Source organism: Micromys minutus (assembly GCF_963924665.1).
Source record: "Micromys minutus genome assembly, chromosome: 9".
Taxonomy (NCBI): domain Eukaryota; kingdom Metazoa; phylum Chordata; class Mammalia; order Rodentia; family Muridae; genus Micromys; species Micromys minutus.
In genome coordinates, this window is record NC_137978.1 from 61,922,352 (window position 1) to 62,065,710 (window position 143,359).

The window sequence follows — 143,359 nt, forward strand, 5'->3', positions numbered from 1 at the left end:
AGCCAGCCTGGGATACATGAAACCCTGTCTCAAAAAGACGAAATAGGAATTAGGTTCTCCCTGCCCATATGTCGTAGTGTGAGCACCACATTCAATGTTCGCTTGCTACAGAGAAACACAAGGGAAGGCACAGAGTCAGGCTTAAGCTACAGAGGTGTCCCAGAAATCACGGGGCTCCTGGAAGAAAGCTGGAGACTACTCTAGGGGCGAAGGCTGCTGGCTAGAAGAGAAGGAAGTGGTTTGCTTATTTTTCTTTTGCAAGTCAGTCTCTGTCCCAGTGAATGATGTGGCAGCCATCCCAGAGTGTGTCACGAGCTGAATCAGCCAGAGAAGGTTAGGTAATGCTGCAGTAACAAACAGCCCCTGGGGCTGGGTGGCGAGACACAGTAACAGCTTGTTTTTTTTCTCAGGCTACAAGTTCCAGCGGGCTAGCAGGCACGTTTCCCCTCCGTAGCTTCCTTCAGGAAGCCAGTACCTGTGTGCAGCCTAGAGGACAGCTCACATGTCATCCTTCCTCAGACACTGTTGATGTTTAAAAAAAATTTTTTTCACTTGTATGTATTTGATGGGTGCATATGTGAGGCTGAAGAGGGTGGTGGATGCCCTGGAACTGGAGTGATGGGAAGTTAACTCGGGTCCTCTAGCTTGCATGACAAGCCCACTACTGATCTGACTATCTCTCCAGTCCCGGATGCTGTCCTCTCTGAAGCACCAACCTCTGCAGTGCATTGGCTAAGAGACACTGGAGGGCGTGTGGGGCTTTTGAGAACCTACATCTCCCGTGCTCAGTTTCACTGACAGGATCTCTTCACAACCCACAGCAGGCATGTACGGCTTCACTTCCTTGGTCATCACCTTTTCTACTCTCAAGATACCTCTGGGAGTGAGGAGGACAGTTTTGCTGTGGCCCAAACTGATCTGGAACTTCTTGTGTGGTGTAGTCTGCCCTCCACTTTGCCTCCCTCCTCTTGGCCCAGCCTCCCAAGTGTTGGAATTGCAGGTTTGTGTGTGCCACTATGCCGAGCTGGAAACTCTTGGTCTAGATTTTCAGCCTGGGCACAGGGATCCTTCATCCTTAAGACAGAAAAAGAAAAGTCCCTCCACATGGGGAGAATTACATTCTGTTTCAAGCAGACCCCCAAGCCAGTCAAACTGCTGGTCATCAAGGCCTTCCAAGGTGGGATGAGCATTTCCCAGCAAGCCAAGAAGTACTCCAGGCCCTCTGAGGTCCTGTGGGTCTGGGCTAGGAGGCTGCCTGCCAAGAAAGCCCAGGTCAGGGATACACAGACCTCAAAGTGTGCCTAGCCGCCTACACTGCCACTGGTCCTGGTACTCTGTACAGAGCTCAGCCAAAACCAATCCAGATATCTTTGGAAATAGAGAAGGTTGGACTGGAACCCTGCAATTTGGGGCAGCTTTTTTTTTTTTTTTTTTTTTTTTTTTTTTTTTTTTGTGGGAGCACATAGCTTGGGAATTTGCCGTAAGAAATCTTTCATTCCTAGATTGTCAGTGGAGAAATGGTTCTTATTTATTTAACCTCGAATCAAGCCGCAGTCCCCACTCACTCCTAGGCTGCTTGGGAAGAGTTACTTGAAAATAGCTGAGCAAGCTAAAAAAACCTGGGTTGGCTTGCTGGAAGGCTCCGAAGCAAGCAGCCTGGCACAGGAAGTTCTTGAGTTTTCCATAGAATATGACTGGTAGTAGCCGAGGGTGGGCGTTAAGGTGTGGGAGGGGATGTGGGCTGTCAGGGAGAAGCAAAGCCTAGGTCGGTCTTAGATCTCAGAACAGCTGGATTGTCTTGGCAGTTGACAAGTTGGAATCAGGGAATGTGAGGAGACAGTGGAAGATTCTTGTGTGCATGTGTGTGTTTGAATGTCTGTGTGAGTGTGTACATGTCTGTGTGCTTGTGTGTGTGTGTGGGGGTGGGGGTAGGTCAGTCACACTGTGTAACCCTGGATGTATTGGAACTCATTTTGTAGACCAGGCTGGCCTCGAACTCACAGAGGTCTGCCAACCTCTGCCTTCCAAATGTACCACCTCACTCGGCTGGGGTTACAGATTTTCTGAGTCACGTGAGTACTGCAACTGAATCCAAGGTCCTCTGAAAGAATAAGAGCCATCTCTCCCGTTCCCCCACCAAGCAGCTGCTGTTTTGGGTCAGGGTATCTTATCACAGCGAAAGAGATGACACTATTATGCCCCCTCCCATTTCCACCGTTCCAGCGTTGGGATCAAAGGTACACAGTGCTTTGTCCCACTTTGACACGGGTGCTGAGATCTAAACTCAGGTCTACAGGTTTGAAGGGAGCCATTTTTACTGACCGAGCGTCTCCCCGGCCCCTGGATGGTTCATTTCCAGAGCCTCTGCAGGCAGCTTCACTTCTGAACGGACCTGAGCTCCCCTCCTCTTGTCTAGCCTCCATCTTTCGGTGAGAGGACAGACAAGTCTCACTCTGTTGGTTTAGGATGAGGTGACTGAAAGTCTGTGTGTCCTACCGAGGGTTCTGCCAAGTTCCAGTCCTCCCAGCGTTGAGAACCTGTCACTGCAGAGCATGAGTTGGGATGATATGAACACGTTTGAGCCTCACAAGTTCTATTGTGGGGAATTCTCCCTCATCCTATAACCAGTCCCCCATCAGAATCTTCTGGATGTCAGGAAACACTGTTTCTTTTAGTCTTACTATCCAGACAGGATGGTGGCTGAGGTCTGCTGGCAGCCATCTTGCTGGTTTTATAGGGAAGTTGTTTGAGGTGTGTGTGTGTGTGTGTGTGTGTGTGTGTGTTTGTAGGGGTTCATTCATGGTGTTGCTTGAATTTCTGGACCCAGAAATCCCTGAGGCAGTCATCTCCGGGCTTTACAGTTATACAAACCAGTATTGGTTAGATGTGCATTCACATCACATGCCAATTAAAAAGCCATGGCTAAAATAAACAGATTGCCTACGAAAGGTACTAACAAATAGATTTGATGTTGGCCTTGTGCTGGCTTCACGAATGCCGATATCTTTTAAATGTATAAAATCTGGGCCTGGAGAGATGGCTTAGTGCTTAAGGATACTTACTGCTCTTAAAAGGGACTCAAGGTTAGTTCCCAGCACCCAGTCAGGCAGCGTAGGACTAACTGTAGTTCCAGGGGATCTGGCGCCCTCCTCTGGTCTCCTTGGGCAACCGCATGCATGGGATATATAGACATGTGCGCGCACACACATACAAATGAAGTAATAAACCTCTAAATATGGATATAAAAACAATCTAAATGTGGTAGTGTCTGCCTGTACTCCTTGGGAGGCCAAGGTCGAAGGAAGGATTGAGTCTGGAAGTTTATGTGCAGCTTGGGTGACTCAGCAAGACCCTGTTGCAGCAATAACAGAGATAAGAGAAAAATACATTTATGTTTATTATGAGCACAAGTTCTGTGACAAAGCTTTTTCTTTTCTTTTTTTATTTTTACATTCAAGAACCTTCAGATTGTTTGGCCTTGGCTGACTAGAACATCAAGATTCTAAGAGATGGAAGGCTGCAGATAAAATAGCCAAACTAGGTCAGGCCTGCTTTGGCCCCTTACAACTGTATTAGTTTGGGCTAGGTTTGCTGTGATGAAACACCATGACCAAAGGCAACACAGGGAGAAAAGGGTTTATTTTATTCACAGCTCCATAGAACAATTCACCATCAACAGCACTGAGGGCAGGAACTCTCACAGGGGAGGAACCTGGAGGCAGGAGCTGATGCAGAGGCCATGGAGGGTGCTGCTTACTGGCTTGCTCCTCATGGCTTGCTCAGCCTGTTTTCTTATAGAACCCAGGACCACCAGCCTGGGGGTAGTACCACCCAACATGGACTGAGCCCTCACTGTACTGGCTGGTTTTGTGTCAACTTGACCCAAGCTGGAGTTACCACAGAGAAAGGAGCCTCCTTTGAGGAAATGCCTCCATGAGATCCAGCTGTAAGGCATTTTCTCAATTAGTGATCAAGGGGGGAGGGTACATTATGGGTGGTGCCATTCATGGACTGGTGGCCCTGGGTTTTATAAGAAAGCAGGCTGAGCAAGCCAGGGGACACAAACCAGTTAGTAACATCCCTCCATGGCCTCTGCATCAGCTCCTGCTTCCTGACCTGCTTGAGTTCCAGTCCTGACTTCCTTTGGTGATGAACAGCAGTGTGGAAGTATGAGCTGAATAAACCCTTTCCTCCCCAACTTGCTTCTTGGTCATGAAGTTTGTGGAGGAATAGAAACCCTGACTAAGACAATCACCAATTGGGAAAATGTTCTACAGGGTTGCCTACAACCCAGTCCTTATGGAGGCATTTTGTCAGTTGAGAGTCCCTCCTCTCTGAGGACTCTACTTGTCAGCTCAGCTTATCAGCAAAGCAAAGCTAACATCAAAGGTCGGATTTCCCACCTTCTGCGGCTGCCTATCTACAATCCCATCTACTTCCCTTGCTTTCAACTGGACAGGCTCCTGCTGCCTCTCTGTGCTGACTTAGCTCATGCACGATGACCAAGTCTGTATTCTCCGGCCTTGGTCATTCATATGTAGCTCATTAATAAGTCATTGTATTTCTTCCAAAGCAATATTTTATGTCAACGATAGATAAATGAGAAGCTTTGGGGTGAGTAGGTCAGAGTCAGCTTTTACCACCGTAATCCCCTAGTTAGCTTTGTCCACTTAACACTATCTAGAATCATCGGAAAGAAAGGCCTCCATGAAGATTGACCTGTGGGCTTGCCTGTCCTTATTATTAATTGGTGCAGGAGGGCCCAGCCCACAGTGGGAAGCACCATTCCCTAGGCAGGTGCTTGTGGGTTATATGTATAAGAAAGCTAGCTAAAAATGGGCCTGTGAGTGACCCAGTTAGGAAGCAGTATCTTCCATGGTCCCTGCTGCATTGCCTTGGCTGTGAGTGAGTCACCTAGTCAGAGGCTGTGCGGTAGGGGACAACAAGTAGTCCACCTTCTGTTACTGTGCTGATGTCTCCCAGTGACCTGGAAGTGTAATGTGAAATAAACCCTTTCCTCCCCAAGTTGCTTTTGGTCAGTGTTTTTTATCTCAGCAGCAGAGGCAGATTAGAACAGACGTGTAATTCTGCCAGGCATAGGCGCAGACGGGGAAGACTGCAGAAACATGGCTGTTAAGCCTTCCAGACAGTCTTATGAGGTCCGGGACTCTCACGCTTGCTGCCTGAAGGTCCCGGGGGATACAGGGATGGTGGAAGGATGAAAACACCTCCCTTGGATGTGGGAGGAGCAGAGTCCTCCTTGCTGTAGCTGGATGTGACCTCCCTTTCTGCCAGCTCTGGAAATCAGCCAGTCACTTGTCCTTCACCCAGGGCTGACAGCCCAGTACCCTGGTGAACCTGACCTGACTAGTTATGTAAACAGAATTCTGTCTCAAAAACCCAGCCAACGAATTAAGCAAACACGTGAGAAAAACAGAAGGGAGGTTATCTTGGGGGAATGTCCTCGTCTCTCCACTCAGCCCCTGGCTTAACCATCTGAAGTTCTTGACTTAATTTCTCCCTTTCCCAGAGCTGCTTGGGGGCCTCTCTACACATGTAAGCATACGTGCACTTCCACACACCTCCCCTGACATACAAATGACTTAGGGAAGGTCTACGTGCTTCATAGTTTCAGGCAACAAGCCATCTTGACACAGAAGAGGTGTCCTTGGGATGGGAGGGAGCCCCTCACACTACACAGTCAGTCAGGAAGCAGAGAGAAAGGAGAACACGGGTGCCCAGCTTTTTCTCATTTTCAGTCAGTACAGGTCCCCAGCCCATGGAAAGATGCTGCCCTCTCTCAGGATTGGCCTTTCCTTTTTAACTAAACTTCTTTAGACATGCCCTCATAGACACACCGGTGTTCGTCTCCTGGGAGATTCTAACGCCAGTCAAGTTGGTGATGCGGCTTGGCTGTCATGCTCATGGTGGGCCTTAGATGCCCGCCCTGGTTGAAAGCCTCTGCCCCAGGATGGTGCCCTCCGTCACCCCTGCCAGTGGAGAACCTGCTCATCCCATGGAGACTTGTTGTTTTTGCTTTAGACAGCTTCTCAACACATAGCCCAGCTGGCCTGGAGTACAGGCTCGCCCTGGCTCAGCCTTCCAAGCGCTGGGATCACGGACGTGCACCACGATGCCCTTCAAGATGGGACTTTGGATTTTGACTAACTCTGTGTTTTAGTCTGGTTATGATGCTGCCACAGAATCCTACTGGCGGTGTAGATTCTAAAGTAGGCATTCGTTTGGCTCCAGAGTCCAGGGAATCAAAGGACACCGCAAGTTGCCTGCTTTTGGCCAGGGCTTTTGCACTGTCCTGGGGCAGAAGCAGAAGTCTGGGTGGAGGCTGAAGGTGGCCTTTCAACAGGCTGGCTTGCCAGTCCCCCTCTTACGGTTTTAATCACACCTTTTTTCTTTTAAAAATATTTTAGACTTATTTATTTTATGTGCATGAGTGTTTTGCTTGCATGTTTGTGTGTGTGCTGTGTGTGTATGTGTGTACTGTGTGTCTGTGTGTATACTGTGTGTGTACTGTGTGTGTGTATACTGTATGTGTGTACTGTGTGTGTAATGTGTGTATGTGTGTGTCCTCTGTGTGTGTACTGTGTGTGTGTACTGTGTGTGTGTACTTTGTGTGTGAGTATACTCTGTATGTGTGTACTGTGTGTGTGTACTGTGTGTGTATTGTGGTGTGTATATTGTGTGATTGTGTATGTGTACTCTGTGTGTGTGTGTGTACCTGGTGCCTACAGATGTCAGAAGAGGGCATCAGATCCTGTGGAACTAGAATCATGGATGGCTGTGAGCCACCTCGTGGGTTCTGGGAATTAATCCTGGGTCCTCTACAAGAGCAATATATACTATAAATCACCAAACCATCTTTCCAGCCCACCTTAGTTTTTGAGCCAGGGTCACTCACGTGACTTCAAGTTTCACTAGTTCAAGGAGACCAGCAGCCAGTGAACCCCAGGGATCCTCACCTCCACCCCCACCCCTCCAGGCTAGGGTACAGATGTGCACTACCATTCGGTCTTCTCATGGGGTGCTGAGGGTCCAAAATCAGGTCCTCATTGTTGCAAAGCAGACATTTTACCCATTGGGCTGTCTTCCCTCTCCCTGCATAGACATTTTAAGAATAAAGACATTTTGGTAGGAAAAAAAAAATTGCAAGAACAACATAGCAGTGTTTAAAACCACCACCTTACATCCAAGAATCTGCAAAGGACAAAGTGGGGAGAAAAAGAAGAAGAAGAAAAAAATAAAAACCTCTCCCCCCCAAAGGCAACAAAATGTTCCTGGCTAACAGACCTTGGAAGCTGATAATTTCACTTCTCCACTTTTTAAAATCTCAAGCATGAATAACTTCTGTCAAGATTAATTACACTTTAAAATTTTTTTTTTTATCTTGAAGGTTCTATTTTTGGCAAAAACAAAACAAACAGGGAAAAGAAAAGAAAACAAACATGTTAACATTTTGTGTGTTTTCCTCCAGCCCCTTTTCTGCATTCCTATTTCCACGACTAAAAATAGATATTCTTTCGACTAGAGAAGAAAAATCCCAAGGAATTTTGGAGGCTCTCTGCCTGGCTCTGAGGTTCTGGTTCCCCGGAAGTTCCCTGGGAAGGGTGGCTGCTGGTCCAGGCTTCTGGGGTTGAGCTACTGTTAGCTCAGGTTCCCGGCCAACGTAGGCCCATCACCTACAATCCTGGATCTTGGTGCTGTCCCCTTCCTCAGCCTCCCCATCCCAGCCTTCACAACCTCCTCTGAAATCTCTCAGCAATCTGTGCACTACTTAATCCAGGGTCAGCACACGTTCTAACCAGCGGGAGGCTTTTCTACCCAGTGGTTTGGGCACCTGTTGGCTCCCACGAAATCATGATTATCTGCACTCATTGGGTTGGGCAATCCATAGAAGATTGGGCTGGGTTTGGTGGCTCATATCTATAATTTCAAAGCAGGCAAGAGAATTCCTATAAGGCTAGCCTGGGCTACAAAGTGAGACTTGATTTTTTTTTTTTTAATCACGTTTGGGCCCTAGGGTATGTGGTGGGACTGCTAGAGCCTGTCACATCTTGCTCTGGCCAGGTCAGGACAATGCCACAGTCTGGATTGGCTCTCTAAAAATCTGCTGGTACCAGGGACTCTACAGGATTATCATCTCACTCACATCTCAGGCTAAGGCAGTCCCCACCTCAAGGCCCCAATATCTCCCCTTGATTCTTTAGAAATGCCACTCATTCTGAGGATGGTGAAGTGGGGACGGGGACTCCCCATGTCTGTTTTCTGCCGGCCTGTCCTCAGTCTACAACAGTGACTCCCTCTCTCCAGTTTCACCCCCTCGCCTCCCATGACTGCCTCTCCCCCCAGCGTAGTGCCGTGATTCAGAATTTCTGTGTCCCTGCCTGCACCCTGCCTCCTGCCCACCCCACCCCCAGCCGTTCACTGTAACCACAGCTGGCTTTCCTTTTTCGTCAGAGGTGAGCATGAATCAGGAGTCACCAGGGTCTGCTCAGAGTTGGCTGTTTTACTCTGAAGGCAAAGCAGGTCAGGCTGGCCAGATCCTGCTTGCTGGGTCAGGGTGGGGACATGGGTAGGGGAGGCTGCTCTGAGTACCAGGCCAGGGGTGGATGGGTGGGGCTGGGAGATCAAGATGGCCGTTTGAAGAACCATTCTATAGCATGCACAGGCTAGCCCCTCTCTGCTCTAAGTCCCCATAGAGATATGCTCACTTTTCTGTTATTCAGTGGTAGGAGGGGGTACTTACTTATGCTCTCCTCAATAAGTCTAAATCCATTATTTTTTTTTTAAATCTCTCTGGAATCTTTGTATGTACAGTATGCTTTTATTGATGCTTTTAGTTTTAAAATTTTCCCTTTATTTTACTTATTTTTATTGTGTGTATATATGTGTGAGGGAGAAGGAGGGGGACAGGAGGGAGAGAAGGAAAGATGGAGGGAGAGAGAGCAAGTGAGAGCAAGCATTAAGTGGGCTCTGGCCTGGGGAAGTTAAGTGTGCCTTCCTTGGCTACTTTCCCTCTCCCCAATATGGTACTTTAAGTCAATATGGTACTTTTTAAAAGTCCCTGGTAAGACCGTGAAGAGCCTTCAGATATCAAGGTACCTTCAAAGCTGACTCAAAGCTGAAGCCACACAACAGCTGCTTGCCAAGGAGAAGCCAGCTGGGAAAGCATGGGCCAGGTCACTTGCTGTCCTTAGAGTCCTCTGACTTCAGAAGGGCCCACTCAAGCCTCCTCAGACTAGGGAACGGTGGTGTGGATGGGGATAGAGCTTGTGTGGGCGGGGCTCAGCCAATGGCCATCAATCAGTGCTTCCATGAGAGTAAGACCCAAACATTTCCCGGCTTTTCTCAAGCCCACTCAAAAATAGCTAGCCGCAGACACAGCTGCACCTCTGAGTGCAGGGACTGTCTTGAGTACTAAGCACAGGGTGCAGGCTGGCCTATCAGAATACTCTCAGGACCCTTTCCCACCAGATTGCTGAGCGTCTGGAAAGGGTGGCAGTTGTAGAGCAGCAAGATAGGAAGGAAGCTTCGGAATTTAGATGACCCTCTCTGGCTGAGGAGGAAGATGGAGGTCTACAGACATCGTGTGAACTCTGAGAACCTTAGGTCCCTGCAGCTGAGGCTGGCCCACATGTGAGCATGCCTGAACAGTCTGGCAGACTCCCTCTATCCACCCCGCAGCCTTGTACTGCAGAGGTCAGAAGAGGGTGTCAGATCCCCTAGAACTGGAATTACAGGGGGTTGGGAGCCACCATGTAGGTGCTGAGTACAGGTCCCCTGTAAGAGCAACAAGTGTTCTTAACCAGTGAGCATCTCTCCAGCCCCTCCACTGCGTTTCTGTAAAGATAAAAATGTGGATAACGTCTGAAGCATCTGAGACTGTGAGCTCACAACTCCAGCTCCAGGTGATCCCATGCCCTCTTGAGGCACAAGTCATGCATGTGATATAGGTACCAACATGCAAACCAAACACTTATACATATAAAATGAAACAAATCTTTAAAAAAAAAAGTCTTCAAACAAACAAACAACCAAACAGCCCAGAAAACTGAAACCAATGTTCTTACCCCTTGGAGATTTTTTTCTAGGTGAGAGGACCATCAACTAGGATCCAATCTGACTCCCCCAGCGGTCTCAGGCACATGGTACACTCCACACTTGCTAAGCACACATGAGAGCACAGAGGAGGAAGCAGATGTCTGTGCAACACGCTCATGGCTCCAGGCCTTGCCCTGGTGCACATCCTTATGATGGCCATTCCAGGAAAAGGCCAGAGTTCAGGGGTCGAGGCTGGTAGGTAAGTGGGCGTGCCACAGCCTTTTCACTCTTGCCAGGCCTTATGGTTCCTACATCATCCAGAGCCGGCTGTGGTCATGCACAGTGCCCCTTCCTCAGCCTGCATCCTCAATGCATCTGCTCCAGACTGGGTTGTCCCCTGACCTTCCTTTCCTGAGGGTGATGAAGGTTCTCAGCTGGGGTGACTTCGAGCCCCTCCTCCTCCCAGCTGCAGGGAACACTTTTGGTCATAAGTCGGAATGGGAGAGCTGGAGATATAGATCGGTTGTTGGAGTGCCACCCAATGGGCATGAAACCCTGGGGAATCCCAGTATTCCGGAGGTGGAATCAAACGATCAGGAGTTCAAGATTATCCTCTGCTACAGAGTGAGCTCAAGGCCAGCCTGAGATACAGAGGAGTGTCTCAGAAAAAAAAATCATCAATTAATAATCAACCAATCAACCAGGACAGGCTCTGACCTTGGGTATGGATTAGCAGAGATGAGTTCATAACCCAGTGGGCTGCTGGAAAGCAAGAGGTTTACAAGGGTGAGTTTAGTACAGGAAGTAGGTGCTCAGTGTCTGTGGGAGCTAGATACCCTTGCATCTGCCATCCGTCCTCCCCATTCCACTCTGTCCGTCTGTCTCTGTCCTTGGCTACCAAGAGGTGAACAGCTTTACTTCATCCCTCAGACATCTGGTGCTTACCTGTGTGTGAGTGTGTGTGTGTGTGTGTGTGTGTGTGTGAGTGTGTGTGTGTGTGTGTGTGTGTGTGTATGTTCAAAATGCATTGTGTGCATGTTTTAAATCCTCAAGAATCAATACAAATATATTTTTTAAAAAAGCAGAAGATGTGATGGGGGAGGGTTGGGGCATGGGGGAGGGTTGGGGTGTGGGGGATGGGCTTCTAGAAAAAAGGCAGAGTGGAGGGAAAGAGTGTTGTAGACAGAAGGAACAGGTCCTGGAAATTCCAGAATATGCCAGAATTTCTGATGGAACTAGAGACTGACAAGAAGCGAGGCCTCAGGATCATAGGAAGTAGGCTGAAGACCAGCCTACTAAGATATCATGTTCAAAAGTGATCTGAGTGAGGGTAATCAGGAAGGAGGGAGCTTATACCTCCACGTCAGGGGAGGGGGGCAGAAGACACTTGCTGGATATCTGAGATACACACACACACACACACACACACACACACACACACATAGATAGATAGATAGATAGATAGATAGATAGATAGATAGATCTTCAAAACCTTTGCCAGCGTGACTGGTGGCGTGGCTCAGTCAGTTCCAAGCATAAGGAGCTTAAACCCCATCATCCATCCACAAAGAAAGCTGGGGCAGCTGGTATCCAGCATCCTTAAATGTAAACTTCATGTGAACTGGCAAGAGCCTTTTTAATGCATGCGTGCACGTCCCATGTACCGTGGGGTAACTTTCTTCCTTAGCCAGCCTGAACTGGCTTCAGGCTGTGGGTCTGCTCCTCCCCCGCACCCCATACCTTCTGAATGCATTGACTGTTGGGGCAGCACTGACTGATCCCAGCGAAAAAGGTTAGGTCCAGGGTTAGAACCAATGAAAAATGCGAGCCCAAGATTCAAGCTCCCAAGGAAGGGACTGAACTTGATTGATTATTTATTTATTTATTTATTTAATGTGTTTGAGTGCTCCATCTGCGTGTACACCTGCATGACAGAAGAGGGCATAGGATCTCATTTCAGATGGTTGTGAGCCACCACGTGGCTGCTGGGAATTGAAGTCAGGACCCCTGGAAGAGCAGTCAGTCAGTGCTCCTAACCACTGAGCCATCTCTCCAGTCCCTTGAACAAGATTCTTTTTTTTTTTAAACTTTTTTTTAAAGATTTGTTTATTTATTTCATGTATGTGAGTACATTGTCATTGTCAGACACACCAGAAGAGGGCATCAGATCTCATTACAGATGGTTGTGAGCCACCATGTGGTTGCTGGGAATTGAACTCAGGACCTCTGGAAGAACAGTCAGTGCTCTTAACCGCTGAGCCATCTCTCCAGCCCTTGAACAAGATTCTTAACTGGCACCCTCTAAAGGTAAGTTGAAGCCCTGGGAGGTGGCAGACTAGTGAAGGAGCCAAGGCTCCAGGTCCAAGTTCATGTTCTGACACTGATACCTGTAAGTCATGACCTTGGGTAGGCACGTGAATCCCTTCTCTGAGTCTCTATTGTCCCAAGGATAATGATATCGTATATTGCTGCTGTTTAGGTTACAGGTCACAGGGCCTCTGGTATAGTGTTGGGTGTGTTGCCAAATGCTTCAAGGACCAAGCTGACATTTATGATTATTAACTTTATTACTATGCTCCATGTATTGCCTGCTCTTCTCTCTCTGACATCTAAGATGGCGCCTGCAACACTGTAGCTTAATAATTATGTGCTGAGTGAGTAAGGGACCTCAGAACAGGTTTAGCCTGGGGGGTAAACCAGTAAAGGATCAGATTCCCAGAATCCCTGAGGTTGGCTCATCTCACGCCTATGTGTCCAAACCACCATGATGGCCCTTGTGATAAATAGACAAAAACCATGGGAATGTAGAAAGCTCACATATGGCTTCCCTTCAGCTGAATTCTAGACATCTGTTCCAGTCCTACCTGGAACAGGAGGTGGAGGGCCTCTTTAGATGTCTATGGATTCTGACTCACGTCAAGGGTCCGTGAGAATGAACAGGATGCTTATCTGTCTCATGGGGGCAGAGACTGACCTGGAAAATGGAGATACGGATGAGAAAGGACATTATCTGCCTTCACTGAGCTTCAGTTCTGGGACATCGAGCATACCTGGTTGGCATTGGCAAGGGACAGGGTGCCCCCCATAGCCATGCCAGAGAATAGAATTCAGACTCTGTGGGTTCTCTGGGCCAATGTACCTCTGAATTCCTGGGGTTCTGAGATGTCCCGTTTCCACAGATATTTTAAAACTGGATTCTTAAAAACAATTTTATTTACATTTTATTACATGTGGGGGTGGCACATCCATGCCGTGGCACGGATGGAGGTCAGAGGACAACTTGTGGAGTCAGCCCTCCCTTTCCACTGTGTGGGTGTCACCGTGTGGGTGTCAGGTTTGGCGGCAAGCGCCTTTAACCATTTAGCGATCTCACTGGCCCCGAGTCTTGTCCACGCCAGACCCATGTCTGTTCCCCTGGTCTCCACCACTTCCTTGCCATCCCTTATACCTACAGATTCCACCTCCCAGAACTTCACAGACACACTCTGGAGAAGTGAGCTATTGTTCCCGCTGGCCGTCTGCTGCCAAAACCTCTCTGCCCTTTCCCTCGGTCAGCTCTGGCAGCCGACTGCACCCCCACGTCTCTGTACAGTGGTTTGAGGCTCAGCCATAGGCACTTTGCCAACCGTACACTCCAAGCCGTCCAAAGACCCCCATCCCTCTTTAACATGTAAGCAAGCACCTTGGAGGACCAGGGGCCATCGCTCGTATGTCCCAAAGTCCATTTCCATAGCCAGAAATGTGACCTTGATTCAGGAATACCAGTTAACATCATCTCAACAATTAATGTCCCCAACAGCTCCAAACACAAGTCACTGCCCCCCTTATTTTGCTTTTAACGCAGGCTCCAGCCAATAACCCAGCCCCCACTCCTCCCTCGTTTGTCCCCCTAGTCTTCCCTTGGCCACCAGAGCCCCACACCTTCTCTAGTAAGTCTCTCTTGTTAGGAAAGAGGACATGGGCTCAAGCATGTCACATCCCCAGAGCGCCTGGCCCACAGAAAGCTGAAATCATGATGTTTTTGGAGTGGAACAGAGGAGGTGACACAAATCCTATGCGCTCACAGTTGGTCTTTTCCTCTCACGCTAAAAATCTGTCATCCTGAAAAGGGGGTACGCTCAGCGCCCTCTGTGAAAAGTATGAAGTGGGGAGAGAGACAGCCTGTCCCAGCTTGGTGTTTGTGTTAGTCTATAACACGTATCTGCCCCCTTTACTAACATGGAGGGACAGGAGACATTAGGTGGGCTTCCGGGACAGGGCAGGCTCAACATCTTTCTTGGTGTCTGTCACTCACCCTCTTATACCCAGAGATGCAAACTCTCAGAGGGCTGAAGTTTCTACTTAAAAAATGGGACCCCAATCTAAGACACGGCCACAGCTTTCTGGGTTCTCGGCCTGCAGGGGCTATTCTCTCCCCAGGACCTCTCATGGCTGGATACTTACATGCTAACTAGCAATAACAATGCCCGGGACGGGGCTTGGAGGGGCAGGAAGGCCCAAGCAACCCTGCGAGACTGAGAGGTCACTTGGTGTCACTAATATTTATTGACACAGCAGTGACTGTTCCTGGGACAACTGTGAATCAGAGGAACTGCCAGGGAAAGCATTCAAAGGCCAGACACACACTGTCTGACCCTCGCCTGCCTCCCCACCCGCACCCCTTTGCCTTCTACCAACCGGGGTGGGAACCTGGAAGCCCTGGAGCCTGAGATAGCACAGCACACGTGCAGGTGAGTGCGGGACACTGCCTGTGTCTGTCTGTCACTTAGCCTGGTGCGGAAGACAGACGGCAGTCTTTTATCTCACCAGCTGAACACTGAATACCAGACTAAAAGTTCCACTTGCTGACTTGTTGCTTTTAGTTTGGGCCCTGAATGTGGACAGAGCATTGCCTAATCTCCATTTTTGGGTTCAGTTCTCGGCTTTGGTTTGATTTCGGAATGCTCGGGGGGGGGGGGTGCACAGCGGGGCTCTGGCTTCAGGACCTTTGGATCCTTGCGGTTCCACCCCGGGGCTGGGAGACGACAGTTCTCACCCCGGTTCCAGGCAAGAACACAGGTTCTGGTTGCTTCCCCTTAAGCTCAGACTGGTGGTGGTATAAGATCCAGCCAGTTTTAGCCCAGGACAGGTACCCCAGCCAGGCTAGTCACCGGCCTTGCAATGAAACCAGCTTCTGAGTTCCCCAGCTCCTGGGGTACCCCCTCTCTGTACAGTGGCCCCCGTTGCTAGGAAACACGGTACAAAACACTGTCATCTGCTCTGTAAACCTGGCATGGCCCTTAGCCCCTTTGGCCATTCGAGGAGCCCTGTCCGCTAATTAAAGCCAGCAGGCTTGGCTCACACCCTCCCCAAACCTAGCCTGACTTCAGTGGCCATAAACCTTGCAATCTCTTTCCCCTGTGCCTTCTGGGAGATGCTGCCTGCAGGGACCTCACAGGCAAGTCACTTCCTGTGGCTCAAGGCCAGGCAGGTGCAGCTGAGTCTTCCAGGGCACAGAGCCCAAGGCTTCCCATGCAAGTCTGGTTCTCCTGGGCCTGGCACGCTAAATACTATTAGGAGGGCACTATGGGATGAAAAAGCCCAATGGCCAGGGACTGGCTGCTTCCTCCAAGCTCTTGGGCATCCTTGCCTATTCGCTGCAAAGTCAGTCTGACCCAGACAGTCCCAGGGACCCTCCTGCAGGTAGTTGACCACCAGCCCCTTTTCCCCGACTTCTGCTCCATTGACTCAGACATGCTGGCATTAGCCTGATTTTACCCGTCTGCCTCAGGATCCTACAGGGCAGGGCCACGGTTTGGTCTCTTTCAACATCTCAGCACCCACCATGCGGTCTGCACAAAGCTGGGTTCAGGGCTATTTGCCAAGTAGCTAGAGCAGAACTACCCAAATCCTTCTGGCAGGAGGGAGTAACCTTTTCATTACTGTGGGAGCCTGAGATAGTGAAGCCAACCAACCCCCTTCCCACAGGATTCCCTGAGGCTGGTGCGGTCCAGACCTGTGGTGTCTCTGGCCAGGTGGATCAGGATGATGCCAGTAAATGGACGAACTTCTGGCCCAGTGTGGACCAAGCTTTCCATTCAGAGAACATCCCCGAAGGCTGAGCTGGCTGAGGGCTTACTTCGTATCTCCGATGGATCCCAGCTGTTGGATCTTCCATCCCTGTGTGAGGGGATCCTGTCCCAGCTCCTGCTCACCCAGAGACAGAAGTGGCTGGATCTGGGCTTCAGGCCGGGCACCCTGGTGTCTTTGACGCTGCCCTCATACAACTTAAAGGCCACAGCAGTGTGCAGCAGCCACACTTCCATCACCAGGAATGGTGTGCAGTACTCTCCTGCAGACCCAGCCTGGTAGGCTGGCCTCAAGAGAGGCTCGGGGGACGAATGCCCACACACAAGAAGCACGGAGAAGCGCGATTAGCGGATACAGACCGAAGCCTCCAACTGCAGGCTGGACTGAGCTGCCTGTGGGCAGCTGGTAGAACACAGCTCCACTTAGTAGAAGCACCAGGGGGATGATGGGAGTGGGGGGTTGAGGGGCATGATGGCTACCATCCTTCTCAGAAGTGGGGCTGGGGTTGGCAGGTGTCAGTCACAGCAGCGTTTCCATTAGTATCTCCCTGGGGCGGAGCAAAACAGGGTCCTACTAGGAAATAGTCCCTACTGTGCTCAGCTGCCTCAACCAACTCCTGCCCGTGATCTAGCTCCTGTTCCAAGGTGTGTTGCCATAGTCTGCTAGGCAAAGTAGCTGCAGCAGTCTTCAGTGTGGGGGTGCTGAGGAGAGAGTGGGCACGTACTAAGCCCCACCCAGTGTACGCTGGGCTTGATGCTAGATGTGGGGGATGGAAGGAGAGAAGTAGCTGGAAGCTGCAGGTGGGGGCGGGGCAGTGGGCGTGGGGGCGTGAGGAGTGAAGGGAGCCTGTGAGTCAAGGCCATGGGCTTCCCTGGATCAGCTGGGAACAGGAACTTCAGATCCTTCCCCTACGCTCCTGGATGGGACCAGCCAGTGTTTCCAGAACATAAGATCTTTGGTGGGCTGCATCTTTGGAAAGCAGGGCGGGCTTGAGGGGAGGAAGTGGTGTCTGGCCTGAGCCTGCAGCTGTATCCTCCGATCGCCTCTCCATAGTCATCCCTCACAGGTCTGCCTGCTCTCCCTCGGCTGTGCCCTGACTGTGACCCTGGAAGGGGCTGTGAGGAGGTCCCTACCCCCACCCCCACCTGCCTTCTGGTCTCAAACATTCCCGTGTGACCCAGGAGGGCGGGGATGAAGCCTGGCAGCTTCTCAGAACCCTCTGTTGTCCCCTCCCAGGCTGGTGGCCAGAATCCCCCACCTTTTCTGTGGGACCCGGATGGCCTGCCCAATTGCTCAGGCCTACAGGGCACATGGATCTGAACCTAACTTCCACTCAGGAAAAACCTGGCTTATCCAAGGGTGTTCCTGGCAGGCCTAACACAGGGCCCTGTGCCAACTGAGTAGCTATCAGATTCCCTGGCTTGTGCACTGTGTTCAAGGGTGCTTTGAACCCCCCACCCCCAGGCTTAATTGAGAAGCATATAAAAATCTCTCCTGTGGCTGGATCATCAAGGTCTGGAGAGAGCATGGGGCTCTGGATTTCACCCCAGGGAGAAGCTTGCAGTGCCAACAGCCAGTTTACAGGTTCACAAGACTCCCACTCTTCCCAGAGGCGAGTACAGTCAAACCTTGTGGCCAAGCTTAGGGGAGGCCTCCATCAACTCCAGTACAACAACAGGGTTCAGTGAGGCTCCGGGGCTTTTGTGAGGTTTGCCTGCAAGCTGGTAGGAGGTAGCATGGCAGTTAGCCTTGGGGACAGCCAGCAAGCCAGGCACACTCTGTGCAGCCCCTTTCCTATTCTCTTCTGGGTAGTTCCTGAGAACATTCTAGGACCTGTTGGCTAGCCTGGGCCCTGTCCACTAGCACCTTCTCCATATTGTCTAGAAAGACAATCAGGATTGTCTAACTCTCAAAGCCAGGTTCCCTGGGTGTCTGTCACCCCCTCGATGCTAGCTCTGTGCAGGGACAAATTCTTTATCTGCCTTTCCCCCTGCCTTCCTTTCTTCTTCAGTATTTTGACACAGGGTCTCATGTAGCTCAGAATGACCTTGAATTTTCTATAGAGTCAAAAATCCTTCCCACCTCTGTGCCTCACAGATGTTGGCCTGTATATAGCAGCAGGACACCAGGCTTTTTTTTTTTTTTTTTTTTTAATCTTAAAACTCTTTACTGGGCCTGGAACTCACCCCTTGGTGTCCGAATAAGTGTTGCTAAGGTAGCCCTTTCTCTCTTTTGCAGACAGTGACTGAAGCAGCTGCCAACAGTGCTGTCACTTTCTGGCTTGTAGGGGTGCTTGCATTCCTAGCCTCCCTAGCTGTGCCTTCTGGAGATCTCCTGAGATGCTAGGACAGTGGGTGATCTACAATGACAAGGTCCTTTTGTGTCTGGCTAATGGGCCTCTGCCCCACCACCCCTGTTGACTTTTGGAGAGGGTTCTCTCTGTTTGCCGCTGGCCTGGGCACAGAGCCCCGAGTGTACAGGTCAAAGGTCAGCTGGAGCATTTTTAACCGCGAGAGGCCAATTCCCCAGTGGCCCTGGGAGGTGGCCTGAAAATTACCTGTGTAAGGGAGAGCTGCAGTTTAAGCGCCTGTGACTGGCTGTGACATTAGTTACAGAGGCTGCTGTGAGAAGAGTGACATCTCTGTGAAGACATCTACATCATCTTCAGGGTTCTACAGGGCAAAGAGACTTTGAAGGTGGGATTAAGAACTTCCTTAATCCCAGGCAGGTTTGGTGTTACCAAAAGGATCCCACAAGAAGCAGACAGGAGCATCAGAGACAAGAAAGTCGGAGACAAAGCAATAGAGACACATAGACGTAAAATGAGAGAGACAGGAAATGTCAGAGAGACATAAACAGGAAGAGGAGATAGCACACAGAGAGCCAGAGAAAGGAAGAGATGAAGACGCCTCAAAGCTCGTGGCTTTGAAGACAGAGCAGGAGACTGCGAGCCCAGGGATGGAGGCACTGCTTGAAACTAGAAAATTTAAATACTCTTCCCCGGAGGCTTCAGCCCTGATCTTACCTGCCTCGGTCACGTCTGGCCTCCAGAGCTGTGAAGTCACACATCGTGTGTCTGTGGTGGGTTGTCACGCAGCCACAGAAAACTCAAAGGGATTGTCTGGTGTCCCTGACTCCTGTCAGAAGCCCCTAGGTTCTTTCAGGAGCCCTCTGTGGCTTTCAGGCTGTGCCTTGCCCCGGGTGACCCCTTTTTACAAGCAGCACTCGGCTGCATTTTTGGTGCAAATGCAGACAGGATAACACTTCATTCTGTGCACGTAGAAGTGACTACCCATCCGGCAGCAACTCTGAGGCATGGACCGATAGCTAGCATGGAAACTGAAGAAGAGAGTAGTAAGAAACTCAGGTAAGGTAAGTAAGAAGTGAACCGTGAAGAACTGGTCACACCACACTGGGAACATATGGGCACACGGATGTATTAAAGCCATACCAGGAAAACCAGGTTAAGGCACTTAAGGAACAGACTGAGGGGAAGGCCTGTACCTGGACCCCATCAAATGAAGGGTGCTGAACACTGAAGAAAACAGCCCCACCCACCTGTCATCTGACCACCCAGCATGTGTGTCAAGAGACTGATGGGCAGGGTCCCTATAGACCCTGGGACTTTAATTGGCCTTTATCACCTTTATTTTGATTTATGGCCTTTATTTTCATTGGTGCTTGACCCACCCGGCCTTCGGTGCATCTGTTTGTCCTTTTGTTCAGTCCAAATGAATCCCTAGACCTGGCTGTGTGCTTGACTCCACACTCCTCTTGTAAAAATCCAACTTCCCTTACCTAGGGCCGGGAGATGGCTCAGTTGTAACCATGGGAACCTGGGTTCAACCCTCAGGATCCAAGAAGAGGGTGAGGGGTGCTGTGTAGGCTTCATATTTCCAATCCCAGTGCTGTGGGGAGGCTGTGGAGACATGTGACTCCCCTGGGGATGGCTGGCCAGCCAACCAAGCTTCATTGTTGAGTTCCAGGCAGGTGAAAGACCATGTGTCAAAAATCAAAGTGGCTAGTGTCCTGAGAAACAACTGCCGAGCTTTACCTATGGCTTCCTCAGGTGTTTTCACACAGACACACATGTACACAAATACATAGATACATACAAAGACATAGACGCACATAGACACACACATAGACACATACACAGACACAGATACACACATGCACACACACATACAAACATACATGCAGACACAGACACACATAGACACACATGCATAGACACACACAGACACATATACACACACAAACACATATATACACAAACACACACATACAGATACACATACACAGACACACACAAACACACAGGCACATACACATACAGACACAAATAAACATACACACACAGACACATGCACAGATATATGAACATACACAGATACACATACAGACACATGCGTCACAGACACACATATACTGATACAAATATACACATAGACCCATACACACAGACACACGCGCATATATACACACAGACATACTCATACAAACACACATATTGACACACAGACATATACACACACAGACATGTACATACACACAGACATACACATAGACAGACAGACATACATACACACAGATACACACACAGACAGTTATACACACAGACATATACATACACACACAGATACACACAGACACAGATACACGCACAGACACACGCACACACAGAGTGAGTGAGAGAAAGCACATGTATTGGTAAATCTGTGTCCCTGGGTTGTTTTCCTGGCGAGTGGCTACAGGGGGACTCTGTTCCTTCTTGACTTTCTCTGAAGCAGAGCAGGCAGGTGGGTCTCTGAAAGCTCTAGATGTGCATGTGATGTGAAAAAATGGCCCGAGGTGCCAACAGGGCCACCAGGAGCACACTGAGTGACAGTTTACCCCAGAGAGCAGGTCTCCCTTACACATCTGGGTAGGCTGCCCTTTGTGACAACAGCCGTTCCCTCCAGCCTTCCTCTTATTCCTCAGGACCTGGCTCCCTCTTTCCCTGGCTTCCTGTTTAGAGGCTGTGCTGTGTAGATCACCCCAAGAGATTTTCATGCCCTTTGCCTTAGGGCTAGACTCAAGACGTGTAGTGATCTCCCGGAGCTAACAACAAATACATCCTCTCTCACAGTTGATGGTAAACTGTGATGTAAACTCCAGGCTCTGAGAGGACCTGTCCAGACACCTCCCCACTTAGAGTGGCTCCAGCCTTCCTTGGCTCAAAGAAGTACCTCTCACACCTCTGCCTCCTCCGGCACATGGTCTTCAGCTCTGTGTCCGTCTGTGCCGTCTCTCATGGGGACACAGGTCACTGGATGTGACTTTATCTGTTGTACCTCTCCACTTACATGTGGAGAGAGGGAGAAAGAGCCACCTTCTAAGTGAGCTCACACCCTGAGGCTCTGGGTGGACGTGAGGTTTGGAGTTCGGTCTAGAACATCGCTGGCCCCTGCGAGCCAGCTTCGTCTGAGTGAGAAATGCCAACACCAAGTGTCTTCTGTCTGTCTGTTCTTCTTTCCCGCTGAGCAGGGAAGGGGTTGGGGGCTATCTCCATTACCCGAAGGGGTTGGTTTGAGTGACTCTAACATCCAGGAGGCTGAGACTGGCCAAGGTTTGCCTCAGGGCTGTGCTCCCGATGGGCCTCGCTGACTCAGTAACCTTCTCCCTCCTTCAGGTTCCCAGGGGAAGCCTTTTTGCTTACGGTATGGAGACAAGGGGACTGAGGCTGGCCACCCCAGGTTCTTTCAGCTGTGGGTGCCAGAGGTCCAGCTCCCACTGGCTTCAGCAGAAATAGGTTGAAGAGTTCAGTGGAGCCTGGTCTGGGGTGCTTGTGGATGCAGACGTGCAAAAGATCACTTGAAGTTGGCACAGATCTCTCTCCTCATCTCTGATGCTTTTCCAGCCAGTGTGGCTCACTCTCAGCAGCTCTGGGTGAGCCTGAGATAGCTCCCAGAGGGTTGGGCTACAGGATTCATCCAGCTCCAGGCTTCTCTTGAGATGCAGGATTCTTTCCCAATGGTGTTGATAATGGTCATGGGGAAACACCGGTGGATAGTCACAGGCTGGGCAGGTAGTTCCCCAAATTAAAAGGGCTGAAGGCACTTTAAGAGAGTGGATATAGCTAGGCTGCATAGGTTCTACCAGGGAAAGAGGGCTTACTGGGGTCAACTGCAGTATGGAGAGAACATAGACAAGGTAGTTTCATCTTCTAGGTTCCTTCCTCCCTGGCCAGAGGAGCTAAAGGAAAGGGTGGTCAGAGGCTGTGGGGAGGGGGCAAGGGTCATGTTCTTGATGTCCTGTGTCAGATTCAGGACACTCCGGGCTGCTACACTCAGACTCTCCACTCTTACCCTCTCCTAGGTACCTCAACGTGACAACCCCCCAGCCACCACCCTAGGGATCATGACCAACTCCGAGCAGACCTGGGCCCCTCACCAAAGATCTGGAATGAACAGGGTCTCACCCATGTTCACACGTTACTGCCGTTTTCTGTCCTGGACCTTATTTTCCTGTTGCGTTTTTGAGGGGAGATGTTGGTGGGGTTCGAACACCCTGGGCTGGCCAGGGCTCCAAAGACAGTTAGGAAGGGCCATGTCCCCATTTCACACCCCCTGGCTTTTGTTCCACTCCGGATGGCCACGAGGCCAGGCTTCTGACTTTGGATGTCTCCCTCTGTCCAGCCAGGCCAGAGGCCCCTGAAGGCGGGGTGGCTGCTCCAATGCTTCCCTGTTTGTTCCACATCCTCAACAGACTCTTGTTTGGGAAGCTGCCGTGTGAGACTCCAGAGTGAAGCTCCACTCGGAGCAAGGCAGGGAGGGCTCGGATCTCTCCCGGCCCTGTGCTGAATAAACATGTCTGGTGCCAGCTCAGTGCCAGGCGCTGCAGGCCACAGAGAGGCCAAGACAACAGGGAATCAGAGCCATCTGTGTCTGGAATCCCGACTCTGCCCTTGCCAGCTGTGAGTCACACTTGAGTCAAGCCTCGCCTCCCCCATGCCTCAGTTTCCCCCTCTGTAAAATGAAGGGGATGGGGGCGGTCTAACCTTTCAGAATTTCAGTGGCATTGAGATAGCAGATCCTGGTGCTTTACCACATGTTTGGGGCACAGACACTTCCTTAGGTCCTACCTGGCCTTTCCTGATGCTTGTTACAAGGATGTTTGCTCGAGTTCAGTTCTAAAGATCATAAACATGTAAAATGTGAGCCCTCGGGTGGGAGATGCGGCTCATTTGGTAGAGTACTTGCCTGACACATCTTAGCACTGCACAAACCGGACATGGTGGTTGTGTTTGTACTTCCAGTGTATCAGGGCAGGAAGATCAGGGGTCACAGCCATAAGCCACTGAGGTGCCTGGTCATCATACCAAAGCAGACCTAGCTTTCCCAGGATCAGTCTCACCTGTTAAAGGGCGCGGCTGGTGTATTCTGCCCTCTGCCCTGAACTTTTAGCCCAGCGGCTGGGCTCTTTAGTATATTACCCAGACATAGCCCCCCCCCACTACACTTCTCTCTTCCTGAATGCTACCTCCCCGACCTCTTCCTGGGAGATCATCCAAGCCTCCCAAGAGCTCCCCCCAATAAACCTGCCTTTATATGCTTTTTAATTCGGCTCGAACTGGTGTATTCTGTCAGCAGAGATTTACCTACCAGACTAGCCTGGGCTACATGAGGCCATATCTCAGGACAGAAGACAGGGAGGGAACTCTCTGCCCTCTTCCTTACACTGTGCTTGTTTGACTTGAGTGTGTTTTCGGGGTGAATGCTGTGGCAAATGACATGACGGGAGGGGGCCCTTCCTGCTCTAGTCCTCTCTTGGTTACCTAATAGGTTTTCCCCATTGTCTCTTGTTCCTGGAAATGGCTGGTTACCTTACTGTCAACACAGTCTTTTCCTATGGCTGCACGGAGGTCCCATCCACCATCTCTCCTAGACACTCCACCATACCTTTAAAAGTCAGGTAAGCTAACCAATGCTCAAAGCATCAGAGCCTTTGCTGCCTTCCCTGCGGCCAGAATGGGCGTGCCTCTTGGGAATAGGGTGGACCAAGCTTGCTTGGCTACCATGGGTGTGGAAGGGAACCCCTGACCTCGTGGTACCTGTCAGAGGGGTAGGTGTCATCTGAGGAGCCAAGGAAGATCCTACACTCTCTTTCTGTTTAAACAGTTGTTGGTTTATCCTCAGCACAGAAAACTCTCTCCTGATTTTGGACCCTCTGTGGGTGGGTGGGTAGGGGCGGTGTCTGGGGAGGGAGGAAACGTTTTCTCTGCTGAGTCTGAAGGATCTCCTTGGTTTGGGAATTCCTTACTGGGCACTTCAGCTCTAAGATGTCATTTAGATCAGATAGGTTGACAAAGGTTTCAAAGAAAAGGATCCTCAGGTCTTTCTGGCGCTTGCTGGGGCATGAGGAAAAAACCAGTGAGTGCATGGTGGGTATGCCTCATCTGGGTGCCGTCCTTTCTGCTGCCCCGAGGCACCGTTCTCTGAAGACCTATGTGCTGAGGAGTCAGCATAGGGTTGCCAAGGCCCAAGGGGAAGCTGTGCTCCTTTCAAAGGAGTGTTAGCATGGAGATCTAGTCGGTAAGTCTCTAGTAATGAAAAGAAAGTCCATCTCATGTTCAGGGCATTGACATGCATAGATGTCACACTGACTTATGCCTTTGCAGAATCTAGCCCACAGTGGTCCCCTCACCTTCAGCCATGCCCAAGAGCCAGCTTGTATTCAGGAACCATCTTGGTTCTTGGTAAATCTCCCACTGTGCTCCACGGCTTCCCTCTCCCCTCTGAGAAGCTAAATGAACATGCCACGGACCCAGAGAAGAACCAGAGGCTTAATTTCCCTGTGGGCTCCTTTGTATGCCCCCACGTTGGCCCGAATGCTCCCGTGACTGCTTGTGCACACTCTTGGCACACCTGATGGAGGTGTTAGCCATGCCCAGCTCTCTGGTTTCTCTAACTGACAGCTCCTCTCAGACCCGAGTCCAACCTCGCCTGGCTCTGTGAAAACAGGGTCCAGTCAGTATTGAAAGAGGGAGTAGAAAACGCACCAGGGAATGAACGCCACGTGGAGGGAGTGCAGGCTCCGGGGATCAAGGGGAGAATAAGGCGAGAGAGCTGGAAGCCGGAACTTCTGCCTGTGCCTGGAGACCTGGGTCCAGGGAGCAGCGGCAGAGCACTAACTCTGGCGTCTAAAGTTAAATCAGCACATGACTGCCTTGTGTTCTCTGTTTAAACTGCTCTGTCAGATCACATGGCTGGACAGAGCAGAGAAAGGACCAGTGTTCAGCACCTCATTCTTCCAAGGGCATCCTAGGGCCAGCAGGTTGCTTTCTGCCCTTGTGTAGGTCTTAGGCACTCTATTAGGCTCCCAGGGTGTGGGACAGACAGCAGCTGGGTGAGCCCCATGGCAGCTGGCCCTCCGGGGGCCTACTCGCCCCTCCTTGGGCTCAGGCGAGAGCCTGGAGCACAAAGCTACTTTTATTTATGATGGTGTTGGGGCCAGCCTCTGTCTAGACAGCTGCTGTTATCATTCGAGGCCATCCTGGAATGTGTGTCCTCATCTACTGGGAACAGAGGACAGTGCGCAGATTAAACAGCTCGTAAAAATAAGCTGGCAGCTGACACAGAGCTCAGAAGACCAGGGTAACCTCGGCCGGGTCAGGTGTCCTCGTTGGTCTTGGACCGAGCAATGTTTACGGAGAAAACAGGAGTCATGTGGCCCTGGGGAGGCCAGCCTGCTTGTTGTGGTGCCCCTCTGCACAGCCGCCCTGGGTGAGGCCACAGAGCATGCCCACATCATAAGTAGCGTAGGAGCAGGTGCAGCAGGAGACGACCTTACCCAGGTCAGGCTTTCTAGAACAACCAGGAATCAGTGTGCAGAAAACTTGGCCCCCCAGACCTGGGAGCCAACATGAGTAGAAATTAGGATTGTGTGTGTACATGTACACACATGCACAAACAGGCTCACATACCCTTGTGTGCAAGTGGAGGCCAGCAGCTGATGTCAGCATTCTTCCTTGACTGATAGCCACCTTATTTTTCAAGACAGGGTCTCTCGCTGAAACTGGAGCTCACAGATTTAGCTAGCCCAGCAGTTCTCAACCTGTGGGTTGAGACTTCTTCAGGGTCCTGTATCAGATATTTAGGTTACGATTCATAACAGTAGTAAAATTACAGTTGTGAAGTAGCAATGAGATGATTTATGGTTGGGGGTCACCTCAACATGAGGAACTGTATTAAAGGGTCGCAGTGTTAGGAAGGCTGAGAACCACTGTGCTAGGTGCCCCCCTTTTTTGTGTAAGCCCCATGGCTGGTGTCACAGATAAACTATTTGTGATTGGCTTTTCACATGATCCCTGAGGACCCCATGCTTGCACAGTAAGTGCTTTATCCACTGAGTCCACCTTTCTAGCCCTGTGGGGTCACTTTCTAAACTCCGAAGAGAACTGTTCTAGAATTCCCGGGAAAGTAGACATGGAAGTGCGATGAAAGCAACCGGGCTTCCCTGGGCCTCTCAGGTTGAAACAGCCAACAGGTGGCCTGCACTGAGGCTGGTCTTAGTCTTCTAGCCCATGCTCCGTGTGTGTGGAACTGGCTTTGGGAGATGGTTCTGCTGGGCCTGTGCTGGCAGACATGTTTGAACCCATCAGCTTTAGAAAGAACCCACGTGAGCACCTGCTGGCATCTGGGGCCAAAGGCAACTTTGGGAAAACGTTCCCACAGGCTCTTGGCCATGAAAGAGCCGGTGGGTGTTACTATCCTGAGCACACGCTCCACCGTGCGACAGCAGCCTTGCTGGCCTGGCTCATGACTACCCCGAGATCCCCAGTGGGAAAAGGACCAGATGCAGAATAGCCTAGGAATCCAGGGCCTTCCTCAGGTTAATTGTTCTGAAGGGGTTCATCTCAGAAAGCCAGAAACTGAATGGATTTGGCCTCAGAGACTACCCTGGCTCTTGAGGGTCTGGGCTAACACTCTTCAAAGAGCTTTTTGCAGGCTGCAGAGAGACATCATGTACTTTAATGACAGCATCGTCACCATCACATCTCTGTCACCATCACTGTCATCACCATCATCTTCACCACCATCTCCATCACTACCACCATCACTAACTTCTACCACTGAACCAATCAAACTCTGGGTTCTATTGTTTTACAAAGAGCTCCTCAGCAACAACCAATTCTATTCATAAACATACATAAATAGGCTTGCTTTCCTTTCTGGAACACTCCTACTCACCTTTCCAAATGCCCTTCGGACACCCCTGTCCAGAATGACTAGGAGGGTCCACCACACCCCCCTCTGCAGCCCATGTCTGTTTCCTCCCATTGCGTCCCTGGCTCAGGTTCTCTTGGCCTCTATTCAGGGTCCACACATGTCTGGTGAAGACAATGTTTGGGTCTAATGGGACTAACGGAGTCTGGGGTCTTTGGCAACATTTTTACAGGTTTTCCTGACAGGGACCCCTAGCCTCTGAGCCTTCTTCATAGGCCAGCCTGTTCTCAGGGTGAGTCTGGGCTGGGCTGCATGGTTTCCCTCGAAGGAAGTGACACCTGCAGCCAAATCCATCCTTTCAGGAAGTGGGGGCGGGGGTGGGAGATGCTCAAAGAGGCCATCAGCTTCCTGGAGGGCTGCTATGGACCCAGGAGGAAGTGTTGGGCCAGAGGGAGGGACTGTCTGGCAGCAGTAGGCATTCCTAGGAGGTGTCTCCTTCCCCCTGCCCTGTAAATAAATGGGTAATAATCTAGGAGGAGGGGCAGACTCCTTGGGCTTTCAGGTTGTGTCTCTGTTCTCACATTGCCTTTGATCTTGGTAACACCACGAACTTGGTTGGAAATCATTATTAGTCCTGTATCACAGAAGGCACAGCCAGGCTACCTGGGAAGCTAACAGGGCCACAGTCACGGATGTTCTGAGTCCAGACCCCAGACTTAGGGTCTCCCTACACTTCTGCAGGGTCACTGTGCCTGATGTGAGCCAGCCTGGGAATGTCTTGAGTTCCGCCATCATCTCTGGGCCCCGCAACACAGGTTTTAGGGAGAGATAGCTATTGGGGGCTTTTCTTTCCTTATTTCAGAAGAAAATGGGGGGGGGGACTGGGCAAGAGCATAGAGGGGCGTTCCTGAGGACTGTATGCTAGAGGGCACCCCTGGCACCTAAGAGAAGCCAGGCTCTCATCCCCAACTACAGAAGGGGGCCTCCCAGGCGTCTCCCAGAGGCAGGGCCAAGTTCTAGCTTAGGCAAAGGGTGTTTTCCTTCCCCCGCGAACAAAACATCGCTGGCGTTTTCAGGAGGGGACTGAACACTCTGTCCACTTTGGCGGCCTTCGGCCAGTATTCCTGGACGAACACAGACATGCTTTCACAAGCAACAAGATTAATCATGCGTCTCCTTCCTCCTCCCCGCCCCTTTCCCTGTCACCCGCTTCACGGCCCCAGGAAGTGACCATGAGCCTGGAGTCCCGAGTCTCTTGCCACAGGGAGGGCTGGGAAACATGTTCTAACTTCCAGTGAACCCCGGTAGCCTCATGCTGGGGAAAATCCTGACCAACCCTTCAGGGCTGTCCTGGCTTGACACAGCAGCCTCCACGGACAGTCTGTACTCACTAGGACTTCCCTCTCTCACGCACACAGTTAGGAACTTTCTAGAAGCTCTTGGCTGAGCTGTGGTCCCAGCCCTGGTCCCCCATGCCTTTGGTGTCAGGTGGCTAAGAGTCATACTCGGTACACACATCTCTCAGGCCACACCCCAAGTGCTTGAGCTCAAACAGACATTCCAGAGCATTCTTAGAGCTCCTAAGAGAAATCCCGAACTCAGACACTCGAGACCTCCTCAGGAAGGTGGATGCTTTGCAAACGGGACTCCCAGCCTGACTCCCCGAAAGGTCCCAGTAAGGTTCCTGCTAAACAGAAGGGAGCCTCCAGGCAGCTGAGCGAAGGCCTGTGGGAGTGGCGCCAGGGCCCGAACCCACGGGGGCAAGCCGAACTCCAACAGGAGGTGGCTGTTCACCAGTAAGCAAGTTGTAAAACCCAGCTCAGACACAACATCTGGCAGCTGCTTCAAATAGCTTTCTGTCTGCAGTTGGAGCAAGCCGCTCACTGCCTCCTGTAAATCAAACCCGGCGCACAGAGAACCATGCCGGCTGACCACGGCACCCCAGCTTGGCATGGCACCAGCCATGCCTTCTGTCTCCCAGTAGCTCAGAATTCACATTCCATGTCCTTGTAGGACCAACTCAAGTAGCCCTCCGGGGAAAGCTGCAGGGGTCCTGTGCCTTCGGATGGAGGGAGATGACCTCTTGAGGTCTCCAAAGGGAATCTGACCCTTGAGATGTGATGTCCCCTTCAGGCTCAACCTCTGTTTGCAGGGATCTCTGAGCAATGCTCCTCTTTTGCAGACCCTGGTAGTGTAGTAGGTCAGAGGGGAGTGTCTAAGTTCGCGTGCACTGATGTGTACACTAACACGTTTGTAACTGACCCTAATGGTCTCTGAGTCTGCCCTGGGTTCCTCCCAGGGAATATGGATCAAGCACACCTGGTATCATATAGGACTAGCCTCAGGTAAGCTGCTAGGGAGAGAAGGTAGTATAACCATGGTGACTGAGAACGCTGTCTGGCAGCAGCCCCCATGGGCTAGCCTGGGTTGCATCTCTCATGGGTTTCTGTTGGAAAAGTTCTCTCAGCCACCCCAGTAACTCTGTCCTTAAGATGCAGGTAGAAGGCTGAATAGTAACCCCAGATAATGTGTCTGTGTTTTGAGACCAAACCCAAGGGTGTGACTTTCTCTGGGGAAGGGTCTCAGAAGATGCCATTGAACCCAGGACGTGTGACCAACTCACTTGGGCCCCGGAAACAAGTGTTCTAAGAAGACAGGCATAAAAACAGGGGCTATAACCTGGAACTGCTTGCTTTCTCAGAGATGCTGAGCAAGGCCTTGAAGCTTTTATTACCTGGCCCTTTTTGCTCCTGGACCAGACCAGACCAGACCAAACTACCACCACTACCACCACCACAACAACAAACTAGACCTGGTTTCCTCCCAGAGTAACTGAGGCTCCTGGGTCTTGGCAATGGTCTTGAAAGATGTCCTGGTAGGAAAAGGCTTTGGTAGATACGGCATGCACACAGGGACTTTGGTGGCTGGGAACCATGAAGTGCCTCTTATGCATCTGTGGCTTAGATGTGCTCTGAGCTCTCTGTTGACACTGGCTTGGGGGTCCTGAAAGAATCCTGAGAGGAAATGTTCTCCCTCTCTGACAGACAAGGAGACAAAGAGAAATAATAAGGGAGAATGTGAGGGAATATCTCTTCACAGGCCATTTGGAAGCAAAAGACAGATACAAAAGTCCACATGGTGTCACAAGTCTATTGAACAGGAAATCCAAGGAGGCTGAAAGTAGGTGCATGGTTGCCAGGGACTGTGGGCAAGGGAAAATATGAGAGGGATTGTGTGTGTGTGTGTGTGTGTGTGTGTGTGTGTGTGTGTGATGTATATGTGGTATATGTATGTGAGGTGTATGTATGTATGTATGTCGTGTGTGTGGTGTATGTGAGTATATATGCATGTGGTAGGTGTATGTGGTATGTGTGGTATGTATGTGTGGTGTATGTATGTGTGTAGTGCATGTGTGTGTGGTATATGTGAGTGTATATGTGTATGTATGCATTGTGTGTGTGGTGTATGTAAGTGTGTGGTGCATGTGTGTGTATGTATGTGTATGGGCTATGCTTGTGGTATATATGAATGTATGTGTGTGTATGTATGGTGCATGTGTATGCATGTGTGTGTGTGTGTGTGTGTGTGTGTGTGTGTATTCCTTTGGGGATGACGAAGTGTTTGAGTTCAAGAAGGAGGAGGCTAATGCCCAGTATTGAGAGTGTGCTAAAAAGTCACCGATGTGTGCACCGAACAATATTGAGTTTAATGTCATGTGGTTTCAGTTTCATCATAAATTAAAAGAAACCTCCTGAGGGGACAGTCCTGATAGAAAGGTCTTGCCTGAGCCATGGCTCAGAGACCTGATAATGTCAACAGCCTTCTGGTTCAGCTTCTCAGAAGGGAATTTCCCCTGTAGACCCAGTCTCTGAGTTCTGAAGACTAGGCCTTTGAGCCTGGGTGAGGTGCTGACAGCTCCACTTTAGCCTTTAGCTCTCCTGGGCTTCGACAGGTGCTAAGAGCAAAGCAGACAGACCTGGCCAAGCCTTCGCATGGAAGTTTCTAGATCAAGGATGTCACCAAGATCCTTCTTAGCCCCTGGAGGTTTCTGGGGGATCACGGGGAATGGCAGAGGGATCTGCCTGGGGAAAGCCATTTGCAGAATTCTGGGATCTCAGAACTCTGGGGTAATCTAGCATCGATCAGTCGCCAGAGTCTCCATTTTGGCATAGCAAGCTTGCTGGGGCTTGGAGTTTCCCAGGTGAGTCAGATGCAGGGGACATCTGTGGACTTCAGCTGACACCCCCAGCTGGGGACCTGTTATTTATGGGCATTTACAAGCCACATGCTGAGAGACATCAGATGGCATCTGGATAAAGAAGGAACCTAGAGGATGCCTTTCTGCTGAAACAGGCCCAGAAGGATTCCAGCCAGGCCTGGGCTGGAAGACAGGTCCCAGGCTAAGGTCTGCACTAGTGACATGTCCATAGATTGGCTACATTCTAGTGGCTGCCTTTAGTCTAGGTGTTCTTACTGAGAACACCCCCTCTGCTTAGAAAATCATTATCAGACCTTCAGCGACGGTAGCCGACCTCCTATGATCTACCAAAACCATAATGAAACATCTGAGTCTAGAAGTGGATCTTGAGGTCTGAGTGCACCAGAAAGATGGACAGTAGTCCTGGCTCCCCACAGCTGAGTCCTGAGAAGCTCTCGGAGAGTCATGCGAGGCTTCCTCTGGCTTGCTGGGCCAGGACATCATTTGTTGATCCTTCCTTCGGCCTGATCCGAGCTCATGATTTCCTCTCCGGTTGCCATGGCCCCATGCAGAAAACACAGCAAACTCCTGGCCCCGCGCAGTACATTTATTTCAAATATTCCTTGTGGCTGGAACCCGACCATGTTTGGGTGTCTGGACTGGAACATGAACGAATTGCTCTGTCTTCAGCCCCCTCCCCAGCTTCCCCAACATAGTTTACGGTTCAGCAAAGTCCACATTCCTCATCCCGCCTAGGAGCGGGGAGGGAGGCTGCTGCCCAGGATGGAGACAGAGGCAGCTTCCCATGTATGGCCAAGCCAGAGAGCCGGCTACCTGCTTGAAGGCAGGGGATTAATTACAACCAGATGGGCCAAGTCTGCACAGATGGTTTTATTAAAACTGTTCCCTTCAGCACAAAGGCCGGCTCCCCCAGAAGTCTCTTGGCAGTACAAAGGCCCTCATTTTTCTGGTGCCTCCCCTACCCCATGCCTGACCCCTCTTTCCCTGCCACCCTTTCGAAGAAGGCCCGAGTTCCAACTGCAACCCAGACATGAACTCCTGCCTAAAAATAACTCTAGACCTGCCCTCTTTCCTCTGCCTACATCCGGGGCGGGTGTGGAAAGGTCCTTCCCCCCAGGATCCACCTTGATTTGTGGAACGCTACCTGGGAAGAGATGTTAGTTAGAAGGTTGGATCAGGAATGTTGGTTTGTACTCAGAAGCCAGGTTGCAGTGGAGGAAACAATGTCTTCCCAAAGAGTTGGGCTCGGAAGCGCATGCTGGCACATGGGTTGTGCCATGCCGCCGCCAGGCCTGCTCTGCGGGGCTCCACCAGTCCCTTGTGACTGCCATTTTACAGAGTCTCATCCAAGGTTACACAACCAGTGTTAGACTGAGGATGCCATGTACTAGTTCTTGGGTCAAGCTGCCACCACACCGAAGTGAGTCTCTTTACCTAGCAACTTGGTGAGAGACAGCGTGAGCGTGGTATAAGGGCCATTGTGCATGTCTCTCAAGCAAGCTTACCTGGGAAGGGGACATGTAAGAAAGTGTAGCTTCCTGGGGCTGGCCTCAGAAACGCTGGTTGGGCTTATGGGATGGGGTGGCTGTAGTATACATTTTTTTTTTTTTGAGACAGGGTCCCACGTCCCACAGCCTCTAGATCACTATCTAGCCTAGGATGACCCTGAACGCTTGCTCTTCCTGCCTCTGCCTCTTGAGTAGCGAGATTACTGATATATGTCACCACGTCAGACGGTTTTGTTTTTACAGTCTTAATTGTCCTGTGGCCTGTGTGCATGTACCACATTTTGTGTTAGGACATCAGAGGACAATCTGAGGGAGTCAATTTTCTCTACCATATGGGTGGTGGGGACACTCCTAGGGACGAAACTCAGGTCATCAAGCTTGGTAGCAAGTGCCCTTCCTTGCTGAGCCCATCTTGGCGACCCATCTCTGATTATCTACGGTTCTGGGGAATTCAGTTTCGGGGTGTTAGGCAAGAACTCTACCAATGGAGTTCTATCCACAAAGCAGGAGCGTGCACTTAACAATGGACGGATCTAAGGAAGATTGGTCAAGAGGCTTTTGGAAAGGGCCACGCTGCTCAGCTTGACATGGCACTTCTCATAGCACCCCCAGAGCCCAACGTGTCCTTCAAGTACACCCACCCCGTCTCCCTTCAACCCTGTGATGAGCTGCACACAATCTTGGTGGTTCTGTGGCACTAGTTATAACGTGAGCTCACTGTCCTTGATGCCGTCCATTGTTCCTCGAAGTAAGCCAGAATTTCCTGTTCTTCCCATGGGGCCTCTGCCTGCAGCAGGTGGAGGGACGAGCTCCCTGGGCAAGGGTCTTTCAACACTGCCGTGCACTTGACTGGAGGGATACAAGCCTAAGGTCTTCCGGTAAGTGCTGAGACTGGACTTTGAGAGCCAGAACCAGTCATGCTAGCTGCTGCTCTGATCGATTCGAGTTTTCCTTCTTGTACACAGGAGCACAGAGAGGCTGGAGGCTTACCTCAGCTGCTTTCCTCCGTCACACTCCACCTTATTTTGTGAGACAGGGACTCTCATAGAACCCAGAGCTCACGGATTTGGCATGATTGGCTGGCCCACAGGGACTTGCTTGTCTCTGTCCCCAGCGCCGGGATTACAGACGCATGCTACTGCTCCGAGCTTTTCACGTTGGTGCTCTGTTCCAAACTTGAGTGAGAAGCCATCTTCCACAACTCCTGCACTAACCCCCCCCCCAATGAATGAATTAATTTATTTATCCACTTTAGATCACAATCGCCTCCCCCTCCCCCTGCCAGAGCATTTTCACAAGGCAATGAGGGAAACCCATCAGCACTTAAAGTCATTTCCTATTAAGCTCAATGGGCTACATTTATCAAGTTGCTAGGTAGCAAAGCTTTCTGCAGATGTGAGGTGTATCCCAGGATCGTACCCACACTCTTTGGCCAGTCTTACGCCAGGGTAAGGAGTGGCAAGACACAGTAGGCAGTATCACTGGCTGTATGGAAGAGGGCTTAGCCACACCTCCCACCCCACCCACCCCCAGGCTCAAAAGGACCCTAATGCTTTCATATTTTAACAAACTTTCCTTTATTAGGTTACTGACTGTTATGAGTCATCATAAGACAGAACAGAACGGGGGGTTCAGAACTATACATGTCACAAGGCTTCACGGTGACGGTGACAGGGTGGCAGGGAGGTGTGGTGAGTCCTGGGGCGGTGGAGTAGGGGGGGCGCAGGAGAGCCTGGCAAGTCACCTGCACCCATGGGGGTATGCTGCGTGGAGGTGACAAGCTCAGATCTGTATGGCTGAATACGATCCTCTCGGAAGGAGAGCAAGTGAGAGCTTACGGTCTGACAACGGCCCCGGAAGGAGGAGAACCTCAGAGTATAAAGGGAATAATTTACATTTTTTATCTAGGCTTGGCACCAATTCTGTGCTTTAAAAATTATACTCTACTGGAAGATTTTTTTTAAGGTACCCTACAGCAGCTGCTTAAAATGATTCTTACAAATATATATATATATATATATGTGTAAATATATTAAACATTTTTTAACAAATAAAGTCATTTATTGTACCTGTGTGGAAGTTGAACAGAACTCAGATCCAATGGAAGTTAACTTTTTTTTCTCAAAGGGCAAGGTTTATACCTGGGATGGCCCCCCGACCTCTTTACCTCACTGAACAGCAATCCTCCTGCCTCAGCCTCCTGAGCTTTGATTCTCCTTGGTGCAGGGGATAGAACCTGAGCTTCCTGCATGCTAGGCAAGTCCTCTACCAACCGGCTACATTCCCAATTTACAGAGTTGATTCAAAAGTAAAAGAGACAGCCAGAGAGCAGGAGCAGGCGTGGGGTAGTCAGTGCATGAACTGCTAGAGACAGGTGATCATCTCCCGGGGCTGTCCTACACCCCACTTCTGAGACTTGAGGGTGTGTGTGCGTGGTGAGGTCTTGAGCCTGAGAGGGGTACAGGCTTTCATGATGTCCCACCCTGCTCTTGGACTCTCTAATCCTGTCTTACCTGTGGCTTTCCCAGGGGCTGGAGACCCCACTCACCCCGTATGTCCCGATGGACCTCCAGGCCTAGAGCTTTGGAGGATACCAATGGGAGATATCAGAAGAATGGGGTGGGGGGGGGCAAAACCCAAAGCTCATGGAAGACGAGAGACCAAAACATGTGTGACGGTGTATGATGCCCAAGGTAATAGAAGCAGGCACCTGGGGACATGGGGGCTGGCATAGCCCTCTTTTGGGGTCTGCTCTGGTACTTGGTGCAGAGCTTCGTGGAAGCAGGGTCAAGGGTCGTACATCCTTGTGTCTGTGCACATGAGCTCACACGCTGCAGGCCGGGCCTGGGAGAAGGACAGGTGTGGCACACACAGTCTAGGGAGGTGGCAGGTGAGGGGAAAGCAACAGAGGACATCGAGGGAAGCCACCCAACAAGGTTTCCTTTCTAAGAGGAATAAATATATGGCCTTTGCTACCGGTTAAAGAATAAATACAGGGCACGGAGCGCCGGCAGCTGACACTAACACTGGTACTCGTTGGCCCAAGGGAGGTCGAACCTGGGGTTCTGTTTCAGTGTCCATGGTACGTGGCATCCCGCGCTTCATCTGTGGGGCCTGGGCCTGGCCATTCCTGCTTTTTGAATCTGCCCTGGCATCTCTCACTCGTCTTACCTCCAAAGGACTCCGCCCCCCCTCAGGACTCCTCCCCCAGGTGGCTGTAGACTCTCTCTGCAGGGAGTTGGGGGCAGCCCACTCCACCTGAGAGCAGGAGGCGCGGCCTGAGAGAGGTTCTCATAGTTTATTCTCTGCATCTGGTTCAGGGAAGGGCTCGGATGCTGCTGCTTCAGCCAGTGTTGGGAAGGGAGAAGTCCGTTGGCATTGGCCCGCCCAGCAGAGGCAGCTGGTACGATGAGAGGGTACGTCTGCCCACGGCTGAGGGTGGGCGTCCATCCCAGGCGCAGGGGTCAGTGGACCCCAGCGGCTCAGTGAGTTGGCACCAGGTGGCTGTCGTGTGGCGGTTCTGGGACGTGGATCACTGGTAGAGGAGGTAGGCTTTGAGGGAGGCAGGTAGCGGCAGAGCGGGGATGGCGCCCAGGCGCTCCTTTCCTAGTGCTAGGCGCACCGAACGCCGGCACAGGTCCATGAGTGGCAGGGGCTCAGCTGGGAAAACCGGGAAAGAGAGGAGAAACTTAGCAAACTCGGGAGGGTTCTGGAACAGACAGCGCTTACAACATTGATCTTAGCGGAGTTTAGCAAACTGATCGTTAACACAGACGTCTTTTAGATTCTGAATTGTGGCCACTGCAGAGGAGGAACCCTGGGCCAGACAGGTTCAGAAGCCCTCTGCTGATGTGGAGTCACGGGGCTCACGGCAGTGATCAGTTGTGACGGAGTAGACACAGGAGCTGGGAAGCAGCATCTCAACCGCGCGCCTGGACTTGCCCCACTGGACAAACAGACCTTCCACAGGAATGGCTCTGGGAACCATTCCAGACACAGGGCCCAGGCAGGCTTTGGAGGGGAAGGTCTTGCATGCCACCTAGCTTTGGTCTGCTTTCAGGAGCCTGTCAGGTACTGTTCTTGCCTTCATTTTGTGGCAGAGGACAATGACAAAGGATATGCATGTTCGTGTTTGTACATGCATGTGTGTGAAGGTAGAACCCACAGACAACCTTAGCCCATATGCCTCAGGAAAACAATTCACCATATTGTTTATTCTGGGACAAGGCCATTGGCCTAGAATTCACCAAGTGACTAGGCTAGCGAGCTAGCTAGCCTCTGATATGTGCCAAGTTCTCTGTACCAGATGCTGGGCTTACAAGTGCACACATCACACCTGGCTTTTTTACACGTGTTCTAGGGGACCGAATGCAGGCCTTCCCTCCTTCTTGCAAGGTTAGCATTTTACTGACTGAGCCATCTCTCTAATGCTAAAGTGCATTCTTCTGTTTAATTCTTCGATATCTAGCAGTGTGTCTCCCGAGTGTAAAATTAACCCCCTCAAGGGTGGCAGAGTGTGGGCTTAGCATGTGCAAAGTCCTGGGTTCAGATCCCACCACCAAATAATAACTAACTAAAGCAAGTGAATAGAAAGTATTGAAGACTGAATTCTGTGTCTGGGAGAACATGGAGTGCCAGATTCTTTGGGGTAGGAGAGAATGTTCGGATGCTGATTGTAGTGAAGTCACTGGGTGCTTCAAATGGGTGTGTTAGAATGACACCTAAGCTGAGTCTCACACCAGCCGTGTTAAAAACGAATAAACTAGGTTGGGAGCATGGCTCAATCTAGAAGGACACGAAAGGAGGAGGACCTGAGTTTAGGTCTCAGGACACATGAAAAAAGCCAGGCGTGGTAGCACATGCTGGGGAGGCAGAGGCAGGAGGATTCCTGGGAGTCACTGGCCAGCTACATTAGCCATATTGGTGAGTTCCAGGTTCCAGAGAGAGAGAGTTTCTGTAACACACACACACACACACACACACACACACACACAATTAATTACATTAAAATAAACAATAAACTTGAGGCATTTCCTAGACTCTAATCAATGGTTTTTAATAGGAAGCCCTGAGACAGAGCTTTAGATAACCCAGTGAGGTCACTAGGAGCCTGGGGCAGGAGCATAAAGAGTTCCATCCATCCATGTCCAACTAGACCCTGAAAACTGCAGCCTTTGGCCAACATCTGGCAGTTGTGGGTGGCCCTTCTAACGTGGGATCATGGGGGACCCTCTGTGCTTCCTCTTCAGGGCTTAGAGTCACTGGGGCAAAGGGCCTGGAGCTGCTTGGAGTGGTATTCCGGGAGGATGTGGCTCAGCCCCACTTGGGACTTAGAGGGGATTCCTCAAGGGCTGGAGGCATCAGGAGCCATCTAATATGGCCCAAGAGCGTCACCAACCCAGAAGGCATTTCCACCACAAAACCCTTGGCATTGTGAGTTTCAGGCCACTTCACAGATACCCTTGCACAGTATGTTTCCAAAGTAGAGGCCTAGGACCTGGACTGCTCTAGCTCCCCCTATTCGGGACAGACGCTGCAGCTAACGCCACCTCCATGGTAGGTGGAGCCTGTGTTGTGGCCCTGGGAGGACTGTTGCCTCAATCTAGAGATTGGGAAACAGACATCAGGAGCCCAAAGACTCTGAAGAGTGAAGTCACTACCTCATTCACTCATTCAGAAGGCAGGCACACGGAGGGCGTGGGTGTGGTCATGGGGGGATTCATGGGGGTGGCCATGAGCTGTATGGTCTGCTAGGACCAGCCATGGGGGGAGGGCAGCTAATGGCTGTTGGGATGCATCAAGAGTTGAAAATATAATCAGAGTAAGCCAGTCACTCTGCTAACAGGTCACAGTTCCGCATCCTCGTAGAGTGAGAAACGACAGTACACGGAGCTGTGGTCTGCCTGCTTCTCAAAAGCTGGGCAGAGACAAGAATGTATGGACGGTGCAAAGAGACACAATGGCCACGGTGCCAACTCCAGTCGGTCACTACAGGACCCAGGAGGGTCGCTCCCACTTCAGTACTTTTGGCCAAGAGGTACAGGCTTGGTCCCTGCCCTTTCCAAGTGTTCGCTGCTGGCCCACTGAGCTGGTGGCTACACGTCCTGCTGGCTGGAACCACTGGCTACTGACACTTGCCTTGGGAGGCTGGGGTGGGTTGCTGATTTCTACGTGAATGGCAGAGGAGACGGAGCAGAATGTGCAGCAAAGACACCAGGAAGTTAACCAGACACTGTTTCCAGGAGCAGAAGGTGGAGGGCTTGGGAGAGCCCCGGTGCCAACTTCTGCATTTCTAAGAGGAACCGCTTCCTAGTGATCTAGGAGGCTCTGCACAGCCCTGGAGCCCCAACTTGAGATGTCTGTGGTACCCTGGAAAAGACCCTGACCCAAATGAAGCTTCAAAAACACAAGGCTTTAGGGGGAGGGGGAGGGGCGGCTAAGCACTTGTGTAAATGTGAGGACAAGATTTGCATCCCCAGGACCCGGCATATACCAACTAGATATGGCAATCTGCCTGTCTATCCAGTCTTGGAAGAGAGGGACGGGTTCTCCAAACAAGCTGGCTAGCAAGACTGGCCACATCAGTGAGCTCTGAGTTGGATTGAGAAACCCGTCTCAGTGAGTGAGGCAAAAGTTATCGAGGCTGATTCCTGACATAAACCTTGAACTACCACATGCATCTGCAGCCACACACACACATAAAAACACCCACACACATACAAAAATATTCATATGTACATGCAAAAATGGGAAGTTTTTTTTTTTTTTTTTTTTTTTTTTTTTTTTTTTTTTTTAAGAAGCAAGTGCTTTGTCCCAGTCTATGCCAGACAAATGATCAGGGAAAAAGCTACAACAGGAGGGGACTCTAGTTCGGTAATGGTCATGTTACTTGTCCCCATGTTACCTGAGGCTGACATGGTGCTTGCTCCTACAAGCAGCTGGCAGGGAAAATGCTCATGGGGACATTCTAGAATGTTCTGAGTGTATGTAGTGAATGTTCTCAACCAGCCACTGAGCTTGCTTTTTGTGCTAAGCAGTTCTCATAGGAAGAGCCATGAAACCTCAAAGCCTCGTCCTTGTCCCTAGGGAAGGGCAACTGATGTCTCTCCGAGTGACAGAGATGCTCTGGGTCTCTGTTCTCCAAACCCCGAGATGCCACTGTCCTCATAAAGTCAGTGTTTCTGAGAGAGGGTGTCACTTCTCCTTCCTGGTGTGACCCTCCCGAAGGGCATCCTGGCAGGGGCAGGGTAGCCAGTCTCCCCAGAGTACTGTTTAAACTGGGGAACACTGAGAAGGTACCACTGAGGTGGGGCAGCCAGAGAACAAGGGGGGGGGTGAAGACAGAGACACTGAGAACTGGCCAGGAAAAGAGAGGCAGGAAGTCGGTGTACAACAGCAGACGACAGGTCTGCTGGCCTCAGGGAACTGATCCTCCCCCAGAGCCTCTGGGAGCTCCAACCATGTTGACAGCTCGGTCTCAGACATCTGGCCTCCTGAACTGTGACAGATAGCATCCCGCTTCCTCCATCGGGGCCTCAGGATTTAACCCCGATCCACCCAGATGACTCCTGGCAAGGTCACTAACAACCCTCTGGTTGCCAAGGCAGCTGTCCGCATTCTTGACCTGTCATTACTCTGTCTTTCTTGAAACGCTTTGTCCTCTCGGCACCCAATACCATCTCTTGGGACCCTTTGGACACATGGCCCGCCTCTCCTGGGCCTCCCGCTCCTAACAGGGTCCAACCTCAGCTCTCAAACCTGGCTCTCCCCATCCCTCTGGGTGCACTCAGTTAGGGTCATGGGGTGTTTTGTTTTTTGTTTTTTTTGTTTTTTTTAGTGGGCTGGGAATAAACCCTGAGACCTTCTGCATGCTAGGCAAGCCTGCTACCCTTAGGCGACACCCCAAGCCAAGAGTCGGCGATTCCAATGCTGTCCGTGCATGGATGAGTTCCTCTGCTAGCTCCTGTGTGTCAGGTGACTGGTGGGTCTACATGGACTGACTTCAACGTCTACACGCCTCTCTCCTCAGCACTCCCAACTTTCGGCTGTGGCTCTACCCTTCAACCTTCTCAGGCAGGCCGAACACCCGGAGTCACAGACTCTATAGCCTTTCTCATTTCTTACACACAATGTACTGAGGTGTGCAGTTTAGAATCTGGCTGCCTCTACTACCTCTATAGCTCCTGCCTTGCCTCAGGCCTGGCCACCTCTTGCCTAGACAATTGTCATGGCAGCCACCCATCAGGCACAAGTCACTCCTCCATAATGCGCTGAGGTGTCAGTGGGGGCAGATGATGGTGCTAACACACGCCCCTCTCCTCACTCTCCCTCTGCAGCAGGATTATGACAACAGACTGCCCTCAGATGCCCCACTTGGCTTTGGGAAAGGGCCGAATTGATGTTCTCTTCTGTATCTTCCAAAGTCAACCATGTCTATCCAGACTGGAGAAGGAAGAGCCAAGGGTCTGGAATTGCCTGGTCAACTCTGTTAAGCTGGAGAGAGCCCCGAGTGTGTATCACTGACCAAGGAGTGATGGGACATTCTGGGTCTATCTGGGTCCTAGTTGCCATGACAGACTTTCTGGGTGAGGTCAGTTTTCAGTGATGTATTACCATGCTTACACTCCCACCCACCGCTTCAGAACTTTCTGGTAGAGTTGGAGTTCTGGGTGGAAGAAAAAAATGGGGAAAGCAGGTATTCCTCCTCCTCTGCTTCTCAACTATGGATGTAACATGACTAGCTGCCTCATACCTCCCCCAATATGATGGGCTGCATCCCTCAAACTGTGAGCCAGAATAAGCCCACCTCCTCCCTCCCTCCCTCCCTCCCTCCATCCCTCCCTTCTTTCAGAACATGTCAGCTTTGTCCCAGCAACAAGAAGAAGAACTTTTTTGGTGGATAACCAGCCCTCCGCTCATCTGGTGTCCAGGAGACATTCATCCCCCACATCTGCCACTCTGCCGTTAGGGAGCACAAACCTCCCTGTGGCACTGAGCACTCCTCTGAAAGGTCACTGCTCAGGAGTCTGGCCATGCCTGCAAAGTCAGCCGTGGGGTTATACTACTTGTTTCTGTGTCAGAGGGAGGCAGAGCCACAGAACTTGCTCTGCCAGTTCCCTGGTCCAGGTCTGAGAAGACTCCCTCAGGGAGGTTCCCTCTGAGGTGCACACTTGGCCACATCTGCCATGAGTGCCAAACCCTTTGGCTGGGCTGCACAGGATAAGATGGAGTAGTCAGGGAGTCTGCACTACAGATGCCTCCACCCAACAAGTGGTTCCCAGCCGTTGAATATGGAAAAGAAAAGGGAGGGACTTCCAAGAAGATTTAGGAGTTAGCTAACAATTTGCCTGACTACTCTGAACGTTCCAGAGCCTTTCAAGGATGAACCTGAGAGAGGGCTGAGGCAGACTAAGGGACCCCGGAGTGTTAGAGAGTAGGATGGTCAAGTCTGTGCTCCTGTCATCAGTGAGAGCCACTCCCATCACAACACACAGATCAGGGCTGGGATTTGGAGTGCCAGGCCAAACCTGCTCCTAAAATCAGCCATGGGCAATTGACGTTTCCTGGCTCATCCCCTATGGAGATGGACCATATAGACTACAGGAGACACCCTTGTGGGAAACGAGAGGGGACATGGCATGGGTGGATGGGTCTAGAGCACTAGGACTCCTGCTTCCCATCCTCATTCATGCTGGGCTGTTATGAACCTGCCACCAGTGTGGTATTGCTGCACACAGGCCATTTCAACAGAGATAGGCCACACCCCTTTTCAAAGGGACAGGCAGAAGTCATTGCTGACTCAGCAGTGTCCCCACTCTAAGACTAAGCAAGTTCTTCTCAAGACGATGGTGAAATAGAGTGTCTAGCTCTGAGACAGACAGAGGGGGTGGGGGAACAGAATCTGGCTTTCACTTATCTAAGAGACCAGAGCATTCCCAAGGATACAAAGCTCAACTTGTTGGTGCTAGCTAGCTACTGTGCTAGAACACAGTCAACTACAGTTCAAGACTGGAAGCACATTAGCCAGAGAATAATAAAAACCATTCATTCATTCATACATTCATTTATCTATTAATTATTCCATCCATCACCTGTTCATCCAGTCATCTGATCTCTCCATCTATCATCCATTTATCATCTACCCATCCATCATCCATCCATCATCCACCCATCCATCATCCATCCATCATCCACCCATCCATCATCCATCCATCCATCCACTCATCCATCCATCATCCATCCATCCATCATCCATCATCCACCCATCATCCACCCATCCATCATCCACCCATCCATCATCCACCCATCCATCATCCATCCATCCATCATCCACCCATCCATCATCCATCCATCATCCATCCATCATCCACCCATCCATCCTCCATCCATCCATCATCCACCCATCCATCATCCACCCATCCATCATCCACCCATCCATCATCCATCCATCATCCATCATCCACCCATCCATTCTCCATCCATCCATCATCCATCATCCATCCATCATCCACTCATCCATCATCCACCCATCATCCATCCATCATCATCTATCATCCACCCATCCATCATCCATCCATTATCTACCCATCCATCCTCCATCAATCCATCATCCATCCATTCATCCATCCTTTCTTTATCCACCCATCCATCATCCATCCATCATCAACCCATCCATCATCCATCTATCCATCTATCCATCATCCATCCATCCATCCATCCATCCATCCATTCATGCATCTTTTATTTATTCATGAAGCACTGCCAGGTACTCCTGCAGGCTCTAGACAGACTTTCTCATTTAACCAGGTACAGGTTAAAAATGACCTGCGAGGATCTACAAACACTGGGATATCTACTTAAAGATATTTTAAATACAATAACTACATAAGCTAGGCAGGACCACAGGGACATGGGGGACAACACTGTTTTAGACAAAGCAGGGAACACTTACGATCAAGTCCGTTCAAGTAGCGCATGCGGATCTCACAGTGGCCCCAGACAGCACTCACTACAGGATACAGCTTTTTACCCTTGAGTCCCCGGAAAGCCACTCCCATGTACTGTCCATCCACGATGAAACTCAAGGTCCCATCATCCATGTCCAGAGCCACGAGAAAGGAGTCAGGGACAATGAATGTCTCATCTGGCTCTAGAAAGGCTGGGTATGTTTTACTTGGCTGGTTCTTGCCGTCGTGGTAGAGACGGTTCCGTCCCAGGTCCCAGCCCCAGGATTCATGATTATTTCCTACAAGGGTCGTGTACCCAACGGAGTGCAAAGGGGCATCTGCTGTGGCCACCCCCACCACGGCATGCGTGCCTCGTTGCCGCATAGCCCATGTGATCTGCCATACATGCAGTCCACGTGTGTATCCGACTTTGCCCCTGATGGCGTCTGTGCTCTGGGCCACCGGATGCCGGTGAAAGATCAACTTGTCATCTTCCTTCACGAAGACATTGAGCGAACGGTCGTTATTGTTCCAGGAGTGGAGCAGCTGGACATCGTAGGACACGGGGGGCATGTCCAGCAGCAGGTCCAGCCGGGTGGGCTTGCAATAATCCAGACCCTGGAGCTCCTGCTTCAGAGGTCGGTATGTGGGGTCCCGCATGTCCACAGTCTTGATCCCTCCCGTGACCTTCTGACCCATGTTGGCCTTGATTTCACCTTTTCACTGACTCCCAAGGCAAACTCATCAATCTTGGGGCGTTGACTCCAGATCTCTTTAGTCAGGGCCGGACAGAACCCCTAAGAAAGGCTGCTAGGCGATCTCCAAAGGTTGTGAAGCACTCTGTATTGCCTAATGGGTGGGAAGAAAAACAGAAGAGTGGGTGATCTGGGGTGCAACAGCAGGGGGAAGATTGAAGAGAAACACAGAAGCACACACCACAATATGTCTCCGCAGCTTGGAACCCTGATACAGAATGAAATGCCCCTGTTCCTGTGGCTATACTGTCACAAAGGGACAAAAGGCCGTCTACCCCACGGTCTGCGTGGAGAGACAGAAGTGGGCTTAGGAACTTGGAATTACCCTCAACATCCTGGGGCAGTCTAAGGCACAGGGGATGCTGGCTGAGCTCCTAGTTGGCTTTTCACAGTCAGAAGGCCAAGGCAGCAGCATGGACCCCAGGGTGAGCCTGACAGTGCCTTGCTCTCTGCTTCCCTGTGTAGAATGCAAACCACAGCACAGGCAGGTGAAGTGTAGTCACCGCTCACGGTCATGACATCAAGTGGCCCAAGGGAGGAAGCACTGATGTAGATGTAGATAACAGTTCAATAGAAAATGCACTTGCACTCAGCCAGGTTCTACAGCCCAGGGGCCTCCGCAACGCCTCATCAGATCCTTTCCTGATGGACCGAGTCGTAAACGAGGCTTTCTGCAAGAGCCCCTGTGCTGGGTCCTGGATTCAGATGTTCACGGACAGGCGAAAAGGTAACCCTCACAGGTTCTTGGCTAACCTGCAGATAATCAACTAGTAAACAACACTTTGCCCTTGAGTGTCCTGCCACAACCTTGTAGTAGGGAGGCCTGACTCCATGACAATAACGTGAACTCGTTCCCTTCTGCTTTCACTGTGCCTTGGATATGTTAGGGAGGATGGGGAAGCAGGACCAGAGGTAAGACCTCACGGCATCTGCCTACTTGACCCCCAGTGGGTGAAGGGATGAGGAGGAGGGGGCTGAAGAGGAGGGCTGACAATACTTCCCCCACCTGTCGCTGTCTAGCCTTGGATGGGGAAAACTGCAAAGCATTTGCACTCCTGGGTCTCACCTGTGTTCCATGCTCTCTGCCACCCAAACCCGGAGGGCTGGAAAGATGGCTCACTGACTGCCTCACAAGTATGATGTTTTTTCAAATGTGTGTGTGTGTGTGTGTGTGTGTGTGTGGTGCACACTACATCACCAGCCCTCTTAAAAGAACTTCTCTTTTGAACCCAGAGCCTCGTGTTGCTGGTTCAATCAATCATCTGTGATTTTTGCTTCCAGCTCCTTGAGTTACTGCCCTGACTTCTTTCAGAGACAGGAGAGTTACCTGTAAGCTGGAGTCAACCTTTTCCTTACCTAAATTGCTTCTCATCAGAGTGTTTTTATTATCGCAGCAGAAATCAGATGAAAAGAACCGGCAGCAAGCAAATTCTATGAGTAAAAGATCCATGCTAATTGTCTTGGGTTTTATGAACCAGACTGCAGACTGTTCAACTTCACCACCATACCACACAAGTACCAATGGACGGCATGGAGGCTGATGTTCATGACTGCATGACAGTAAAACTTTATTTATAAAAACAGGTCAGCACTCAGCCTGCCAGCCCCCGAGCCAGATCATGGATCCCACTGTCATCACTGAACAGACTTTTGGGAGGGCAGGCAAGCATACGGCAGGTATCAGAAGGGATCTCCTAGTAGCCTTAGGAAGAACCACCAGAAAAGATACCTCAGGGTAGAGCATCTACTATCTGTCCAGGTCTCTTTTGGTTCTAAGATGTTGCCAATGGCCTGTACACAGCCCAGCGAGTTCCCCAACACCCCCCCCCCACCGCTGCACTGAGCGGCTTCCCTCTCTGGCCTGTAGGAAGGCGAGAGCCCCAGGCATGGCATGGCTGTGAATGTGTCCATTGGACAGAAGGTATGGGAAGCAGGAGCCGGGGAGAGGGCTGGTTGGCACAAGTTGAAGTGTCCACAGTATTGTGGAATGATTCTCTCATAAGGGCAGGCCAGGGGACATGGTCCAAGCACTGTTGTACATGTCCCATCATCCCACCATCTGAATCACCTTCTGAGTGCTCGGTTGTCATGGCAAGCCTAGAGTCACTCTTGACTCATCTTTCCTGTGTGTCCAGGTTGCTGGCTGAGGATGACACTGTCCCATTGTCCAAAGCTAGGCCACCTCCTAGCCTACGTAAGCATACCCATGCCATCCTCCTTCCCCCCTCCCACACTTTAAACTGTGCCCGTGCAGGCAGCTAGAAAGACGCCTGAGAGGTTAAATGTAAAAACTGCTCTTGCAGAGGACCCGGGTTTGACTCCCAGCCCCAACACCAGGTGGTTCAAATCTACCCGTAGCTCCAGCTCCAGAAAAGCTGGAGCCTCTGGCCTCTGTGGGGACCTACACCCAGGCCCCGTCCCACACATATAAATGACAGATAAATTAGTTTTGAAAACTTGCCCATGCGGATGTGCCCTCCCATCCTCACCTCTCCCTGGGCTGTAGCCTGTAGGGCATGTCCCCAGGCCTGTCTCCAAGGCTCCCAAACTCACTCAGGACGCTGTGCCTTGAACGCCGACTACGATTCACTTTTGGTTTGTCCAAGTTTTCCTCTGTTCATCTACAACGTGGGTTAGATCACCCATGTGTCACATGCTTATCCGAAACTCAACGGAGACTATGTCCTAGAGAGGGCTTGGCACAACTGGCATTTTACTTTTGATGTTCTAGAATGTGCTCGTTCACTAACAGAGATCACTGTGAGCCAATCTTCCTGGTTACCACACCTGGCCCAGCGCACAAACACTGCCCCTGGCTGTGACCCAAGCACTGGAATGCTGTCCCCCAGAAGACCAAGACTGAGGACTCCATTAAGCCAGAGGTCAGAGAATTTGCTTTGTAAATGGCCAGATAGTAAATATTTTAGGCTTTTCAGACACTGTGTAAATAAATGGGTGTGGCTACATCCAATAATACTTTAAGAAAACAGCTGGATTTAGCCCATAGCCATAGTTTGCTGACTGACCCCTCTTATAAAACCGTGAAACACTGCTGACCTGCTCTTCCAAAATACCTGCATGTGGAGCTCGGGGTGGGGTGGGTGTGTGCCATCTGCGTGTGCCGAGTGACAGGAAAATGGGCGGGTCTTCACAGCTGTGGTTAACAGTGGACAGAACAGGCTTCACTGAGCCGGTAAGGACTAACAGTGGGTGTTGGTAACAGGAAGTGGGGGACCCAGTACAGAAGCTCGCTCTGGCTCACCCCCAGTTGCACCTCCTGCTACTCTGGAAGCAAAGCAGAGGCTCAAGCCAAATCCAGTTTCAAATGTGCCACATGAGAGCTAGGGCCTGAGGTTCCCGGGGAGCAGATGGCAAACCTTGAAGAGGTTGGGAGGGCTCAGCCCTCATCCCTACCCAGGAACCACCAAATCATGAAGTGTGGGAAGGGAGTGGTTATGTGTTTGCTGCCTTGTAGGCTGAAAGTAGACAGCAGGGAGCCCCACAGGGCTGGTCTGCCATCACCACACCCCATCAGTCACAGAACCCACAGATGCCTATATAGACAGGCACGCCCGTGTGCACAGGGGTACCACGAGTGGAGTGACGTCAGTGGTCACCGAAGTGGAAGAACAGGACAGAAGCCTACAAGTTGGTGGTTCCTTAGTCCTTTAGTCTCATGCTTAGAAAGTGAGCTCTGGCATTCCCCACCACACAGCACCTGCTGGGCATCCTCCAGACTAGCTAATCCCCCAACAAAGCCCTAGTTGGCGGCACCCTGCTTGCCCTACCAAACTCTGGCCACCCTGAATAGCGAACACATCCCACTGTGCTTAGTCCCCGGGCTGCCCTTGTGAGCTGCCATACAGTTACAAGGTTGGCAGTTCCCAAGGGCCAGCAAGTCTGAGAGAGGGAGACATACAGCATCACTACTCCATCACAGGTCCTGTGCAGCAGGTACGTATCCCCGCTACGAGATTATGTACATAAGTGTATGTGTGCACATTTCTGTGTGTGCCTGTGTACATGTGTGCATGTGTGTGTGCATGTGTGTGCATGTGTGCTGGTGCAAACTAACTGCAGGTCTGTTACTCTTATTGGGCGGCAGGGAATATGTCCAGCCATTCTCTCAGCAATGTTTTTCTCCAGGTAGAATCAGATTAAATATCAACCAATGACTGTGGGGGCCGGGGGAAGGTCAGGCATCAGCGAAGGGTTAGCGGGCTGCTTATGAGAGAAAGGGTATTCTTCTCGAGACATACTAGAACTTGGTGAGTCACAAAAGAGAACTATCTCTTGTTTGGAGTCTGAGTTCTTGTTCTAGAGTCAAGAACAGTCAGTGGCGGGGGTGGGGGGGGGCGCCTCATCGACATGAAAGCTACCTGCATAATTACTAAGGAAATGCCACGGGGAGTAACTTCCCTGGGTCACACTGGCTGGTCACTCCCCTACTGCCACCAATGCCACTGGATGTCCTGCTCTTTTGTTAGGGATGTGTGGTTGAACCTAAGCACACTGACAAAACCGAAACACACTGACAAGGGGCTAAGCTTGGGGCAGACCCCAAGGCTGTGAGGAGGATGTCCTAGGCAGACCCCAGTCTTTTCTCAGTTCTCACCTTCCTGTTCCTCGGATCCTGGCTCAACCCATGCTCTACGTGGCACACACCAGTCACAGCCTGGGAATGGAAGAGACCTAGCCCCCAGGTACATGGTGGGACCTTCCTATCTCTGGCTGGAGGGTGGGGCGGGCAAGAAAAACACAGACGGGAAGCAGAGCCAGGAGCGCAGCAGGCAAGAGCTGTCTGTCCCCGACAGGCCATTCAGACATACACGTACACATGTGCATGCACACACAACACACACACACACACACACAGAAACACACAACACACACACTCCTCAATTGATATCTCTTTATATTGCAGTGAATCAGATCAGAAGCACAGGAAGTAAGGAAGGGCTGTCTGTATCCGCTAGACCACACTAAACCCTGTGGTTTAAATTCCTTCCGCCTCCCTTTAGGGAAGAAATCCCACCCCTCCCCCACTCTTGCCACACACAGAGTTAGGGTCACTGCTCAAGTCCAGGTTCACTTCAAAAGGCAACCATGGTTAGAGGTGAAAGCCTAGATTAGATGGCCAGGGACACCAGGAACCCTCCAAGGGTGGCATCTGTAATAGTCTTTGAAATGCACAGCTTGGTTCTCACAAGATAGGAACTTCCAGAAGCCTTGCCTTCCCGTGGACAACCTTCTATACTCTCAGTCAAGGGCCCCTTACTGTTATCCAAGACATCACGCAGACAGAGGAGCTTGGCAGGGGACTATCAGCTAGTGTGAAGAACAGGACCCCAACCAGGACAACCTTCTCTGCAGGGGGCTGAGGGAGGGGGCATGACACACCTCCAACCAGGTGCCAAATACTCTTTCAAGGAGTCTTATCTGAGGGACTCACCGCCCCCACCAGGCCTACTCACAGGAGCACTCGGATGAAGTGCATGCAGTGTAAGCCCTGGGAATGAGGCACCTTGAGCTAGGCTGCAAAATTATTCCGTGAGGCTGTTAAAGTGAACCATGGGAATGCGCGGCGTGTGCTCCAATCTCCCAAGAAGCAGGCACAGAGAAAGACCCAGAAGAATAAACACCGAACATGTTAGAGTGGCCACCCTCGGATACGGTGCTAGGAAAGACAGGGCACGCTTGTTTTAGATTCTTTGAGGATCATGAATGACAGAAACGCGGAATCATTGCGCCAGCCCCCATTACACTTTCTAAACCACCAGCTTTACTCCATCCACTGAAAGCCGAGCAAGCGGCGTCTCTCACCACTCACCGCAAACGCTTTGTTTTAGTCTACACCTCTGCCAGGTGGGCCCTACTCTAGCTCTGCCCCTGTCAAGGACCTCCTAATGCTGTCCCCATAAAACCCAGGGCTGCTCTGTCCTCAACAGACTAACTCTAGAGAGGGCGAGGAGAAAGAATGGGTACCTGGGGGCGGGGGAGAGACATCTAAGGGGACAACTTCCCGCACTTGGCTTGGTTGGGACTTCTGAACTTGCCATCACAGATCTGAAACTCTACCTTGTCCCTCCAGTAAACGATACAGCCCCTCAGACCTCACTCCGCCCAGAGTGCTTTCGGATGGCTTGGCCCACAAGTCCCACTTCTTCTGAAAACTAGCCTTTTACTGTAGAAGGCACTGCCAAGGTGACTGGGGGCCTTGTATGGGAGTGGACAGAGGAGGGCCACCAGGGAGGAAGCAGACACACGCCCACCTCCTGAAGCTAGGCTCACCCTCAGTACCCCTGACCCCAGAACAGTAAAAGCATTGTTTTGTATGAGATGGAGAAAGAATGAAATTCAGGATGTGGAACAAGGTGACCTATTTATAAAACCTCCTTTTACCTGAAGATCAAATAGGCTCCCTCCCTCCTGTGGCCTCCCTGCCTCACACCTCAGTGGTTGCAGCCCAGGGTTTTGCAAGAGCAATATGCCCGAGGCAGAACAGCCTGTTATTGTATTACAGTGCAGTCTCTGCAGGATGGCAGAGCCACAGTCTGACCGCCTGCCCCAGCTTGGCCAGTTCATTAGGGTTCACTGCTTCCTCCAACCTGAGAAGAACATAGACGGCAGGGAGGCTGAGGTGGTGAGAGTGCTCAGGGAACACAGGAGCAGGGTTACAGAACAAAGGTGTCATCTTCCCTGGGACTCCTGCCCTGGGGGCTCGAATCTCCCAGTCCAGCTCCTGCCTTCTGGGGGTTGGGAAGAGATACAATTTAGTCTCTGACCTTAGAACCATCAGAGAGTATCAAGCCCTTCTGGGAAGTTCTGAGAGGCCACTCTGGAAAGAAAATCCCACATAGTCCAGAGCTCTAGCCTCTGGCTTCAAAAGAGCAAAATGCACCTGCCGCAGACACCTACGGAAGGACCCGGATGACTCACTGCACTTTCAGAAAGGGCTCGAAGCAGTTGCTTCGCACCCCTGGGAAATCAGCGAGACATTCATACAGAGACCAGAAATGAAAATAACAGTTAGCTTGTAGTCTAGCTAGAGCTGGAGGGCTAAGGTCTGCGGCTCACTCAGAGAAGCTCTGTCACAGAAGGGGCAGCCACAATGTGGCCTGTGTACCTTAGTGACAGTGGGAAGAGTCTAGACTCGGGGCCACTGGTTCTAACGGCCTAGGGGAGCTCGTCACAAACTGGGCTGCCAGGGCTGGAAAAGAGGGAGCTGAGGGCTTCCAACGGCAGCATCAGAGAAGCCGAAGAGCTACTGAAGGAATCCACAGGGAAAGGCCCTGGCTGCCCCGTACACTATACCCTTATCAGCTCAAGAGGAAAGCAGAAGATGGGGTGCTGGAGGTAGGTGCTTGCAGCCCCCAAGTGGTCACTCTTACCTGGAATAGAATCCCCAGGAAAACAATCTCAGGGTCCCTCTAGCCTGGTTCCCCACCAGGCTGGCTCCAAGGCTGTCTGATCTAGGAGGCAGCTCTCACAAGTCTGAGATAGCTTACAGCCCAACATCAAACTGAACCTCAGCTTTTGGCGCCCCAAGGTCTAGTATAAGAGAAGCATCACCCCGACAGCTTCTCACAGAGATTACTTCTAGAAGCAGACCTCAGATAGAAGGAGCAAGAGGAAGAGTAGGGAGGTGCTGGGGAGGATTAGGGGTCTGGGTTGGGGTACACTATTCATCTGCAGACCCAGGTGAATAGCCTCAGACTATCTGGGAGTGTGCAAAGAGAAAGTGATGTGGTGTTTATTACTCCAGGACACAGAATGCAGCTCCAGTTCCCAGCATCTAGCATACAGGAGACATCATACACAAAGCACTCTGCCTCCTCCTGTCTCTTTCTACACTAAAGGATCCCTACAAACAGGGGATGTGAATGGCAAGCTCAGGGGCTCATGGGAAGCCAAGGGTCCATGGTTCACAGAGATAACTCCAGTTGTCCAGCTGTCCCTGAGAGAAGACAGAAAACGTACGCAGATGTCCTCGCACAGGGCAAGGGAAAAGCAAAGAGGCCCGGAGCCCCTTCGAACAACACTCTCTTAGTGTCTCCTGAATCCATTCAGTTACGTGAACCCCTTAGACAAAAAACAGCAGCAGGAGCCATCCCCCAAAATATCCAGAAGGGGAAGAGGCTGTATGGTTACTCCCTGAAATCATGTAAGAGTGGTTGTCAAAGTGAGGTAGGGCAGCAGGAGCAGCCCCTGGGAATTGTAGTCTTGGTTCTCCCAAATGCTGGGATCAAAGGCGTTCAGCAGGACACCCGGCTCCCCCATCCATATTCAATGGGCTTACTCTATGGTGTGTGTGTGTACATGCGTGTGCCTGCGTACGTGCACAGAGACTCATCCAGCCAGTTTGCAGAAGCGGTGCCCTGTCTCCTGGTCGTGTACACTGGGATTACAGGTACTGTGGGCCGCCCACCTGTGCAGCAAGCCCTCTATCCACTGAACCGTCTCCCCAACTACTGTTCGGCTTCCCAGAAACCTCTCATTGCACCTTGATACCAACCATTTCAAATGTCACAACTAAGAAGTCACAACACGGAACTGGAGAAAGCGTAGTTTTCTCTCCTCCACAGCTAGAGAGAAGCAATAGAATAGGTACAGTTGCCTTCCTTCTAGGCTGTTCTAGACTGCAGACACAACTACGGCCATTTACGGCCAAAGGTCACGCCATACCCAGCACATGGGTTGTTTTCCCTGGTCACAGCTTAGCCCCTGCATCGGTTTTATATGCTAACCTGGGGTCACACATAGGACTGAGATTTCCTATTTAACAGTGTGGCCTGGAAGTGGTCCACTCTCACCCTCAAAACTTTGGCTCCCAGGACCCCCACCTCACAGTCACCTTTTGTAGAAGATGTTGAAGATCCCGCTAACCTGCCTCTAGGCCTCCTGGTCTTTGCAAGTCACAGTGGCAGGCCGAGGTGCTGAAGGATGTCTGCCTGGCTAGTTCATCAAACAGACTTGTAAAGGGCCGCTGCCAGCAAACTTGGACAGGAGTCTACGAGGAACTGGGGAGCAGCCTCAGCCTGGTGGGATTTCAGGAGACCTGGGAAAGGGCAAGTCCCCAGACCTCACAGGCAGCAGAGAAAGCAGGGACTGTAATTCCTCAGATTTTTATGGCCTCTAGGAACTTCTTAACTACGCCCGGCCTTCTCGTTCCAAGCCCATTAGCCTGGAGAGTCCTAAGACCTCTAAAGGGGAGGCCCCAGCAAGTCCACAGGTGGCTAGTGAATTCATCTATGCTTCAGACAAGCTGTACATAGGCTCTGGAGAGCAAATTCCCGTGTACTAGTTTGTCATAGGGAAGGGAGAGCAAGGAGGGAAAATATGACCTCTTGGCCAGTGTATGGGTAGACTACTGTTCACCTGTCGAAATGCTGTCGGCAAGGTGCTAGCTCATGCCTGGAATTCCAGCACACAGACGTGGAGGCAGGAGGAGTCTGAGTTGGAGGCTAGCCTGGGTTACATAGCAAGTTGGCCAACCTTATCTCATAAATAGAAAGAACCAAGAATGTAAAAGTATGCAGTGTTTAGCACAGGGTGGCGAATGGAGCAGTGTTCCTGGTGTATGCTACACTGTGGGTGGACCTGGAAAACCTCATGCTGCCTGCAAGAAGAAGCCAGACACAAAAGTTCACACAGCCTATAATTCCATTGTATAGAATGGCTAGATCAGGAGAATCCATTCAGACCAAAGGAACTAAGTGGTTGTGTGTGTGTGTGTGTGTGTGTGTGTGTGTGTGTGTGTGCGCGCGCCAGGTGCCATCAAACTGACCTTTTGAAAAAAAAAGATTAATACTGGTTTGGCAAGATGGCAGATGGCATTTGTCACCAAGCCTGACAACCTGAGTTTGATCAGGCTTCCCCCAAATGAGAAAACTGATTCCAAGTTGTCCTTTGACCTCCACTTGTGTATACTATAGCACATATGCGTGTATACATGTGTATTATGCATGTTTGTGCACATGCATACACACATGGGTGTGCAAATACACACACACAATTCTTAAACATACAGGCTAATGTGGACTGGAGTGATAGATCAGTTTAGAAAGCGCTTGCCCCACAAGCATGAAGATCATCATCCAACCCCCAAAGCCTATGTACAAAGCCACCCATGGTGGCACATTCTTGTAATCCCAGCTCTGCAGAGGTGGGGGCAGGAAAACACCCTGGGGATTCTCGAGCCAGCCCGTTTAACCTGATCAGTTTGCCCTAGGCTCCAGTAAGAGGTCTTGTCTCAAAAAGCAAATTGATAGCTCCCAATAGATAACACCAAGGTGGGCTGACCCACATTCTCACGTATGTGTCTTCAATATGTATGTGCACACGCACCCCGTCACGATCGTAAACACACAAAATGGTTAATCCTAGGCTGTCACGTCCATGATGAAAGAAGAGGTGGGGGTTGGGCAGAGATGCAAGGTGGAAGGACACCCAGAACCTACAGGGACCTGACTGAGCTGGCTTGCAGCTTCTCACCAGCCACGGCTAACAGCATTCAGATGTGGGAGTGAAGAGCCTTCAGAAGAGTCTGGTTGCTGTAATCCTATGTCCATGCACCCACACACTACTTTTTTTTTTTCCTCTGTGAAAGAAAATAAAAAGTGCTGAGCTTGGTTTGGCAGCTTTGCATCCTTGAGCAGGCACCTGTGGATCAGGTTCCTCTGGAGAAATCGGGAATATGTGCCTGCATCTCCCGCCTGCGCCCAAACAGAAGTCTGGGGAGTGGTGACCAGCGCACCCAAAACTCCAGTCCTGTAAGGACACTGTCATGGGAGAATGGCTGTCAGAGCAGCACACGGGCCCAGCCCAGCAGGCAGGAGGCCTGCCCACACACTCCAGTACCTACTTTCTCACAGAGCAGGCCCATAGCCCGAGGCATCAAGCATTGGCAAGGACCCCACTTTCTGATATCAGAAAACCATCCTGGCTGCTCAGCTCCCGCTTGCTCGCCCTGCCGATGCTATCTTGGCCTGGCCACCAGCAATGCTCTACCCCAGGACTCCTGCCCATATCCCGGAAGCCATATGCTGACGCTCAGTCGGACCCAGACTGTCCCCACATGCAAACTCCTTCTAATGGCCAAAGTGATGTGCTCTTGGATCCTTACCACTTACAGATTGAGCACAGCCCAAGCACCTCAGACAGGTGCCATCTTTTCCCATAGACCGTTTCCAGCTGGGCTGGGCTTGTGCGAAACTCGGTCAATCAAGGGAGACTGGTTTAACCAAGTGCAGAGGGCATGTGCGGTCTGGAGTTAGCTGTCAGTTGTCGACTTCTGTTCTATAAGCTGAATGACCCTATTTCCTCAGCTCTCTGAGCTCTGGGTCCCTTATTCATTGTTGGTCCAACCTCCCTGGTTGCTTAGAGGATAAAATGTAGGTCCTACTGGAACCTCAGCATTAAATGATCAGCCAGGGCCAGAGAGATGAAAGGGATTTGCCAACAAGCCAGAGGACCTGAGTTTGAGTCCTGTGACCCGCATAGTAGGAGAGAATTTACCTTCACACATGCTCCACGGCATTGGGTATAGTAGCTACCTCCAGAGATTCAAACATTTCACACTGTAGGAAAGCTCCTTAAGCAGCAAGGTAAACAACTCACAATGGTTTCAGGAAGTCCCTGAAACTGACCAGAATCACTAGACCGGAGTAAGCAATAAAAGCTCAGAGTTCCCCATTTCAGAAGGCTGAAAAGCAAAGGTCAGCTGCCTAGAAGAGGTTTAGACCAACGGAGGCACCTGGAAAGGACACTCTCCAACCTGTTGTGCTGCCTGTAGGCTTTGCGGTGAGCTTGGGTTCCCAGCGTTGTGAGCTGTCCCTCATGCTAGGATGGGCTTTGATGATGCAGGTGTCTTGAGTCATTTCTGCTCCTGTAAGAAACCTCCTCACCAATATTTCTGTAAGCAACTCGAATGAAACTTACTGCTTTATCAAGGTGGACTTGGGTAGTTGGTCTGTCATGGGTTCCCTATGTGTAGTGAGTAGGCATGTGCACTGTGTCTCCCCAGAAAGGTCCTGGTGCACAACAGACATTCACATGCTTACACACATGGCACACCAACCAAGCCTGAGACAGGGATTCAACACAGACATTCCGATGCACCCCCTATCCCAAACTCAGTCATCTCGTCAAAGAACAGCAGCTTGGAGATGTGACTTAGCTCTGTGGCTACCTTGGGCCATCTTGAACTCAGTAGCAGCCACAGAGCCCCTGGGGACCTCACCCAGTGTCTGAGAGAGGAGAGGCCCTTCCCCTTCCCCTGCTCCCTGAAGCCAGGCAGCCCAAGCCCGAGTATCAGGAAAGTTTCTTAGGACAGCAGTTTAGATCCGGGGACTATCCTTTCCAGTTCTCACTTCTTGAAAACGTAAAAGGGGAAAGGGGGAACTGGCTGCATAGCCATTTAACGGGCTGCCCCAGAACGGCGACCGGTGGAGAGAAGGAAGGGGCTGTTTGTCCCAACAGTCAGCTCAGCCTAGGGACATAAGCAATCCCCGGACTGGCCACTTTGATTAGCCCAGCTCCTCCCACCCCAGGTACACGCACAGGACTCAAATGTATATATCCCCCACTCCGGCCCTGACGGCAGAGCTCTATCAACAGCGCGGCAACGCTTCAGAAGGGTCTGTCCTCAGCAGGTTGGGTTCCCCATGACGTGAGAACAGCAGCACCTTTACAGGCACTTCCCTGCCTCCTGAAGGAAGATGCAGGAGGGCTTGGCACATCCCTGCTGTGCAGCTGCCACCAAACCAGTTGTGGGAGACCCCTCCTCAGGACCCTGCTGCACACTTTTTTGCCAGACTCAGATTTCCACAGCTGGAGCTGGACCACAGTCCCTGCTCTTACCAAAGGCTCTGCTGGGCTCCACTGCTGTCTGAGTTTCCGTTCCCATATCAAAAGCCTCTCTTTTCTGCTGAGCCGACAAGACCTGCCAACCAAACGAGCCACTGGGACCCGCGTTCTCATAGCGCGGCTGCAGTGAATCACCGAGGCCTAATGGTATAGGCAGCTGGGCTGGTGGCAGAGACCCGTGTGAAAGTTGCATGGGGAACTCAGCCCCGCTCCCTGCACCCCATCTCTCCTGACTGACAGCTCCCTCTCCAGGCCCCCAAACAGAAAACCAGACAGCAATGTGGTTCAGCGTGACTCCTGTATGGCCCCATCATAGGTACACACTGTCACTTTAAAAAGGAGAGGACCAGTCACCTGGCTTGTCCTACACCGTGTGAAGCCCAGCAAACGCCAGATGCCAGCTAGGAGCTTTGAAGAAAATGCAGAGTCTCAGGTCCCACCCTCGCTACTCACTGATAGGACTCAGGTGATGTGTGTTCAGGGGGCTTGGGGCTGTCGTGGTGGCCTCCTTGGAAGGCTGAGGCCTACAGAAAGTATGTTAGAAAGACTAGAAAGACACTGGGTAGTGGGGGTTAAACAACCCCTTCACGGGGGTGGGGGGTTCGCCTAAGCCAATCAGAAAACACAGATACTGGGATTCTTAACAGTAGCAAAATTACAGTTACAAAGCAGAAACGAATATAATATATGGTTGGGGGTCACCACGACAGGAGGAACTGTATTAAAGGACCTCGGCGTTAGGGAGGTTGAGAACCCCTGCTCTAGATGGAGGGCGTCATTCCCCTCCAGGAAGCTGATCCCAAAACACAACGGACCATGCGACAGAAGTGGCAAATGATGCTGAGCGACCCTCTTGGGAGACCCATAGAGGTGGGCAGGGCACATAAACAGGCTTGTGTTTCCTACACTTGACAGAAGGCGTTGGTTCACAGGGATCTGGGAAGACAAGTCATGGGGACAGCACCTCAGGCTGCTCCTCTAGTCACCCACCTGCCCACCTCAGGCTTCAGCTAACCTTCCGGGCTCTTCCGTTCCAAATATCCCAGACTCCAGTTAGACAGGCAGACCCTGAGACTTCTCGGTTCCATGCCTGCTAAACAACACTCTCTGCCCTTGAACGAACTCCACTCAGCTGCAGCCTCTTTCTAAGGTCTGCTCCGGCTTCCCCTCCATAGAGCCTTCCCTGGTTAGTGTCCGTGGCTGTCTGCGGCTGCCTCACACAGCCACCCCCTTCTCCGATCTCTTCCTGGGGATGGCCTCAGGACCCCGGGCCTGCAGGAACCTAGACGGGCGGTCAGTCACAACCCTGCATCTTGGCTGAAGTCCATGAGCCTGTCCAAGACCCGCCCACATGTGGCCAGCCAGCAAGTGGCCTCACAGTCTCCCAACACCTACCATAAAATCCAGAGTTCTGGAATGTTCCAGGCAAGTGCCTTGGAGAAAAGCCAGGTGGAAAGTTGGTGGGTCTTCGCCACCGGGGGTAGGTTTTGAACACAATGAAAGCAGCACTGGATGCTGAGACTGGGGAATGCTCCTGAACGTGGCTGTCACACAGGGTCCCCAGGCCTGCCGTGCCTGAGCTGCCTGGATCAGTCCTGGCCGGAGTCAGCTCCACCGTCACCAAGGGGAAACGGCCCTTGGTTACCACTGGCCTAACACAGAAGGCAAAACAAACACGAAGGCCTAGCAGGCCTTGCTGCTGGGAACAATTACAGGGTAATCGGCCCAGCAGTTTAAGGGCCCTCCAAGAATCGAGGCTCAGAGCCAGTGGGGAGGCCAGGAGGTAATTCATTCCCTTCCTGTGCCTCTGCGTATTTCCCAAGACCTAAGGACCCCTCTGAACCTCACTCAGAAAGACACGGGAACATGCTGGAGCCCCGGTGACTGCAGAGTCATGGTCAACCCAGGACACAGCACAGAGCGCTAAAGCAGGTTTGCAAAACTGTTTTCCGCCAGTAAGCTTGGCAGGTGTAAGGGTGATGTCCCATCAGAAGGGATCACCAGAAAGAAACCTTTGCCAGGAAGGGAGCAGGTATGACCTCTCCTGCCAGCCATGACCCACCACCTCCTTCCCCAAGTAACTGTCACCAGACAGAGACTTGCCATCAAAGAAGAAAAGCTATTTTTCACCAGACTTTAGCCAAACCTGGCAGGAGAGCAGTCAGGACTCCACCAGGGCCCCACACTATCCTGGGGCCACTGTGGGATAAGGCTTCAGGTACAGTGGGCATCACTCAGGTACTGGTGCCAATCCCCTCCTGACCCAGCAGATCCAGAACCTTCCCCTCAGCCCTATCCTTTTCTGGGATGGGACCTCGCCCATGCAGGGACACTCTACTGTCAGGACCTTGAGACACCCACCCAAGTCTGCTCTCTGCAGTGGGGTGACATGCAGGAACAAAGAAGTGTTGGTCTTTCCTCCACCTGATTCCTTACTTTCTGGCTTTCCATGTGAGCTTGCTTGCTTTTCTTTACAGTCTGACTGGGGAGGTGGGATAGCCCCATCTACCTAGTGTTGCACAGAATGGGGAGGGCATGGGGGTCCTGACCTTGGACAAGGTCCAAATCCTTGTTAATATAGGAGCCACCATAAAACTTGGGAGACCACCTATCTTAGGGTTTTATTGCTGTGGACAGATACCATGACCAAAGCAAGTCTTAAAAATAACAACATTTAATTGGGTCAGGCTTACAGGTTCAGAGGTTCAGTCCAGTCAGTATCAAGACAGGAACATGGCAGCATCCAGGCAGGAATGGTGCAGGAGGAGCTGAGAGTTCTCCATCTTCATCAAAAGTAAGCCAGGGACAGACTAAGCATCCTCAGGCAGCTAGGAGGAGTGTCTCCAACAAGGCCACACCTTCTAATAGTGCCACTCCCTGGGCCCCATCACACCATCTTAAATAGTCCCCTAACCTCAGGCTCGCTTGGACCTGCGGTTCCTTAGCCACCCTGGAGCCATGTTTTTCTCTGACTACAATAGTTAGCCTACATTGGCTTCAGGGGAAAGAATCAGAGAGACAGGGAACAGGAAGGAGGCAGAATGAATGGGGGGCAGAAAGTGGGGAGACTGCAAGATGGATGCAGACAGGTGTCCCTGCCCCCTCTCTGCCCCCTCCCTGCCCCCAGTGTATATATGCAACTGAAACCCCACTCTGCACATAGTAAGGACAGAGTCCTCATCCTCACTCTCAGCTCTGTCCTACTGTCTCTCTCTCTCTCTCTCTCTCTCTCTCTCTCTCTCTCTCTCTAATATTTATTTATTTTATGTATATGAGTACACTGTTGCTGTCTTCAGACACACCAGCAGAGGGCATCAGATCTCAGTACAGATGGTTGTGAGCTATCATGTGGTTGCTGGAATTTGAACTCAGGACCTCTGGAAGAGCAGTCAGTGCCCTTAACCGCTGAGCCATCTCTCCAGCTCTGTTCTACTTTCTCATCCTCCTATCTCCCCACACCCCACAGTGTTTTGTGTCCATAATCCAGAGAGGTCACATAGTTAAAAAAATAAGTTAACCAGTGCACTTACCAGTCAGGCTGTGAGGCTCTCTGCCTTGGTGTAGTTGTCCCTGATTTTAAAAGCAGAGGCCCTACCTCACTGAAAGCCAGCCTGCTCTTTGGACTCAACCCTAGTCCTTGCTTGTCTTAGAAGGACTTGAGGACCCACAGCCCCCCTCATCCTGCCCCAGTCACAGACAGGAAGGCCATTGAACTTCACAGTGGGGGGTCAGAGTCTTAGATTTTGATATTGTCAGGTTGAAACTTTTAAACAGCACATTCCAAGGATAATTAGCCAGAAACTATCAGAAACCCCCACTCCCTTCATTTTGCCCGAGTCAATGGAAAAGCTGCTTAGAACACAAGGACACTTAGAGTAAGAATATGAAACACTGTCTGGGGCAAGGCCGATGGGGCTGTGACACACCAGGGAGACTGGGCACAGGGCGGCAGCCAGATGAGAGGCAGGGAAGGCAACTCACGTCAGAAAGCCCCTCCATTGGTGCACTCAACCCCCCAGATTTCTGGATGGGAACCAGAAAGCGCTATAAACGGAGAGCCGATGCCCTCTCCCTACCAAGTGGTTCAAGTTTCACTACCCATTGCAAAAGGCAGGGAAGGGCGGCAGGTCTATAACCATGGCGCCTGGTGTCATTTCAGCATGTTAAAGTGGGGGCTCTGCCAGAGCCAGCCATTTAACCGCCTAAGTCAGGCTTGGATATGATGACACTTAGACATGTGCTTGTAAAGCGATCAGAAACAGCTGGTCCATCTTCTTTCTTCCCCTCCCCCTCCCCCTTTCTCCTCTATAGGTTAAGAACCAAGATGGAGCTAGGGAGATGCTTACTTGTTAAAGTTCTTGCCCTACAAGCAGAAAGACTTGATTTGATGCCTCAGGGCTAACTACCTAGCCCACTTGGAGAGCTCCAGGTCAGTCAGAGAACTTATGTCAATAAACAAGACCGGGGCTGGCAAGACGGCTTATTGGATAAAGGCACTTGCTGCCAACCCTAATGACCTAAGTTCAGTTCCTAGATTCCACATGGTGCAAGAACAGTGACTCCTACAAGTTGAACTCTAACCTCCCACATACATGATACACACACATACACACACACACACACACACACACACACACACACACACACACACGACTTAAAAAATACCACTGGGTGTGGTGATGCATACCTTCAATCTCAGCACTTGGAAGGCAGAAGCAGCCGACTCTCCATAAGTTCAAAGCCATCCTGGTTACATAGCTAGTTCCAGGACATCCAAGACGACTAGAGAGGAGAAATCTTGTCTCAAAAACAAACAAACAAACAAACAACACAAGGTAGCTGGCAACTGAGGAGCCTCTGGACTCCACACACACATAAGAACTAGGAAAGATGAGTTGGGAAGTATCTAAGTAGGTACCTTTTAGGCAAACAGCCTAAAAACACCACCACCATCAGCATTCTTGGGCTCGTTTTTCACTGTTAAAGTGAGAAGATTAAATACCAGACCCAGAGGCTCCTGAGATAATCAGAGAAGATCATGAAGATGCAGAGAGAGTCCATTAATTCCCAGAACACAGTAGGTCCTTAATCAATGCCACAAGCGTCATGGGCAGTTTGGCGTATTAATAGATGACGTGTATTTGTGCATGGACTGATGTATACCACTGTTTACCCGGCATCCCTGTGATTAAATCTGAACACAACACACTGTGCCACACAAGCACCACGTTGCTTTAAAGCACAAAGCTGCCTTAAAGTCCATCCAACCTCGGGGCTGGGGAGATGGCTCAGCGACTAAGAAAAAGCACTACCCTCGCAGAGGACTGAGTTCAGTTCCCAGCACACCATGTCTGGTGGCTCACTAGCACCCATAACTCCAGATCCAGGGGGTCTGATGTTCTCTCTAGCATCCATAGCTACTGCATACATGTACATACATATATACAACCTTAAAAATAAAAATATCCCTTCTTTTTTTTTTTTTTAAAGGATCACCTTTTCATCCAGGATGCTTTGTTTTGTAAAAGCAGTCGTGGTGAGAAACATTAAGAATGACCATGTAACCTCACAATGCAACATGGGGCGCACATCTCTACTGGCTGCAGTTAGTTCTCACCTCTGTGACAAAATGCCTGACAAAAGTGACCGGGAAGGACCAGTTCATTCCGGCTCACAGTGTGAGGGTACACCGTCCATCATGGTGGGGGAGGCGCCGTGCCTGCACATCTCTCAGAGAGAGGAATGCTGGGCTGCAGCTCACTTTCTCCTTTTTTTAAAAAAAAATATTTATTACTGTGTGTATGTGTGTGTGCACGCGTGTGCGCATGCACAAGAGAGAAGGTCAGAGACATCCAGAGAGACAGATGAACAGAAAGAGAAAGCTTGGTGGGGACATGCATCATGGCATACATGCTTTGTGGAGTCAGTTCTCTCCTTCCTTTAGGCAGCTGCTGGGACTGAACTGAGACCCTCAGACTTCTATGTCAAGTGCTTCCCTGACCGGAGACGTCTCATAGGCGCCCCCCTTCCTTTTTTCTCTATTCAGTCTGTGACCAGCCCATAGGATAGTACTACCCACATTCAGGGTAAAACCTTTCTTGGTTAAACCTTTCTGGACCAGAGCCAGAGGTATGTTCCCATGGTGGTTCTAACCCAGTCATGCTGATAATGACGATTAGCCATCACAACTTTACCCTATGCCTACATGGCATTCAGGAACACCGCTACTGAGCTCTAACAGTCCCATTTTCATCTTATAAAGCAAAATGAACTCAGTCTATTCCTGAAAGTCTCTACAGTCTTTAACAGTCCCAATATAACTCAAAAACCAGGTCTCTTCTAAGACCCAAGGCAATGTCCTATCTACAAAGTCAAAAAAGCAAGTTACATGTCCCCCACTACACAGTGGCATAGAATAAACATTCCTGCTCCAAAGCGGGGAATAGGAAGGCAGGATGGAAGTACCAGAGCAAGACTAAGACTCAGAAGGACAAACGCCAGCTCCTGCAGCTCCATACGTGGCCTCTGGAACTCATGGTGGTCCTCCTGCTGTCACCTATACCACACACAGACTCTACTCCATGTTACAACGTCCCACCACAGATATCCTCTCTTCTTAGCACCTCCAATGTATCTGGGGTCTCCTCACCTTTCTGGGCTCATGCAATGACCTACCAAGGCCTCCTTGTGAGGAATCTAAGCCTGCTGAGTACTGCCTCCTCAAATCTCCACGCCTGCAAAATTAACACCCTGCCTGGATGACAGTGCCGAGTTCTGCTGTCAGCTCAAGGTGTGGTCTAGTCTTTTTCACCACAAACACAGTAGCCTCTGTGCGCCTTCAAGGCTGAGCCTGGGAAAATGCTTGCCTAGGTGGCCATTTTGGAGCAGGGGCACCCCTTCATTTCCATTCTCACTTCCGGTTCTGTCCTCCCGAATGCAGCTACTATTGTTACAAGATGGGACCCTCAGTGTGAGAGGGAAGGGGGTGGGATGTCTTGAACTAAGGGTGGTTTCCTCTTGTCCCAGTGCAAAGCATAGAGTCTGCCATTAACGACGGTCATCTCCTTAAGAGCTGTCTGTCTTCACCCTCTGTACACACATCTTTAAACTCTGTCCCACACCTTTTTGGGTCAAAAGTCACATCTCCCCTACCTCTCTGCTCCTTTTGTTGCTCTTTGTTTCTGCAGACCTGGATAAGAGCTATAAGTAATAGCCAGGCCACGGTCTGACTATACTAACCTGCTGAGATTGCTTCTGCCAAATGAATTAGCTAGTTACCTTTAAGATACACTCAAATGCCCAGGAGACAGGGAGGGTGTAGCCAGGTTTTGTTGGCAGCAGAAAACATGAATGGCTTCCAGCCCTGTCCCAACCAAGCACTTGTTTTCTCTGAAACCTAAGCCAGGTTTCTCCTGTCCACACTTCTTTCTACATCCTTCCAAACTCCCACGGGGATAGTTCCACATACAGCATGCTAGCCCATGGTTCCAAATTCTTCCATGTTCCCTGTGCAAACCAGTTCTAAAGACCCAGGGACCACGAGGTCAGGTTGATCATAGCGACAGCCCCACCTCTCAAACCAGTTCTCTGGATTAGTTCACCATCTTGCTATTGTATCAGAACACCCAACAAGGGCAACGTATAAAGGGTTTGTTTTGGCTCACAGATTGCGGCACAGTCAGCCCATCATGGCAGACAGGCATGGCAGCAAGAGCGTGGCTGGTCATATCATCATGTCTGCAGTCAGGAAGCTAAGAGGCAAATGCTGGTGCCAGCTCATTTTTTTATCCCACCTAAGAGCACACAGCCCACGGGATGGGGCTGCCCACGTTCAGGGTGAGTCTTCCCTCTTTAGTTAACTTTCCCGGAAATGCTTTTACAGACACACTTGGAACTGTGTCTCCACGGGGATTCTAAATCCAGTCAAATTAACAATGAAGATCGATCGCCACGATGTTCAAAAAGAACAGAAAGCATTTCTGGCTGTTACAGCCAAGGACGGGAGCAACCCGTGTGTCTGCTGCAATCTATACACACCGAGGTATAATTCAGACTTGAAGGGGCAAGAAATTCTGACACCCGTGTCAAGGATGACCTTTGAGAATAGTTTGGGAAATGAAATACGTCTCAAAAGGACAAATACAATGTTTTCACTTCTGTGTGGTTCCTATAAGGACAAATCCAGAGACTGGCACAGACCGGTGAATGTTGGGGTTCGGGGTTGGAGGGGTGGAGGGTGAAGGCTGCGTGGGTCAGACTTTCAGCTGGGGAACATGTAAACGTTCTGGAGATGGGTATTGGGGAAGGCGGCGTGACAGTACGCCTGTCATCATTCCCACTGAGCTTACCCTTACATACAGACATCCGTGTGTTGGTTTATGGTATGGGGGTGTGCATGTCATAGCATGCCTGTCAGATGTGTGGGAATCACTACTCCCTTCCACCACATGGTTCTGGGTGAGCTCCTGTGATCAGGTTTAGCAGCCAGTGCCTTTGCTCTCGGAGGGCCTCACTGGCCCGGGCTCATTCTTAACAGTGGTTAGGGGCTGCACTTGCCCTACCACTGAGCATGAGGCCTCGGGTCTGAGCCTGAGATTCAAATACTAAATTTCAGGCTATCTATATTTGGCCACAATCAACAGTTTTTTCGTATGAAGATGAAAGAAAGAAAAACCTGAGGCGTAGAAGTCTAAAAGTAATAAGAAGTTCCCCATTCTTGATATTACCGGGACAGATGCTCAAAACTGCTTAGAAATGTGGCCTGGGTCTCTTTAAGCTGCTCAATGGTCAGTCCTCCCAAGAGCAGCCAGCCCTGCTGTAGAGGACACCGGCTGTTTGGTGAAAGGTCCCCAGGGCTCTTTGCAGCATCCTTCCTTCCAATCATGATTCCCAGAGTGCATCTGGGTCCAGTCTAGGCTGTTCCAGGCAGCGCATGTACTTGCTTACAAGCCGCAGGCCTCACCAAACAGACAGGAGATGGAAGTGGTGGGAGGCAGGGGGATTGGGGGAAGCATACAGATTAAGACATTGAAAACCAAGCCTCAATGAGATGAAAGCTCTCATCTCTCTCTAACCCCAGGGCTCCTTTGTTGGGGAGACACTAAACAGAGCATCGCCCAGGGCCACGTATCTGAAAACCAGCTTGGAGACACGTGGGTGTCACGTGCTCAGCACATCCACTTGTTGGTGAAGAGAAAGTCAAACTAAGTGTGGCGGCACATGGAAGGCTGAGGGCTAAGGGGTTTGAGGTGAGCCTTGATTTATATAGTGAGCTCAAGGTTGGATTACATGAGATGCTGACGCATGAAAGAAACAAACAAATGAACGTCACTAAAGTTAAGTCAGGGCCAGAGAGCCCAGGAGAGGGCTGGGAGTGTATGACCTGCATCCCACACAGTTCCTGTGACTTCTGTTCCCTTCCATACTCAGAATATAGAGGCAGGCTACTCAGGTCCAGCCCTTAAGTGCCCTTCAAGGTTATAAATTCCTAATCAATACTTTGAACGGGCCTAAGAAAAGCATTCTCTGTGCCTCTCGGCCTCATCTGGAAATCCTGCCATGTCCTTGACTCCTCTCCGTGACCAGCACTCCTCACTGCCCCGCCCCCACAACTCTGCAGGCAGCTGTTGTCCTTTGCCTTTGGTCGCCCTTCTGCTTGGTGGCTCAGGAAGCAACCGCTCTCAAGTTTGCCCCCAATCAACATCTCATAAGGACTCAATCAGACCCCTCCCGGTCTTATGTATCTATCAATATCTAGCCCTCAACCCCTGGCTCGCCTGGGTCCAAACATGAATGCATCCCTTCCTTCCTTGCTGGGCACCCCTCTGACAGCACAGTTCAAAATGGTCCCCTCTCTGAGTCCTCACTTGTGAAGCTGCTTCCGGGGTAGCTCTTGCCACACCTGCTCTTCATTCTGCTAACACAGACATCATGTGGCCAGAGGATGTGAATAGTCCACTGAAGGAAAAAAATCCACATGTCAAACAGACTTGCCTGAAAAGATGCTCACACCCAAGCTGACAGGGGATCCCCAAATTAAAATGAGACATCACTATACATATGCCCCATTTCTAGAGCCCAGACAGATCCAACCTCCATTGGGGGAGTCAAGGAGCTAGCACCACGCTGCTGGAATAGGGAAACAAACTGGCAGTCAACCCAGAAGTTCCTCTCCTGGTACACCGGCAGCGAAAAACAGCTGGAGAACAGTAGGACCTGTTGCTTACAAATAGCTGCCCTTTTCATTGTAACGTCACTGCCAGGAGATGGACAGCCTTGTGTCTGCTTCTCTGGCCTGTAAAGTTTGCTGGCCCTTGATTGATTGAGACCTTAGGTAATGGCCAAACTTTCTCCCACATTTGGGTCTTCCAGGACCAGGCACCAGTGGAAGGACCGGCTGCATCCAGAGCAGAGAGGCGTGGCCCCCAGCTGCTCTGCCCACAGCCTCCCTTCTCTTGGTCCGAACTGTCCTTGTCCATAGACGCATCTCCCCAGACTTCTTAGGTCACTCGCAGACTCATTCTCTTCACGACCCAGAGCTTCATTTGTCCCAGAATTCACCATCCTTTTTTTCATGTTTTTATGCCTATTTGGCAAAGAGTGTCCAGTTTTAAAGAATCACTCCCAAAAGACATAGACTGACACATGTACTATACTCACAATATTGCTACAGCCACAAATATCAAACATCGTCATTCTCTCTGTCTCTGTCTGTCTGTCTGTCTGTCTCTCTCTCTCTCTCTCACGAGCACACACACACACACACACACACACACACACACACACACACACTAGAAATTTAAACTGGCATAGACAGAAATAAAATTGGATTTTTTCCCCCCCAAACAACCCCTGCAGGTCATCCTGTGAATGCTACTCAGGAATGAATGGAGGGTCACCCAACCTACACATGTGCATAAGGGCCATGTTTGACCCTTAGCCTAGAAACGATGACAGATTTGTCTGAGCACAAGAAACCACCCCCATGACCCATCCCTGAAACACTTGCCCCAACACAAAGACCCTCAGACGAGGGAAGGAGAGAGTGCCTTTGGGCTTGGAACCTCCTAGAAGGCTGGTCAGAGTTTCGGGCAGAAAAGGCTTTGAGAATGTTCCAGCTGTTCCCCTCCCCCTAGGGTCCCTTTTCCTCCATAGTCAACAAGCCCTAGACTGCATCCGGGGGGATTTCTATGTTCTGACTCAAAAGCAATACCATCTTTGAAATTAAACCAAAGTAGACTAAACTTTAGGGACGAGGGAAGCCCCTTGGAAAGTCAGGCTGACTGTCTGCTCGGTGTGCGATCACAGCACTGTTTATCTCCAGGAGGTGAGTGTGCGGGACTTGTCTGCCCAGCAGCTTTCTCTGGGAAAGTGAGCGTAGCCAGCTGCAGCCGGGCCTGTGGGTATCCCAACTTCTTCAGACACTTAGGTTTGCCTCCAGCTCCCGGGCCACATCTCCAGAGCCCTCCATTCACATTCACACCGAGACATCTAGGCCAAGCTCCTACCTCTGCGACTAGTCTGGTCATGTCTCAGATCCCCATTCAAAGCACACCATTGCCTCCAATGACCTGCCTGAGTGTTTATGTGAATCTTAGTGGCCCCTGGATGGCTGCCTCAAGGGCAGGGGGAGGCTGAGTCTCAGAAAAACAGATGACCAGTTCTTGGTAGTTCTGGAGTGGACACTGACTACCCTAAGGGGACTCTTCTCCCCTGAGAAGTCTTCCCATGAGCACTAGAGGGCCAACCAATCAAAGACAGCGTGGGGAGGGGGGAGAAATTCTCCCCTGTAAAGGGACACCCTTCACCTGATGTCAGCAGCTGGCTCTACCGTGTTCTTGGGGACAGGTGGGACAACAGAAGTATGGGACAGGGCCAGTTACCTGACTCTGCTTGGCCCTGAGACAGGTCTTGCTAACCCTTGCTACAATGACCTTTAATCCCGTGAGATCGAGCTCTCTGGGGTGAGCTGCAGGCTTTCTGGGTGGCAAATGACACATCTTAGGAGCCAGGAATGCCAAGGGAACCCAGCTGTAACTTCCTCCCAGAGGGCAAGTGAGAAGGCCCCACAGTGGGCTACAGGCTGCTTTTAGAAACACACCCTGCTCATTCTCCATCAACCTCACTAAATGGGGGGGTGTGAGCTCCCCAGAGCCAATGAAGACTGAAAGGCTGCTGGGGCCTGCTAATGACAGGCTCCATTCTGTTATAGGCAGCTTCGCCTGGAGAAGGGCATCAGGAAGAAGCAGAGCTTTAACAGGATCCCTGGGGTCAACTGTGCTGACTCTAGAAGTCCCCATGGACCCTCGCAGCCAGCCTCCAGGACCCAGCACCCTCCTGCTGTCTCATGCCCCCACTAAACCATCTGGTAGCCACCCATAGAGGTCAACAGCGCTTTGTGACCTCCTACAATGATTCTAGATTCATCCCTTATTCCTTTTTTTTTTTTTTTTTTTTGTCTATCCCCAACAAAACACATGACTACCCTATGAGAATGCCCAATGTCCTCAACAATTTGCAGTGGGTAGGGCACCTGATGTCTTTGTCCAGTACTTGGTTTGTCTCTCATTTTAATGCTGTGCCTCAGTTCTGATTTTGAAGAGTCCCCTGTCCCCATTCACAAAGTAGGCCTTGATCTGCTGCTGGGAGTTGGATGATCTCAAACCGGAGATGATTCACATCGCCCTGGGACAGTGAAGATATGGGACCAGTCAAAACAATCCTCGGACTTTTGCCTAAATGACCTTCTGAGAAAGGAGTAAATAAAATAAAATAAAATAAAATTGGATGTTTAAACAGAAGAAACACAGTTGCTGACGCCAGGGCTGGAATCCCTGGACCCAGAGACGCCTGAGATACAGCAACTCTCATTTTTTTTTCTTGTTTAGATTTGATTTTCTGACTCAAAAGAGTTCCTGCTGACAAGTTAAGCTTTGGTGCTCTCGTGTGTGTGTGTGTGTGTGTGTGTGTGTGTGTGTGTGTGTGTGCATATGGCAGGGTGTATATATGTGTATGCGTGTGTGTGTTTGTACGTGTGTGTGAATGTATGTGTGTGAGCGTATTGTGGGGTGTGTGTATGTGTGTATGTCACGTGGAAGCCAAAGGTCAACCCTGGTGTCTTTCATATTTATTCTCCACCTTATTGAAGCAGGATCTCAGGGACCAGAGAATTGAAGTTCACAGATTGAACCAGTGCGGCTGGCTAGCAAGCCCCGAGCCTCTTCACACCTCTGCCTACCCAGCTCTGGGCTTATATAGGCACATGCTATCATGCACTGGGGTTTGTTTGAGTTCTAGGGGATTAAACTCGGGTCCTGTGTTTACATGGCAAGCTCTAACCATTGAGCCATTTCCCCACGTTGAGGGGTTTTGTGTGTTTGCATAAATAAACTTTATTTATTTGTGGTGCTGGGGACTGAGGCAGGGCTGCTGGTAAGCTGAGCCAGACCTCTTCCACGGTTCCAAGAAGAGCTTTAAAAACAGTTTTCTGGTTTCTTCCACCAGGCGCATTCTGTTTGCTGATCGGACTTTGCCCCCAATGACAATCCTCCTGTGCCCTCACGTGGCTTTTGCTTGCCTGTTTCCCGGCATCCTGTATGTGCTCAGCCATGGAGCCCCTGTCCCTATGATGCCTGACTCGGTCCATCCAACAGGAGCTGGCATAACTGTTGGCACTAAACCTTCTCAAAGTTAGTACCAGGCGGAGAGCGCATGTCAGATAAACATGTGGATGGAGCACCTACATCCTGGTGACCCTTATTTTATGTCACATCATGTACAAGTTTGAGGGCAGAAACTCAATCAATCTAGGAAGAAGCAGGCTGTTCTCCACACCTCGGTTCCTCCGGATTCCTTTCTCTTTCCCCGTGTGGCTTCTAAGCCAGCTCATCCCTCTCCTGCCCATTGCCCACAATCCCCTGTGGCTGCCTTCTGGCCTGAGCTAACCTAACATCTCACAGAGCCTGTAGGCCTTCCCTCTGTCACCTGCTCTTCCTCATTCTGACATGTTCTGTCCAGCCTCTCTGGCCTCCTGGCAGACTCAAACTCAGGGTCTTCGCACTGTTCAGAGGGCTCTCCTTCTCTCCCATCAGGCCTCTGCTCCAACATCAATCACCACTGGGGCCTGGCAGCCCTTGTTCGTGATGGCGGATTGCCCCAGCCCTCCTATCTCAGAAGACCACTCCATGGTTCTCCAGCCCGTGACACCGGCTTGAGACTCCATCTTTACCAGAACAGTCATTCTATGAGGACATGCAGTTCATCTTGCTTACCACATCTCAGCACGTAGATCAGTGGCTGACATGGAAGTACGTAAATGCCGATTTGGATGAGAGGGGCTCCTTCTCTCTTATAGCACCGTGTTCCACAGACACGATGCATAGTCCTCCTGGGGAAGCAGCGCCTCACATCTTCCCCAGACACACCACCTTTCTGAAGGGGTGCCTAGACCCCTCTGTCCCCAGCTGACTCTGCTCCATCCTGTCAGAAGCACCTTTGCCCCGGGTTTGCCTTCCAGGCCCCTCGTTCCTAGAAACTGAATCTCAAGTCTCCTGAGATTGTCTTTAGTTGGTAGAGCCACTGTGCCCAGGAAGCAGGCAGCGGCTTCAGTCCCTCTGTCCACCCACTCGGGTTCAAAACCTAGAGCATCAGTTCCGGGCTGGATCATAAGAGCTTTGGTCCTTCTGGGCACATAGCTCCAGCTTGGGGAACTCACATCTGCACTGGGCACAGAAGAGGCTCAACACATTCCCTCCATCCACACAAGCATTCTTCAGGAGCAACAGCTAGTATGTACAATCCTTCCAGACAGGGCAACCAACTGTGTACTCTGCACTCAGTCACCCCTCCATCCATCAGCTCAGCCCAAGAGGCCAGAGTCTGTGTTTTCTATGTGCTGTCTTCTAAGAAAGAATGTGTCTACACTGGATCTGGACACACAGGCCCCTTAGCAGAGAAAACAGACTTCTTGTCTCAAGCATGGCTGTCTAGTCTAACGTCAGCTTTAAGTAAGTGTCATAGAGTTGTCATCTTGGCACATGCTTCCTGGCTTCAAGACTTGTCATACACGTCCCAGGGTCTCTGGGCACCAGGAGACAACTGGCCAGTGGCTGCCTCACATGAGGACCCACCCTAAGTTCCCCCTATGGGAAAACAAGCTGGCCACTGGCAGATCCAGCACCGTGGAAAGCCAGGTTTGGAGTTTCTCCAAGGACACAATAGGTTTTGCCTTGACTCCATCCCCATCCAGCCTCCTTAGTGAGTATGATCCAGGAACCCCAGGCAATGCCACCAAACATTCTGAACCTGGCCTCAGAGACAGCAAGGATAGGTATATTCAGTCAGCACTGGGCATCTCACTCCCTACAAGAAGCTTACTGAGGACCTACTAGGTGCCAGACAATGAAGAAGAGGCTGCACACATCAGAGCCACTGATGGGATGACACTGCCAGCCACCGAGAATGCCATTCACTGTTGCCATGAGTGTGTAGTCTGCTGTGTGTGCCTGCCGCACGCTGGGCCCACGGGGCACTGAAGACAGACCTGCTTACTTGGGGTCTGATTCAGCTGCATCACGGGTGCCAGACTTGCTGGCTGAGAAAAATGTAGGCATGAGATGACCAGAAGTCAGGGTCCCTGGGCCTGATAGAACAACACAGTTGGTAGAAGGCTTACATAGCACGCTGAAGCCTTAAAGTCTGATCCCTGTGGCTCACACCATAGAAGGCGAAAACAAGCTTGCACAAGTTGTCCTTTTACCTCCACATCCAAACACACATTCATACACACACATTCATACACACACACTCATACACACACATACTCATACACACACACTCATATTCACACACACATACACACTCATACATACACATTCATACACACACACTCATATTCATACACACATACACACTCATACATACACATTCATACACACACACTCATACACACACACTCATATTCACACACCCACACACACTCATACTCACACATTCATACACACACACTCATACACACATTCATAGACACATACACTCATACACATTCACACTCATACTCACACTCATACTCACACATACACATACTCCCCTAGGTTGAGATTGTCTGGGGAGGGATAACTAAAGGTGATAAATATAACCATACACACACACACATACACACACACAAACACACACACGGATAGAAACTAGAAGAAGGGGAAGAAGAGGTGGCCTAGAAACCCCAGAAATTGTGACCAGACACTCCAAGAGATATTCTGCAGCTCAGATTAAAAAGATCCCCTCCCTTGGGGTTTGTACCTCAATTTTCTTTGCTGGAAGAAAGTCCCCTGGACTTTCACTTTGGCCCTCAGGAAAACCTGAGAGGAGGAAGGTCTATAGTTCCAAGCACCTCCTAAGGTTCCAGCCTAAAAGACTTGTGGAGTGGGATTCAACTGAGAACGCCAGCCAGGAAGAAATGGAAAACCCCAAGATTCTGTGGGATGCCAAATGGTAGGGGGCCAGAGAGGGGCCATGTCTAAGCCCTTGGCTTCAGCCCTGCAGGCACTTGCCTGTTTCATCCAGAGACTGGGAGCCGCCAGCCCAGCCAGGGCACTCATGAGAGAGGAAGAAGTCAAGACTGGATTTCCCCTTTCCAATATGGCAAAGAGGAGGAGGGGCTGACAGAAGGATCATGCAGAGCCGTGTAGCTGAGAAGACAGTCTTCAAAGGCTAGAGCTGGGAAGAGATGGCCACCTGGCCCTTCCACTGCTAGCATCAAAGTGCTACTCAGACAGACACTGTCACATGGGGCAGGTCACATCTGGGTCAGTTCTGGCTACACGGGAAGGGAGTGACCTATTTCCAAGGTCCCCCATCAGGAACCTCCCTGGGAGCCCAGACGTCTGTCCGAGCCAGACAACAAAAGGTGTCTGGGAAGAGTCTTAGGAAGGGTGTGGTGAGGGTAAGAGGCTGGATGTGTCTGCTGACTTAACCTAGAGCTTGCCTCTAGGCCAAGGGCCCCAGCCTCCTCGGAGCCATCGGAGTAGCCAAGGCCAAGCCTGACATTATAAGCCACTGTCCCTCTGTGATAGCCAGACCTGTATGTGGCTTCTCTTGCCCTCTAAAACTGTCCACTAATTTTTAACCGCAAGGGAACCAGCGGGTGGCCCTGACTGCCTCAGATTTGACTCAGAACTCCCCAGCTCAGCACTCCCTAGTCCCCTTCGACTCCATCCAGATATGAAGCCATTTCTCATCCAGCTGTGAAGAAAACACATTAGCCGAGGCTCCCGGGTCAGTTACGGATGTCTGTCTGCTCTTGATCAGTTACTGAGCTGGGAGTTTAGATCACACTTGCCAAGAGCTGTGAACACACAACACAGAGGAGGGCAGGTTAATGGACAGTTCTCTAAACGGGAATAAATAAGAGTCTGTTGGAAACTGGCCCAAATCAGAGAGAGGTATGAGCTTTGTATTTTCGATGTGAGCAGTGACCTTGACTCAGTTATGGTCTGAGCTATTGTGGGCCTCAGTTTCCCCCATTTCTGCAAACTGGATTAGCAGCCTTGTCTTATAGAGGAATGACTGTGACGATTAGAGGACACAGTACTGGCATCCACTGAGTCCTGAGCCTGGCACGCACCAAGAGCAGGAATAGGACCAAGGTAAGGTTCACTCACCAGGGCTAAAGCCAGGGGCTCAGGTGTTTGATCCTCTTACAGGATGGGAATTCAGAGGGGGCAGGCGGTATGACCCAGCTGTATAAATCCTGAGGACAGACAGACAGCCTTTGCCCACATATAAAACAGATGCCAGAGCTGCCCCTTCACAGGACAAGAGGCCACAGTGAGGCATTCATAGGTGGCACTTTCTGGGCTTGTTCCCATGGCTGCCACCCTCTCCAGGTCTGCTGTGAGCCACAGAGACACCCAGCACTGCTGCCCCGTGCCTACAGCAGTTTCCCACCTACAGTGTGACTGTCCCTCTCCACACAGCATGTAGGTGTTTGCTAAGTCTTCCAGCCCTGTGTGCTGCCTAAAGGATCAGGCCCGTGCCCTCTGACTTTCCTGTCCATAACCATCTTTCCCCATGACCTTGGCATGTGACCCATATCTTACTATCTCTGTCATCAGACTGGTCCTAAAGACAAAAGCACCTTACAGTGACAATCAGGTGACTTCCACCCAAATGGCCTTTAATGAAATGGGAACAACCCCAGGTTGTCTCCCAGACTTCTTACCCCTTCTCGGCTGTGACCCCAACACACAGTGAATATGCTATATAGGTCTGAAGACTCAGCTAGGGGACACTTCTCTCCCCAGCACAGAGGTAACCTGTAATAGGTCAGAGCCCAGTTCCATGTCCAGGTGTTCCGGGAGCCCACCCAGGCCTAGTAGGATATTTTACATTCCAACGCACATGCGCACGCACACGTGCATGCATACACACACACACACACACACACACACACACACACACTTTCTTTGTAAGAAGGTCTGACTCCACCTTGGAGGACCACTAACCCAGAAACTCTACACCCAAAGAGCCAGCAAAACCCCAGGAATGCAAATGTTTAAGGCCCTCCGCTGGACCAACCACACAGACTAAACTAGGGAGGTTTAAGAATTCTTTTCGGCTTGGTGTTTTGGGGACGTTTTCTTGTTTTGTTTTGATTTCTTTCCTTTTTATTTTTTTTTTTTCCTTCATTGGGACAGAGAGGGGTGAAAGGAAATAAGATTATTTCCAGTAACTGTAATTACCCTGCCTCCTCCTTCCCCAGAAGCATGGCCAAAGCTACTCACTCCCCTTGCCTAGAGGGCGGGAGTGGGGCTCTCAGGGATTCAGACATCTGAATAGGACATGGGATGAGGTGGGGTAGAGAAGAGGCTTGTGTTGGAGGGTGGCAGAGAAGGGGTGGGGTCTTCCCCTGGAGCCTGGTAAAGCATTGTCCCTCCAGCCACATTGAACTTGTCCAGCGAGAGTCCTATATAACTCCATTCCACTCACTTCACCTCAGGATGTTATGGTCTCAAAAGTTCCAGTGATATAAACAAAGACGCCTCTCATGAAGAAATAAGAAATGCAGGGCCTGCCTTCGATGGACAGGGAAGAAGAAGATGGTCAGCTTGTGTAGGGGGAGCCAAACACAGCAACCGCCCTCAGTAGGAAGGTAGGAGTCTGGGTTTGAAGAGGCCAGCTTTGGGGAGGAAGGGGACAGACCTGATCCTTCAGGGTGGGGGCTCAGGCTAGTGAACCAAAGGTAACCTAGTCCATCTTACTAGGTCAAGGAAACCAAGCCCTTGTAAGCCAGGCACTGTCCTAGACACAGTGGCTTCAGAACTAAACGGATGGAGCCCCCAGAGAGCCAATCAATGGTTAACCACAAAGTACGACGTGGCTAGATCAAAGATGTTATCTTTTCCACCATCAGTGAAGAGATGAGCTAGTTCATTCATTCATTTATCCATTCATTCAATTCAGGGTCTACAAGGCATCCACCGCATGTAACTGCCATGTCCCAGCTACCGTATAAGACGTGTGCCTGTAACCCTCACAGTGATCAAGTCATGTTTGTGCCTGGAGTGTGTCTTTGGGGCCCCTGGGTTCCTTACACACCCTCAGGCCTGATACTGAGGGAAAGAATCAGCCCTAGATGGGTCTCCACAACTCCCTCCCGGTTCTACTGGGCCACTGCCTAAAATATTTGCAAAATGGAAGGAGGTGGGTACTCACTTCCTCTGTGTGACAAGGATTGAGACATACCAAACAAACAGATCATGCCGGGGGACAAAAGAGCTCTTGTGGCCACCCCACATCTGCACATATGAGAGGCAAGGCACAGGTGAAAGGGAGCTGGGAGGAGACAGAGTCTTCTGTAGCTTTAAGCTTCTGGCTTGGCCAGTTGAACCAGTGGGTGTGTTTAACAGACAGAGGGCAGACCTGCCCCAAGAGACAGGGATGGCTACTAACAACCCTCTAGTTTATCTTCCACTGAGAACACTCCATAGTAAAGTAGATCTCACACCTATTTACAGGAGGAAGTTCTTGCCATGTACAATCAGAAAGGAGGCAAAGAAACTGTAGCAGAGGCAACAAAGACATCTAGTCTGTGGGGTGGCACTGTGCCTTGTCCCAAGAGAGCCAGGACTGCATGATCCCGGTGGGCTTGAGAGTAGAGCTCTTTGCCTACTTCTTTTTTTTGGACACTGGGTCTTCCTGCGTAGCCTAGGCTGGCTCCAAACATACAGCAACCCTCCTACCTTAGCGGTGATTATTAAAGATGTGCAGCTAAGAGAGTCCCCACCTCCTCGTATCAGCACGACCTTAGAAGAAAAACGGGATCCCAGAGCCAAGGGGCTCTCCTGAAGGGAGCTGGGTATGTCGCTTTAAAGTCTGATGAACAGAGGCCTCGGAGAGTCACACAGGCCCACACACTGCACTGCCCTTCAGACTTGCGCCTCTGAAGCTCCTGACTCCTCCTTAGGACCTGCTCCAGGGCACAATCATGGGCTGGGATCCTGCCAGGGTGGCTCCTGCAGTTATATTGTGTTCTGATCACCAGCTCATTTGACTGTCCCCACCGTGGAAAGGCCATGAACCCTGCTCCGTCCAGCTGTACTTTCAGAGTCTGGCACAGCCGTCGTGGCCCACAGGCACCGGCCGTACGTCTGTCAGTGTCTCTGCTCAGTCCGGCCATGATTCTGCACAAGGAGCTCACACCCATTTCTACAGCTGAGACTCAGAGGCACAGGAACTTGTCCAGGATCCAGGTCAGAAGCCAAAACCAAATCACGGTGTTCTCAAGACACAGAAGCCTGAAGGTGGGGGGGATGCTGTGGGGGATGTGGGGAGGTGGATCTGGAGCAAAGACCGTGGCAAAGAACCACTACACAGATGCTTCCCTCTGTCTTGCCTGTCAGCTACTCGGGCAGCCTGCAGAAGCTCAGGCCTTGGGCTGCCAAAGAAGAGAATGAAGAGGGCACAGCCAAAGAGAACACACAGTAAAGGCACGGGTCTGGGGAGAGTCTGTCACCAGCAACCACCTCCCTAGCTGAAGATAGGGCATGGCGCTGTAAGCCTCTGGTGCCCAGGCCCACCTCCAACCCTTGCCACAGCCCAGACCCCAAGGCCACACCCTCACTGGGCACAGGAAACATGGGTGCTGTCCAAGCTGAGCTTCCCAGAACAATCACCGTGCTTCCCTAACCTGCCCGGAAAGGGGGGAAACAGCACAGCTGCTTCCTGTCTCCACCTGGCTTGTCACAGCCCACAGCTGTCCACTGTGCTTCCTATGGCTGGGGAGGGGAGGGGGATGGTACCTGGGCCAGCCTGCCCCACAGACACCCGTCATATGCATATGTGTGATTAATAGAAGGTCATAGAAGAATATAAGGCTCAGACCCAAGAAGAGCTACAGGGGGGTAGAAGGGAGGACACAGACAGACCTACGGACATGAGACACACACACACACACACACACACACACACACACACACACATACACCCTCTCAAATATTAAAACTTATGACATTTCTCAGGCTCTTTTTATGACTCTAAAGTCCCGGCTAAGTGCCTGATGATTCTACGCACACAGTACCCTCATGCAGTGGGTGTGTCTTCTCTCCTCTCCTCCTTTCTCTCAGCCCTCACAGTCCTAAGGCTCAAGGTCAGAGACACCACCTTCTGAGTAGCTTTCCCGAAGTCTCCCGAATAAATCCTGATTGCCGTTAAAATCCTCCCCCATCCCTGCCGACCCCTTCGTCACCTCCATGACTGGTGTATTTGGAGGGAGTTATCTGGTTGTCCTTCCTCTTCATGATAACCTGCCTAGTTTCCTATAGACAGAGCATCCGGGATACTGGGAGAACAGCCCCAGGCCACTCACCTGCATTGCATCATCCCATTCAGGGGGCATTCTGACACTTCCACTCTCAAGGGGGAAACTGGAGGCTCAGGTCGCAGAGGCAGGAAGTTCCAATGCTGGACTGCAGTCATCTCTCTGACTCCCAGCCAAGCTAAAAGCGGCTTCAAACCTCCACACACAGACTAAACCCAGCTTCCCCTGCAGACTCTGCCAAACAGGAGCCTGCCACCCTAAAGGAGCGCCCACTGCATTCAGAGCAGTACTGCACAGCCTGCTTGTGTCCCCGGTGTGAGGCAAGGGACACACATGGGCTGCAGAGTACCAAAAATCGCCCAACCAATCAGACTCTGCTATGACCTCCTCATAAAGCAACTAACCGAGGTTCTGCCTTTAGTCTAGGACATAGCAGAGCCCCCCACCCCCTGCACCCCACCCTAGGATCCTGTCAATGTCAGGACCAAAGCAGGCTTTGAACATCACTAGCTATAGTGATGACCTGGAGGAGGCTATGTGGAAATGCAGACAGACAGACAGGCAGACAGACAGACAGACACACACACACACACACCCCCTCCCGAAACTAACTGCTGTGTACATTCTCCAGCAGAACCTAAGCAGCCTAGGCAGCCCCATCTCTAACCCAACAGCAGTAGGCAGGCGGTGGAGGCCAGCTGGGAGCATCTTCTTGCCAGGCCATGTCCCTCTGGAGTGCCATGAGCCCCAAGGCTTTGGTCTGCTGTCTCACCTGGCACCTTTCTCTTCACCCAGCTCTTCTTCTGACGGGCGTGGGGCAGATCTGAGGTGGTTCCCTGGGCGGGGCAGGGTCGCTCGTGCCCCCGAAGACCCTGCACCTTCCTGACCGCCTACACCTGGATCCGCTCGTAAGTGACTAAGGGATTTCTCCCTGGAGCAGGCTGCCAAGAGGCCCTGCTGGCTGCAGAATGCGCCAGGATCCCAGAGCCACATGTGCGCACCCTTAATTACTGAGTCCTCTTCTGGAGAAAGAACCCCCCCACCATGTTTTGTTTCATTTTCCCCTTTAGTGAAACAAATCCACCCACGAGGTTCCTGGAAGCACCAGCATGTAAAACCTAGCCTTTTGTGAGGAGAATTAGTCAGCAGCCTTGGGAGTGCTCATAAGTGGGACAGCCTGTGGACCCTAAGTGCCCAAACAGGAGAGAAATTAGGGGGACCTTAACCTCAGTGGGTATAATTAGAACCCAGCTCAGGTCAGGGTAAGGTCATTGTTCCATTCGAATGTGCTTGTGTACTCACACACACATACACACACATGCATACACACACATGCACATACACAAACACACATATACAAACATACACACACACACAAACATACACACACATACACATAAACACACACACAAACATACACACACATGCATACACACACATGCACATACACAAACACACATATACACACACACAAACACACATATACAAACATACACACACACACAAACATACACACACATACACATAAACACACACACAAACATACACATACACGCATACACACATGTACACACAAACACACACACACACACGCGCACACACCACGCATGCACGCACGCACACATGCACGCACAGCAATCAGACTTGTATCAAAATCCCACCCACCAAAGTAGGTGTAGGCCCAAGCAGGTCACAATTTGCTTACACACAACATAAATATAATAAGTGCACACCAGGAGTGTGTGTTACATCTCCAAAAATGTGAGAGAAAACTGACCAGAGACGGACGGTGCAGGTACCCAAAAGGCAATCATGCACACAACATCCCTTGAGGAGTAGGGGATTGTCCCCTCTTGTTCCTCAGTGCCACCATGTGTCTCTTTTTGTAGTGGAATCTGCTGAGTTGGTCCTCAGTTTTAACCACAGTGAAACCTGGGCAAGAGGCCTGGGGGCTGGACCAGGTGCAGACACAGTCCCCATCCCAGCTGCCTGGCCCCAAACTGAGTGGGCTTCCCAGTTGTGTCCTGTGTCCTGCCTCAAAGATTCATTTTCAATCGGTGTAGTGTTGAGACTTCTCAAACAAAACTCACTGAGTTTGTTATCAGTGTATGTGTGTGTGTGTGTGTGTGTGTGTGTGTGTGTGTGTGTATTCTCAGCTTCTCTTGGGGGAAAAAATAAAACAAAACAAAACATCACCATGCCAGTGGGCTCAAAGCTCCCAGGAGCTACTCCTTATCTGGGACACGATCTCCTTTACACCACAGGCTTTCCATGCCCTTCTGCCTCCCTTCCCTGCCTCTGGGGACATGGGAGCTTATGACCCAGTTAAAAACCCTAATTTTATTCAAGAGTTAGGCCTCAGCTACTCTCACTAGAAATATCCACAGGAAGCATCCCTCGGGAAGGTAATTAAAGTCTGACGCCCAAGGCTGGCTTTTCTCAGAGAGAAGCGTGGCACCACAAGGAAAGGCCAGCCTTGGGGCCACCGGTCTCTCAGTTTGTCTAAATGTGAATTCTTAGACAAAGAGCAGAAGGAAGTGTCAGGGCCCTGTTCTCTCTCCTCCACCTTCCTCTACCTCCTCAATATAAACCCAAGTGTGCATCCCCTCTGGGTGCTGCCCCTCCAGGCATCAGGAGATAGGTCTGAGAGTCAACACTCGGGGGCAGCTCCCAGCCAGAGAGGCCTAAGAGAGGTAAGGGGAGCTCTCCCACTATTCCAGACAAGCTGCTGCTCTGGGTATTTGTGAGAAAGTAGAAGATTCTGGGTGTGGCTGATCTACTGAGCACCCAGCAGAACCACTAAACAAGTCTAGGACTGTCCAGGAAAAGTGCAAGACTCAGGGTCTTTTCCTACCTCGCTGAAGATTCTGGTGTCGGCCAGGCCTGCATCCACATGTGCTTGGGATTGGGGGTGAGCTGGACGTGCTCCGGCTACTCCCAGACTGCAGTGTTGTGGCGGGGCGCTGTCTTACCTCCCTCTCCTCCGGTCATCAGACGCTCTCCCCTACACTGCCCAGCACTTCCCACCCCAGGGCTCACTCTGTGTGGCACTGTAGTAACTGCTTCTCACCACCCCATCCCGAGTCTTCCAGCTCAGTGGGAGGCAGAGGGTCAGGATACGGACCGAGGGGCTGGAGAAGATGGCTCAGCAGTTAAAGTAAGAAAACCAAGGTTTGGATCCCCAGAAACCACAAAAATGCCAGATGGGCATGGCAGCCCACCTGTAATTCCCGCTTCGGAGGATGATGACAGGGAACCTCTGGAACAAGCTGGTTAGTAAGACGAGCCTTACTGGTGCAGTCTGGGCTTGACCAGGAAACTGACGGGAAACTGACGGGAATCATAGGAAAGAGCAGTGTTGGGTGGCAGATGGCTCTCAACATCAGCCTTTGGCCTCCACTTGCATGCATACTCTTAAGTCCACATACATGCACGAAAGCACACACACAACCTGTGCACATACATGCACACAAGCACAAGCACACATACACCCTGTGCACACACATGTACACACACACACCCCCTGTGTACACACAAATACACACATACTTGCAAAGAATGCATACACAATACATGCAGGCAATAGGGGAAAAAAACTAAAAAACAAAGCACAGTATTCTTGCTTCTATATCACTACGTCAGCACAAATATTTGACTCCATTTTTTTTTTTTCAGAAGGGTCCCTGGTAGTCCCCCTGGCCGGGAACTTGCAATTCTTTTGCCTCAGCTTCTCAAGTCCTGGGATTAGAAGCATGCAGTGACTTCCATGTATAGTTTTTGAGGGGCTTTTTTTTTTTTAAAGCATCTGTTTACCTATCTGTGAATGGGCCTAAGAGTCCCCACCTTGTGTTTAGTGGGAAGCATTTAGATTTAGAAGGAAATCTGATTCATACCGGTACTGCATCAGCCCTGAAGAACTCTCCTTCCTACACGCAGGAAGAAAATGAGCGACCCACAAGCATCGCCGCCACCCTGCTCACACAATGAGCCTAGCTTGGACAAGCCTCTTATGCTACCCTCGGTCACATCCTGGGGACAGCTTTCCTCGGGGGCTTTCCAAAGCCGTGCCACTTTTACTGGACTGAGTTTCAACTCAGTGAGTGACAAGCTTGAGAGAGAGAGAGAGAGAGAGTGTGTGTGTGTGTGTGTGTGTGTGCTTTAGCTCTGGTTTCTATGGGGTCCGAGCACAGCCGCTTTACCCGGCTGGGTAGAAAGACAGACACCCCAGTACCACAGAGATAATTCCCTTCCCTCACATTGCTATAAAGCCACCTTTTCAGGAAGAGCATCCTGCACTCCCTCAAATATGATGAGTGAAGCCATATGTCACACCTGCCACCCAGCAACTTGCAAAAACAGTCTGTGCTCTGCCTGCCTGGTCCTAGTGTCATTCCTGGGAGCATTTTGAAAGATAGAGACAGAGGAGACGGCTTCTCAGAGTAGCTTCTGGGGGAGTGGTCTCCAAATCTATGCTGAGCACCGTGAACTACCCCTCTCCAGAGAGAGAGAAAGAGAGAGAGAGAAGCCACACCTTGTAGAGAGCCCTATACCATTCCTCACCTAAAAATCCAAATGCAAGTAGAACTCCTCTGGCTCAAACAGTCCTGAGACTGCACAAACTGTGGACAGTGTCCAAAGACACAGATTCAGGGGCATTTGGTGTAAAGCCCCAATGCACAAGAGCCCTGCTGCTCTTTCCTAGAACTCCAATGCTATCCCTGAGACTAATGGGTTTTCTAAGGAGGGTGACTGTGCCTTCTGAGGAGACCAGAGAATGAGCCGTGACCTGGGTGGTCGGGGCGGGGCCTGGAGGTATCCCTGTCTGCAAGTTTCCGCAGTAAACATCTGACAGCCGTGCAAACCTCCGCTGTGGCAAGACCCATTGCGGGGAAGAAAGAGCCAGTCACGAGGGTGCAGCTCAGACTCAGACCTCCGGGCTAGCCCTGTCTGGGCATCTCCCTCAGCACAAGCACCGGAACAGTCCAGACAGAGCAGGCATTCAGGGGACAGCGGCTGAATGGTGAGGGCATTTTTTTTTAAAGAGGGGAGCAGAAAGCCTTTTATCTTGAGCTTTCCAGACAGCCCTGAGAGCTGGGTGGTAGGAAGGCTGGCTTTGAGGGGCTTTGGAGGGCAAACGGGGTAAGGGAAGACCATAGGAATCAACTCAGAATCAACACAATAGTACACAAAGGACTGAGAAATCTAGGCCCCACATCCACCGCTTTGAAGAGTCTTTTTAAAGAAACCCTGACGCGTACATATAATTTATAGGTAATTATCACAAATTGGACACTGCTGCACATCTTTAGGAAGCCCTACCTGGCCCTCTTCTGTGCATCACAGATACATACAACCACCATTCTCCTGAGCCCTAAAATCACCAAACTGAGAATACGCAAAGGTTTCCCTCACCCCTCACCTTCGGGGGAATCAAGCGACAGGGCTCCATTTCCCTGGGCTTTGTCTACAGGTCTCATCCAGAGAACCCTCTGAAGGGTTTCTCAGACCAAATGCCTCATCCCTCACAAAGTCTACTATTCTCTCACGCCTGCACATAATTTGGGGTCTGCCAGCTTCCTGTGACCCCCCCATCTGATGGCTCACTTCTTCTGTGCCCTCCCCACACCAGGCACAGCACTGTCTTACCACCGTGGACCCCACAAGAGGGAAGACTTAAAAACTACCGAACAGCACCACACAGCAAGATACCTGTGCCTTCCGTCAGCGGACAGCTGCATGGTCCACCAATGATGGGGACGGGGCACAGGCAGTTGGACAGACCAGGGGGCTGAATTTGGGTCTTCTCAGAGAAAACGTCCAGGATCCCCAGTTACGGTGTTACGGTAATCGAGTTATGGTAATACAAGAAATTGGGGGGCGGGGAGTTCCATCTGACCCATATTGCAGGAATAGTGCTGGAGGGGAAATTGTGGAAGAGGGGGTACAAGGATACCCTGAACCCACAAACAACCATGGGACCTGACCCAGGATGCCACCCGCTGCTATACAGTAACAGAGCAGCCACCCCTCAGGTGTCCTTGTGAAAGCCAGTCTTCCTAGCACTGACCGTGAAAAAATCCCAGCCCTGTAGGAACCCTCCTGACGGCTACCTGAGTCTGGAATTCACACGTTCCTGGGGTCCGTGGGAGCCTAGAAGGTAACTACAGCTCAGGAAGCATCTTTGAAATGCACTACTCTTGTTACTCCGCCTTAAACAAGGCAGCAGCATCCACCTCACGGGGCCATCTTCTTCAGCACACACAAGGCTCTGAGTTCAATCCCCAGCGCTGAAGAAAAGTAGCATTAAGATCGCAGACTTCATATTTTTCTCTTGAAAGGCTTTCCAGATAGTTCGCAGACACTATGAAACTCACCTTAGAGGGAGCACACATCAGCTAGCAGGTGTCTGCTGGGGTTCAAAGGTAGCCTCTCCCCAGACAGGGTGTGCCAGTGGAAGCCCCAGGCCTGGGAAGCCACCAAAGGTCTTCTCCATTTGGAAGAAGAAGCCCAACATGACTCCAGACCCTGTGATGTCTCACCTCAGGCCAGCAGAGAAACTTCCTTTTTGAAAAGGCTCCAGTTCCTAGCTGCTAGTCTAGGCCACTCTCTCTCTCTAACCCCAAGCCTTCGTGTCTGTCATCTGAACAGGTCTCCTAGAGCCACGTGTACAGGTTCATAGCACCTCCATGCACCTAGTCCCCAGACCTCTCTCTAGGGTCTACTATGACCTCCTAACCATCCGGGTTTCTCAGAAGCACCTACACTTTCTTCACCCTTGCTTCCACACTTCAGGTCCAGTGAGCACCCAATGTCTGCCCACTACCAGCTCATCTCCCAACTGGCAGATCAGCATTAGATAGTTACCTCTCCTGACCTTCCAGCTACAGATTCCTTATCAGACTGTGTGTGTGTGTGTGTGTGTTTGTGTGTATGTATGTGTGTGTGTGTGTTTGTGTGTATGTGTGTGTATGTATGTGTGTGTGTGTGTTTGTGTATGTGTGTATGTATGTGTGTGTGTGTTTGTGTGTATGTGTGTGTGTTTGTGTATGTGTGTGTGTGTGTTTGTGTGTATGTGTGAATGTGTGTGTGTTTGTGTGTATGTGTGTATGTGTGTGTGTGTTTGTGTATATGTGTGTATGTATGTGTGTGTGTGTTTGTGTGTATGTGTGTGTGTTTGTGTGTATGTGTGTATGTATGTGTGTGTGTTTGTGTGTATGTGTGTATGTGTGTGTGTGTTTGTGTATATGTGTGTGTATGTGTATATGTATGTGTGTGTGTGTTTGTGTGTATGTGTGTATGTATGTGTGTGTTTGTGTGTGTGTTTGTGTATGTGTGTGTGTACATGTTCATGTGCATATATGCATATCTATGCAGGTAGAAGGCAGAAGACAACCTTGCATGAGGTTCCTCCAGAGCTGTCATGCCCAGGCTCGTGGCTAACATGCCTTCTTTCCATACAGACAGAAGCAAACAGGGCCTGCATGCTTATTATATGCACATATAGGTATCAGTCTCTCTGCTTCTCACATACGATACCCTTTTCTGGCACCATGGCTACTTCAGGACATCACTGGGCAATAGGGAGGAGGCTGGGAACAGAGCCTGTCTGATATCTCCCAAACAGGCAATCCTATCTATCCATTTGAAGCTGGCTACATGTTCTTAGTCTACAAAGACACCTACTTGAGCCGTTGGCACCGCTCAGGGCTCATGGATTGTTCTTACGTACACGCCCATCTTTATGGCTTTGGGGGAGGGGCGCCCAATGACACCCAGTTCATATGGGTGGCTCAGATCAAAGGACAAAGTGGTGGCCCACGGTCAGAGGTTCAGTTTGCTCTAAGGCCCCGCAGCATGCCAAGGGCTATCTCTCAGGAGAGTAGTTATTTGGGGACAGCAGCTGGGCCTTGCTCCAAAATCCCAAACACTTGTGCTGTGATTCACGTTGGGGGCTGCCAAAGGCTCCAAATAGCATCCTTATCTACCACAACACCTCGAGGATCACAGAGCCTCTGGATCATGCAGCCCAAACATAAAAGCAGTCTGCATGGGAGCCCGGCTCTGCTGCAGAACCTTCTCCTGGTCCAGATCCCACTCAAACAGCAGCATTTGGAGTCCATCAATACATGGGCCCCCGAGTAACACACCCAAGTCTGGAATGTGCTATCTTCAAAGTCCAAATCGGTCTGCTAGCATTATGCTTCCTTCTTGGCTGTAAGCAGGGCAAGGCACAACTCATCCTCTGCTGGAGAAGGGTGTGTTCCGGCATGCTTCACACCCCACAACTCATAAAAACTTCATTGATGCAAAGGAATCCTAGATTCTAATAGGTCTTGCTTCTGGCTTCTGCCATGAAGATCTTACTAGTTAGTAAGTGAATGGTTTTCACCTCTCATTCAATCCAAGCAGCGTAATGTTTTCAACATCACTTGGCACTCGTGACGTATTGTAGAAGGTCTTGGTAGGCAAGACCCTGGGGATAAAATTGTGCCCTAGCACAGGAGAGTGAATTACCCCTTAGGCAGGACCCTGCATGTGCATTACTAGCCTTGACGGGTGAAAATGAAGTGCTTCCTGGAGGCCTTGTGGACAGGTCTGGGGAAAGGAGCATTTTTCCAGATCAATAGCTATATACCAGATGTGTGCATTTGCTCAAATCAAGTCACGGGCTAGAGAGATGGCTCAGCGGTTAAGAGCACTGACTGCTCTTCCAGAGGTCCTGAGTTCAATTCCCAGCAGCCACGTGGTGGCTCACAACCATCTGTAATGGGATCAGGCATACCCATAAGCAGAACACTGTATACATAATAAATTTTTTAAAATCTAAAAAATTAAGTTACATTTGGTACAGCAGCTGCAGCTGGGGTCACCCTGGTTCTACTAAATGACAAGTACTACCACTCCCTAAGACCCAGAGCTTTTTCCATAGGCTACCCATGCTTGTGGAGTTGAATGGAGGTGTGGGTGGGGGACCGCCACTTTTGGCATCTCCCAGAGCATCAAACCAGAAGTGTGCATTCTCAAGTCGTCCCACAGGGAGGCTGGGCCTGCCTGAGTACACCCAAGTTACTCATGAAGAAAGTGTATGCTGTTAATCTTTCAGCTAGGCCTCCCCAAAGGGCCTTAAGGTCTTTGACCAGGACAGCTGTACACTATGGGACAGGAAGTAATCAGTGGATTGCTGTCTGTGAGCTGACTCAATTCCAGGAATGCTGGTGTGTTCCTCTCTTCCCAGGGGAGCTGATGGAGGTCACTCGATCAGTGGAGTTTTAGTTTAGACCCAACTTAGAGGGAGCAGTGGGTCCCTGAACATATCCTGTGGTCTCTCTCTCTCTGGGTTACACTTTTCAGTTCACTCACCCTGGATGCCTTTTGGTTGTACAGTCCAGAATGCAGCAGGCTTCTCAGCTACTTCACTCCTAGAAACATGGTGATTAACTCTCCAGCCTCATAGGTCTGCACGAGCCAGACGGCTATGATTACTGCTTTGCTCGACAGCCCATTATGGTAATTACTAATTACACCCACTGTGCCCTTGGAGGTTGAGAGCCACCTCTCAGTCTCCTTTTCCCCCATCCCATTATTGACTTGAGAGTTTTTGGTGACGGGTTCCACAGGAGGTCAGAGAAGAGCAATCAGCGCTTCAGAGTGGGTCTTCCAAATCTATTTCCCAGAGTACTGGTGGGAAGGAAGTTCATTCTCTGGGCCCTCCCAGGATGGGTGGTGAGGTCTGAAGTGGGGGTGATCTGGCCCTCTGGAATCCCAATCTTTCCAGCGCCTGCTGACCCTTCCTCCACTGAACCCAGAGAGACTTGGCATCTCCGGTTCTGACACGGTGTGCCAGCTTTTCATGTTTCAGCCAGCCAACCAGCCTGCTAGTGTTCTTTCTGCCTCCTGACAGTACAACATTAAACGGAGAACCTCAACCTCTGTGGAGTCAGTCAACCCAACTTCACGTTCCCTGCCTCCATGACCCCATACCCACAAAATCTACCCCCATTGGCTTACGGATTTCTCCTAGGGAATTAGTAGGCACATACGTTCCTTTGGAAAGCAGCTCACCGTGCACAGGTAAGATGGCGACCCCAAAGGGAGGTAAGCCAAAGGGAGAGAGCCTTTGATTCTTAAGGGTGGGATGATGAAAGGGGGATGCAGATGCTCACAAAACAGGGGTCCCATGATTTTTAATCTTCCTTGTCAACTTGACAAGATTTAGAATCACCTCAGAAACAGTCCTAGTGTGTCTGTCTGTCTCGATGGTTTCTGACTGTGGACACCGTGACACCAGGTACCTCCGGCCCTCTAAAGTAGCTGGCAGCTTCTTAGCCTTGTTGGCAGCTTCTTAGCCACAAGGCTAACCCAGCAAGCATAGTTCACTCTGAGGGGCTTGAGACCTGCAAACAAGCGGGGCACTCCAACCCTGAGACACCAAAGTCCCACTCAGCTGTCCTTCTCTGAGTGTGGAGGCCACATCCCAACCCTCCCCACCTTCAGCCCAGAGCACACAGAAGTTGAGGGAAAGCAGGGGCTTCCAGACCCTTCCAGCCATGGCCAGCACAGCAAGTTGGACAGTTAAGCATGGGTTGAGGTCTAATCCAGAATTTGTTGACAAATCATCCAGGCCTGCCGTGACCCCCCCGCACAAGCATTGCACAAGGCCTGGGCCTCCAGAGCAGGCAGAGCGGAGCCTTGGCGGCTTCTCTTGCCCAACTCTTCAGGAAGGCCGAGAGGGCCTAACCCGATGTGGTTTGCCTCATGATCCTCAGACACTGTTTTTAATATTAGGCAATGAACAGAACTTTTACAATGCTAAATAAACCAGGCGCTACCCCTGAAGAGCTGCACCATGGAGCCCCTGGAGCTATGGTCATTGTTCCCCAGAATACAGCATCATCCTCACCTTCAAAGTGCAGGAAGTGAAGACACCCAAGATGGCGCCTAACCCTTACCCTCATCCGGAGTCACGGGGTCTCATTTTAACCCAATTCTCCCCTTAAATACATCTTACAAGGTACGCTAGGTCTGCATTCATGTATGTGCACATGTTGACCCTCAAAATTGATGAAGGAATGTGAAGACGCATAGATTATATTACCCTTGCAACGAGTATATGATTGAATTTTTTTTTTTTTTTTGCAGCAACAAGAGAAAATTTATTTATAAAGTTAACAGGGGCTCTCGAGATGGCTCAGCAAAGTGCCACGAACTGGCGCACACACGCAATAATAAGTATTTTAACAACACAAACTTGCTGAAGGGACAGGGAAGGCAGAAGCAAGGGACACTGAGATGGTGAGGGTGACCAGATTGGGGTTTTGACTCCACCTTTCAATGGCAAACAGACCTTGGTTAAGTAACCTGCTGGGGCAGAGGGGGATGGGATCCGGAGAGCCTCCAGTCCAAGAGCCTGGGACGGGAGAGGTGGCAAGGACTCTGATTGCAGCCAGGCTCCAGTACCAGCCATTGCCCAGCAGGGGTGTGATGAGGGGTCACGGCAGAGCCCAATGGCGAGGATGCCATCTGCAGAAGGGTGGGCACGGCACCGGGAGCCCCTTTTTTGCTCTTGCTCTCACTGATTGGGCTTCCAACGAATGCAGGCAGGTACTGTGCACTGGCACCCAGACCCGAGGCATACCTGCCGTGCGTGCACTGTGCACCGTAACCAACAGATGAATCGATTCACAAATATTGGCCACACCCAATTTCTGAAAGGGACTGGTATGAGACTACACTCACAGCATGGTGAGCTGTGTGGAGACTTGGATAAAGTAGAGATAGATACATCTCCCTTCCAGCTTCAGCCGCTCTGGAGAGGGTAGTGGGTTCAGGAAGGAAGTGCCCTCATCCCCAGCAGCAGTGCCCCTGAGAACAAGGAGAAATTCAGCATCTATGTTGATTCCAAGGGGGGCCCATTTTATGCAGCAGCTCTGGGGAACCATTGAAGGGTGTGTCCACCCTGGCTGACACAGCCTCACCCTCACGAAGCCTAATTTACCCCCTGTGTGACCTCACCCAGGGCCCCAGGCAAGACCAGGTCTTCCTAAGACTCTGATAGCTATGGCTTCTCCCCAGATTTTGGCCTGGCTGATTTGAGAGGGGTACAGGCTAAGCAAGAAACAGACTTGTAAAGTTTCCGGATTCAGAAACTCCACATCTCCCATTTGAATAACATCTGAGATCTGGAAGAAGTGCTCCCTGCAATAAGAGGAGAAGAAGAAATGATTCAGATGATCTAATCCAGCCCGTCACTTTGCAGATATTTGGCCTGTGACCTCAGGGCTAGGGACAGTTTAATCAACAGCCAGGATTTACGTCTGGATGCTCAGCCCTGGCTGTGCACTTTGGCTAAAACACCCAACCTCTCTGGGCCTCCACTGGGAAAGGGTTGGTCTGGCTAGATAGTCTCTAAATGAGGTAGTGCTTTCCTGACTGCATGATCCCTTCTGTCGGTACCACTAATGTTAGCGTAGTGCTTTCTGCTTCCCAGAGATGCAAGTTAGGAAGGCGTGGGGCAGAAAGGAAAAGGTAATCTCCCTCTCTCCTAGAGTCTAACAATTAGGAAGAAAGCCAACTCCCTCCAGGCTATCTACCTCAGTACACACATGCACGCACGCGTACACAATCGTGAGCCTTCTTCAAGGACACCAAATCTTCATCATGGGGGAATGGCGTTCTTACCATAAACACCTGTTAAAACTCAGCTCATGAGCCGTTTCTGATGTTACTAACTAGCGTGTTTAATTAAATATTACTCACTCAGGAAGCAGCCTCTGCCAGCTCACCACCACACTGTACAGTTTGCTTTCAGAGAAAAAGAGAGGGGAAGAGAGAGGGGCCTGAGCTGGCAGGAGCTTCCTTGGAAAGATGCCAGCCAACACTCCAGCAAGACCCCGCTTACCAGAACCAACCAAGCAAGCAGAGTCACACTCCACAACCTTCCAGAGCCAATGGCCAGCCCCACTGCTGGGTTATCCCGAATGGCAGTGGACACACACACACACACACACACACACACACACACACGTGTGTGTACAGACACATGCTCATGCCACAGAAATATGTTCTCAGATAGGCAAAAACACTTAGGAAACGCACATATTCACAACGATACACAGACACTCACAGAAACACACAAGGACACACTCCTTCGCAAAAGCACACACAATTTCCTGGCTGGCAAGCATCTTTATAGGCATTTGTGAACATTCAGTCTTTGCCATGGCACATCCTTAAACTTGGAAATTAACAAATCCTTGCACACCCGTCATGCGCGGGACAACCCATCCTACTGCTCCACCAGATTCAGGCTGCTCTTGTTTCTGTTTCCATCGATTTCCTGACATAACCTCGGTTGCTGGGAGAAGCATCGGCGGCTCCGGGGTGGCTGGCGCCGCGCGCAGTGTCACCAGGCGGTTACGGGCCCGGATCGGGAAGGGGGACCAGGACAGTTGTGATCAAATCAGAGCCCGGACTGGCGGGAAAAGCGAAACTAACAATTCAGCAGGGTCGCGATGCAAGGTGAAGAAGGGGTCCCCTCGACTTTCGCGATGGGAGTCCGCCTCAACAACCAGAACCCTAAGGTGCCCCGGGACTAGGCGCGCCCCAGGCCTCTTTCTCGGTCTGCAGCCTAGGTTCATCTTAGGGCGCGACAGTCCCCGCTCCACTGATGCCCCCGCCCAAGGCCGCCCTCGCAGGTGGGACCCCAAAGCCTCCAGAGCCGCCCCTCCGCAGCAGAGGCGGTAGCGCGCTGGGCGGCGCCCGGCCCCTCTCCCGGGACCCAAGATCGCTCATGGCTCCACGCCGGGTGCCCACCCTATGCCCACGCTCTGCCGCGCGCCCAGCCTCTCAGTTCCCACAGCGTAGTGGTTCCCGTGTCTCCCCGTCCCCTGATCCCAGAGCCCGAACGCGCGTCCACCCAACGGATCTTCGGTGTCCCGCGCCGCCTACCGTGCACAGAGAGGCCGCAGCTCCCGGAGCTCAAGAGGCTCGCGGTGCCCAGGGCCGCGCCCGCTGCAGAGAGCGAAGTCGCTTCCTCCCCGCGGCCCCGGCGCCAGCGCCTGGAGCTGGTTCTGCAGCAAGCGCGCGGGCCGCTCCAGCGCGACTCGTGCGCTGAGAAGAAAAAGCCACCGACCGCTCTAAAGTGGGGGGGTGGGGGCGGAGGAAAAAAAAAAAGGGACGCGCCGTGGGCGGGGTTTGCACGCCCCACCCCGCCTTCATCTGCCCTGCCACGCCCCATGTCACGCTCCTTCACCACGCCCCGCCTCAGGTCACGCCCTTTATCCCCGGCCCTCACGCCTGCCCATAGCTCCTCATGCCACGCCCCTCTACTTTCGGTCCCAGTGTTGAGTTTTCCAGGGCTGAGCGCTGCGGGGCGCCCAGGAGCGCAGAGCGGGAGGCTCAGAGGCAGGGCCGGATTGCGGCTTTCGGAGCTCTGTAGCCCCCGGTACAACCTTCTTGTGGACCATACATCTCTCTGCCCTGGTCTCTGCAGCAAGAGTTTTGATCCCACTGGAGGAGTTTTTGGAAAAGGCTGGGTCCAAGGCCAGAATCATAATAATGGAAAACTTCCGGGGGGGGGGGTACTGCGTTGGTGCCCATCCCTGTATTGAGGAGTTGAAGTTCATTCATTAGGGAAGAGAATGTTTGGCATGGTGAGGTTATAGCAATAATCACAAGAGCAAGATCTTGATTAAGTCGTTTGAAACTCCGAGTTAAGGTTCTGTGATGCTGCCGTGCAAAGGAATTGTGTATGAGCCCATGTGGGATCCGGCTGCTCTATATTTACTGTTTCCGTACTTATGGGGACAGGCAGGCATCTCAGGACTTCAAGACTCCGAGGTCTTGGTCACATAGGCATCCACAGTGCCTAGACACCGGCTTAGGACGGCATGAATGACGACGAGGACTTCACATTAAAAGTTCCCTGTTAGAGGCTGTGAAAGGAATTTTCCTTTCCCCTCACTACAGGAGAGTGACTTGGGGGGATTTTACATTCTCGTCTTAAGGATAGCCCCCTAAGATCTCTCCACTCCTCACCCGTAGGGGTGCTAGAGAAGTCGCTGTAAATAATGTGGCCGCTGAGTTTATTTAACCACTCACTGTAAAGACTCGAAGGGCGGGGGGGGGGGGGGGCTGCTGTGTAGATTCCAATCGCCTCACTGAGTTGCCAATTTTGTCTGAAAACACAGATGTTTCGGGACTGCTATGGACAAGGTGGGCCTGTGTAGGGAACGTGGCCATCGGGTGACTAGATATCGGCAGTCTGAATATCTAAGCTTACCGGACAGTCATCCGTCTCGCCCCTGAGATACGGGGCCGAGTATCATACAGTCATATGGCAGTGACCTCCGTGAATCAGAGCACGTTGAAAGAGTCCTCAAGGCCAGAGTCTGAGTGGAAGAGCCATGAGCCTATTGTTTGTTGAAAAGTCATACTTGCATACTGTAACACCGGCTGATAATTCCGAAAGGTCAGCTGATGATTGCTTAAGTCTGGGAAGCCTGTGAGCCCCAGGGGGGGAGGAGGCTCAGGATGTACGGAGACCCCACTCCCACATCCTGTACACCACAGATTCTGTTGATATGATTTGCTCACTTCTCTAACCTTCGGAAAACGATAAGGATAGATGGTTAGGGAGCAAGTCTTCCCCAAATTGCTTTTTCTGATGTTGGTCTGAGGTTTAGCTAGAGATGTCCTGGACAGTTGGGGCCCACAGGGAAGATCCTCCCATTCTTTAAAGGGTACACGGCCCCTGTCTTCTCTGAGGCCCCTGGGTATAAAACCAGCCTAGTGTAAATTCCAACACTGCTGTTCATCCGCTGTGTGTCCTTGGCCAAGATGCTTAACCTGCAGAGATTCAATCTGTTTGAAGTTAATTTTGTGCACATGCCAGTATATGTACATGGAAAGGCAGGCACAAGCGTCACAGAGTGTGCCCATAGAGGTCACGACAGCCTCAGGCTCTGGTCCTCGACTTCCACCTCGTGGAAGACCAGGCTTTCTTGTTCACTGCCACATAAGCCAGGCTAGCTGGTCTGGGCATGTTATCAAACTTAGGGGTTACAACCTGCATTCCAGTTCAGGTCGGGCCACCCGTCCTCAATAAGCAGAAAAAGAAGATTATTTTTGGTGTGGTTGCACTGGGAAGAGGGGCAGGGAGATCTTGTAAATCCCACAAGTTTATCTGTGAGTCTGTGAGGTGAGGTAGAGGCCAAGGATCTCTACTGCACATCTAATCAGTTCCCAGCAAAATCTGGCCCATCATTGTCTGAGCTTCATTTGCATCCCACAGGGAGGTCTGAGTTCCTAGAACTTTGTGAAATCTTTCTGGGAGACAAGTTCCCCCTCTGGCCAGAGTTCTTTCTGCTGCCAGGGTGAGATTCCTGGGGAAGTTCCCATTTCTTTGGGGTCCATTGTTTCAATAGTCTGACAGTCAGATTGAGAGATACAAATGTCTCTTTGGAATATTTTTATTTCTGCCAGGCCGGTTACAGGAGCTTCTGGGGATTCTCTAGTCCACACCCCTCCCCAAAGGATCTGAGAAATATGAATATTTAAATGAGATTATAAACAATCACTACCACAGCTTCCTTTACGTGGGTGTTTGGAATTTTAACTCAGACCTTCACGTTTGTGGGGTGCACTTTGCCCAAGCCAAGTGATCCGGTTTTGTTATTTATAGACCTGCTCTGTGTTTCCCAGGGATTGGAGAGGTATGTTCGCATACGTATGTACATGAAATAAAACAGGTTTGAGGAATTTAAAGATTCCCAAGGATTTGTGAGACCAATCCGTGACACAAAAGTGTTGCAAGTGCTACCAAAACAGAAAGAACAGTTACTGGGGTATATTCGTGCATGCAGACCATGCCTTCCTTACTCGTAGCTGAAGAGAGATCTCTCACAAAGTAAAACTCTATTTGTCCTTGGGTATGGTGCTGCAGGATCACGTGGTTGAACAGTGACACCTGCTGGCAGGACCTGAGATTGCAGTGCAGCGATATCAAACATTCAGAGAACCGGTTAGGTAACTTTATGCCAGGCTTTGGGTGGTACCCGGGCTTGAGGGAGCTCTTAGGACTCTGAGAAGACGTTAACAGAGAGATGGTTATTGTGTGGCATACAGCTCAGTTGTTAGACTTTTTAGCTAGTATCACATAAACCTGGCCTTGCTGGCATGTACCTGTAAACCCAGCACTTGGGAGGTAGAGGCGGGAAAATCTGAAGTTCAAGGTTACATAGTGAGTTCAAGACCAGCTTGGGCTATGTGAGACCCCAAGAGATGGGGACAGAGGGTGGGGGGATCTTGGGACAACAGTTATTGCAATGTTTTTGTTGTTGTTTGTTTTTAAGATGTGCTTATTTTTATTGTATATCAGTTGAGTGTTTAGCCCACATGTGCTGTGTAAGTGCCGGGTACTGGCAGAGGCCAGAAGAAGGTGCCAGATGCCCTGGAACTGGGAGTTATGAATGGTTGTGAGCTGTTGTGTGGGTGCTGAGAACCGAACCCACATCCTCTGAGAGAGCAGCCAGTGCTTAGGCCTTAATCCACCTCTCCGGCGCCTACTGCAATATTTTCTGATACTTCTTCTAGTAAAATAATACCAGTGGCCGGGGTTAGCTTGTCACTTGTCATCTTTGCCTGTCCTTCGGGGTATTTTCCCCATGGGACACCTTTACTGGAACAAAAAATCTTTATTTAAACAGTGTGAGCAAATGCTTCCTGAGAGTATTTCTTCCTTTGGTCTCTCAGTATTTTTTTTAATTAAAATTTGAGGGTCTTAATGCATTTATATCGAGCTCTTCTTTTTTCCTTTCTTTCTACTATTTTTTAACCCACTGAGTTCAGTTGGTGCTGCCTGCCACAAATGTGGACTGATCACGATGGCTGGCTTACTCTTATACAGGGCTTGTGCCGGAACCACAAGCTGCAGTGAGGTCATGGTCAGGACAGCAGCCACGCATGTTCGGACGATAGCGTTCGACAGCACTCCTCCCCATTCTCCAGCTCTCAAACCTTTCTGGTCCCTCTTCGAGAATGTCCAATAAGCCTTGGGCAGCGTGCATTGAGGGAGGGGCTAATAAAGATGTTCCGAGAATGTCCAATAAGCCTTGGGCAGTGTGCATTGAGGGAGGGGCTAACATAGACGTTCTGAGGATGTCCAATAAGCCTTGAGCAGCGTGCATTGAGGGAGGGGCTAATATTGACCCTCCAGTTAGGGCTAACCCTCAACAGGCACTTCTTCTCAGCACGTTGGCCTATTCTGAGTCTCTGGAGTAACTGCTGCCCTGCTGCGCATGCCTGAAAGGAGTTCTCCGGCCACAGCTGAGAGCAGACTGTATAAGCATAAATAGTTCGAAGGCAGTCTGACAACATGACCATTTAGTAAAACAACGGGAGCATCCTCTCTTCCCCACCCCAGGGCTGCATGCACTCCGAGACTTGAGCTAAGGGGTAGACAGAAACACTGGAAGGAAAACCCATTGCTTGGGTGCCCTTAGGGTCTCTAGTCTGTTCCCTTCAGGAGCAAAAGGAAGTCACAAGGACCAGGGAGGAAGATGCTCCAGAAGATGGAACAAGAGAACAGTGAGTATTTCCTTAATAATCTCACTTCCCACTGTCCTCCATTAGTGTTGGATGAATAAACACCTCCTACCAGATGGACTAAGGGATAATGTGTTGAAGAATGGGAAGGAGAAGCCCGAAAGCACAGCCAATATGACCTGTTCCATGCCTGCACTTCTTCAGTGGCTTCTGGGCTGTGGCATGCATAAAGCCTCACGTCCCCAAGTTCTGCTAGAATAAATGAACTTTTCAAAGGAAAACCTTATCTGAAGTGCCAAGGATAGCAGCCTGGCAGCCCCAGAACTTAAGAGGCAGAGGCAGGAGGATCAGCAGTTCAAGACCAGCCTCAGCTATGAGACTGTATCAAACAAAAGAAACCCTTTGTCTCCTTCATCCTCACACAAGCCTTCTGGTGTAGACAGCAAACACAAAACAGGGGTGGAATCCATGCCTTGTGTAGCTACGCACTAAGCTACTAAAATACAGCTTGGACTTGAACCTGTACAACCTGGCTCAAGAGTCAGCACCTGGACTGGGAAATCTTTCTTACCACTACGGTGATAAGCCCCCACAGTAGCAATATGTTGGAGGAAAGGTTGGTTTGGGCTCACAGTTTCAGCCACTCTCCGGTGGGAAGGCACAGTGGTAGAAACAGGCAGGTTTCTGAACTGAACTGAGGCAGATACCAGGAAGAAATGTCTCCTACTGGCTTGCTCTCCTTGGCTTGCTCAGCTTGCTTTCTTATGCAGTCCGGAACCACCTGTCTAGGGGGTAACACCGCCCGCAGTGGACTGAGCTCTCCCATATCTATCACTGATCAAAATGCCCCCCATAGACTCACCAATAGGCTAATCTTATAGAGGCATTTTCTCAGTCGGGGTTCCCTCTTCCTAGGTGACCCTTTTATATGTCAAGGTGACAAAAACAACCAACATAGCCTATTTGTTAGACTGTTGTAACCTCCTATGTGCAACCTCTCTTCACTGTGTCCCCGAACAGGTGGAAGAGTGTAGAAAGCCTCTCAGGACACTAAGCCCATTCATGACATCACCACTCAGCTCTAAGGACACAAACATTCAGTTGACAACAGCCTGCACTGTCCTGATTGTAATGCAAATCAAGAAAAGCCAACTCCAGCAACCCCCTTCCCCAGAGGTGGCCTTCCCACAGTGACCTGGGCACCTTCTGGAGAATAGTAGGTCCACTGTGTGCTATGCTATAGGTACCACCGGCTCTGCATGGGCCTCTTTCTGCTCTTCCCATTGAACACTGACCATGGAGTTGGCTCCAATCAGGGGATAAAGGCATCGTTGAGGATCAGAATTAAGGAGGTCTCCCGACTGCCAGGGGCCCCTGGCTGATCCTTCTTCCAAGAAATGGCCCTTGAACCTAAGGTCTCTCCTGCCAGACAAAGCTCATAATTCATGGGCTTCTTGACTCTCACTGGCACCCCAGGAGGTCTGATATCCCTGGACAAGGGTCCTGTAAGCATCGGTATGCCCTGCCCCGCCCCTTCCATTGCCACAGGTTCCTCCAATCCTGAACTTCAGTCTCCCATCTGCACCATGCGGATAGATGCCCTGGGCTTTGAAATAGGACCCATTTGGATGCATACTGCTCTGGGACATCGGGAAAGCCAAACACCAGTCTACCCTGTATGGTCCCACCCAGTTCTCAGGGGTGCACAAGCCCCCATAACAACTCACCCCACCCTGAGTCATGGCAGCTCAATGTGGAGGCTGCTGAGTCTGGCTGAAGTCCCGGGTGCCCACTCAGAACCCAGAAGGCGGAGGCCGGGCATGGATCGAGCTGAGGGGCCTTTCTATTTAAAGGAAAAACACAAGGCAATATTTTTAGGTGCCAGCTAGGTTGTGTGCTGTGTGGTTTAGTGGTGGCTGACCCATCTGCAGCAAGGACTGTACAGAGGACAGGGAGAAGAGATGAGCTGGCACCTTGTGTCTCTGAATGGCTCAGGAGAGATTCCAACACCAGGTTTTAAGTGTGGAGTCTGTTATTTTTCCTGCTCTCCTGGTGGGTTTGCCTGGAGCCCTAGGGGGAAAAAAATCTCAGGAAATTGGTGGCAATCTGAACTTAGATTCTCTGGCCTCTGGGGCTGTGACACTAGACCACCCAGGACCTGGAATGTACCAGGACTGGGCTGAACCTTTTCCGGTAGCTGCTTCAGGAAGCTGATCTCTGCAACTGGTGTCTGGGGCAGGGCTGGGGTCCTGCTCCTGGCCGGGCTAATGGCACAAAGGGGAAATAGCCATTCTGCCTACCTAGGCAGGGATATGAGAGCTACATCTAAGGCTCAGGGAGAAGCTTAATAGATCTGGTGGAGGAGGTGGTCTGTGCCATTGTGGCCAGTCTGGGTTATAAACCTGCTTCCACAAGCCAGCTTTGCTGTGAGAGCACTCTCCCAAGGCACTGGCCTTTCAAAGGGTGGTACACACCCCTAATCCCAACACTTGGAAAGAGGAGACAGGAGAATCAGTTCAATGCCAGCTTCGCAGCAGGTTTGAGGCCAGCCTAGACTATATGAGACCCTGTCTCAAAAACCAAAGACAGAAAAAAAGCCTGCAGGATGGCTCAGTGGATGAAACACACTGCAGCACAAACCTGAAGGTCTGAGTTCAATGCCCAGAAACCACAGTTGGGACAGACTCCCGATAGCGGTCCTCTGACCTCAACAGGCATGCTGTGACGTGCTTGTTCACAGATGGGGGGTAGATAAGATATTAAAAGGAGAGTGGGTGGGCATCTCGGTCTTTCCAAGTAGGTCCTACTGAATCCGAGAAAGCCTGGTAGTTAGACCATGGCAACTGCCAAAGCCTGAAAGGCAGTTTCTGCTGTTGCTGCTGCTTGCTGGGGACAAGAGAGGGTGAGGCCAGGCCCTGGGGACAAATGACGTACCTGTGCAGCAGAGTCTCCCATCTGACTGGCCCTCCATGAGGTTGGTATCTCCTGAGGTGCTCCTTCTACCCGGCTGCACACAGCCTTGGCTCCCTAGCATTCAGGGCTGTGGTTGCCTGTGACCTTGCCTGTCTCCTGCAGGACTGAGAATCCTGAAGGGTGTGTCCTTCTCTGTCTTGCTATGAACTTTGTCCTAGAAGTAAGCACAGTGCCTGGCACACAGTATGTGTGGGACAGTGAGAGGTAGGTAGCCTGATTCTCTGATGAGCTAAATAAAGGTTTTGAACCCCAAGGAGCAGGCTAAGATCTTACCATCCCTTCGGGGTCCTTTGGACTTCGAAGCCTTTAACTTAACAGAAGACTAGGCTACCTCTCACTGTCCCACACCTGTGGCACTACAAAATCAGCTTATGACATTTACTGAACTTCTTATCTGTGGCCCTGGTTCGGTGGAAGTCTTTCCTAATCCTTACTGTCCCCAACAGAAGTGCCCAGAGCCCTGCTGTGCTCCATCCTAAATTCTCCAGTCTTCATATAAAGTCCTAACTTTGTGCCTCCTTTCTGGAAATCAGACTTAACTGTCCCGGTTCACAGAGGAGAAAAACCGAAGTTCATAATGGTGACGTGACCCCGTGTGGTATTCACTGCTAAGTAGTGGGGCCAGGATTTGAACTCAGATCGTTCATGTTTGGAATTTTACAAGGCGCTGTCTCCTCAACAGACTGAGAGCAACTGGGGCCCCACATTCTTGCTCCCTGCTTCCTCCAGAGAGGGTGGAAAGTGTGTCACAGGCAAAGCCGATACTCCCTTGTGGACCTAGGAGGAGGTCTGAAAGGAAATCGTTGTTGGCAGGAGCCAAAGAAGGGTTGTGTGGGCCGAGTGCCAGCCCAATACTGAGCAAGCCCATGGGAAGGAAATGTGCGTGGGCAGGGCAGCTTGGTGGTCCGGCCTGTAGGCCTGACTCACTTTCTGAGTGTGAGGCACACCAGGCAGGGTGTGCAAGGAAGAGCAGGCGCTTGCTCCTGAATGGAGAGATATATCACAGTGTGGCACGGGAAAGAAGGACCTGGTCAACTTCATCATAGCCAGGGACCCAGTGTCTGCCACTGTGCATGTGCCTGACCTGAATGGGCGCGGTAAGATAAATGAGTGAATGAATGATGTGTTGGTGTGCAAATCACCCACCCCAGTATTTTCCAGCATTCTCCAGCATGCCCCAGCATGCCCCAGAATCCCCCAGCATACCCCAGAATCCCCCAGCATTCTCTGGCATCTCCCAGCATGCCCCAGAATTCCCCAGCATTCTCTGGCATCACCCAGCATGCCCCAGCATTCCTCATCATCTTCCATCATTCCCAGCATCCCCCAGCATGCCCCAGCAGCTATCCTGGCTAGACACATGGTATAAGCAAGCCACACAATAAACATTGACAAACACGTCTGTATCTTTGCACAATGTCAAAATAGATTCAACCAGTCCTCCTGAAGGCTGACCCATCTTTCAGCCCCAATGAGAAGAAGATATAAAGGAGCCTGGCTAGAGGGTGTGGGGGAGGGTTCACCTCAGAATCAAGTTGAGCTGCAAAGAATCAGACTGTGGGTATTCAACAAGACAAGACAGCCGGTAACAACATGGTGACTCAGCAGCTTAAGCAGATAGACTCAAGCAGTAGGGACTGGTCTGAGCTGGAGCCCTGGGCACAGTGGGGAGTTCTCTGACTAGCAGTCTCTCGACATAGGTGGCCAGATACAGCGGGACCAGCCATCTCAGTGTCAAGTGCCCTCCTCTCCATGAAATCCACGGTGGGTGTCACTGCCCCTCATACTGTGGTGTGTTCAAGTTCTTGGGCCTGGTTTTTCTGATACGGTAGTAACTTATTGTTGTTGTTGTTGTTGTTGTTGTTGTTGTTATTACTATTACTATTATTAGCATTTGTGGAGATAAGAGTATGGGTTTTTGGGGTCAGTTCTCTCCTTCCATCTTTCTAAGAGTTCCAGAGAGGAAATGCAAAGCCTTCGGGCTTGCATGGATGGACACTGAACCTGACAATGGTTTGATTCCCCCTTCAGCTCTGCCGTTGTTTAGGGCAAAAGTAATTCCGGTCTACTCTTGGATATGGTTTTTGCTCTAGAAGATGGTGTCCCATCCCCTCTACCTTGATGTCTCCAAGTCTATGGGGAGGCCCAGTCTGAGAGGATAGGACAGCCTTCAAGGCTGTTTGTCTGTCCCCTCTTAGTATTGGTAGCCCAAGCTACCTGGGACCATCCCTGCCTTACGGTCTCCCGTCTGAGACGATCTGCTTCTGGCGGCCTGTCTTGAAAAGCCCATCTTCCACCCTAGACTTCTCCTGCAGGGATTTTCAGAACACAACACATCACCTCCTCCTGGGTGGGGGGAAGGGCAGTGCTCTGCTTTGGGACCTCATATCACCGGTCCCCTAGGACAGAAAGAGAATTCCGTGTTTCTGTTTCTATTCTGAGTTGGTAGAATGCTTGCCCAACATGATCAAAGCTTGAGTTGAACATGATCCTCAACACTGCATAAACCGGATGTGGTCGTCCTGCATGTAATCGCAGCACTCCAAAAGTGGTGAGTTCAAGGCCAGCCTGAGATACTCGAGACCCTGTCTCAATAAAAACAAACAAAATAACAAGCCAGGTTTTTTTTTTTTTTTTTTCTGCACCCGGACACGCACATAGCCCTGGTTTTACTCCCAAACCCTGCAAAAATAAAACAAATATATAAACTGGAAAAATATAGTATGTCTGTGAAGAACCTAAGTCCCTAATATTGTCTTGGGTTGAGGATGTGTCTCTGTGGGGAAGCACTGGCCTCAAATACTCTCTTCTGGGTCTGTCTGCTTCATTATCCAGGGGGTTTCTCCTTAAGAGTGAAAAGAATCCAGTTCAAAATAGTTTAATGGGAAAGAAGCCGGACGGATTGGTTTACAGGCTGGGGAAGGCGTAGGCGGAGCCTTGGGCACCACAGGCTGGCTGGAACCCCAGGCTCCTGTCTGCCCGGCTTCCTTCTCTGGGACCAGCAATGGGGGAGAAAAGAGACCCAACTGCCTGCTCTACAGACCTGAAACACAGAACCAGCTCTTAGACAGAAAGAGAAACTCTCTTTTGCTCTCAAATGCAGGTAAAAGATGGCAGAGGACTGGGGAGGGGGTTCCTATAGCCCCAACCTTTGACACATGTCCGTTAGGAAAGTCATGCTGGGTACTAGTACGGTGACCCTCCTATACTCCTCCCTGAAGACCCAAAGGAAAGGGTTAGGTGGGGAGCAGGCCTGCACGGGATGGATGCCCACTGATACCTCAAACTTTGGTCAGGGCCAAGGTCACTGTGATGAGCGTCCCTTGGATCATGTTGAGACAGGACGAAGAGGAAGCTACTGGGCAGGACACCTATAGAGGACCTAAGCTCCCTGCTGCTAGCCCCTCTCCCTGGGTATCTGCGGCCAGGGGATAATCAGCCCAGTGCATCTAGCCTCCCTATTGAGAAGGGCTCAGGGTTGGAACCAGGGAAGAGATGGAAAGCCCAAGCCATGGCCATAAACTCCCTGACACAAGGTTTCTCTATCTCTAGCGCTTCTCCCCTCTCTCCCTCTCTTCCTCCCCTTCCACTCAAAACGTATAAAAGATGACCATCTCAGAGCCTGGTGCTCAGGACTGTTGCAGTAAATATTAAAAAATTAAAAAACGGTTTATCGCTTTACTGACCTTGAAGTCTCACTCCTCAGGCCCGACCCTGATACGGAGCCACTGGCACCACTGGTGCCCGGTCTGAGCTGCCACCATGGCCCAACTCATTCACGCAACTCCCTTCTCTGGCGGTTTTCCACCGCCTGTTTTCTGCCTCCGTCCCAGGGTGTTTCCCTAACCCAAAATCCCATGTAAACACAACTTTATAGTCTAATAGCTTTTCATACAGGTTTATATGTTCAACTCTCAATCCACAAACTCTCTACACAATATTACATCAAATAGACAAAGATACAAACTGCCCTTCTATCTGAGATACCAGACCTATAAAATCTTTAATGCTCATAGCTATTTAACGCCAATTAATATCACCTGGGTCTAGTTGGTCCTTGGGAACCTCCATCTTGCCACGACCTTCACCCTCCGTCCTCTGACCTCCTCAAACCTCTCAGCCCTCTCCGCCTCCCTTGCCCCGCCCAGTCACTGGCTTTCCTTTATTTTACTAATTAAAATGGGAAGGTTCAATTGGAGTGACTGGGCTGCCCTTCTTGGGGAAGTAGAATTAACATTAAAATACAAACAGCTTCAGAACAATCTACACAGGACACTAAGGTAAGGCCCAGGACCCACCTTCTGGGACTTGGAGTCAGACTGGGGTAGCATGTGTTCCTCTGTTCTTGAAGACACAGGAATGATGGGTCCAGGTGTCCGGGGACCCAGCCTAGAGGGACCCTGGACTGCCTGCCCGATGCACGGAGCTGAGCTGTACCTGGGGACACATCCTCGAAGGAAGGTACTGAGTGACATTTGGGGTGGCAAGGGAAGAAAGATGGGACATGTGGTGGCTATTGCTGGTTGTTAACTTGACTATATCTGGAATGAACCACAATCCAGAATTGGAAGGCTCACCTGTGATTCTGATCTCGAGGCTGGGAGATACAAGTTTCTGACCTGGATCTTGGCATGGAGATCTTGAGGCACTGTGGCTATGAATCCCAGGACACTAAGGCAAGGAGATATCTGAGTTCAAGGTCATCTGGGACAAAGCAAGTCCCAAATCCAGGCGTGGTGGTCCATACCTTTAATCTGGGTTATGCCTTCTGCTGGAGGTCTACATAAGGACATTGGAAGGAGAAAAGGCTCTTTCTTCACCTGCTTGCCTTGTGGGACTAAACAACTGTTAGATCTGTGGACTCCCATTCACAGCTGCTGCCGACCATTGTTGGGGAGTTGGACTACAGACCATAAGTCATCAACAAATCCCCTTACTATATAGAGACCACCCATAGAGGACCCTGACTAATACAGACCTGGGGAGTACAGAGGGATCAGGGAGAGAAACAGAGGGAAGGGCAAGAAAGGACCAAAGGGAAGCCTGTTGGTTTGATCATCCCTGGACCACTCTTGCTTAAGACACTCCCCACTGGGAGCTGAACCATGGCTGTGCACAGAAAGTTATGCAGAGGCACCATTTCGGCTGTCACTGAGGTCCCGTGTCTCACACCTGGCATTTCCTACGTTACCTTTATCTAAGACACCATCAGCCTCCCTCCCCCATGGATGTGAGCTGTATCCACCACAGCACACGAAGTCATAATACTGGCAATAAATCAAAGTCGGATGAGAGCAGAGAGGCTGTGGCAGTCTTGGGATTTTTGAGGCCCCAGAAGGCACTTAAGCATTTGGCCTCAGAGAATGAAGGAAGCATCAAACTGTGGGAGGTGACTTGGTGGGTACTTGCCTAATGACTTGAGGTCAGCCCTTGGGACTCACAGGGTGGAAGGAGAAACCAACTTCCCATGTTGTCTTCTGACATGTGTACCTACACACAGGAGCACACACACACAAACACACACACACACACATACACACACACACACACAGAAACACATTGAAAAAGGAGGACAAAGCTGGGTGTGGTGTCACTCAGGAGTAAACACATCTCTGTGAGTTCAAGGACAGCCTGGTCTACACAATGAGTTCCAGGGCAGATAGGACTCCATAAAGAGTCCTTGTCAAAAAAGCAAGAAAAGCAATGAAGACTGGATAAAGCAAAAACTATCCATGTTTCTGGATGATCGGCAGAATTGATGTTGGGGAAAATGGATCTACTGCCAAAATTGATCTTGGTATCTGTTGGAGGCTCAGAGGTCCTATGCTCACCGAAAAGCACAGGGGAGGGCGGAGGGAGGACCTGGAATGGTAAATGCACAGGGCTGTCCCTTCAAATGAAGGATTTGTAACCTGTTATGGGACCAGATGGCTGGGAGCACACGTGGCTAATAGCCTGGAGGCCTTTGCACTGTGTGCTGGATCCTTCCCGAGATCCGTGGGGTGTTTGTTTGTTTGTTTGTTTGTTTGTTTCCCAGTCACGCTATAGAACCCCATCTTTGTGAAAGGTATCACTCCTACTTTGCAAAGGGTGTTGGTGTGGTCATGCCTGATCTTTAACTTCCTTTGTTCCTCAATGAGATATATGTATCCTCTGTTGTGCACACAGACAAGTTTATTGTCACCCGAAAAGTTTACACCAAACTGTGCTGTGCTTAAATATGCCTAAAAAAACTACTTGGGGCCAGATTTCTGAGGTTTGAACCAACACTGGCTGTTCAGCCGCATTGAACCGACAGCCCTTTGATCTCCGGAGGACAACCACTCCTAGCAGTGGCGGGCAGTGGAGGCTGCAGAAACCTCTGCGGATATTCAATGCAATACTCACCAAAACAGCACTGCTTGTTTGATTTGAGACAGGGTCTCTTGACACAGCCCTGGCTGTTCTGGAACTCACTATATAGATCAGGCTGGCCTCAAACCCACAGAGATCTACCCGAGTTTGCTTCCCAAGTGCTGGGGTTAAAGGTGTTCATTACCATGTCTAGGTCTGACAACATTCTTCACAGGTCTAGGGGAAAAAAACCACTAAGAATTCATGTGGTCACACACACACACACACACACACACACACACACACAAACACACACACACAAAGCCATGAATACCCAAAGCAAGCCTTCGAGAGATAAGAACTTACATGGCTGTCTCATGACACTGAACAGACTTGAAGAGGCAAAATAAAGTCTTAAAGCCAGGGGCACCTAATTTTTGGCAATGGAGGCAAAAACAGGAAGTGGGGTGGGGGTGGGGGAGATACCCTATTGAAGTATATTGGAAGAAGAAAGAAATCAGGACATCAAACGTTGGAAATGTAAGGAAAGGGAACTTTATTCGCTGCTGGAGTACATTCAGTAGCCATTCTGGAAATCAGTTTGGAGGCTGCTCAACACGTCAAATGTGTTCAGCCATTCCAGACCCCTGCACATATCGAAGCTCTCTGCGGCCGCCACAGAAACGTCTGCACACTCACGTTTACTGTTGCTCTATTCCCGAGGAAATGTAACCAACTTGGAAGCTCATCAGTGGATGGGTGGATAAAGCAAGTGTGGTCTATTTACACGCTGGAATACTATTCGATGGATTTTTTTTTAAATGTGAGATTTATCGGGAAAACAGATGGACCTAGAAAATACATTATTATACGAGGTGGCCCCGAGTCAGAAAGAAAAAACGTAAACACATGCTCTTCATTATAGTCCAAGTGTAGCCTATGTGTGCAGGTAAGTGGGTAACAAGGGTCAGCATAGATACAGTCTGAAACTTTAAAAGGAGATTGGAATATGTGATGATGAGGAAGGAGGAAATACAGGCCAACCACACGGGAGCCATGAGAGGGATGTTTTTGAGTTTCTACTCTGTCACGGTTGCTTTTCATGGTGGATATGTAAATTCAACTGTGTTCTGAGTTAAGTTTTTGCATTTTAAAATGTATTTATGTATATGAACATGTGTGTGTGTGTATGTGTGCCTGTGTGTGAGTGTGAATGCCTGTGTGTGTGCCTGTGTATGCCTTTGTGTATGAGTGTGTGTGCACCTGTGTGTGTAAATGTGTGTGTGCCTGTGTATATGAGTGTGTGTGCCTGTGTGTATGAGTGTGTGTGTGTGTAGGTACCCTAGAGGGCCAGAAGAGGACCACCCTCCTCCCAGGTGACACTAGCCTGTGTCAAGTCGACAGGTACAAACCAGCAGGTTCTCTTGCTCTATGTCCCCTCCCCTGACTCCACTAGCCGGACTCACGAGCCCCTTCACTCCTCCCAAAGGAAGAAACTTGGAGAAGTTTTGGCAAGTAAACAAGTTTACTGCTTAAAAAAATTGATGTTATATTTGACATACACACACACATACACACACACAGAAAGAGAGAGAGAGAGAGAGAGAGAGAGAGAGAGAGAGAGAGAGAAAGTGTCTCAGAAAGCTTTAAAAGGCACTTGTTCAAAACATACTTCATTCTCCAAGACAGCTCCATAAAAGCAGGGGAGATTTTCCTGGACAGGGGACCCACATTTTGCCCTACAGGGGTAGTGTACACCTTTAATTCCAGCACATGAAAGAAGAGACAATTTCAAAGTAATGCTGGTCTACAAAGTGAGCTCTAGGAAAGCCAGGGCCACACAGAGAAACCCCCATCTCAAAACAGAACAAAAAAAACAAAACAAAAGCAAACAACTCCGAGTTCTTGCTCCTGTGTAATCCCAACCACGCCGTTGTCTGCTGCTGTCCCTACCTGACGAAAGCCCAGACCCCCATGTACAGGCTGTGGGCAGAAAGAAAGGACACAGCCCAGCTTATCACCCCTACCCAGGCCTGACCCCCTGTGACAGTGTGGATGGAAGTCTGTCTGCAGACTCCTGCCTCAGGGGCTGGGTTGCTAGCCTGTCGGCTCTGAAGAATGACACCACTGCCACACTAATTCCTTGCTGGTTTCCTAATATGAGAGCATTCTCAGAGGTGATGGAAGGAGGTCAGCCTTCAGCAGGGAAAGCAGGTCCCTGCAAGGAGGGCTTTTGAAGGACATGTTTGGTCCCTTGCTCCTCCCCTGCCTCAAAGTTTTACCCCACTTCCGGGTTATTATGCTCCTGCTCTGGCGTTCTGCCTCGATTATGACCCACAAACAACACAGTCAAGTGACTTTAAGCTAAAATGAATCATGGGTCAAAATAAATCCTTCCTCCTTTGTTTTTCTCTAGTGTGTCAGAGACTGAGGAGTTTCTGAGGAATTAGGCTTCTCACTCAGGAATGGGCGGGCGGAAGCAGCGCTGCTGACTACTGGAGTTCACTTAGTCCTCGCTCTCCTGAATGGACAGACCCAGGAAGAGCCAAGTGTGCCAGACCCGAGACAAGAGAGGAAAGAGCATGGGTGCTCTCTCTCCCAGCTAACCTGGTCCTTACCTTTTAAACTCACTTTTTCTTTTAAGAAACTATCTTAGGTTGGCTTGATACTGCTATGTAGCCGAGGACAGCCTTATGTTCCCAAGTGCTGGGATTACAGGTGTGTGCCACCATTCCCAGTTTATGTGGCACTGGGAATGCAACCCAGGGCTTTGTGCATGTTGACCATGTGCTCTAGCAGTTGAGCCACATTCCCATGATGCATCATAACTGTTGGCATTTTGTCTTGGCTCCGCCCCACAGTTACCTGGCAATAGCCAGGATTGCCTGACTCACTATAAAAGGGGCTGCTTGCTCCGTCCCCTCTCTCTTGCTATTTATTGCTTCCTTACCCTCCTCCCCTTCTCTCCCCTCTCTCCACACAGTCATGGCCAGCCTATCTCCTCCCCATCCCCCCCACACACACCTTTCTCTGTTTCTGCTCCCTCAATTCCCCTGGTGCTCTGGAAGGGATGCCTCAGCATGAGAACCCCCCCCCCTTGGAGGCATCCCCTTCCCTCACCCCATACCTTGCCTCCACCAAGCATATCTTTGGCTTCTCTTTCTTTTTATAAACCACAACGATAACCAGCACATCTAGAGCTTAGCCAAGGACCACTCTGACACACACACAAACACACACACACACAGTGTCTGTACACCTGCACTCTGACACATGTGGTATCTATGCACCCCACACTCTCAGTGCAAACTCCCAGCTGTCCAACTGGTCTCAACAGCGTCTGGCAAATGCAGATATTGCCACTCAATAGAAAGGGGCAGAAAAGATGCATAGATTTTGTTTGAAACACCAAGCCATCTAAGCAACACGGGGCTTTAACAAGCTCACACTCGAGGTCAAAGGATGAATACAGGTGTCGTTAATCTGAGGTCCTGTCCATGGTCGCACACAGACATGGACATCCTCTGCGACCCGCAAATAAATATATTCCCAATATTGATCGGCTGGAGTTACAAAACATCCAAACCATCCCCACCCGCATGCTTTCTAAACCACAGTGAAGAAGCATCTTCAGATCCCTTGGCAGGAAGTCTTGTGCGGGCGAGAGAGCGGTGAATTAACACCTTGCTCAGCTAGGAGCTGAAAGATCCTTAGGGTTCCTCACACCCACCTCTAGGTGTGAGGAGCTTGCAGAAGGCAGGGTTTGGTGTTCCTGGAAGACATCTGCCTCAAGCATTTCCAGGAACATGCTCTGGGTTGATGCCTGCTCCTTTTCAGGGCCAAACCCTTGCAAGGAATCCTTTGATACCTGGAGGCCAGTTCTGCTCCGGAGCAGGAAAGGCAGAAGGCGGGGAAGCTTTTTCTCTAGAAAGCCCACGTGAAATGCAGCATGAGGGAAGCAAAGGACACACATGCAGCCAGCTGAAGCTCCTGCACTGCGGCAGACTGTGCCGCTAAACTTGGTAACTGCTGATGTACAAGGTACACTTAGGCAGAGACGAAACTCATCTTCAACTGAGCATCCCCAACTACTGCAGTTAAAATGGGCCCAGACAGAACAGCGCAGAGCTTCCCGAGGAACTGCTAGTTCGGGTTGGGCTCTGACTAATGCCTGAGTGCCATCTTCCCCCACTGGATGAGCTGCCAAACCAAGCAATGAGCACATCTTTAAGTATCAAGGTCCAGGGTCATGGCACGACCTTGGGGGCTGAGACGCTGGTGCTCCAGAAGGCAGATGGTCCTGTTTTCTCCCATTCGTCCAGCAGTCTCATGACCTGTGCAGCCTGTGACACCTGGGGACAGCAGCCCACTTGTTCCTCTCTGGTCAGTCATTCCCAGCACAGGCAGGTGCTGACCACTTCTGCCAACCTTCGTGCCCTCCTCTGAACACCCTCTGCTCATTACCCAACACTGGAGTGTTGCCAGGTGATTTTTCTACTACTGAGCGAAGGCCTGCAGGGGCCCCAGCTGTGTAAGATAAAAATGCATCTGGGATGCCGAAGAGCCGCTCTGAGGGGCTGCACACACTCTGTAAGAGACAAAAATCCAAAAAAAACAGTTCCTGAAAATTAAATTCTTAGAAGTAGCCTCGTTAAGATTTTCTGGAAGCTTCTCCATTCCCCTTTTGCACGACACGCCCCTGGCTCTCTGTCAGAGTCGGAGAAAGAAGGAAAGTGGGCAGCAAACGAGGGCTAGGGAGATCAAGCCCTTGAGTCGTTTTGGGGAGAAGTTCATCGAGGGAGAGGATTATCAGTCTGGGTGTCAAGCAGCTCTGGTTCCACTAATTCGGGGGGCAAAAAGTGAGAAGTGTATTTTCTGCAGAGCAATAGTAAGAAATTGGAGAGATGGCTCTGTGGTTGAGAGACTGACTGCTCTTCCAGAAGAGCTGGGTTCAAATCCCAGCGCCCCCATGGCAGCTCGCAACTGTCTGTACCTCCAGTTCCAGGGCGTCTGACACCGTCACACAGACACATATGCAGGCCAAGCATGCACATACGATTTTTTTTCAATCATAAAAAAGGAAACAATTATAGCAAATTAAAGCAAAAATAAAGAAATTAACAAGATGGGACAACTTAAAGTGCAGTTAGCAGGAACATCTGCTGCCCGGGATTAGAAATCAGAATTTAGCCTGCAACTTGCAGAAGTCCCTCACAAGCCTGGAGATGCCAACTGGAGTGTCACTCAAGGAAGACAACTTCTGCCATTCACACACCTCTGTGTCCTTCCCATGGTGGAATCATGGCCCACCCAGGGGCCTGACTCAGCCATTCAAGGCCCTCATGGTTCCCCTGGAAAAGAACAAGTCCCACAGGATTCTGGGCATGGGCTCTAGAATCTAACATAGGGTTTCCGGCTGCCACTGGACATTTCTCTAGTTTCAAATCTTCAGTCACTGAGGTCCCACCGTGCGGCACACTGGGCTGTCAACAGGACAAGGTGCACCTGCACGTAGCATTTGGCATCTGCCTGTCAGCAGGGAAGCCACAAGAACCAACAGGCAAGGTGTGGGCTTTTGCTTCAATTGTTTCAACAAGGGAGCAGGTAGCAGATCCTACCAGGGTTCGGAGCCAGCCCAGGGTGAGGGCTTGCAAGGCCTGAGCTAAGCCACAGCAATACGGGCCTCACTTCCCTGGGAGCTGGTAGTGACTCCGGGGAAGGAAGGCTGTGTCCCAGACACAAAGTGATCACATATCCCCATTCCCTCGGGCACCTGGACATCTTGTCCTTTCTTCCCAGCCTCAGATACTCCCCACCCCCACCCCACACACGCCACTTTCAGACAGGCAGGAGGCTGGCAAAGGCTGTGTTCTTCACGGTGTTTATTAACTCAATGTAAGTGGTTTGCAAGCAACAATTTTTTTTTTAATGAAAAATTTTAAAAATTAGTATCAAGGTCTTAAGGCTGAGAAATCTTTCCTGAGATGCAAGAATCAGAGTTACATAGAGATGTGACTGATTGGTGACATAAAGCACGCTGCTTGCTGTGGATGATGGTCCGGAAGGTCTGAAGAGCAGCATCCTCCGTGGTCCTGGCTCTGAGCATCACTCCTTCCTAACCCAGGGCAGAAGGGGAAAGAGCATGCACAGATGCATGCCAAAGAACAATGTCCCCCGCCAACCTTCCCAATGCGATTTTATTAGTGCTTGCTTCCGGAAAGGAGATCTTTGGTATTTCCCCCACACTGGCCTCCCCTGTGCAGACTCCCCACTGACAGAGGCAAGTCATTCTTCTGGGTAAGAACAGGACATTCTAGGCTCAGGCTGGGCAGTGACTCAACGTTATTCAGGATGGTGACACAGTGCCTGAGCGCCCTCTCTCCTAAGGCATGTAAGGCCCCTTCCTCTCTGATGTTGCAACTGCAGAAGGCAGAGTCCGTAAAGAACAGATGGAAAAAAAAAAAAAAACACCCCCCCACCCCCCGCACTGGGCTGAGAAGTCAGAGGCAGAGCACTAAGCCCGCCCCATGGGTGGAATGTGAGTGGTGGCGCGTGGGCTCCCCCACATGGCCAAAGGTGGAATTTCACCAGCAACTACCTGCATCCAAGCCTGAGCAAAGCAGGCCAGGAAAGGACCCCAGGGTGTATCTCTTTTCTGCCAAGGGTAGCTCTCTTGGAATAGAAGTGTTCTGTCAGTCTGGGTCACTGGAGGCCAGAGTAAGCAGAATTTCACAAGAGTGCCTTTCATACAGAGCCCCAGCACAGGCCGCCCGCTGTGTGCTCATTTCTAGTGAAAGCAAGAATTCTTTTCCATGTGCTGCCTGGGAGAAAGTACAATCAATTAAAAGTAGAGAAGCAAGATTCCCTGATGTTCCTCACCACAGGAAAACTGCTCTCTGGGAAAATTCTGAAAGACACAGAGACTCTGTGACTGACACACAGGAAACTGAGGAAGGGCCATTCTAACCCTTCTGGGCCTTCCCTTGTTCACATGACTAAGCAGGAAGCCAAAACGAAAACTGTATGTGCCCTGAAATGTTTGCTTTATGTTGTTGGCGGCTTCCTTTTAAAAAAATAAAAATCCCGGAGCCCCGGAGAAGGCTGAAGTTAGGAGCTAGCTGCCTATACTGTTCCCAGCGGTACCTGGTTAGTGAATGGGAAAGGTAGAGATGCCCAGCAGGGGAAGTCAGCTGCCAGGCCTGAAGCCCGAGAGGTAGTGTTAGGAGACCTAGCTGCAGTCTGTCCCAGAATTGGGAATTGGCCACATAAGCCCCAGGAAGAGTCACCACCGACCCAGGAGCAGACAGAGCCATCCTGTCTAATTAGATCAGAGATTCCTAATAGCCCAGTGATTGCAGAACAGTGGAAAAAGGGAGCCCCAGTCTCTAGATTTGGGGGGAACCTTTGACATGGCAGTGTCTGTAGAGAGGGAGGGGCTGAGGGGTAAAGGGGAACGCAGACGGCAGTGGATGTCTGCTCAGGGCAGATAGAAGCTGCCTGGAGGAGGGCTGTTCTTGGCTAGATGCACAGAGGGATCACGGGATAGCAGAAGAGGTGTCCGGTGCAGTCTCGGGATCCCGTCTGCTCCTCTGGCCTGGCTCAGAGCAAGACATTCACCAGGAGTCTCTGCACCCTCCTCCCCACCAACGCCGGCCCCTCTTCCCACAGAAACCAGTTCAAAGATCATGGGCCAGTCTCGGCAGGCCGCTTTGGTTCATTAGCATTTCCCCTGTCTTACTGTGTGTTGTAGATGCTGGTGTGTGACTGTTAGAGGCCTTAGTCTCTTTCCTATCTGGGTTTTGAGGGCAGAGCGCTACCTTGCTTCCATATGCAGGCACAGGTTTCCACAGGACCAATGGGTCCAGGAAGCTGGCACAGAGTTCTGTCCTCCCTTCTCTGGGGCCAGGCTCCACACAGCTGAGGCACACTGGGTAGCTGAGAGAAAGGCCGTGAGTAACTAAGACCAGGATGTCCCTGTCATCCCAGAAAGGCCTCGTAATCCATGTACCAAACCAGCTGCCCGGAAAGAGGCACCACACCTGAGATGGGCCACTTCTTGGGCTCATGGCCCACGCGGCTCACCAGCGTGGTGATCTCACGTTTCGTCCTGCCCATGACCAGGACAGCTACCTTCTTGGCCCGGTTGATGAGGGGAAGGCTGAGGCTCATGCGCTGGTGGGGCTTGAATGGGCTCTCTGTCAGCACCACCAGCTGGTCACCATCCAGGCCCTTTGGTGACTGTGGGAACAGAGAAGCTGTGTGGCCGTCAGTGCCCATACCCAGCAGCACCAGGTCGAAGCTGCTGTTGGCCACCAGGGCCGAGATCTCACTGGCGTAGGTCTGAGCTCCCTGGTCCTCCTCAGCACAAAGCCGCTGGTGTAGGTGCACCGGCATGGGGTGGATGTTGTAGTAGGGCACCCTGATGTGCTGCAGCAGGTGAGCCTGCAGGCCCTGGAAATTGGAATCTGGATCTGAGAGAGGGACACAACGCTCATCAACCAGCCAGAGGTGTGTGTGGGCCCAGGGGAAGCTGTAATGCCCCGTGGCCAGCTGCTGGAAGAGAGCTATGGGGCTCGAACCACCTGACAGCGCCAGATGGAACTTGCCAAAGCGCCGTACTGCCTGCACTGCGGTGGCTTCAATGTCATTGGCCAGCTTAGAGATGAGCTCCTCTGGCCAGGCAGTAATCAATGGGCTCTTTCTATACTGGGCCCTGAGGACCTGGAAGTCACTGGGCTTTGGGACTGACCCTAGCTCCGGTATCAGCACCTCTAGCTGCTGCTGGGAGAAGGTCAGCTGACCGCCGCTGAACTCAAAGTCTAGCAGATGGCCATTTTCTGCTCCTCCTGGGTACTGGCGTGGAACTTCAAAGGCCAGGCTGTCCAATAACGGGGTCCAGAAGACCCAGGAGGCCAAGAGGTTCTCTGTGGTGATGAAGGACTCCTTTCGGCAGTGGAAGATGTGAGACAGGAGGGTGGAGTAGGCATCTTGCTCCCGCACAGGCCTATAGGCATAGTAATCGGACAGAGGACGACCAAAAAGGCGGAGCCCGGGCTGGTCCTGCACCTCCTCCCAGCTCTGAGTGGGTAGAGAGGGCTTGAACAGGTTCTGGCTGACCAGGATGGCAGGATGGCCCAGCTCACCATGTCCAATGTAAAAGACAATCTGCTGAGGCAGGCACCGGCTCTGCTCTGGCACCCAGTGTCTCTCGCTCTGGGTACAGTATGCCCGATTCTTAAACAGGATCCGAACGTAGCCCACTCTCTCATCCAAGGCCTTGCCAGACATCAGGATGAAAGGGACACCTTCCCAGCGCAGGTTGTCGATGTGGACAAGGACACCTGAGGTGGGGAAAGAGCAGACAGTGACATCACAGCCTGAGAGTGGGCTCTGTAGCCTCGCACCTGGAGCCCCTGCAGAGCCTCTGTTCTGCTCTGCCTTCAGCCTCCTGCTGCCTCTCCTCAGGGGAAACAGCTTGGCTAATTCTACAGCCAAATCACCAGCACTCTGAGGTCCCTCCAAAGACCTGGTCCCTCTGGTCTCACTAGGCTTGGTGCCTGCCGTGGGACGTTCTCAGTGGGGCAGAAAGGGTGGGAGGGGCAGTGGGCCTTGATGGGCAGTGTCCTGAGGAAGGGCAGTTCTCTTGAAGCCAAAACAAGGGCAAACCTGAATAAAGGCCAGGTGGGTGGGGAGGAGACCAGAGAGTCCATGGGTGGGAGTCACATGTGCACATGTGTGTGTGTGCCACAGTTGTAGGGGCCAGGAACTGACATCTGTGCCTTCACCTACAAGGACAATGACTGCACTTGCCTTGTGGGTGTGTGCAGACTGAGGGGAGGCGCATACACTGTCTGCCACGTCAAATGGGCTCTAAATGCAGGGGCTATCTCATGGTCATGGTCTCTGCCTGCCAAGGGCCAAGAGGTTTCCCCAAAGCCTTCTGGGACTTTCAAGGTAGCTCTAGCAGGTATCTGACGACCAGTGTGGTGTCTGTCCACGGGAACGTTCCTTGGCTGTGGCTGGATAAGAACTTTGCACCTCATTATGGAAGCGACACACAGCCCTGAAGGTGGCACCTGTCTGAGCCCCACAGGAGATTTTCTGAGACTGAGCAGAGGCTGAAGTAGGTGACCTGAAGTGAGCAGCAGGCTTAGGAGGCAGCGATCGCCATGGTCTGAGAAGACTTCTTGGAGTCTCGGCTACCACACTTCAAAGGGCACTTGGGGGGACAGCTGCTTGCAGCTGGTGGTGGCCCCACAGACGCCGGCCCCAATGCCTACCTGCGAAGGTTGGTGTCAGGCTCTGGAAGCCGTCTGGCTTCTGCAGCTCTTGGCGCACCTGCCCACTATAGGCCCGGTACTGGCCCAAGATGGCATTGCTCTTCTGCAGCCCCCGTAGGGCCTGGAAGGCCTGAAGCTTGTGCTGGAGCACAGCGGCTGAGCTGCTGAGGTTATGGGGCAGTTCCATGGCCACCAGCGTGAGGATCTCGGTCAGGTGGTTCTGCAGCATGTCGCGGATGATGCCGTACTCCTCATAGAAACTGGCCCGACCTGAGTGACAGAAGGGCTGTCAGAGGGTCCCCGAGGTCGGTGAGATGCTACCTCATCATTGTCCTGGCATCCTCATTCCTCCACCCAAAGAACCCATGAAAAGGTGTGCCACACAGCCAGCCCCAACATGAGACAGGAAAGGGGACAGTTGGGGCAACCGCCCTTCGTCAACAACTGTTCTAAGAGAAGAGATCATCCCACTGGGCTGTACAGGAATGTGCTTGGGAAGGTTCTAGTCTCGGGGATAGGCAGAAACATCTCTGGATCTTGGCCAGCCGCCCTGTCCTCCTTCCCTGGCCAGCAGTGGAAGCAACCTGATCAAGGTGAGAAGCAGGTAGGACAGCCTGGGTGCTGACTCTCAAAGCCACCCCCTGATGAGGGCTACTTGGTAACTGGTTTGCATGTCCTTCCACTAAACAGCTAAAAATGCCGCGCCCACGACCCAGTGTGAGAGTACACTTAACTGAGGTCCAACAAAATGGGAAGGAGAGAAAGAGGAAAGGAGGCAAAGGAGCCTATGAGATGGGGGCCGGGGGGGGGGGGGAGCTGGCATCCTGTGGGATGAGGTTAAGGGTCAGTGCTCAGGATCCAAGGGAAGCCCCTTGATGTGCGCAGAGCAGCAGGCGAGCAGGACGGCCTGCTGTGTGATGAGACTGCAGAGGCAGGAAGAGGTGGCCGAGACGGCCAGGCTCCTGCCAGAGCAGTGGCTGAGGAGCTGGGGTCTTTTCAGTTGACTGGGCTTGCCCACGGAAGAGGCGAAGGCGGTGAAAGGAAAGGAGGAAGCAGAGGCAGACTCTAAAACCGGCCCACAGCAACAGTGCGGCCGTCGGTAACACTCAGAGATGGGAGGACAGGGCAGGGGACAAATGGCTGAAAGCAAACCATGCATGTATGAAACCAGGCTACAAGTGTTGAGGACATCCGGTGGGGACGACTGGCGGGCAAGTGGGCCATGTGACCGTGAGGGTTGTGCCTAGGAACGCAAGCCCAAAGCTTGCCACCTGTGACCTGGGGCATCTGACATATGCCACTCTGATACCACAAAGGTCTGACAGGGCAAGAATCTGCTCACCCCTGTCCTACACGGGAAGGAGTCATGTGACCAGGGCCAGCATTCACGCTCTGATTGCCCCTGACTTCCACAGACACAGGCATCACAGGATTCAGATGAGCCCCCACCTCTCGTCATGGGCTCGGCTGTCCCAACTTGCGAACACCAAATCCAGTCACCACTTCAGTCACACAGCAAACCTGACAGCACAGCAGGGAGACCAGAGACTTAGCAAATGCTCCCCTGTGTGTGCCGCAGCACTGCTAACTAGTTCCTGTGCCCTCAGTGTGTGCCGCAGCACTGCTAACTAGCCCCTGTGCACTCAGTGTGTGCCACAGCACTGCTAACTAGTCCCTGTGCACTCAGTGTGTGCCGCAGCACTGCTAACTAGTCCCTGTGCACTCAGTGTGTGCCACAGCACTGCTAACTAGTCCCTGTGCACTCAGTGTGTGCTGAAGCACTGCTAACTAGTCCCTGTGCACTCAGTGTGTGCCACAGCACTGCTAACTAGTCCCTGTGCACTCAGTGTGTGCTGAAGCACTGCTAACTAGTCCCTGTGCACTCAGTGTGTGCTGCAGCACTGCTAACTAGTCCCTGTGCACTCTGAGAACCCAGGAGCTCTGGCCTCAGAAACTGCAGGCCTGCCTTCTCCAGCCCACTTCATGATGTATTCACGTCTGCACCTGAGGCCCAGGGTGGAGACAGGGCTGCTGTGTCCAGGCTACCTAAGGTATGGCCACTTTCATACAGCAGACAGCACATGTGTCACAGGGAGACAGCACTGCTTTCAAGTAGGGACTTATTTGGAGAGGATATGGGGGCTGAAGAGATGGGTGGGGAGTTGAGACTTGGGGATCTGATCCTAGTTCCAACCCTTATATCAGTCAACTCACAACTGCCAGAAATTCCAGCTCCAGGAGATCTGACCCTGTCTTCAGGCCTCTGAGGGTTTCAGCACAAACATATGTGCACGCGCATGCACACAGGCGCACGCAGACCCACACACAAGAGAAGGAAATTAAGAATGGGAAAAGAGGGGATCTGGAGAGATGGCTCAGCAGTTAAGAGCACTGACTGCCCTTCCAGAGGTCCTGAGTTCAATTCCCAGCAACCACATGGTGGCTCACAACCATCTGTAATGGGATCGAATGCCCTCTTCTGGTGTGTCTGAAGACAGCTACAGTGTACTCATGTACATAAATAATATTTAAAACAACAACAACAAAATGGAGAAAGAGGCTCTAAACTGTCTCCCGTGAACAGAAATAAAGTAACCATCACTGAAGTTAGCAATTCAACAGAGAGTAGAGATTAGAAGGATCTGGGAGAGGCAGAATAGAAAAGAGACCTGGAGTTTGCAAAGGGTGGAAAGAAGGCTGGGGTGGAGCTTGGCAGCAGAGCCTTGCCTGGCACCATGTGGCCCTGGGCTCCAACCTCAGCAGCACAAAAAAACAAGCAAACAAAAAGCTGATGCTCAACTGTGGCTCCTCACTGGGGTCTGACAGAGTATTGTTTATGGAGATGGAAACACATAATAACAGTAAAGAGAACCGAGCGCTGGCTGAGACCAGGGCGATGATTCCGTCAGCAAAGCCCGCTCAGTCAGATCCCCAGTGCCCATGTCAAAAGCTGGCTGTGACGCCTGGAACTCCAGCACCAAGGACAGCACTCCAGCCCTAGGAATTGCTGACCATGCAGAGACCCTGACTCAAGGCAAATAATGCGAACTATGCTTGAGGAAGAAACCTGGCACACACACGTGTGCGTGACACACACATGCACACAAAAGCATACGAACAAACAGAAGTGTAAGCACACTCAAAATTGAGAACAATAGAGGACAGGAAATAGAATAGAGGCCCAGGAGACACTGACAGCGTGGGTTCAGTCCGCAGGTCTCATAGGATGGAAAGAGGAACCGGTTGCCCCAAGTTACCAAATGACCTCCACATGTGTGCTGTGGCATGCACACACCCATACGTACACACAATAAATAAATTACTTAATGGACAAGAGGGTTTTTTTTTTTTTTTAGGAAAACTTGTGAAAGGTCGGGTGGGGTGCACTGGTAGAATGTTTATTTATCATGCTTGAGGCTCTGGGTTCATTCCCAGGAGGGAAAAATAAAAATTTAAATAGCTGTTTGTATTTCTTATTACATAGCTATTTTACCTTGCACGTGTTTCCTAAGCACTACTTTATCAGGAACCTAGTTACAATTTAATCCCAAGCAGATATATGAGGGGTGGTCCTAGCTTAGACTTGTGAAGCTGGGCATGCTTATTCTGAGCAGGCATCCTGAGTCTTCGGAACCTGCCTTGCTGGACAGACATGGTGGCTGTCCGGAATTAAAGAAATTTTAAAAGGCGGTTGGGGGCTGGAGAGATGGGTTGGTGGTCAAGAGCACTTGCTCCTCTTCTAGAAGATCCGAGTTCAGTTCCCACGCCCTCAACTCCCTGTAACTCCGGCTCCAGGGGATCTGAAGCCCTCATCTGTCCACACTGATGCTGCGCTCACACATACAAAAACACACGCAGCACAACCAAAAAAGAAGCAGAGCTATGTGTGGTGGCACACGCCTTTAATCCCAGCACTTGGGAAGCAGAAGCAGGTGGATCTCTGTGCATTCAAGGCCAGCCTGGTCTACAGGTTTCAGGTCAGCCAGAGCTACAAAGTGAGATTATGTTTGATATACAATGTGCGTGCGTGTGTGTGTGTGTGTGTGTGTGTGTGTGTGTGTTTTGTAGGGGAGCTGGAGACGGCTCAGTATTTGTTGCCCTTGCAGAGGGGTCCAGGGTTCCATTCCCAACACCGACATGGTGGCTCACAACCATTCACAACTCCAGTTCCAGGGGGCGAAACACCATCTTCTGACTCCCATGAGCACCAGGCACTCATGTGTCACACATTCAAGCAAGACACCCAAACGCACAAGATAAAAAATATATAGTTGATTTTAAGAGCAGTTGGCACTTTATGAGCAGAGTGTGAGGACACCTCGGTGGAGTCCATTTGAAGTCTCTGACTCATGGGAATTGTGGTGGAGTCCCCAAAAGGCCACTGGAGGCACAAGGTAAAGCAATGTAGACTCCACCGAACCCGAAACTCGAACATGGCTAATTATAACTTGAGGAAGAAGCTGGCTGCTGGCTGCTGGCTCAGCCTGGTGCCCTGGACAGCAATCTCAGCTTAAGGGATGCTCAAACGTGAAAACCCATACTTGATAAAAATCAATGGATTAGGGCAGATTTAAGCAAAGAGAGGACAGTTACAGCTTTAAGAACAGATGAATTTTCGATGGAGAGAGGGCACCAGAGTCCTTAAAAGCCCGCTATCTGCTTACTGTTCATTAATTTCCTAAATCCCCAGTGGCCCTCTTCCTATTTTTATCCTCCCACTCCATTCTGGGGAGATTGCTTGCCTGGGGGTTACTACCTGCTGACTAGAGGAGTGCTTCCTTTATTTCCTCATTTCAAGCTCTGGGAGTGTGCACGTATTTAGCACAGCTCGTGGATATATGGGCTTTGCTCCCAACCTGGTCTATGAAGAACCAGGACTGCAGCCTGAGCCACATGTGAAGGAGAAAGAAGCTGTGCACTGAGCTCAGCAGCTGAGCAGCAGGATGGGCGGGATCAGAGGCTGAGTGGCAGGGTGGGCGGGATCAGAGACTGAGTGGCAGAGTGGGCGGGATCAGAGGATGAGTGGCAGGGTGGGCGGGATCAGAGACTGAGTGGCAGAGTGGGCGGGATCAGAGACTGAGTGGCAGGGTGGGCGGGATCAGAGACTGAGAGACAAAGTGGGCGGGATCAGAGGATGAGCGGACAGCCAGGAGCTGGCGCTCTGTACTCATCCTGCAGACTTAGACAGACTGACAGCTGTCGGAACTGGCTTTGAACATTTTTTTTTCTAGGTTAAAGGTTGCAAGCTAAAATTCAGAGTGCAGAAAATAGGAAGTGCAAGCAGTTTGGTCAACTAGAAGGAAGACTTCATGAACTCCTAACTGTGCGAGTCCAGGGTGGGCTGTGGCTTTGCCCTCTGCTATCCTGTTTATCTAAGGGACAGAAGACAGCTTATAACTGCTTGTCACCTTTGGCCCAGTGACTCCACTGCAGAAGTTTATAAAAGGGGGAAAAGTTAATGATCATGAATGTTCTAGAAGTAAGGAGTGGCTGAACAAAAGCACTAAAAACCACACCGAGTCACGAACTTTCAATGATAAATTTTACAGACTGTGGATTTGATCTCAAAAAAAAAAAAAAAAAAACTGGAAACAGCCAAAATGCCTCACTATAGAATTTAAATCCACATATTCTGTGATATAAATAGAACTGAACAAAAATATAGGGTTGTTAAAAATATACCGTGCAGATTGTCACTATGTGGAGATACGGATGGGAGGTTCAAGAAAGAAGGAAGAGGGCTGCAGACCAATCAATCGCAGACCACACGCTAAGCCAGCATTGGTTGGGACAGGCATTTTGCGATCATCCTCTCCTTGTGAACTTGGAGGGGATCTCTATTTGTCGAGTACAACCATGGACTTTATCTAATGTAACACAGAAAATCGTCCAGAGAATAGCTAGGGAGGCTTTTACACTTTACAAATTGAAAAGGGTCATATCTCCTGACCTGAACCAGTAACTTCCTGCCATGTTTCTGTGCTGTGGGAGAGCTGGGTTTACGGGGGGGGGGGGGATAGAGATTTTTTTTTAAACAAAACAAAACAACCAAAAGTCATCTGCAGTTTCTATCAGTGTCTTCTGGGATCACTAAAATTAAGAAAGGTGAGGACTGAGGAGAGACACTGCCTGCTGTTCTCACCCTCCTCCTCCCTCTTTCCCTCCCCCTCTCCCCAAACTACACCCTGCCCCCCCCCTATGCAGTTCTGGGCATAGAGCTGCAGCTACTCCAGTTCAACCTGCAGACCTCACAGCACAGCAGATGGTTTGGAAGGGATACTGCTCTGCTGAGCAAGTGCCCAGCACCTTATGTCACCTAGGCAGAAGGAAGGCAGGACAGCTGGTGTTACCTGGGAGGAGCCTGGCTGTTTGGGTCCCATGGTGAGAGGCACTGGGCCGCCATCCTAATCCCCCGGGGAGAAGATATCACTTGTTTTTTTCCCAGTGCCTGGATAGCCACACTCCCCCAGCAGGGGCAGCCTCGGGAGTGCCTCCCCCAACACCCCTACTCCACTTTCCAAACAGTTTTCCTGGTACAGAGGGAAACTGAACTGGGCACCAGGTAGTGTGGGAGGCCAACTCCAGAGAGCCTGGACATGGAGGAATGGAATGGATGAAAGCTTAGGTTCAAACCCCAGAACACAGACTGCTAAATTTCTGTCACTAAAGGCCCTATTCCTCTGTGCAGCCATTTGGACACATTGCTTCATTGCAGCAAGCAAGGTGGCCAAGGTCACTTCCTCAGCCCCTGCTGCTGTGGCCCAAGACCCCACTGAGGGACCGCGGGTGTCCTGTGGGGAGAACCTGGGTCAGACACTGCACAGTTGCTGCTGGCCCGAAGGATGGCTTCTTCCTTCCTCCTCCAGTGTGCCCCAGCCTCTGCAGCAGCCTCTGCAGCAAGCCACTGAGCCAAAGGCTGCGGCAGAAGCCGGGGAGGGGAGGGAGCTGGAGAAACTGCTGCCGCCAAGGCTGGTAGGGATGGGAGAGAGAGAGAGCCAAACGACCTTGCAGTTCAAAAGTCCCTTTCCCGGAGGCTGCCACAAAGCAGGGGCAGGGAATGGCAGGCTCAGATAGCACCCCTGCCTCTCCAGACTGCAGGGTACAGTTTATTCCACCCAGCATCTACCCCAGTTAGAAGTAAAGAGTGAGTGGTATGAGGGAAAGGGAGAGACCAAAAAAAAAAAAAAAATGGCTTGTGACCTTGGTCTTCAGACTGCAGGGCTCAGAGAATTCAGCCTTGGAAACATTCAGCCCACACTGAAGCCAACAGGAGTGGCCCTCATCCATCCACCCACCCACCCATCCATCCATCCATCCATCCATCCATTGTCACCCAGATGTTGGCACCTGGGCAGAACTACAGCTCCTGTCAGCTCCTGGGCCTGGAGCCTCTCTCTGCACTCCTCAGGGTGCCAACACGACTCGCTCTCCCAGCATCACGTGTGCTCAATCTATTGCCAACATGACCCTCAACAGGGGCCCTCCTACTGAGACTGCGGGTCTGGTAGTACAGTTCCCCATCAGCGGCTGCTCTGGACCAGGGCCTAGACTGGAGATCCAGTAGAGCAGTAGTCCTTCTGGGCAGCTGCAACAAAAACAGACCCTGGAAAAAGGGAGTGACAGTCTGTCTCTGTGACCCCCAGCACTTGGGAGTCTGGAAGCAGGGCAGGAGGATTTCCCTAAGTTCAAGGCCAGCCTGAGCTAAATTACAAGGCCAGCCTAGGCTACACTGACTCAAACAAAACAAAATGAACCGATTTTAAATGAAAGAAAGCCCAGATGGTGGACCAGCCCCTTACAACATCCCCCATCTTATACTAGATGTAGGTCCTTGGGACAGACAGACACACAGACACACACACACATACACACACACACAACCTGGCTGCCTGTCCTCCCACTGAGTGGGAGAGCACCATGCTGGAGGCGCAGGAGCAGTTAAACTACTTGCAACAGGAACCTTGTGCCAGTCCCTGACTTGTCTCTGGGCACAGCCACCCTGGAAGCAGCTGCTGTTCAGACCCATGCTCTCACTCCTACAGGTTGGCCTCACAAAGTCCCCGTGCCCAGGTGTCCACCTGTCTGTCTAACTGTCCACCAGCTTCCACTCTGTTAACTCCCAAAGGCACCTTTGTCATACTGTCATCTTCCCCGTCCCAGTCTCCACGGAAACTTGGCAAAGAATCCACAGAGGGTGTACAATCCACAAAGGGCGTGGCTGGAGAGAGGCAGGCTGTCGAGGCCAGAGCATCACAGACAACTGCACACAAGTGGAACTCTTCCATGCCCCATGGTGAGCACAGGGAAGAACCCCAGGGAGAGGGAGCGAGACCCTGTCTCCCAGCCTTGGCAGGAACAGACCAAGTGGGGACAGCAGAGAGAAGTGTAGACACCACTGCTGGTTGGCTCAGAAGTAGCCGCTGTACCACCCACCAGATCCAAGTTCTCAGTACCCGATCTGTAGCTCAGCTCTGCAGATGAAGCAAGGACAAGGTCCAGCACACACTCTCTTTGGACATCAGGCACCTGAAAGTGAAGACTTCCTGAGACCCATGAGAAGGGGCAGACATGGATCCTGGGAGGCAGAGATCCGGTACCTCTTGATGGAGAGATGCCTGTCAAACCCTGCCTAGCCGCTCACCCTCACTCTATACCTGCTTTCCACTACGCTGGAGTTTCTCACCCTGACTCTGGCCTGGGTCTCATAACTCTCTGAGACCCTACCACCCAGAGCTTCAGTGCTAAGTACATACAACAAGAGAACGGAGAGACGCCAGAGTTGGGGAGAAAGACAAAGCATAAAGTACAGTTGGAAGAGAGGAAGGATAAACATCCACCGTTGGTCCAGACGCCTGGAGCGTTCTGCTCAGATCACACTTTGGGGTAGAAAGGGGGTGGGCTCTGGGCATTCCTGCAGCTGCAGAAAGCAGGCATACATCTGTGTGGGACAGTGGCACTGGGCAGTGGTGCCATGCGTGAGAGGTGAGGCACACTGCTGGCCTAAGAGCAGTCTCCTTCACTCCAGCCAAGGACCTCGGACACAGGACCATACTGATTCTTTTAGAGAAGGTCAGTAATTGTCCCCACCTAATATGGCTACTGGGACATAGTAACAGTTAGCTTCTTAGGTTATTACTATATAACAATGGTGGTGATGGAAAAGCCAATATAAATGTAGCGATCAAAATTGTAATAACAGGGCCTGAGAGATGGCTCAAGGGTTAAAAGCACTTACTGCTCTTGCAGAACATCTGCATCCAATTCCCTGCACCCACAGGGTTACTCACAACTGTCTACAACTCCAGTCCCAGGAGATCCAGTGTTCTCTTCTGACCTCCCCAGGGCACTAGGTATGTACCTGGTACACATAGACTCTCAGGCAAAATACTAATACATATGAAACAAATAAATCTAAAACATAGTTTTAACTGTAATAACAAGATTAGAACCACGGCTTGCTGAGTACATGCGTTACCACCAAGCCTAATGATCTGAGCTCAGTAGCCAGGAGCCACATGGTAGGAAAGAACGAACTCCAAAGACCCCCGCATGATCACATGACACATGTGCACACTTGCTCACACACACACGCTTCTAAACATTTTGAACTCTCATTGCAGAATGCCAGAGCCCAAAGGAACCTTATCTGCCATCAGATACTAGAGATCACCTGAGAGACGGGGGGGGGGGGGGGCATAGGAGAGCTGCCATCTCCCAGGCAGGGGCATCACCCATGTAAGCACAAAGCTGTGATGCTCATCATTACACTAGCATAAGACCCACATGAGCTGGGTGTGGTAGCACTCACCTAGACACCTAGAGTCCCACGACTAGGGATGTAGAGGCAGGGGGATCAGAGGTGCAGAGTCATCCCTGGCTATGTAGCAATTTTGAGTCCAGGCTGAGACCCTTTCTCAAACACACACACACACACACACACACACACAGAGTAATACATGCCTAGGGTAATCTCCAGCATTATGTGTCAGCTGTTTCAAATGTCTCCACCAGGTACATGTCACTGGACCAAATTGCCCCCTCCCCCACCCCCGTGGCATCAATGACAACTTGGACTTTGCCATTAGGGACCCTGCAGCTGGGTCCAGTAAATCGTGCAGCACACAGTAGGGAGAGCTGGAAGGAGGGTACATACTAACAGAAACCCTCCCTCCAAGCTGAGCTGGCCATGGTGCCAAGGTCTGGCTGACACTGCAGACTGCAGGGTCTGGAGTGCCACCAAACACCGGGCACGCAGGCTACAGAGTACCCAGGACTCTCACGCACCTTCTGCATCTACGGTCTCCTTCAAGATGATTTCCACTCTCTCCACGTGGTGCCTGTTCCAGAGGCCATCCAAGGCCTTGCGGTTCTGATCTCGGAAGGGCAGGATCTGAGCCACTGCCTGTCAGGGAGGAAGACTGGTCATCCCGGGTTCTTTCGGGTAAAGGAAGAGGCCTCAAGCTCCAGACCTCTCCACTTAAAGGGGAAAACACTCTGTGGGCAATGGTTCCTAGACCTCGGGTCTCACAACTCAGTGGAGATACTCCACTATGACCTAAACAGTTTCCAGCCAAGAAAGAACATGTTTTAAATTGACTATTTTCCCGAGGCTATAGCTCAGGGTAGGGTGCTTGCCTCACATGTGTGAGGCCCTAGGTTCAATCTACAGTACAATTAAAAAGAAAAAAGAAAACAGAAAAGAGGAAAAGCAAAAAGATAGATATGTTTTCAGACTAATGGCTTTTAATAAGATAATTGAGTGACAAAAACTATATATACTTAATATTGTTCCTTTTGATTTCCAGGCCAATAAGCCCTTAGTAAAGCTGGTCGTGCTCTTGAGACTATAACCATGACAAATGCAAGGGGCTGGATAAAAATCCACCTCCCTGCCCAGAAGGAGGCCCAGCCCAGCAGTCTGGGTACCAAAGCGCACAGGTTCAATGCCTGCTTTGTTGTGGGTACTGGTTTGATGAGCCCAGAGTGCTCAGCCCTGAGGCCTGTGCAGAGGGAACTGGCCTTGACCTGTGTCTTCCAGGAGATCATCCCAAACTCCTGTTTCCTAGGCTTTGGGAGAACACTTGGACCTGGGACCCTGCTTCCCTCATCCAATTCTGAGCTGTTAGAGGCCTTTTGCCTCAAGACAGAATTCAAGATGAAAAACAGTTTTATTTCAAAAAGGCTGACGGGTGAGGGATTTATTCAGATTTATTCCAACGCTAATTCCAATTCCCACAACATTCCCAGATGAAAGCCAGATCCAGACATCAGAGTCCCTGGACCACTTCTGTGGAGAAGGCAGGTCAACATGGGAGAATCGAAATGCATATGCTCGCTGGGAAGCCCAGCTGAGGATATAGAGACTGGTCCTTCCTGCTATTCCCCCAGTCTCCCCAACTCTTCCTGCCTTCCGTCAGGAAAACCATGGAGGCTGAGGGTTCCTACCACTCTCTAGCTCAACTCCACATTTGGCAGCAAGTTCCTAACGATAGGTCCATGGCACACCAATAGCACAGCCATGCCAGACTTCACGCTGCAGCTCACCTGCTTGCCCAGGTAATGATCCACACGGTACATCTCCTCTTCCTGGAAAAAGCTTCCAAGTTCTGAAGCCAGCTGCTGGGCTGAGAGGTGGTCATGGCCAAAGGGTTTTTCAAAAACAACCCGTAGCCAGGCACCTGGGTGTGGTCGGCAGCTGCTATTGATGTTACGGGCAATATCTGCGTAGGCGAAGGGTGGTACAGAGAAATAGAAGATCCTGCCTGCCTCCCAGAGCCCATCCTGCTGGACTTGGGTCTCAATGTCCTTGTTCAGAGTCTGATAGTCCTCCGCTGTCTTCAGTTGGCGGTACTGACTCAGCTGTAGGAACTGACCCTTGAGTTCATCACAGCGGCTGGGTACCAAGTCCTCGGGGCAGGAGAGGGATTCCAAAGCCTTGTCTATGAGTTTCTGGCCTTGCTGAGGGGCTGTCAGGGCGGCCCCATGGAAGCTGAAACTGTGCCCCTTCCCAGCCTCATCCAGGTATAGCTGGAACAGTCCCTGCCAAAGGTACTTTTTAGCTAGGTCCCCAGTTGCTCCCAGCAGGATTATGGAAACATGTCCCTTGAACTCTTGTGCCTGCAGGCAGCCCAGAAGGGCCAAGCACATTGCCGCTAGGAGCATCTTCCAAATGCCTGTGTGCCTGGGAAGAACAGACAAGGAACAAGGAAGGATCAGACATGGTTCAGGCAGTTACAAAGTAGAAGTAACACAGCCAGGACATCAAACGTTTCCTGCCTGGTAAGAAATGGCCACTTGTTTCTTAGGAAAAATGTTATAGTCACGGGAGTCCCCTGCCTCCTGAGCAGTCTGTCTTCCGTGCCAAAGGTATGTAGGGAGCTTGCTCTGCAAGCAGGAATTGTGCCCAGGAGCGTCTTAGGCCACTGAGTGGAACCGGCACTGCTTGGATCATAGGACAATGGCATGGATCACCGGGGAGGTCCGTGGTGATGAGAGGAGTCGTCCACTTCACAACCACAGCTAGCCTCAGCCGTGAGCACAGGCTACTCGGACAGCAGGAGAACCCTAGCCCAGGAACAGCAGCGGGTACCCTTCCAGACAATGGCTGGAGCGTGAGAGGACATGACCATCTTCTCTCACCCGTCACTCAGCTTTCGCCCATGTCCGCAGGACATCATGCAAAAGTCACAAGTAATAGTGGCTCTGGACAGCACCTAAGACCAGACTTCGGGGGCTAGCAAGATGGTTCAGTATGAAAGCACCCCTGTCCCAAGCCTGGGATCCCTGGAACCCTGCAATTTGTCCTCTGACCTCCTCCATGTATATGTGCATGCACATGCATGTACATGCATATACAGGTGAATGTACTAGGGAAAAAAATAGACTCCGGGGCTGGGATGGGGCTCTGCAGGAAACTGTTCAGTATGCACAAGGGTACTGAGTTCCACTCCCAACACAGTAAGGGAAAAAAATGCTGTGTGGCACACAAACGCAATCCTAGCACTTGCAAGGCTAAAGCAGGAGGCCTGGCACAAGTTCAAGGCCAGAATGGCTACAGAGTGAGGGTTTGGGGAGACGGCTCAATAGTTAAATCACTGGCTGCTCTTGCAAAGTCCCATCACCCACATGGTGGCTCACAACCATCTGTAACTTCTGTTCCAGTGGATCTAATGCTCTCTTCTGCCCCCCCAAGAAAAAACACCTACACTAAAAAAAATCATAAAATAAAAATAAATACATCCTTTTAAAACAAGAAACAAGTCCATTGTGGCTGGGCCTGCCTTTGATCCCAGCATTCCAGAGGCAGAGAGAGAGGCAGAGAGAGAAGTAGAGAGAGAGGCAGAGAGGCAGAGAGAGAGGTGGAGAGAGAGGCAGAGAGAGAGGCAGAGAGAGAAGTAGAGAGAGAGGAAGAGAGAGAAGTAGAGAGAGAAGCAGAGAGAGAGGCAGAGAGGCAAAGAGAGAGGTGGAGAGAGAGGCAGAGAGAGAGGCAGAGAGAGAAGTAGAGAGAGAGGCAGAGAGGCAGAGAGAGAGGTGGAGAGAGAGGCAGAGAGGCAGAGAGAGAGAGGCAGAGAGAGAGAGGCAGAGAGAGAGGCAGAGAGAGAAGTAGAGAGAGAGGCAGAGAGAGAGACAGAGAGAGAGGCAGAGAGAGAGGCAGAGAGAGAGGCAGAGAGAGAGGCAGAGAGAGAAGTAGAGAGAGAGGCAGAGAGAGAAGTAGAGAGAGAGGCAGAGAGAGAGGCAGAGAGAGAAGTAGAGAGAGAGGCAGAGAGAGAAGTAGAGAGAGAGGCAGAGAGAGAGGCAGAGAGAGAGGTGGAGAGAGAGGCAGAGAGAGAGGCAGAGAGGCAGAGAGAGAGAGGCAGAGAGAGAGAGGCAGAGAGAGAGGCAGAGAGAGAAGTAGAGAGAGAGGCAGAGAGAGAGGCAGAGAGAGGCAGAGAAGAAGAGAGACAAGTAGAGAGAGAGGGAGAGAGATAGGCAGAGAGAGAGAGGCAGAGAGAGAAGTAGAGAGAGAGGGAGAGAGAGAGGCAGAGAGAGAGGCAGAGGGGCAGAGAGGCGGAGGCAGATGTCTGAATTTGAGCCCAGCCTGGTCTACAGAGTAGGAGTTCTGGGATGGCCAGAAAGAATCCCTATCTGAAACACACACACACACACACACACACACACACACACAAAGACCATGTAGCCTTGTTCCTGAGTGTGAATCCCAGCTCAGCTCCTAAGTAACCGGACAATTATTTAACCTGGCTACACGCCAGTTTCCAATAAAATGGGTGCTGTTGTGACACCTCTGTCCCAGGCTTGTTACAGGAATAAAATGACTTCGTGTTTATACAATGCTTGGGACAGTACCTGCTGTCTTTTAGCTACTGTTTACAGAATAGCTGACGGTAGGGTGTAAAAATGATGTTTCTATGTGCCAGTCACAAAACCAAACACTCTGATGTCACCCGAAGACCCACCCAGGCCAGCTTTACTACAGTCCCCTTCGCACAGGCTGAGGAGCTGAGGAATGAAGCTTCCATAGTGACAGAGTGACAAGACCCAGGGTCCTTTCTGGCCTTCCTTCAGGCGAACATGTCCTCCCAGGCAAGAGGCCTGGGTGCAGTCACACGAGCATCTGTGTGTTACTGTGTTGTCTTCTGTTCTGGGCGAAGTCACGGGGCCAAGTGCTATGTTTCCATCACAGCAGCCCTCCAGGTCTCCACTGAAAGAGCAGAAGGAAGCGAAGAGGGGAGGAGCCACAGCTACAGGAAGTATCCGGTAAATGGGGTTCAGTCTGGAGGTGGAAAGGCGAAGGGGAAACTACAGAACTGGTAAGCACCCTTTGTAAGCCAGACAGTGTGAACAGAATAAATATGGCCGAACACATGGGAAACGGGTCCAGAGAGATCATCAACATACAGAAGGCCCACATAGTTGGCTAGCCTACCCGCACTCTTCAGCTGGAATTCACTTTGCCTCTGTTGGTTACTGTTGCTATGGTTGTCTGAAACAGGGTCTTACTCCGTAGCCCAGGGCTAGCCTCACACTCATGGCAATCATCCTGCCTCGACCTCTGATGTGCTGGGATTGCAGGTGTTAGCCATGCACCTGCTTTTTACCTGGTCCTAGTCTTCTTTCCTCATCTCTCTGGGGATTCCTTTCCCAAAATGACTCCAGTGACACCCAAGTAAAACAAAGGCCCAATAACAGTGTCTGTGGCACATCCACAAGACATACAGCACCTCCATCCATCCAAAGGACCAAAGGGCCCAGCCTCGCACATCCACAAGACACACCACACTTCCATACATCCAAGGGACCTGAGGGGCCCAGCCTTCCTCACCTGCAGTCACCACATCTCTACCCATTCCTGAACAAACAGACACACAGACACACAGACGGGGCCACGGGGTACTGCGCTTTCCTCTGCTTCCCAATCCCTGTCCTTGGCACCTGAGCCTTCCTTTCTCAGCTGCCAGCAGCCTCTGCCCCAGGGGAAGGAGAAGCTGCAAGGTCAGTGCGGGAGAAATCCGAAGCCCAGGGAACAGCCTGGAGAAGGAGGTGAAGCCAGCTGGCAAGTGACATCCTAGACTCCTGATTCTGTCCTGGGAGCCAGGGCTCGGGATGTGCTGGTACAGGGGGAAGTTGGGGAGCCCTGTCAGGTGTTGGGGGGTGGGCAAGGCCACCTCTCTGAGGGCAAGGAAGATGGATGTCACCCGGCCCATACTGCCTTCTGGGCCTCTACTTAACACTGTTTCCCTCGGACAGCATGTGTGTTCCGGACCTAGTGTCCAAGTAAACCAGTCTGTCTCATACATTCCCAGAACTCCTGAAGCAAGCAACATCGGGTATTTCAACAGAGCTGTGTACAGGGTGATTACTAAACACCTGCGTGGCTGCTCTTCCCAAAATCCGAGCAGGTGGTATGCGTGTTACTTGTTTTTAGGATGATGCTGTTTTTTAACCTTCACATCATAACTCGAACTTGCACTGTGGGTTTGAGTTTCCTGGGGACCTGTTTAAAAGACAGATTCTGATGGAGAAGGTGAGGGAGCAGCCTAAGGAGCTGAGGATGCCTGGATCCAAGGAGCATACTCTGAGTAGCAAGGTTCCAGAACACTGAGCACATAGGATGTCAGCACCAACGTGTAAATGCCTGGGGCAAGAGAGACTGCTCTGCAGCTAAACATCCCACTGTTAGACTCCCAGCACCCACACGGCAGTTCACAACCGTGTGTAACCCCAGTCCCGGGGGCGGGGTGGGTCCAGTGCCTTCTTCTGGCCTCCACAGACACCAAGCTTGCACACCAGTCCCGGTGAACTCAAGCATCTGAGAACCGGCTCAAGCAGAAATGGCTTCAGCTGAGAAATCCTGCTTTGATTGTGGCAGTGGGCGTGACCTGTGGGAAGGAGCTGTACTTCTCACCCCACTCACTGGTTCTGACAGGATTCTCCTAATACAGCTGAGGAGTCAACCAGGAGGAACAGGTCACGAAGCCATGGAGCCCAGGTTACCACGCTGTCTTCCCAAGTACAGGGCTCGGCACTCCTAGTGCAGGAAACAACACAGTCTACCAGTCTACGGTGGCTCGTGCCTGTAAGCCTCGCACTTGGGAGGTTGAGGCAGGATGGTAGCAAGCTCGAGGCCAGCTTGAGCCACAGACGGAGGTCGGTCTGAATAATTTAGAGAGACCCTGTCTCAAAATGAGGGTGGAGAAAAGGGCTGAAGATTCCAACCTGATCTAGCGTGGGCGAGGCCCCGGGCCAAGCTCTGGTGCTACATTAGAAATAGCCACACTGACTCTGCCGACCAGGAGGGAGGGGCTGCAAAGAGTAATGGATGAGGTATGTGACCCAGGCTAGAGCAAACAAAACAAACCCTGCACAACCATGTCTGCCAGCACATGCCTGTCATTCCAGCAGGCAGAAGGCTCAGACAGGGGCATTACTGAAAGCTCAGGCCTAGCCTAGGCTACACAGTAACGCTCTGTCTCCCAAACCAAAAACAAACAAGAAAATGCATCCTCTCTCCCATTCCCTCCTTCTTCCCCCCTCCTTCTCTCCAACTTTCTGTCCACCCTCTTTCTCTCTCCTCCTACCCTCCCTCTCTCCTCCTTCTCCACTTCCCCTCAACTCCCCCAGGTGAATGAGATGGTTCAGTGGGTGCTTGCTACCAAGAAGCGTGATGCGCCAAGTTCAACCCCTCGGTAGTCATGACAGAAGGAGAAATGTGACTCCCTGGGTTTGCCCTCTGCCCTACATGCGTGCCTTGGCAACTGAATGGTGTGCACACGTATGACGGGCACTAAGTAAAATAATAAATTGTAAAAATGAGCGCTAGACAAATGCTAGCTAATTAGATCCTTTGAACAGTCTAGGTATGGTAAAGTACAGCCGGTAAAACAGCGCCTGGGAGGTCAGAAATTCAAGCCAGCCTATACTACAAGCAGTTTGAAAATCTGTCTTGGAAGAAAAAAAAAAATAGAAATCAGGAAGGGAAAAAGGAAGGAAACAAGCAAACAAGGGAGAAAATGAAAGATAAAGAGACTTCCTGCCGTAGGGCAGCACAAGGCTGTTGCTATGAACACCTGGGCCAGTCCCCTTACCTTTGGGCTACAGAGCCAACCCTGCTCTGGAGCGTCCTGGAGAACAAAGTCTGTCACAAGCCACCTCAGCCTCCCAAGATGTGGACAGTGAATCAAAATCCAGGGTCTTGGCTCTGGCTCTCCTCCCCACGGCTGTAGCGCCTCCTGCCCCCCACAGAGAAGCAGTGATCTGACTCCTGCCCTCTCCCTCTGGGCTCTGCACTGACTGAGAGGAAGGGGCTATGAAAGAAACCTACCAAAGCTGCGGGCGCGACGGACGCTGGTCAAGAAGCAGCAATCACTTCAGAAGCCATGACTAACAGGCTGAGAGGCTGGAAGAGAGAGAGAGGACAAAGACATCAACGTGGACACGGGAAATGTCATTCTTGGCCATGTTCTTGCCCTCGTCCTAAACAACCACACAGCTTTAACAAAGGCATTTAACCTGCCAGGCCTTGGCTTCCTCTCCTGGGTAATGGGCTAAGTATGCCCAAGTTATTTTCTGGCCCTTGGTCCCATGCATTCCAAGGACGGTCCCTACCCTACTATCAAGGAGATGACACCTCCTAACTACATAAGCACATAAGTGCTAGAGGGGACAAAGAACAGAGTAGTAGGGCTGAGAAATATAGAGACAAGTCTACACCCTGGTCTCCAGACTGAGACCAGGACAGCCAGGGACACACAAAGAAATCCTGTCTCTAAAACCAAAACAACAACAACAGAAGAGTGTGGAAGACACAGTTTCATATATAACATTTCACACACAAACAGCTGGAACAGGACACGGTAACTAACTCAAGCCTACAATCTCAGCCTTTAGGAGTCAGGAGGATTGTGAGTTCAGGATTAGCCTGGGCTACATGGCAACTCCAAATCAAAGAAAGAAAAGCAGGAAGGGTGAAGGCTGGAGAGATGACTCAGCAATTTAGAACACACACACACACACACACACACACACACACACACACACACACACACACACGCATGCACGCACATGTGTGAGTGCTCGATATGGTAAACAGGGTTAAAATCCAGCTCCATCTTCTTCTCACACTCACAGGAAACGGGAACATGGCAGCCGCCCCAAAGCTTTCCCTGCCCAGACCAACAGCACAGAACCACGGGGCAGGGCGGTGCTGGCTGGTTACCAGCCTCTATGCCCTCAAGAGGTGGGTGGGAGGCTGGGCTGAGAGAGAAGATGGGGGGCATTACCTGCACTCCCTTCCTTCTCCCCCTCATACCATTGGCAAAGCTGCTTCCTACTGGTGGGGCTAGAAGAGGGGTACCTCTAATCACAGCCTCAGAATCTGGACTTTTAAAAAGAATTTGGGAGGCTGGAGAGATGGCTTCATGGTCAAGAGCACTGGCTGCTCTTCCAGAAGACCCTGGGTTCAATTCCCAGCAACCACATGGCAGGTCAGGACTGTCCCTAACTCCAGCCCCAGGGGATCTGACACCCTCACACAGACACATATGCAGGCAAAGCACCAATGTACTTAAAAATAAATACTAATCAGGAAAGAAAGAAGACTTCAGATGAAAAAAAAAAAAACATTTATAAAAGTATCCTTATCAGCCAAGTGTCCCCTCCAATTCCAAGACTCCGATGCCAAACTTACCAATGTAGGCAGAGAACACAGCCTGGTGTCAATCAACCAAAATCTGCATTTGGTCCCCTCGAGGCCAATCTGGGGACCAGCACTTCCAGATGAAGCTCTCTTCTAAGTTCAAAGAGCCCCTTTCCCTGGCCTCCTCTGAAGGCAGCCGGAAGGGCTGAGAAGCACTCAAAGCCCCTCTGTGCCTTTTTGCAATGTTTGATTGCAAAACTTCCGGGTTATTTTCCCAGCTGGTTGTTAAACTCGGCCATTAATAAAGCCAAGTTACATAAATGAGTAACCAAACAAACTCTGTTAAGAACAAAAGTTAATAAACACTCAAAACTTGAGGTTCCTAATCACGGGGTCACTTTTTGCCGGCATATATGCTCTTGATATTGCTGATTAGGGCAACATCTATAACACAGATATTGGCAAAGATCATCAATCAAGTTCCCCAGCCCCATCTCCCACCTCCTGCATAGCAGCGGTTCAGCACGGATCAGCCAGTTGCTTTCTGTGTGGCCAAGCCGGTATTTCCAGTTGGGACTTTTCCACTTCACCTCCAAAGTAGTCAATCAACTCATTCTGATCACAGCAGTTGGATGCTGACTGGACTTAACCACATTTAAATCCAACTGGTTTGTTAAACACAAATCTAAATTACTCCCTCCTTGCCCTCCACCCTCCCCTCCCCTTCTCCCCCTCACTTCAGGTTTGTGCTTTGTGTTTTGAGACAAGGCATCTCTATGTAGCCCAGGCTGGCCTCAAGCCTGGTGTGCTCCAGCCGTGTCCTCGCTGACACTGGGATTTCCGGAATGTACCATCACAGCCCTCAACTTGTTTCAAATGCACTTCCCACACACCCCAGTAAACACGGACATCTTCGGATCACAAATCTTAGAGGTGTCCGGTCTGTTGGCAGATACCGCTGCACACCTTCAAATTCTATTTGAGGGCGGCTCAGGTGTCCGCCACCAAGCCTGACGACCTGAGTTCACTCCACAGGAACTGCAGGGTGGAAGGAGAGATCCAGCTCAAGACCTGTCCTCTGAGCTCCACATGCGTACACAGGTGTGTACACACAAACACAGCAGAGGTCCTACAGGTTTGGAGTCCAGTGTCTCTCACAGCCTTCGAGACATTCTGCCGTCTCTTCTGTCTGGATTACTACAGAATGCCCTTCCCCCTCCTATAGCTTTCTTTGGCCCCTGCGAAGCTGAGTCTAGTGGGGGGGGTGGTGTGCAGAGTGGCCTTCAGCGTTGGCAGGAAAGGGTCTATACATTCTAGCTTCTCACCACCATTTCTTTGACCTTCTGTAGGATTCTGCCCATCCTCCTGCCTCGGGGCCTTTGTACTGGCTCTTCTCTCTGTCTTCAGGTACTCACAGGGCACATACCTCACCGACTTCAGCAAGGCCGTTTGCTCAGCAGGGCTTTCCCAGACCACTCCACAAAATACTAAAACTTCCACTTCCACCACATGCCTCCTCCCTGTTCTATTTCTTTCTATAGTCCTTCTGTCCTTCCTTCTTTCCTTCCTTCCTTCCAGGTTTCATATAGCCCAGGCTGTCCTCAAACTTGCAATATAGCTGAGGATGACCTTCAATGTCCTTGAACTTGTTATTTTATGTGTGTGGGATTTTGTATGACTGTGTGCCACATGCATGTCTGGTGCCTGCAGAGGCTACAAGACCTAAAATAGACTTTATAGACAGTTGAGATCTGCCTTGTGGTTGCTGGGAGTTGATCTCAGGTCCTCTGCAAGAGCAGCCAGTACCTTTATCTGCTGAGCCATCTCTCCAGACTCATTAACTTCTGCTCTTCCCACCTTGATCTGCTGAGCCCTTGGGTGACAGGTACCTGTCACCATGTTTAGTTTCATGCAGCGCTGGACCTGTTATGCATGTTGGGCAAGCACTTCACCAAGTGAGCTAAAGCCCCAGCCCTACGTCTAAACTCTTCCTGAAACACTGTATGACAATTACATTTAGCTCCCTTACTGCCTGCCATGCACTCCTCCCAAGAAGTCAAGTCCAACCTGGACATGGAAAGGTACATTCACTTCTCTGCAGTATCCCCAACACACAAAACACACATGGCCAGGCAAGCTCCCCGGCAAAATTTGCTCATGATGAAACAAATCCTGTTTACACAGGATCGCAGTAACCTTGTGTACAAGACACCCAGGGCTGAATGGTACCGTGGAAACACAAGGCTTTTGCATTCACTCGGAGCACCGTGACCCTGCAACCCACCAGCAGCTGGTTCTTGCTTATGAGAACGCTATTAGAACTGTGAGCTATTTATGTGAGCATATATCCCATATGCCAACTGCTAGGCTTAGAGTATGGCAAGCAGCAGACCCTTTGCCACGCTTCTGTGAGATCTGCACTCCCATCAACCATTTGTGTAGCGGCGGATGCAGGAAGGTCAACTAGACAGCTCAGAGGTGGCAGCATGTGAGTAGGAACAGTTCAGTCACAGAGCTAATCTCTAATGGCTCTATAAAACGCGTGGCTACAGGCTGGGGAGATGGCTCAGAGGTTCAGAGCACTTGCAGTTCTTGCAGAGGACCCAGGTTCAGTTCCCAGCACCCACCCAATCTGTAACTCCAATCCCAGGGGATCCAGCACCCTCTTTTTGCCTGTGCAGGCACAGTACACATGTGATGCTCATATATACATGCAAACAAGAACTCACACATAGACATGAAAATAAATAAATCTTTTTTTAAAAAGACGAGAAAGTTAGTGCTAGATCCCCAATGACAAAATGGCAGACAGCGGGCATTACTGGTTCTCCGGCCGGCGGTTGCTCACACAGGCCAGCTGGTTGAACACTGCTCTGGGTCCCATGTCCACTAGCGCTTCACATGGCCTCTTTCTGATATCAGGAGGACATTTTGGGAAGCCTGAAAGGCCCTGTGGGCTAAGACATTAAGTTTATAATCTGGGATTCTTTTGTTCCTCTCAGCAGCTAGGTGACCTGAGATAGTCTTTAACCTCCTTGTTTCTCAACCACAGAACAGAAAAAGCAAGCCCATCACGAGCAAGCACACATGAAGATAATCCTTGTGAGGCACGCTGGCACCATGCTTGGTAAGCTGCAGGCTCCCAAGAAATGCTAACTTCTACCACTGCTCACTAGCACCACGAATGCACTTCCCACCAGACACACACACACACACACACACACACAGTATGAAGCTGGAGAGCTGGCTTAGTGGTCAGGAACACATGTTGCTCTTGCAGAGGACCTGGGTTTGAGTCCCCACATCCACGTGGCAGCTCATAACTACCTGGCTCTGGTTCCAGGAGATCCCACGTTCTCTTCTAGACTTAGTGACCACTGCACACAAGCGGGGCTTTGGCTCAAAGGTTTGGTGTTTCCCTAGCTTGTTCGATGTCCTAGGTGTAAAAACTACGAAGAGACTAAGGCTGTAACAGTGGAACCCGAAACCCGTGCTTAATTCTGTGTTGTTTTCCCCAGCTGTAAAATGGGAATGAACAACCTCATGTTAAAGGCTAGCCAGAAGAATCCAGATCGGGGACAAAAAATACTTTGTGAGGACATGGTGTTAAGCGACTGGATGACTTGCAACCCAGCACAGCTGCTCCTGGACAGATCCAGAGAACTGGACCATAGGCAGCTAACACAGCCTTTGTAATGCTCCTTCCGGGCTTGGTTTTGTCTGGAGACAAAAGTGTGGCTAGATTGCCCAGGCTGGCGTAGGCTCTTTATCCTTCTGCCTCTGTCTCAGAAACACTAGGATAACGGCTGAGCCCTACCAGCCCACCTTTTCTTTCTCCTTTAAAACGGCCCCTGAGCTGCCCAAATAGCCAACCGCAATTTGTTGCTTTCTGTTAAGATAGTCTTTGTATTTACTTATATATAATTATATATATTATGGCTTAATTAAATACTTAATTCTTTAAAATGAGCCGTGCTCAAGTCAAACACTGTGCTTTATTTAAGGTAGGGTCTCACTCTGTGACTAGACCTCTCAACGTAGAACAGGTTGGTTTCAACCTCACAGAGATCTTTCTGCCTCTGCCCTCCAAGTGCTGGGATTAAAGGTGTGCACCACTGCTTTTCTGTGATGTGCTCTCAAAATAAAGATTACCCTCATCAACTCAAAAGATTCGGTCAGCCGTGCATCACTTCAGATGTCCTAGTTTCCCAACCTCGTTACCTGTCAGGGGCCACGGTGGAGCGGGTAAGCTGGCTACTGTAGCTATATGGAAGGAATTTCAGTTTTTCTGGCTAAATATTCAAGGCTGGGAGAGCCGACTTTCAGAGGCCCCATGCCTCGGGAAAAGAATGTGCTGGGTCGGTATGTGGGAAACGCTCATGCGACAGCAACTGCCAAAGCTTAAGCACTGGGAGAGCGCAAGCTCGCTTTCGCTCTCGGCGGCACGTTCCAGGAAGCCCAGGGACAAGGGCACGCTGGGACCCCAGGGCTGCCCGGGAAGGGGCCTGGCCGCCTCCTACTGGCCCGCCACCTAACTGCACCACATCCCCAGGCCATGCAGGGGTGGGGTAGGGTGACGACGCCTTTATTCCGCAGAAGGAGGGGCGTGCGGGTGGAGGATCGGTGACTCGGGCGAGCACCGTGGGACCCGAGCCACCGCCGTGGCCGGCTGGCTGGCGTGTCCTAAGATACAAGAAATGCGCAGCCCAGAGCAAGCGGGGTGGGGTGCAGCTTACTTCGTCTCGCTCGTCCGGGAAGTGGCCAGGGCTGGCTAGCACGACAGGCGACGGGGGCGCTGGGGAGCCTGCGACCCCTTGCCCGCGCCTCGTCCTCGTCAGGTGCGCGCCTCACGCGGGGCCGCGCTTCAGCCCTCCGAGAGCACCCGGGCACGCGGCGAGAGCCCAGGGCGCGGAGCCAAGTTCTACCCGGGATGCCGCAGAGTCTAGCTGCGCAGCGTCAGGGCCCAGAGGGCAGGCCTCAGGCCACCGCGGCCCCGCGCCGCGCTCGCCCGGCTCCAGGAGCGCGCGCAGTGGGGCCTGGGGCGAAGCGCGCGCAAAGGAGGCGGAGCCTCTGGCCCGGGCACGCCCTCTGGCTCTCCGGCGCGGCGGAGGAGGCGGGGCCTCCGAGTGCTTCCCTTGAGGCCAGCTGCTTCTCTTGGGCTCTCGCCTGCCTTGCATCCCCCATGTCGGCTATATGCTTGGTGGCAGGGCTTCCCTGATGCGCGGAGACGCGCGTGTACCCCTAAGGATGCTAGGGGTAAAGAAAGTGGTTGTGTGGTTGAGGAGATTCAGAGGTTGAGCAGTGTCTCTGGTTTGTAGTCTGGAACGTGGAACAGGTTCCCTGCCTTCTCCATACCTCTCGATCCCCTATTTGTAGTGAATAGTTTGGTCCACCCAGAGGAGTGAGTGAAACGACAGGAGTGCGCACGTTTGCCACACCTTCACCAGTCAGCTCCAGATCTGACTCCCCCTAACTTACATGGTCTTGGGACTCTCTCTGTGCTCTTCCGTACAATGAAGGTAGTGGAAGTGTGTGCCGGAAATTAACTGTCAAATCATGAGGCTTAGCTTGTTCCTGTGTGGCTTTAAGCAAGACAGGAAATAAAACATGGCTCGCTCTCAAGAGAGTAGCAGGTGTTTAAAACACGTCTTGGCTCCATCACAGCCCTATCCATTTTGGTGCCCTGCCCCCAACCTCATACCCTTTCATTCTGACCCTACAGCGTCCCCCATGACTCCTGACACTAAAGACAGCCTGCTCCTTCCATCTGCGGCCCTTTGTCTCAGCAGGGCCCAAGCAACTTTGGGATAATGAAGACAGGGTGCACTGACCTGCCAGGCTGCCCAGGGCCTCATCTTGGATGAGGGTGTCCGTCTTTATTCTTGGAGTATCACTAATCTCCTCCTTCAGACACTCCTCCCGGACACTCCACTGACAGGAAGGCTGCATGGCCAGGTCTGAGAGAGGACTCAGGTGTGAGGGAAAAATATAAACCGGCCTTTTATTTCATGTTGGTCACTGTCTAAGAAGTGTCAGACACCAGCAGGGGGAATTTGGCAGGACCAGAAGGCCAAGTGAGGCAACCAGGCATGATTACTGAATGACATGTTGGGCAAGGAGGTTCTAGGAGGTTCCAGGAAGCTGTGTACCTTAGGGAAGCTGGGGCCCACTGTTAGGGAGTCCAGGGGGGCCCAGGAGAACTGCTGAGCTGCAGTAAGGATTGAGGTAACATTGGGAGGAATCTGAGGTAGGACCTGGGGGAAAAGACCAGGCACCTTCTTAATCACCTCTAGAACTGAAGCAAGCAAGAGAGTCTAAGGTGGGGTTCGGCAAACCGAACAGGAGTGGACAGGTACCCGGAGGTTCAGATGAGCAGAGGAATACTCTCCAGATCTCTATGAGCCCATCATAGGAAGTCATGTCGGGTTACCTTAAAGACATCTTTTAAAATATCCCCAAACCAGCGTGATAAACACCGCGTGTCCCCTGGTGTTCCCCTGGCTGGAACTTGGGGAGGAAGAAGCCTGTCATCATACCTGCTCTGCTGGGATGTGACCCCTACATTACTGTGAGTTGCTTTGTTTCTCCACGCTCCTTCCTCCTCTGTGTCTGTGTGTCTGTGTGTCTGTGTGTCTGTGTGCTGTGTGTGCATGA

General features: G+C 51.0%; 2 protein-coding genes across 4 annotated transcripts; both read right to left on the minus strand.

Moving 5' to 3' along the window:
- Nucleotides 1–34,657: 34,657 nt before the first annotated feature.
- On the minus strand, nt 34,658–93,543 carry SPSB1 (splA/ryanodine receptor domain and SOCS box containing 1). The gene is made up of 3 exons (XM_080920587.1): nt 93,392–93,543; nt 44,014–44,857; nt 34,658–36,722 (listed from the first exon to the last, which is right to left on the minus strand). Exons 2-3 carry the CDS (start codon nt 44,705–44,707, stop codon nt 36,595–36,597), a joined length of 822 nt encoding a protein of 273 aa, XP_080776713.1. The 5' UTR covers nt 44,708–44,857; nt 93,392–93,543; the 3' UTR covers nt 34,658–36,594.
- Nucleotides 93,544–113,160: 19,617 nt separating this feature from the next.
- Nucleotides 113,161–141,675, minus strand: H6PD (hexose-6-phosphate dehydrogenase/glucose 1-dehydrogenase). 3 transcript variants are annotated; one of them, XM_080920727.1, is made up of 6 exons: nt 141,442–141,675; nt 135,392–135,466; nt 129,118–129,754; nt 127,858–127,975; nt 117,574–117,843; nt 113,161–116,634 (listed from the first exon to the last, which is right to left on the minus strand). In XM_080920727.1, exons 3-6 carry the CDS (start codon nt 129,733–129,735, stop codon nt 115,271–115,273), a joined length of 2,370 nt encoding a protein of 789 aa, XP_080776853.1. In that variant the 5' UTR covers nt 129,736–129,754; nt 135,392–135,466; nt 141,442–141,675; the 3' UTR covers nt 113,161–115,270. The 3 variants fall into 3 exon arrangements, with proteins under 3 accessions (XP_080776853.1, XP_080776852.1, XP_080776854.1); XM_080920726.1 differs by lacking the exon at nt 141,442–141,675 and adding an exon at nt 136,757–136,896; XM_080920728.1 differs by lacking the exon at nt 135,392–135,466.
- Between the last annotated feature and the right edge of the window lie 1,684 nt (nt 141,676–143,359).

Coding starts and splice junctions, on each gene's coding strand:
- SPSB1 (XM_080920587.1), bottom strand. CDS start 44,707: ATGGGTCAGAAGGTCACGGGAGGGATCAAGACTGTGGACATGCGGGAC. Junction 36,723..44,013: donor CTACTTGAACGGACTTGATC/GTAAGTGTTCCC, acceptor CGGTTTTCCCAG/CTGAGCCCCTGCCACTCATG.
- H6PD (XM_080920728.1), bottom strand. CDS start 129,735: ATGCTCCTAGCGGCAATGTGCTTGGCCCTTCTGGGCTGCCTGCAGGCA. Junction 117,844..127,857: donor GGAGACCGTAGATGCAGAAG/GTGCGTGAGAGT, acceptor TCTGTCACTCAG/GTCGGGCCAGTTTCTATGAG. Junction 116,635..117,573: donor CCTGACACCAACCTTCGCAG/GTAGGCATTGGG, acceptor TCCCCACCTCAG/GTGTCCTTGTCCACATCGAC.